Source organism: Pimephales promelas, chromosome 5 (assembly GCF_988280905.1).
Source record: "Pimephales promelas chromosome 5, fPimPro1.hap1.1, whole genome shotgun sequence".
Classification (NCBI taxonomy): Eukaryota; Metazoa; Chordata; class Actinopteri; order Cypriniformes; family Leuciscidae; genus Pimephales; species Pimephales promelas.
The window spans coordinates 2,324,149-2,457,147 of NC_142773.1; the positions used below are offsets into that span (position 1 = coordinate 2,324,149).

Consider the following 132,999-nt stretch of genomic DNA (forward strand, 5'->3'; position numbering starts at 1 on the left):
GCTTGGTTACGTGTATCCTGTAACCATTTAAACTACCCTGTCAATCATCTTGTCACAATTAAAGTCCTTCACATTCAATTTAAATATAATTTCCTACCATTTTGGAGAGAAATGTAGTAACACATTGATCTACTAGTCATGGGTCTTTCATGCGTTTTCAATTTGCATAGTACATATGACAATAAAGATCTTATACTAAGTACAATGAATTTTTTTTTTTTTTTTTTTTTACCCCTCAGGTGTTACAGAACAGAGACTCACAACAAGATTGGTTCAGGTGAGAAACAGATTTATTATTATCAGAAGGTTGAGGGGCTGCGGGTGCAGGTAAATGAGAATGTTTTTGAGAAATGGTAAATGGAGATAACAATAGCAATAATAATAATAATTCATTACAATTATATAGAGCTTTTCTCTGCACTCTGACAGTTGCTGACAGTTCTTTTTGTTGTAGTTGGTTGAGGAGATTGTGGATGACAAGGAGGTAGATGGCAGGAGCACACACTGTAGCAAAACCCCAGCCAGACAATGGTGAAGCGTACTGATGTTTCCAGAAGCCTTTATTATTTGTTTTCAGCCGTCAGCCTTGGTTAAACACAAATCTACTTTCCTTTCCATATTTCTCCTTGAAACAACGTAAGAGCTACAGGACAGATAAATAACATAAAATGAGCTCTTACAAACATAAACATTACCCGACTATTATTAACAATGCTAAAAAAATTACATTAGCTTGCCACGAGAAAATAATACATTTAAACACTTTTTCACAGATAAATGAATTAACCTTCATATTACTGCACATAACCATAAAACAAGATAAACACACAATACCTTGTTCCCGTTCCAGCTAGGTGCTTAAATGATCCCATTTGAGCTTTATAAAACCTCAGACCAAATTGTGTCTTTCCCTCTTCCCTCCGTGGATGCGTCTGACTAACTAGTCTCACCCTTATAGACGCGAAATTAACGTTCCACTAGGAAGCGCCAAAATAAAAGTCTCTTAATATTAAGTCAAGTCAATTCACATTTATTTATATAGCGCTTTTCACAATACAGATTGTATCAAAGCAGCTTCACAGTGATAACATGAAAGTAGTACAACACAGATCAATAATATTGCTAAACACTAAATAACCCCAACTGAGCAAGCCAAAAGCAAGCCAAAAGCAAGGCGACAGTGGCAAGGAACCAAAACTCCATCAGATTGGATGGAGAAAAAACCTTGGGAGAACCCAGGCTCAGTCGGGGGCCAGTTCTCATCTGGCTTACATTTATATTGTTTATATATAAATAATAAATATAAATATTGTTTATGCATAAAACGGCGCCATAACATATCGCATGCGTTGAGTCGTCTCCTCACAGGCGTTGGTCCTCTCATCCCAGGCGTTAGGGCATCCGAATCCCTGTGAGAGGCTGGAGACAAAACTGGACCTGACGAACTCCATTTTTCTCGGGACAAGTGTTGAGAGTGTGTGAACGCAATGACCAATCACAGGCATTTAAATCATTGTCATAAATCCCTTTTACTGCGTCCCAATTCCCCCGCCTACATTATGCCCTAAAAGGATTTTGTGAAGAAAAAGTACATACTTTTGATTGTGTAGCATACTTTCGAAGAGAAGGCAGGCTTTGGGACATACTACTTCATCATAACCGCTTCTTCAATGGACTGGTCTGCCGCTTGGTTACGTGTATCCTGTAATTCGTAATATCCTGTAATATCCAAAGTAATTCGGAAATGCGTTTCAGTGGCAAACGGTTCCGGTATGGCATAACAGAGGACTAAAAAGTAAGCATTATGTGAATGCTTGACTAAAGAGATGTGTCTTTAATCTAGTTTTAAACTGTGTCAGCGAGTCAGAGCCTCGGACCGTATCGGGAAGGCTATTCCAGAGTTTTGGAGCTAAATGCGAGAACGCCCTCCCTCCTTTAGTGGACTTCGATATCCTAGGAATGACCAGAAGCCTTGAATTTAGTGATCTTAAGGAACGCGGTGGATTGTAGGGCGAAAGAAGGTCCGTTAAGTACATAGGTGCTAAACCATTTAGGGCTTTATAGGTCAGTAGCAGTATTTTGTAATTGATACGGAACTTAATAGGTAACCAGTGTAGAGATGATAAAATCGGTGTTATATGATCATATTTTCTTGACCTAGTAAGAACTCTAGCAGCTGCATTTTGTACTAACTGTAGCTTGTTTATTGAGGATGCAGGACAACCGGCTAATAAAGCATTACAGTAATCTAGTCTCGAGGTCATGAATCCGTGAACTAATTTTTCTGCATCAGAAATAGATAGCATGTTACGTAGCTTAGCAATGTTTCTAAGGTGGAAAAAGGCTGTTCTTGTAACATATGAAATATGATTTTCGAAAGACAAGTTGCGGTCTAGTATAAAACCCAGGTCTTTTACTGTAGTGGATAAAGTAACAGGACATCCGTCTATATTAAAGTTGTATTGCGAGAGGTTTTGAGAGTAGTTTTTTGGACCAATAAGTAATACCTCCGTTTTATCTGAATTTAATAGCAGGAAATTACGCGTCATCCAGCATTTTATATCTTTGAGACACTCTGTCAATTTAGATGAGTTAGTGTTTTCATCTGGTCGTGATGAAATATATAATTGAGTGTCGTCCGTGTAACAGTGGAAATTAATTCCATGTTTTCTTATAATATTACCAAGCGGCAGCATATATATTGAGAATAGCAGAGGGCCTAAAACCGATCCTTGCGGTACTCCATAGTCTACTGACGTTATCTTTGATTTTTTTTCCCATTTAAACAGACAAAATGATAACGGTCCGATAAGTACGATCTAAACCAGCTTAATGCCTGTCCCTGAACACCAGTGTAGTTTTGTAGTCGATCCAAGAGTATTTTATGATCTATAGTGTCGAACGCAGCGCTAAGATCAAGTAGGACTAGTATTGAGATACAGCCTTGGTCAGAAGCTAAAAGTAAATCATTTGTAATTTTAACTAGCGCAGTTTCTGTACTATGATGCGGTCTGAATCCTGACTGGAATTTTTCATAGATATAATTTTCTTGCAAAAAAGAGCACAATTGAGCGGACACAACTTTTTCTAGTATTTTGGACATAAATGGAAGATTTGAAATGGGTCTGTAATTTGCCAAGTTATTTGTATCTAATTGCGGTTTCTTAATGAGAGGTTTTATTACTGCCAGCTTGAATATTTTTGGAACATGACCTAAAGATAAAGACGAGTTAATAATATTGAGGAGAGGCTCTTCCACTACAGGTAACAGTTCTTTCAGTAGTTTAGTGGGTATTGGATCTAATAAACATGTTGTTGGTTTAGATGCAATGATAAGTTTATTTAGCTCTTCCTGTCCTATCGTTGTAAAGCGGTGTAGTTGTTCTAGAGGGGCCATAATTGAAGCTGAATCATAAGACACCATAGCGGATTGTACATTTATAATTTTGTTTCGGATGCTTTCTATTTTCGCATTGAAGTAATTCATAAAATCATTACTACTAAACTGTAACGGTATATTTTGCTCTGGTGATGTCTGTTTATTTGTTAGTCTAGCCACGGTGTTAAATAAAAACCTTGGATTATTTTGGTTATTTTCGATTAGTTTGCGGAGATGCTCAGCCCTGGCTGTTTTTAGTGTCCTTTTATAACGTGACATACTCTCTTTCCACGCGATTCTAAAGACCTCTAAATTAGTTTGTTTCCATTTACGCTCTAAGTTGCGAGTTTCTCTCTTGATAGCATGCGTAGCACTGTTGTACCATGGTGCTTTAGTTTTCTCTCTAACCTTTTTTAATCTAATTGGTGCAACAATATCTAATGTACTAGTAAAAATGGTGCTTAAACTGCTAGTCATTTCCTCTAATTCATCTGTTTGTTTGGGTTTACTTAGCAGCTTAGATAGATCAGGTAAGCTATTTGAGAATACATCTGTAGTGGTTGGAAGGATTGTTCTGCCTGGTCTATAACGTGGCGCAACATGACATATTTCAGCAGTACGTATTATGCAAGTCACCATGTAATGATCAGTGACATCATCGCTTTGCGGTATAATATCAGTTGGATCGGTTCCATATGATATAATTAAATCTAGTGTATGATTTAGACGGTGAGTGGGACCACTGACGTTTTGTTTGACCCCAAAGGAGTTCAATAAGTCTATAGATAGATTAGTCGGGGTTATTTAATAATTAATATTTAACAATATTATTGATGTGTGAATTTCAATTGATTATTGAAATTGATGTATTTAGCACCAAAACTTTGGAACAGTCTTCCTAACAGGTGTCGCCCAGCCCCCAACTCTAGAACATTCTGTCAGCGAAGCACTCTGTGTCAATGCCAAGGCAGGAGCACACACTTACTTAAGAGGAGCTCACCAGTGGACATGTGCATCTCGGGATTTTCACGAAGATGAAGGCAGCCACCATTCAGTGGGCCAACCTTGCTTGGAAACAGCCACCCCTCTCTGCTGATTTCATTAAAAGACAAGAGCTGGTCTGAGGTCCTAAGGCTTGCGTTCTCTGCATGTATAACTGCACTGAAGCAGACGGACAGAGAAAGCCAGGGTGGGTCCGCCTACTCCAGGGCGCTGCTTGCAGGCTCACCACCTAATCCGATTTTAACCCTTTGGGGCCTAAGGTGTTTTCTGGGTCCTGGAGGTGTTCTGACATGCACTTTTTTCTGTTACTTGTGACATTTTCATGGCTAAAGTATTATTAAACTGTATTCAGCGCAAACTATGTCACAATAATATGTCAGCAGAATGTATGTAAAATTTTGTAAAAGATAATGACGTTTATGCATGGTTTGTGAAAAAAACACACAAAAAATGTCACTGAAATAAGGTCATAAAACCCATACAGATTGACCATACAGTGACAATACTTTTGAAAATTGTATCACATAGCCTAGAATATTTGCTCCAAAACTATGTGAAAATCTGCCTGACCACTCATTCAGATAATACAATAAAGTCTTTTAAAATTTGCATCATGTTTATTTTCTTTATTTTACAAAAAACACAACATTTTGTTTTTATTATTAGTGCACACAAATAAAACTAGACATTTAATAGTTTTGAATGATATATCACTCGCCTGTATCACAAAAATCGACAGAGTTATCTGAGTCTCTTTTGCACTGATAAGAAAAATCACGCCGTCGTGATGGCCGACCCCAGGGAGTTAAGGGAGAGGTAGGAACCTTGGGCACAAATCCAGGCTGGGGTCTCTGCTCGTGAGAGTTAGCCAGCCCAAATTCCAGGCACAACTTGTTGACTGAAAGCAAGCAAGTCCCTACTCTCTAGTAGAGACCACATGAGCCGGAGAACTCTTTCTTTAAAAACAGAATATTTAACTCACTGCCTGCAGTGGCTCAGGGGCGGTCTCTGCAGTGCAGTAGCACCAGAGATAAGGCCCAAGCGGATAAAGAGGGGCGCAAGGCTTTTTTAGATTCCCTTATTCCCTCAGGAACCTGTTGATCAGGACTTGCTTCCCATGCTTCTACATCATGATGTGCGTCAAGAAAACAGAGGCAACATCATTTTGAGGGTGGAGGAAAACAGCCTTCTCCAACCCATCTTGCAGGAAAGAGAGCACTGAAATGATCGACCGCTCTCAGGATCTCCTCACAGAGAGAAGACTCACTCAACGAATAGGTTCCACTTCTATTTGGCGTAAGCACAACTTCCTCATTTTAGGGGGTGCTCGCAGAAGTGATGGTAACTACCACATATTCCTGTGGTAGCCACCTGAAACTTCGCTTCCAGTTTAGGACCAGCCTAGAATCTCTCCAGGAGTTTGAGCGCTGGTGCCATCATACCCCATCCATGAAATGTATTCAGGTGAAGTCAGAATGGCTGTTGAGTGGAACTAGGTGTGGTTGGGCCAATAAGGGGCAAATATCAAGACCTGCTCCACACCTAACTTAGCACAGTAGGTGTAAGTGACATGCACGCACAAGACAGGAGCACTGCTCAACACTACATATGAAGCTCACTGAGCTTCAGGAGCATCTCTGCTCAACACATAGATGAATAGCATTGCCACTTTTTTAGAAGGCACCTTGGGATACGCATTTCTGCGGAGCCCCAGGCCAGATGGGAGCCAGTGTCTGTCCAAGGATGGTCCGCTCAGACAGAAATAACACAACAGGCAGAGGGATGAATCCGGGGGGGGGGGGCAAAAAGATATAACTGTGCGGCCCCAAAGTGATCCCTCCCCAGCTGGACTCCCAGGGGATGGAGTCTCCACTCTCTCTGGCCACAGGCTCTTTGGCGGCACGATTGAGCAGGCCGGAAGAAACAGTGGAATGAAGCGACTTTAGAAGCTTCTGACTCCAAGGAGGAGGTGATGGGGGAGTTGTGACATGCAAGGCAAGGCAAGGAAAGGCAAGTTTATTTATATAGCACATTTCATACACAGTGGCAATTCAAAGTGCTTCCGACTTCGCAATGTTGTCTTTTCAGACCAGTACCAGCTCGCTGAGCAGCGGTGGCTCAAAGCGAGGTGAACTGCAACAACTCGAAGCACAGATGCCCATGCAGTCAAAGGTCGTCCAGGCCTCCGTTAAAGCAAGCCCTTTGTACATGGCCCCTCAGTCAGTGAAGGTTTATCAGCAGGCCGGGGTGGTCTGTCATCTCACAGGACGTGCTACTCTGCCATGGTCACCTTAGGACTTGATCATGAAGCTAGTGCTGAAGTGGTCTTCATATGGCATCTGTCATATGCCCCAGGAGCCTTTGATTTTTTTTTTTCAGTGGGACCCTTTTTAACTTCCAAATAGCACCAGCCAAACACACTCTCTCTTGAAGAGACGGTAGGACAGAGATATGCGCACACAAGACAGGAGCACTGCTCAACACGTAGTGTGATGAATATCCCTGTTCAAGAGCACATCTGCTCCACACGTAGTGTGATGACTATCACTGATTTGAGCAGAGCCGACAAGCTGAGTCTGATGGAAGGTTTTTCTGCTTCTATGAACCAGGCCCAGTCCCAGAAGACCACAGATGTACCCAAGGTGGGGCAGCAAGGTGGATGAACAGTGGTGTTAGTGTGCAGTGCAACACTTACCTGTCTCCACTGGCGGCAGGGGATGTGTAAGAAGGCGAATGACTGGGTCCTTGAACCGCACCAAGCTGCCTGCTGGAGACCAAGAGGGGGCTGAGGGGTGCAAAGCTGTCCTACAGGGTCACACACCACAAGCCTTGCCATCTTGGGACGCCATCTGCATGCCATCTGTAGATACATGGCGCCTGAGCCCACAGCAGACGGAGAGCCAGCACTAGAAGGACTGACTGAGTACCCATCTGACCAGGTTTGTGAGCCAGCATAGACGTTGGAACAGGGGCGGCGGGAGGGGCGGCCGCCCCCCCTCCTTCGGCCGCCCCCTAAATTCACCTAAGCACGGGCGTCAGTTTGAAATTTGCTGGGCACAGAGACACATTCGGAAGTGCTGGGTACAAACTTGTCAAACTGTGCAGCCTTTCTATTCAACCCATAAATAAATACGTCGATCCGCCAGACTTCATTTGACCGTTTTAATGGTCTAGTGGTAGTTCTTTTGCCCAGAGTGCCAGAGGTTACGGGTTCTAATCCGCCCTAGGTACAGTTTTTTTCTCTCTCATCAAAACAGAATATGTCCATCTGTGGTTACAGTCAATATCAAGCATAGGACACATTTATTTTGTGATTTTTACCGGAATGAATAGAGTCTCCGACGTAAAGGCGATTAAAGTGCGCGTCCGAGTGAAGACTGCGCGCCACAGAGAACATAGCCTACAACTGACAGCAGCGGCAACAAGCGTTCCTCTTGATTTCAAAAACAAAACATTTTAGCGCTAGATCTCTTATTTAAACGAACTAAATTAATGCTCTGCTTAACAGGATATGTTTTATTCATGTTTAAAACGTTTTATTTTCCGATATATGGTGACTCAAGCACTGATGGATCAAGGAGCGGTCCATCAGTAGAGTCACCATATCGGAAAACATTTGGAATGGGTCAGACATAGCCCACAGTAATTCTTATTCTTATCTTATTCTTAAGACTTATTATGTTTTTTAAAAGAATTTCGTTTTTATAAATTGTATTTAATTTTAATCAATCGTTTTAATCAACAAGTTGACTGATAAATTCTCAGAAAATGGATTTAATACCAATATTTTGAAACGGTGCGTAATTCCGACAGCCCCCCCCCCCCCCCTTACCGGGAATCCCGCCCCCCCCTCTCACAAAATAGTTCCAACGTCCCTGTGAGCCAGTCACCCCATGACTCTATCCTACCTCGACTTCGCCTTAGCCCTCAGTCTCTCTAGGTTAACATAAGCCCTCCGGTAGCCCTGTTCCATCTCTGGGAGGTTCACCTTCTTCCTTGGACATATGTTACACGTGCTCATATTTAATATTGGCTTTAAATCAAATTATCCACCTCTGGCTTTCTTAGTTGGGGACACGTATTACTCTTAATATTATAGTCTAATATTATAGTCTATGACATCACCGTTTTCTCCAGATAACAAATGAGTTTACAACAGAAATGAATCAACGCAGAACTTACTTAAACTGGACAATAACTTTCTTCTAAAGCTGTTGAACAGCCAAAACAATCTTTGTTGCATTAATATCCTGTTATCAATGTAAAGCTGCTTTAAAAAAATCTGCTGTTTTGTGACTTGACTAAATGTTGTGAGACGTAATACAAATTATTTTTAGCTGGGTGGTCTGTAATCTCATTTTGTGGTTACTCAGGCTTTTCAGTATTATGTAAATGGTAACATAAAAATCCATTAAGTGAATAAACACTGAGACACTGAACAACTAAGAAAGAAAAAAAGAAAAGCAATGGGGACAGATCTCTATCTTTTAAATATCCTCTTGAGCCTTGGCCAAGTGAAACTTGCCAAGCTCTTATTTTTCCCTCTGTTTCAAAATGGGTTCATAGAGATTTATGTCATTCTGTGGACCACATTTCTTTTAGCAGTTACACTAGTTACTGTCTTATGTCTTGTCTAGCTTTTTACATATGACAACCACCTGTGGACATAGAAAAAAATATTGCCCTCTGTGTCAAGGTATTCCATAATGTTTTCCAAAAAGACAAATTCCATAAAGTAACTAAAATAACAGACACCTGAATAGTTAATAGTGGACAATTCCACTCAAGTGAAGTGATGCTGGATTTCAGACAGGAGGGGGGAAGCTAAAACTGCCTATGTCTGACCTCAAAGTGTTCCATTCAGTCATGCCAAATAAAAATAATATTATTATTTATTCAACTGGCTATTCACTAACTAAATTGTTTGTTGTCTTGGTAGTAGCCCATTAACAAGTAAAACAGGTAACTTTTCACTGAAACGCTGTCCCTTACCCCATCCTAAAGCATCATTTCACTGGTTATTTTCAAGTAGGGGGTGGATAATTTTGAGTAGCCTACCAAGTTCTAATGTTGAATAATCCAGATCATACTAAAAGAGGAAGTATGCCTGCAGTTAGTAATTATTTGTCATTCTTTGCAAATGTATTATGCGAGTCTTTTTCTATAGGTCTAAACTATATGCAGAACTTATCTTGGATTGAGCAATAACACAATTTTGTAATAGGTCACTTATTATAGAGGGATCACACACCAAATGAACCTAGTGTCCTAAAAATCAAAACTATTATTATCTGTGGTAACAGGTGTCAACTCAATGTGTGCAAGTGTTATCCACTTGCAACTTTTGAGATTACTGCTGTACCGCACATAGTTTTTACACATAGTTGTCCCTAAAAAATAACAATAATAATACTTAACAAACACAAAACACTTTCCACTTGTCGCAAATATTGAAAAAAATCTCAGTCCAATTTTATTGATGAACTGTTATTATAACATGGAAACATACAGGTTATAAGCAAAATAGTCAGTGAGGGAGGCAAGGTTAGGCCTCCCTTGACCAGGCTAACAGCCATGCTTAGTCAATCCTGGTGCCTTATCTATTCAGTCAGCGGTCACGCCGATCAGAATCCAATGTGTTTTGTCAGTTATTCCGTTTTGTCATCTATATATGTTCAGCGCAATTTTTTATCAGCCTGCATTAAAATACCTCAGATACATATTGGCATTCAGTCGCCTACTATTATTATTGTAACATTGATGGTAGCCTACCATTATTAAAGGGACTCTGTGTAGATTTTTAGGTATTTTATTATCTGAAATCAATATTTTTATTCATAAATATGTCCTCAATGGTGTACAAATACCTCTGCAAATTATCTGACTTATCCTCGTAAATGAAGAATTTATTATCTTTATGTACATGGGACGGGTAGGTTCACGGAGGCTTCCATGTCCGTTCCGCCATCTTGAAAACTATAATAGCAGAGAGGGTCAAAAAGTACCACAAGCCAAACGCGTTTCCACAACGCGTTTTCGTTCAGACTCAGAGCCATCGTCACGTCACATTGAGAGGCGCATTCCCTGCAAGTTTAAACGGCTGCATTGCACTCCTATGATTGCTGATTGCTCTTTTGCTCTATTATTTGTAATTGCGGACCATATGCCGAGTCACAGGAGAATGCATCCTCCTCGCAAAAAAAGGCCAGACTTGAACGAAAAAGGAAACGTGACCGGAGATTGCAATAAAACAAGACCATTCATTTTTCCGTCATAAAATTAATCGGATATGGTTCGATTTTCTGCGTTTTTCGCATCCAGAGCCAGCATTTTGAGAGGTCTTTTGACAATTAAGGGCCGGGGGAGCTCGTCCTCAAATCATTGAACATTATGCGCCGTGCTTTCAGTTTCGGTTTTCAATTCGATCAAGTGTTTATGTTCTCTTCTCTATATTGGATTATGAAATTAATAAACCTCCCCTTTCAATCAGATTGAAATTTAGGATCGAATAAAGTGTGATTGAGCAGCCTATTCGATAACTAATGTATTATTTGGGCACAATATACATACACAATAACAGCCTAGCTGTTCTGTCTGCCCAGCGCTTCCACAGGGCCGCGCGCGGGTGCGTGTGTGTTTGTGTGTCCATAGCCTACCTGGTCCATACCAGACACACTGCCAGTCTCCGTTCAGAATCGATTGGTTCACGGAAATTGGTGGTCTTGTTTTTAATATGTGGCTCCAGAATCGCTAGCAAAGCATCAAACGTGCCACTGACATTCTGAGGTAAATTTTGAATCGCTCAGGATAAATTCGCAACTTCTTGATAATGCTCCTTCTTCTCGGCGCAATTTCAGGATTGGATGGACGTAATATTTTCTATTTCTTCTCTTTTCAATATGAGAGAGGGCAAAAATCATCCTCACTGCTTGACGAATCCATTTGGTATTTTTGCGTTTTTTCCCGCAAAGGTTTAATAAATACGCAACGGACTCGGTGTGCAAGGTTTCTATGCGTGACGAATTTTTAGGCTGACGTACAGGAAAATACGCATACGAATATTTCGTGCTCAGTGTGCAATGGCCTTAAATATCGGGATAGCGTTTTCAACCGTGGAAATAGCTAATGCAGCAGAAAGATTTCAGAAGAGACGCTGAAGTTGCCTGCTTTCTCCTCGACAGGTTAGTCAATGTTACAGTCTGACTTAATTTTTTTTGTCATTGCTTGGTTGTGTACTTTATTATATAGACAGTATAACATTTATAGGTAAAAAAGTTAAACAAGGTCTTTGATGAATAGCAGCTATTGACTACTTTACTCGCAGCTATTGTGAAGGAAGGTGCTAAAAACAAGGTTTGTAAGTTAATTCTTTATAACCTATAAATTTAGTAAGAATATAGAGATAATGATTGTAAGAAAATATTGAAGAAAATATTGCTCTCTGTAAGATTTTCTATAGCTTTCTTTTTATATATAAATGATCAATTAGCTAAAATTGTGATTTTGCTATGTGGATAAGATTGTACAGAGAATTAAAATAAATTTATACAGCTAGACACATAAATTGTACACATAAGTTAACACATAAGTTGCTGTTTTTTTTTTTAAGTTACAAACCTGTTCACCCGGAGAAAAACTCGATGAAGTGTTACTACAAGACATCCTGTCATAGCATTTTTGGTACATAACGGCAACCGTAGATGCAATACGCACTTGAAAAAGCGAGGCGCTTGGAGAGCAAAATTCGTTTGAATGCAAAATACTATTTAACCACTAGATGGGGGTATTTCCTACACAGAGTCCCTTTAAGTATAATAATTATTATCCATATGGGCATTGTTACTGTTCAATTGTGTTTTTGAAGACTGCTGTTGTTCTAAGTTTGACAGATAGGTCTTTAATAGGCTATTGTATGTGATGAGGGAATTAGAGAAATGGCTGATAAAGAAGCAAAAGTTCCCTTTCGTAGTCACTTCGAGTTACGTCAGAAGTGACGGAGATTGGGGGTTTCGCATAGAAAGCCAATCCTCTTCGAGTATTTAAACACGAGCCAATGGCATGCAATGCCTTGGGGCTGCGGAAATTTGCATAGCGTACTCCGCCCTACTCCGTGAGTATAAAAGGAGGAAGTGAACGCAACCGCAGTATGTTTTCGCTTCGGAGCCAAGAGAACCTCTTCACTCCTGAAAGCACTGTTCAAGACTCTTCGAGACGAGCGTCCTCTTCAGTGTTGGTGTGACGGCGGTACCCAGCGAGAATCTGCATCGCCTGCGATCTGAGCAGTGGTCTGCCAGACTTTGCGCTTCTCCCTGGTCGCTTCAGCGCTGAAAGAGTGAATTTCCTCCTCTCATTGAAAGAGCTGCACGCGCACGTCTTTTTAAAGACGGTTCGCCCGTGTTCTTCTGGGTGTGGTTGATTTCTGTCGTCATCTGATGGTCACGATCGCTGCTCTGTATGCCTGGGCATTTCAGCATGCAGCAGCAGCGTTCGTGGATGACTCATGTTCCTTCTGTGGGAACATGACCATCTCTACACTGAGGTCGAGACTCAATGATCTCACTTGAGTGAGAGTCCCGGTCCCCCCCGCTCGATCGGTTTCCTCCATAGGGGGCCCGTCGACCCGGGGACCTGGTGATTTTACGGTGATGGTGTGGGACAAAGCCCCGACGATTCCTCGGGCCACACCTCCCGCCTCGGTGCGAGAGCCAGCGAGCGTTAGTTCGATTCAGTCGGTTGCTTCTTTGGTGGCACCGGCTGCTTCGGGCAGCGCTCCAGATGAGGATGCGATGTCGATCACAGCATCACTAGGCGGGCTTGACTCCTCGGGAAGTGAGGATGCGGCCGCGTTGCCTCCCTCGGGAGCGTCAGCGCTGCCGTGTCTGATCCCGCGATGAGGGCCGTGCTATCTCGGGCGTCCGTGAGCATCGGGTGGGGGTGGAACTCCGCCCCATCCCGATCTCTCGCGGCTGAATAATTGGTTTTTGGGTAACGCTGCCGCCTTACGGCCACGGCCAACCCCAATTTCCTTTTTTCCCCGAGTTGCATGCGGAACTGACACGCACTAAAAAATAAATAAATAAATAATTAAAAAAAAAAAAGGCGTGCTTTAGTTCCCCGCCCTTCCTCCCCTCGGCGATGCGGCTGTCTGTGGGTACGCTGGGGCTCCCCCGGTCAACCGGCGGTTGCTCTCAGATGCCCCTCCAAAGCCTATGGGTTCTCGTCGTCTATGGCGGCGCGATTCTGTAGAGCGGCGGAACAGGCAGCCTCCGCCCTGCATATGATGAGCACCTAGAGAGCTAGCTGCTCAGGAATGTGCACGAGGAGGTGACGGACCAAGCGAGCTGCGAGCCCGCCGCCTACCTTGTCCTTAAACGGGTCACGGAGGCGGTCGCTCGCTCCCTTGGTCAGGTGATGCCCACCGCTGTGGTCCAGGAGCATCATATGTTCGGCGGTGCGGTCCAGGACTTTGCCCAGCACTTCTCGACCGCCTAGGAGCAGACGAAGGCGGTTTCTCTGCCCCGACGGCCAGCTGCTGCCTCCAACCAGCCGTCGGCTCGGACGCCTCTGCCAGCTCGCCGCCAAGGACGCCCCCCTGCGGCTCCCTTCCCTCCCACGCGGCCCCAGCAGCAGCCTTCAGCCGGTTCGCGTCGCGGAGGAGGCCACAGGTAAGCGTCCCCCCCCCCCCCCTCAGGCCGTGTGCCCCGCTAAACGCCAGGCAAAGCGATGTTCCTGAGGCGGGCCGCTCAGTGATAGTGTCATGGTTTTTCTCAGGAGGCGGTGGCAGGGCCCCTCCTTCCCCGGTGGAGGGCCGGTGGAGAATCTTTTGTTCTAGCTAGCTCCCTGAGCTGGTTGAGGAAAAGCTGACACTGTCATGGAGCACACAGACTGGCATGAGCGCGCACGACGTCCATTGCGTCGCCCCGTTCATTCCTCTCTGTCTCGGAGGGCGCGGAAGGGTGCGTGTGTCGTCCCCGGGCTACGCCAATCCCTTCCCCCTCTGTCGCCAGACCCCCGGCAGAACAGACCCCCGTGGAACGCTCTGCCTTCCCTGGTCTCTTCTGTCGGGGAGCGGGTTTCGACGGTGCATCCGGACGGGGTAACTCCTGCACGCATGCCGGTCGACCCGCCTCGCTGCCCCTCCGGGGGGACGTCTGTGGTTCGCATGACCCCGTTGGCTCACTTCCTGGAAGCCTAGCTAGCGCTTCCCGGGTATCCCACTGGGTCATCAGAACGATCAGATTCGGCTACGCGATTCAGTTCGCACGGTCTCTTCCCCGCTTCAGGGGAGTTCGCTCCGCGATGTTTGGTGGCATGCCCCAGTCTTGAGAGCGGAGATTGCGACCCTGCTGGCGAAGGGTGCAATCGAGACGGTCCCTCCAGCCGAGGTGAGGTCCGGGCTTACAGCCCCTACTTCATTGTCCCCAAAAAAGACCGGTGGGTTACGACCGATCCTGGACCTGCGCATTTTGAACCGTTCTCTCCATCGACTACCGTTCAAAATGCTCACGGCCAAACGCATTTTCGAATGTGTTCGGTATCAGGATTGGTTTGCAGCGATCGACCTGAAGGACGCGTACTTCCATGTCTCCATTCTCCCTCGACTCAGACCGTTTCTTCGGTTTGCCTTCGAGGGCCAGGCATACCAGTACGCCGTTCTCCCAGTCGGGTTAGCTCTGTCCCCTCGCGTCTTCACTAAGATCGTCGAGGCAGCCCTTGTTCCCCTTCGCGAACACGGGGTTCGCACCCTGAACTATCTCGACGACTGGCTGATACTAGCACACTCTCGAGCTCGGGTTGCGAACACAGAGACCTGGTGCTACGGCACCAAGCCCGTCTGGGCCTTCGGGTCAACCGGGAAAAGAGCAAACTTTGCCCCGTGCAGAGGATCTCTTTTCTCGGCATGGAGATAGACTCGGTCGCCATGTCCGCGCAGCTCACGACGAGCGCGCGCACTCACTGCTGGCTTGTCTTCGACAGTTCGAGGGCAAGAGTGCGGTTCCACTGAAACTATTTCAGAGGCTCCTGGGGCATATGGCATCCGCGGTACGCCGCTCGGTTTGCTTCATATGAGACCGCTTCAGCTGTGGCTTCGCGATCGAGTCCCGAGGTGGGCATGGCATCGCGGCTCGCTCCGAGTTCCAGTGACTCCGACGTGCCGCCGAACCTTCTTCCCGTGGTCGAACCTCAGCTTTTTACGGACAGGGTCCCTATTCAGCGAGTTTCCAGGCATCTCGTTGTCTCCACGGATGCGTCTACCACGGGTTGGGGTGCCATGTGCAATGGGCATGCAGCCGCCGGTTCCTGGACAGGAGCCCAGCGCCTCATGCACATCAATTGCCTCGAGCTGTTGGCAGCACGGCTCGCCCGGCACCGCTTCCGAGCGTGCTCTAGGGCCAGCATGTGCTTGTCCGCTCAGACAACACTACGGCAGTAGCGTACATCTACCACCAGGGGGGGTCTACGCTCGCGCCGGTTGTCGCAGCTCGCCCGCCACCTCTTGATATGGAGTCAGAGCACCTGAGGTCCCTTCGTGCAGCTACATTCCTGGAGACCGGAACCGGGCAGCCGTCGAGCTGTCCTGGGCCCGTTCCATCTCTGGCGAATGGCGACTCCATCCCCAGTCGGTCCAGCTGATTGGGACCAGTTCGGGGAGGCACAGATAGACCTGTTCGCCTCTCGGGACTCGTCCCACTGCGCCCAGTTTATTCTCTGACCCGCGGCTCTCTCGGCTCGGATGCGCTGGCGCACAGCTGGCCACGGGGCCCACGCAAGTGTGCGTTCCCCCAGTGAGCCTCCTTGCACGGGTGTTGTGCAAGATCAAGGAGGACGAGGAGCAGGTCTTGCTGGTAGCCCCCTACTGGCCCACCAAGACGTGGTTCTCCGAACTCATGCTCCTCGCGACAGCACCTCCTTGATCTATTCCTCTGAGACCGTACTCTCTCAGAGACGGGGCACTCTGTGGCACCCTTGTCCCGATCTTGGAGGCTGCACGTGTGGCTCCAGGACGGGACGAGGCAGGTTTGAGTTCGCTGCCACCTGCGGTGGCGGCAACCATCACTTCCGCAAGAGCGTCGTCCACGAGACACCTTTATGCGTTGAAGTGGAACCTCTTCGTCAATTGGTGTTCTTCTCGCTGAGAAGACCCCCGGAGATGTTCGATCGGAGTCGTGCTTCCTTCCTGCAAGAGGGGTTGGAGCGTAGGCTGTCGCCCTCCACCCTTTGGATTTATGTCGCGGCCATTGCCGCGTCTCATGATGCAGTGAAAGGTAAGTCTATGGGAAGCATGACCTGGTCATCAGGTTCCTGAGGGGAGCGAGGGGGCTAAATCCGCCTCCCTCCCCTCCTGCCCTCTGGGGACCTCTCAGTAGACCTGGGTGCTCTGCAGAGGCCTCCCCTGGAGCCTTTGCAGTCGGTAGAGTTTTTGCCCTGTCCTATGTGACAGCACTCCTGATTGCATTGGTCTCCATCAGGAGAGTAAGGGACCTGCTCGCACTCTCTGTTGACGAAGTGTGCCTGGAGTTCGGGCCGGCTTACTCTCACGTATTCCTGAGACCCCGGCCTGGATATATGCCCAAGGTTCCTACCACTCCCCTCCGGGACCTGGTGGTGAACCTGCAAGCGCTGCCCCTGGAGGAGGCAGACCCAGCCTTGGCACTGCTCTGTCCGGTACGTGCTCTCCGCACCTATGTCGACAGAACGCAGTGGTTCAGGACCTCAGACCAGCTCTTTGTCTGTCATGGGGGGAGCCAGAAGGGAAGGGCTCTCTCAAAGCAACGGCTGTCCCACTGGATAGTGGATGCCATTGCTTTGTCTTACCAGCAGCAAGGCCTTCCGTGCCCCCTTGGTGTGACGGCCCATTCCACTCGGAGTGTGGCCTCCTCTTGGGCTTTAGCGCACGGCGCCTCGCTAACAGACATCTGCAGAGCTGCAGGCTGGGCGACACCCAACACCTTCGCCAGATTCTATAATCTGCGAATTGAGCCGGTATCCTCTCACGTACTCGTTTCGGCCAGTTCTGGATCCGCTCAGGTGTCTTCGCTTGCTCGCCACTCCACTCCCCGGACTGGATAAGTGCGATATTTCCTCAGTTCTTCCATTGAAGCCTTGAGTCCTCCAGCACCGACGATGCGGGCACCACTGCTGTGGCTCTGGATGCTGGCTAGGTGCCTCCATGCGTACGGTTCCCCCTTGGTAACCGTCTCATGTGTATTATCCACTGTAAGCCTCTCTGAGCATGTGTCTTCCCTTGGCAAGCCATCTGCCACCCCTGGAGCTGAAATTAGTAGCCACCTGCGGTTGGTGCTCCAGTGATTCCATATGTGTTCCTATGTGGCCATATGTGTATTCGTAAGTCCTCCCTTCGGTAGGCAGCTGGTAGCATGTCCCCTTCGGGATATGTTTCCCAGTGTACCTTGGTAATCCTGTGTCTAAGTCGGAGCCCCTAAGGAAAACAGGTAAGGCTCGGGGGTTCAGACTTTCGCAGGGCACTGGAAGACAGCCTGAAGTTGGCGTGATGGCACAGACCCCCAATCTCCGTCACTTCTGACGTAACTCGAAGTGACTACGAAAGGGAACGTCTCGGTTACGTATGTAACCCTCGTTCCCTGAGTAGGGAACGGAGACGTTACGTCTCCCTGCCACTTCTGCTGTATCGCTGGGTAGATGCCGAGTTCAGTCTTGGCTCCTCAGCGAAGACATACTGCGGTTGCGTTCACTTCCTCCTTTTATACTCACGGAGTAGGGCGGAGTACGCTATGCAAATTTCCGCAGCCCCAAGGCATTGCATGCCATTGGCTCGTGTTTAAATACTCGAAGAGGATTGGCTTTCTATGCGAAACCCCCAATCTCCGTCACTTCTGACGTAACGTCTCCGTTCCCTACTCAGGGAACGAGGGTTACATACGTAACCGAGACGTTTTGTCAATCAAGTCAGGTAATATAGCAAACAGCAAAATGAACATAGTTTTTAATCTCTAAAAGTAAAAGGCAAGTAATGCAACAACAATATATATATATATATATATATATATATATATATATATTTTTTTTTTTTTTTTTACCAAAATGCACCATTACAATAGCACAAGTACCATATGACATTACTGCTATGATGAACTTAGGTCTACAATGCCTAAGGAAGGAGGAAATCAGTTAGTCATGAAGGAATAATGATAATAAACCACACACACACACACCTTTTATATACTCACTTCTTATACTACGTGATTTCATTTTAGATCATTTTAGATGAAACCCTCCCCCTCCCCCTCCCCTCTCCCCCCCCTCCCCCTCCCCTCTATTCCCTCAAGGATGGGCCTCCCTTTATTAATTTCCAAAGCCAGGCAGCTCCTGTGCAGGAGTGAAGCTGACTGGTGGTGGCCTTCCCCCAGTGCCAGAAAACCCAGTCTTCTTTTTGGTCGCTTCATTAAAGAAAATAATTTAAAAAAAAAACCTGAATAGTTGTAACTTCAAGCTGGCATTGATTACATATCTACAGTAGGTGGACAACCAGAATGTCGTCTACCGCCGCGGCAACTGCCGCGGTAAATCTACCGCGGCAAAAATAAACCAGCAGTATTTCAAAGTCGGTGGCGAAATGACCACCAGGTGGCGCAAAGGGACATTTAGCGAAAGCAAAACGTAGGTAGCCTACATTTGAAATAGATTATAGCTTTAACTAGAAAACAAACTTTTAGGCTATAGGAGAACATTTTATTAATCAAAAGTTAAAATAGGCCTATCTCGCAGTCAGCGAAAATAATTAAAGTGCTGCCCAATGACGCTATTGAGGAATGCAAACTGAAGAGCGCTTCTCTCGCGTGCGCACACTGACACTGAGTGGTAAAACTTTGGTACAATTATTTTGATGACACTGTTTCAAATCCCGCATAAACATGTATTAAAATTACCTTGCATTTCTATTTTACATTAAGGAACAAATCTTTTCCAACAGATTGACTTAATTTACATCTTCAAAAGCAGTTATGTTAAAAAAAAATTCCATGTAGATTTAAAAAAAAACAAAAAAAACATAACCAAGCTAAGCAAGTTGCGATTTGCCGGTAGGTATTTCCCCCTCCACAGTAATCAATGCTATAATTCGCCTAAATATAGACAATATCAAATATGTGTATATATATATTTTAAATATGCAACACGCACGTTTAAACAACAAATAGCCTAATAAAATCTGAACCAGCGCTTCTGCGCCTGTATTGTGACATGCAGCACGCGTTTCAGTTTCAGTGGCCTTAATATTGTTCGACAAACGCGGCGGTGCTCACTTGAATTTATTTTTCTCATCACAGCTATAATAAAATCATATTTTAAAACTGTAAGAGGTCTCCTTTTTCATGTAGCCTAAAGTAGCCCAGGCCTACATTCACAACAGGCATAACACCAAACCTTTATCTTGCTCATTAAAAAAACATTCATGTCACATTTATGTTTAATAATATTATATTACTTATTTTTATTATTTCGTCTATGTTGAGTAGGCTATATGAAAAGTGAACCGCATGAGATGAGTAAGATATAATCTAAAGCTACCCAATATCGGAAAATATTTGGAGTGGGTCAGACATGATTTTGACGACCAATTAAGTTTTGTTTTTTAGAAAGCTTGTAAATTTTGTTTCAGATAAATTCTATCTTCATTTTAATTAATGTTTCATCAACAAATTGACTGGATGAACACATTATAAGTAAATATCAGACAATATAATCAGGACACAGAGGCGCGTGTGAACTGGAGCGCGTCTCATAACCCAAACACCGCGATGCTTGCCTCACAGACCTGAGAACTAGAAAGCTTTAAATACTTTAAAACAAAACATTTAAAAGCGAAAATAAATTGGCAACTCTCTGCGTAAGTAGGCTAATTCGAAGTAGCCTATGCGTTTAGGCCTATGCGCGTTCACTGCGAAGGCGAGTCAGCATCATCAACTTTATCTTTGCTGCTCCGACAGAAAACACTAGTTTACTAGAGTTTAGAGCAGCATGTTTGCAACAATAACACAGTCAAACAGAAGCCCTGTGTGTGTGTGTGTGTGTGCATGTGCAGTTGTGTGTGTGTGCGTCACACGTTAAATGTTTTAGAATGTAACACAACATTCAAATGCAAATATGCGCCCTCCCCCACTTGAAAGGCCGTGTGTCCACCAAAGTGTTTTTCCACACGCCTGGCGTATATGTTTTCAATTGTTTTCAATGGGAGCGCCGCGTTTTTTTAAACGCCATGAGCATAATCAAAGCAGCTCCTGAGATTAGGCTGGCGTTTTTAGTATGTCGTTTTTTCTTCGAACAATTCAAGAACAATATAGGCTATAGGCTACAACTTGAACATGGTTCATTTTTTGTAAAACTTTAAAACTGGCCTTTACTTTTCTTGACGATTCCTCGGCTTTTGTTTGAAGGCAGTCAATTGCTCCAAAAACACTAACGTTAGAAACATAACTGCACTTTATCACAATGGATTAATAAACCGTACCCACGAGTTCCTAATCCGTGCTCTCAGATTTGTAAACCGTGCCCTCAGTTTTTGCAATCTGTACCCACAAATTCATAAACCGTGCCCACGCTTTCGCAATCAAAAAAAAAGACTCACGGATTTGTGGCTCGTCCCCCAGAGTGTGCCGCATGATTCAACTAGGCCTCCTGTTTAGATGCGGGATGCATTGCATTGTTTTTAAAACCCTTTTTTAAAATGGATAATTTCTTGTATTTAAAAAAAATAAATAGCCTACATTTAGGATACTTTTATCTTTAAAGTAAATTTTTAGAGGAAAAAGCTCAGTACTATAATAAGCGAAAAAATAAAAAATAAAATAATAATAACACTCAAAAACTGCAAAAGGTTTGTTTATAAGTTATAAATTATTTTATGTTAAATATATTACTGTCTTCGGCGAACTCATTCATAGTAATAAACGTAAATAATAATTAGCTAACAAATCAAAATGCATTTAGGCTACTATAGGCCTATTACGCTTTTATCCACAAAAAGCAATTCGTCAAATGTCAGTCTTTGACAATAATAATGGGCTAAGATTGTAACTGTCATGAAACTGCACATGGAACAAGGACAGGGGTGATCCAAATGCAGGCTTTATTAAAGAGGAGAATCCAGAGACCGGTACAAGGAAACAGGCAGGGGTCAAAACCAGGTAAGCAGTCCAGATCAGCAATAAAACAATGCAGGGATTAGACAAACGGGAAGACCAGATACAGGCAGAGAGTCCAGGAACCATGAAACTAGCTAGGAAAACACTCGAAGCAGTCAGACATACACAAACAATACTGAGCACCGAACAAAGGGGAAACTCGGGCTTAAGACAGGTGAACTAAACAAGATGATAACACAGGTGCATGAAATAAACCATAATCAGTCCAGGGTAAAACATGAATGAAACAATAAACTAGGAAGGAGTGCCCCCCAGAGGCTCAAGCGGGCACTCCAGCCGCAGATCATCACATAACCCCCCCTCTAAGGAGCGGCTTCCAGACGCTCCTAGAACAATCCAGGCGGGGGGCAGAGTGAAGGTGATCCCGGGGGAGGGACGGAGGGCCAGGCCCGTGCAGGGGAACGGGACCAGGACACAGGCAAGGTGGGCCTGGGCCGTGGAGCGTGGGTGACCAGGTTGGAGCAGGACGTGATGGCGGCCAGGGCGGAGCAGGACGTGATGGCGGCCAGGGCGGAGCAGGACGTGATGGCGGCCAGGGCGGAGCAGGACGTGATGGCGGCCAGGGCGGAGCAGGCTCAGGCAGAGACGAGGGCGGAGCAGACTCAGGTGCGGTCCATGTCAGTGTCGCCTCCATGGCCCCCGCAGAGTACCTAGTGCCCCCCCCCAAAAAATACTTGGGAAAATTCACGGGAGGAACCTCTGGGTGGAAAACGGGTTCAGGAAAGGTCTCCCGGAGCTTGAATGGCGCAGTCAAGGTGATGCGCAGAGGCGGGGCCGGCAGGGCGAGGCGCAGAGGCGGGGCCGGCAGGGCGAGGCGCAGAGGCGGGGCCGGCAGGGCGAGGCGCAGAGGCGTGGCCGGCAGGGCGAGGCGCAGAGGCGGGACCGGCAGAGCGAGGCGCAGAGGCGGGGCCGGCAGAGCGAGGAGTCTGGGCACGCTCGCCGGGGCCTGGCGAACCAAACGAGTCCTCCTTCTCCTCCTCCTGCGGCGGCGCGTCACAGGGCTAGACGCACTCGCTGGGCTGGACAACTCACTCACTTGAAGAGGAGATGCAGCGCTCACTTGAAGAGGAGATGCAGCGCTCACTTGAAGAGGAGATGCAGCGCTCACTTGAAGAGGAGATGCAGCGCTCACTTGAAGAGGAGATGCAGCGCTCACTTGAAGAGGAGATTCAGCGCTCACTTGAAGAGGAGATTCAGCGCTCACTTGAAGAGGAGATTCAGCGCTCACTTGAAGAGGAGATTCAGCGCTCACTTGAAGAGGAGATTCAGCGCTCACTTGAAGAGGAGATTCAGCGCTCACTTGAAGAGGAGATTCAGCGCTCACTTGAAGAGGAGATTCAGCGCTCACTTGAAGAGGAGATTCAGCGCTCACTTGAAGAGGAGATTCAGCGCTCACTTGAAGAGGAGATTCAGCCACTTGAACTGGAGATGCACTCACTTGACTCGATTTGGACCTGGACGCACTTGACTCACTTGATTTGGACCAGGACACACCTGACTCACTTGACTTGGACCTGGACACATTTGACTCAGCCGTTGACTCACTTGACTCGGCCGTTGACTCACTTGACTCGGCCGTTGACTCACTTGACTCGGCCGTTGACTCACTTGACTCGGCCGTTGACTCACTTGACTCGGCCGTTGACTCACTTGACTCGGCCGTTGACTCACTTGACTCGTTCGGCCCGGCACTTGACTCGGCTGGCACGCGCTCAGTGGAAAACTCTTGAGGCAGGAATGCAATGGAGCTCACGTGAAGTGTTAGAACAACAGGATTCACATGTCGCGTGGATTCGGGGGACTCCTCACCAAGTGCTGGTTCAACTGGGCTTTCATGTAGCACAAACTCGGCGGAGCACGTGTGAAGCGCTGGTTCACCGGGAGACTCTAGATGCGTGGATTCAGTGGGTACCTTGTAAAATGCCGCATCGTCGGGTCCTCTGTGAAGCAAAAGTTCCAAAAAATCCACAGTAAAAAGCGAACCGCTCATGGAAAGGGCCAGATCAATATATTGGGAAAGAGTCCAGCTAGGACTCGGAAACGGTATATCAGAGCCGAGCGGTTCAGACAGTCCTCCCCGAAAGAATATCATTAAACAAAAATCATCCAAGTAGGACTGATGAGAGAGCTTCAAAAAATCCATCACAAAAACCTTGAGAGGACGTTCTCCTTGGCGGAGGCATACGATCTGTGCTGTGGGATCCATTGCGAGGTCCGTGTTCCTCTCAGCCGCTGGATCAGTAGTGGCTCAGTATTCTGTCATGAAACTGCACATGGAACAAGGACAGGGGTGATCCAAATGCAGGCTTTATTAAAGAGGAGAATCCAGAGACCGGTACAAGGAAACAGGCAGGGGTCAAAACCAGGTAAGCAGTCCAGATCAGCAATAAAACAATGCAGGGATTAGACAAACGGGAAGACCAGATACAGGCAGAGAGTCCAGGAACCATGAAACTAGCTAGGAAAACACTCGAAGCAGTCAGACATACACAAACAATACTGAGCACCGAACAAAGGGGAAACTCGGGCTTAAGACAGGTGAACTAAACAAGATGATAACACAGGTGCATGAAATAAACCATAATCAGTCCAGGGTAAAACATGAATGAAACAATAAACTAGGAAGGAGTGCCCCCCAGAGGCTCAAGCGGGCACTCCAGCCGCAGATCATCACAGTAACAAACAAACAGGTTTTTAACGCATATCCAACTGTTTGTGTGAAGCGCGCACTCCTATCAACAGTGGAACAATTTAAAATAATCTAGCATTTCTGGTCATATGGGAAAAAAAATACATAATACATTATTTGCAACTACTTTTATTTGTGTAAACTCACAATAACAAGAGAACGTCGTTATTTTTCAGACACATTTATTATGATTAGCCTATAAATCACCTATAAATCATCTCACTCTATGCTTCCCGAGACATGCTCTTCTCATTTAGCACTGCGGGCAAAATATAGTTTTTAGAAAGTAAAATCTATTTTTTTTTTTCATTTTAATTTGCGAATATTTTAAATGTTTAATAAAGGCAAAAAGTCAATGTTATTTATTTTTTTGTGCACACACACTTGGATAGCCTATGCGTCAAAATCTTGTGTTTAGGCCTATTTGTGATAATCTCAGCCCTGTTTTATTATTGTCTAACCTGTATTATGATGACATTTGACGAATTGCTTCCGAGGGAACAGTTTAATTGAATTGAATTGAATTGAATCCATGAGTAGCCTACAGTTTATAAACTGAGCGGACGGATTGCAAAACCGTCGCCTCGGATTGATCAACACAGTCTCATGATTTGTGATTTCACCGGAACGAATGAAACCTCCACAACGGATTGCAGCGTGCGTCCGATTGAAGACAACACATTTCAGCGCTAGATGAATGAAACGAATGCGGTTAGCTAAGATTTCAAAAGTGGTGGGGACAATATCGACCCTGGCAAAAAGTGGTGGGGACATGTCCCACCCTTCCCCAAGTACAGGCTAGAGTGTTAACCTTGAATTTATCTGCGACCTCAGCTCTCAATGAGAAGTGGCAAATTAAGTCGGACACTTTAAGTAGGCCTAAATAAACAGTTAATAAACTCGCTAATAAACAGCTATCTATTTAAGCTTCAAGAACGGTAGGCTAAAACATAAAAGCTGTCGGCCAACAGCATGTAACGAGGTTCGATCTCATGTCGTTTGGAGGTCGATGAGGTTGAGGATGATGCGTTAACCACACAGCTATCGCTAGACTGATAAAGCATTGTTGTCTTATACGATTGTAAAGCCTCATTGATGTACCCTAATATGTTTCGACTGCAATTTTTTAAGGTTTCATTATTTTTAGGGCCCGAGCACTAACAGTGCGAGGACCCTCTTGAAACTGTTAGGGTTATTTTTTTTTTTCTGCAAAGTAAGCACCATTTTCGGGGCCACAACATGCTCAAAAACTCACCAAATTTGGCACGCATGTCAGGACTGGTGAAAAATTTGGTATTTTGTGGGTTTCGCGGATGGGCGTGGCAAAATGGCTCCCTAGCGCCACCTAGAAAATTGGAAAAAATTAGCCCCTCGTCCACGTTCAACCTACAAACATGAAATTTGGTGGGGACGTGTATCATATCAAGACGCACAAAAAAGCCTCTAGAACCCATACCCTAAACTCAACAGGAAGTCGGCCATTTTGAATTTGGCGGCAATTTTGGGAAAATTTACACACTCCGTACTTTAACGAACTCCTCCTAGGGATTTAGTCGGATCGACTTCAAATTTCTGCTGTGCCTTCTAAAGGCATTGACGATGTAAAGTTGTGCTATCTGCGCGTTTTCGTTGATGGGCGTGTTCGTGGCGTCGATGATTCGCCATGAAACAGGAAGTTGTAGTAACTTGGCTGTAAATGCCCATATCTGCACGAAATTTTACACATTTGACAAGAGTCCTGCCCTGAACAAATCTATATGCCGACATTCACCCACAGTCATAGCGCCACCTAGTGGCAACAGGAAGTGACTTTTAACGAAGCAGCCCCCGTCACATGTTTGACCGACATGTACGAAATTTCTGTGGTACATCTACCATGTCCAGACGCACAGAAAAGTCTCTTGGAGCGATGCCCTAAACGCAACAGAAAGTCACCCACAGTCATAGCGCCACCTGCTGGCAACAGGAAGTGACTTAACGAAGCAGCAAAGCAAATTCACAGCCACACTGGCTGAGCCGCAACCAGCCAGAACCAGTGCAGAATTCACTTTATATATCCCAGTCAGCGGGAGATTGTGCGCACGTGCGTCTCCTCCCCAAAATAACCATATTTGGAGATTACAACGCCTAGTTTAAATATGCATATCATCATCTGCATATCATTTGCATATGATTATTCATCCACGTGATACCAAGTTTAACGGTACAAGACGTTAGGAAAATATGAAATGCCGTCACATTATTACAAACATATATATATTTTTTAGTAGCCTATATCGTTCCCTTATTTTTGAATGAATAAATCAAATAGTGTTAAATACATTTCAGAGATTCTCAATCTTTTCCACTGGCCAAATAGTATTTTTAATTGATTTATATTTTAATGGAAACAGATGGTTGTGCATTATATTTGCACGAAACAATTTTCTCAGACAATCTGCTATTATCATGATTAGCAGTTATCTCTAGTTAAAACACAGCATGCCAGAAGAAAAGTGTTCGAAAGCATTGCATCCACAACAAATAGGTCTATTTCTATTCATTGAATATAATTTTTTTTTGTAACTTCTAAGTAGCCTAATGATTTCATGTAGTTTAAGTGTTTAACTCCATTAATGAGAATGGCACATTTAATCTAAATGTTAAATATCAGAAGTAAAACATTGTTTAAATCATTCTTTTATTTATTTAAACTGTTATTGAGAACATGCACTCTATTTATGATTAGGACTCATAATGAAGATTTACCGTTTTACTCCATCTGCCGTTAGATCATAGGCTATATGTGCGTCGTCAGTTTCACTAAACGGCCCAACGCGCGTGCTGGCGGTCATTTAAGAAGGGGTGGATGAGCAGCTGAGTGCCTATTCATCAAGCCAACGCGCCGCAATATATCGCAAATCAAAGTGAAAGTAAGTCGCAGACGCTTAACACTACCAACTTCATTAAAAGTAAAGAAATGAAATGATCTTACCAGTTCTGTTGCTGATCTCTCATATTGCTGTCTTTGCTGATTTTGAAATTAGCCGATGATCAATAAAATTCGGCTCATATCTGTTGCTTTCGGTGACATGCACTTTACTAAATCTGCACATAGCGTGTGAATTGAAGATCATATTTATATCCGTTTCACAAAAACACATTTATGTGACCAGGTGTAAATGGAATTGTTTTGATAAATCAGATAGCTATCCGATCTGAGAAAACACATGAAGTACTGGAGTAAAGATAGTTTGCGGTTTGATTTTCATATTTCGTTTCGCTGTGCGGTGTTGTGGACATCTCCGGTATGAAGTGGCCAGGTGTAAACAGCTCTATAGAGACATGAAACAAAGACATAAAAGCTGCCAGGGCAGAACCCTGACAGGGATTAGTTTTACATAGAGTAAAATAATTATGTAAAAATTACATCAGGTAATACTAATCCCGTGTGAATAAACCCGCTGCAATTATGTATGTAAATAATCCGTCATTACCTGTTTAAAAGTTGTTTTCTGCGGTTTTGGGAGTATGGAGTATTTGTAAAAGCATTCAGTTGCAAAACTTACTGTATGTGTCTTCCACATACCATTCAGATCAATAAGAAGCACTTGTCAGAGGCACAAAATTTATTTTAGCTTTAGGTAAGTGCCTATTAGCAATAAAATCCAATCAGAATGTAATTAATTTAATTAAAGAGCACCTATTATGGCATTTAAAATGTTCCTAATATTGTTCTGGGAGTCCCCAACAACATGAATGCAATGACAAAAAACACTTTTGTTGTCTTATAATATGCATTTATTTTTACCTGATTTGCTCACCGACTCCCAAATGATTCGTACAACGACTCATTTTTCCAAACCACTCCTTTGCGTGGCACTAATCGGCGGTGATTGGTCAGATGACCCAGTCAGTTATTGTTTGTTAGCATAATGCATAAACATATTGATAAAGCACTGCAGTACTGCAAGACGCTCTATTCTTTATGACAACTCCAATAACAGCGACAAACATTTCACATATTTAAAAAAAATGACATTGGAGACCTAGAAGCTGAGCTGAGCGTAACTTACACACACACACACACACACACATACATACTTATTGCGCCTTCCCCCCTCGCGCCCCGACGGTACAAAACCCATAAAAGCAACAATTATTAATAATACTTACAGTTTGTGATTCGTAGGAGGAAGCTGATCCATATACACTGTGGGGGTACTGAGCCCTCCTTCAGGAACAACCTGCTTGCGAATCCACATTTGAATTCATTTATGTTTTTGAATGATTCATCATTAAAATGATGAGAACACAATCGGACTATACTGTTGTGGTATCGTTGCAAATATGAACTCTAACCACCGATTCTTCACATGCTCAAGGGGCTGAACTATCTTTGCATTGTACAACACAGCGTCTTCTCGACATGATGCTATTCAGCTGAAGTATTTGTGTTCTAGACTTCAACTTTACACTTCCGTCTGCCCGCGCAGTAACTGGGCACGGCCAGTATGCTTATGTTTCAAATCTACATCACTACGAAACAGCTAATGACTTGTTTCAAAAACAATTCATTTCATAGACTCAGAGTCGACTCTCACTTTTGAAAGACAATAACTTTATATAGCCTACGGTGTACTTTCAGAAATAAATCTTTGAAGGATGTTTTCATTCCCTTTTAGTCATTTTCAAAAATGCATGATAGGGGCTCTTTAATAAATCAATCAACTGGACCTAACAGTTATATATAGGTGATATAGATATGTGTTTGCACACGTGACATCAGCAAGCAACATGATATACACATGACAACAGGGAGGTGACGGTGGTGAGTAAATAGTCACCCCTCCCACTCTGCTAGTTTTACAGAGATTTCTTATCCTGTGCAAGTTGGCCATTAATATTACAGATATCCTGTGGTAAAATGACATTATTCCATTTACCCCTGTAAAACTAATCCCATCCGAATAGAGCTATAGTTGCCTAGAAGCACTACCTGTGTAAACAATGTTAACTTGCAGTGCAAACGCTTCCATTTCTGTGGCTTCTTCACCTCATAGCCTTTGGTTTCACATCCAACCTCAGACAGAATGAAACATGTTTCAGTACAAAACCTCTATGGAATGGGCAGCTACAAACTTCTGCTCAATTTGAGGGTAGTGAGAGGACTGGTGTGTACTTTTGGGCTTTTTTCACACAAGAGTTTAGACTGACAAATTACCTCACTTTCCCACCCTTCTTGACCATGTCAACCCTGTCGTGGGGCTTAGCAGACAAAATGGTGAGAACAGAGGAAACAGATTTCTTTTGTGTGTGTGTGTGTCTGCTTGGTATTTTTTACAGTCTTTGCTCTAGTTGCACCCACTTCCTCAATGGTAACAGCTGTCAAAACGTTGCAGGATTACAGTACACCGCACTGGCATTAGAGCCTGGCAGAGGACAGGAAGCTAGGAGGGGTGATGCATGCTTGGAATAAGGGCCATACGGTTCGTCAGAGTGAGTTGAGAGCAGCCCAAGGGAGGAAAAACTAATGTAATGAGAGTAGCCATGCTAATGATTGTAATTCTACAACACAAGTCAGTCAGATATATGATAGGATTTGTGATGATCTAACTACAAACGATTGTGGAAACTGAACATTCTCTGACATACAATACACCATTTAGTTTTAAACCACCACAACAAGCTTTTATTGAAGAAATATAGTAAAGCTCAGTTTCTCTAGTAATGCATCTGACAATAATATTCAGTCAGGACCACTTTTATCAAATGATACAGACTTCACTGACATTCGAAGCAAACTGTATGTTTTGGACTAAGCCCCGCCGTGGTCAAGCAGATCCAGCAGAATTACATTACCACATGATGCAGAAAGTTTCACTTGCGTATGTTACAGTACATTGAATGGACACTTGATATAAGTTCAAAGTAATAAAGGTACCATAACAGATCTGAGATAAATACACAATAGATTACCAACCTAAGATTACTAACATCTTAGATTAACAACACATGGAGTACTAGAGGCAACAGGGTGTTACAGTACAGCTTGCATCCATGGAATTGTGAGGAATCGAAAGAATAAGTGAATGGAGGAGCTGCTCTAACATCATGATCATCTGAATGTCAGCTGATGGCAAGCTTGATTAATATGATCAGCCTGAACTAAAACTTAGGGTCTGTTTCTCCTAAATAAACATCTGTTTTCTCCTAAATAAAAGCTCTAGGGTTTATTTCTTGCAAGTGTAGAAATAGGACAAAAGTATTTTAATTTTCCTATATTATAGTGTAATGTTGATTAAAATATACTTTTGAAATATTCATTTTCATTTATATAGTAGCCTATATAGGCTATATGAATAATTATTTAAATCATTATTACATTATTATAATAATTGTTTGGCATCCTAAAACACCATTGATAATGTAATGTAGACTGAGACTCAGATGTTTGAGCCCTCTTTATTGTCCTAGTACAAATCAATGCTTTATCTTTGTTTAACGAGCAGTTCATGTGTTGAAGCTCTTAATTTTGATCTCTCAAAGAGCATGATACTGATGCATTTAACAATAAAATGTAAAAAAAATTCTTGCAGTCAGTAAAACATAAGATTATCTTTTAAAATCGATTGAACATGGAGCAGTTTTTCCTGTGAGTGAGACTGGAAAACCCGTAGTGGACGGAATCGGAGTGATAACAGAATGCTTAGAGCAGTGTTTCCCAACCCTGTTCCTAGCGGCACACCAACACTGCACGTATTCTTTGTCTCCTTAATCAAACACACCTGATTCAACTCATCAGCTCATTAACCCATCCGATTATGAGCTGATGAGTTGAATCAGGTGTGTTTGATAAGGGAGACAAAGAACACGTGCAGTGTTGGTGTGCTGCCAGGAACAGGGTTGGGAAACACTGACTTAGAGTGCAGAGAGGAATGTGCTTTAAATCCAGTCCTGGTTTTGCGTCCGCGCCATTAGAAGCTCAAGCTCGCAGGCAAGATCGCTCTAGATTATAGGATATTTTAACTAAGTTGTGGTAAAACTAGTCGATCACAAGTGGCTCAACTGGTGAGGTCTTCATTCATAGTCTGTCTGAGATATATTAGAAAATGTGTCTGTCATGGAATGGGCTATATGCACGCATAAGTTCCGCATTTGACGTAAGGATGCTCGTCCATTTCCGGTTGTGTAGATTAAAGCGGAGGAAAACCGGAGAAAACGGGATTATGGCAGAGTCTTCAATATTTACTGTCCTCCCGTCTTTGAAACGAAACGTACATACGTTTAGATGTCATTTTATATATAGTTATGTTTATTTAATATAATTTTTAAAAGAAGCATAAACACAACGAGGGGTGTCTGTTTTATCTGTTTTTGTGACTAACGTTTCATTAGTATAATCATGGAGTATAAAATTCAATATAAATTCTCGGTATTGCATTGGACTCTATGATCGGCGGAAGTTATCGAGCATCCTTAATCCTTCACCGGAAATAACGCCGTGCATAGAGCCCATTGCACTGAACTGATTCTCAAAAATACAGAACAAAGTGCGTTCCGTGTCAGTTCAATACGGAACAAGACTTTTATGTGACAAATACTGAACAATTCCTTAATATCCGGAACGGTTGGCAACCCTACTAACACCATACATGTCTCTGGACCGGGGGACGGTTCATATCCTGTAAGAACTTACATTGGAGTTCATAGTGAACATGCTGTCATGCAAAGCAAAGGTCATAGGTTAGATTCCCATCAATTAACCTATGGAATTCTGCATAATTAACATCAAACCATGATTGAGATTTGAGAGCTTTGGATGATTAGTGAACAAAAATGTCAATTTTAGTCTGTTTATCACAAAGTTATCAAATGGCTTCAGAAGACTTGAAATATAGCACAGAAATTTCTAAAGTTCCCTATCGGTCAGTCACAACAACGTAGGTCAGACTGACCTATAGGAATCTCGCTAGAGAGCCAATTTACTTCGAGTGAATCTAAAACAAGCCAATGCACATTGGCGTGTAATCATTTGCAACAGCTGCGCGTCCTCGTCAGTGCGGGTATATAACGAGTGGCTGTGTGATTGCACTTCAGCCTTTTGCTTCGGAGCCTAAACTTCGATTCCTCTACTAAGAGTGAATTCTCACAGCAAGTCAGGAAGATCTCTCATCCTTGGTGTGGGCGTGACGGCACAGCAGTGCAAGCAGTTTTCTTCTGTCTCTCTCTCTCTCTCTCTCTCTCTCTCTCTCAAGAGCAAAGATCAAAAAGCCGTTTAACGGCTGGTAAGACCACGAGAGAGAATCAGCGCACGCACGTGTGCACATTCCCGTTCGTGATCGCAGCAACTGTTTCCCTGCGTGCTTCAGCATCACTGAGAGTATTTCCTAAAAGAGCTTACACAGATAGTTCGCGTCTTTTTAAAGATGACGTCCTATCTGTGTGTTTCTGGATGCGGTCATTTCCTGGGATCGGGGGATGGTCACGAATGCTGTATTGTGTGTCTGGGCATTGAATGCGCACAATCGGCGTTCGTGGATAAGTCATGTTCTCACTGCGGGAACATGGCCATCTTGGAGCTGCGGTCGAGACTCTCGCTCCTGCAAGGGGGCGGAGTCCCCGTGCCGGTGCCCCATTCCAATCCTCAAATGAGGGTTGCTTTGGCCGCTTGCGCGGGTGACCTGAGGATAACGGTGAGCGTGCTTCCTTCGGGGAACCAACCCCCTAGGAACCCTCACCCCTCAGGAACCCTCACCCCTCTCAGCCTCCGCAACCATTTGAACTGCCAAGAGAGCGCACTGGACCATCCACGTGATGTGAACTAGTCGTGTCTTTTGGTGTTAACCACGATGAACAGATGTCGATCGCGGCATCGGAGGGTGGGTCAGATATTTCCGTTGACGACGTGTCGGAGCTGCTGCCAGGGGTGCCAGCGGTGCCCGATACGGACCCGGAGATGATGGCCATGCTTTCCCGGGCCGCTGAGAGGGTCGGGCTTGTGTGGAACCCTCCACCGTGTCCCGAACCCTCGAGGTTATCTCGGGGTGGTGCACGGTGGTTCTCAGCAACCCACCCCAGTGCCATTCTTCCCGGAGGTGCATGAGGAGCTCACTGGGACGTGGACGGCACCTTTTACTGCCCGAAATCGTCAAGCTCCGGTTCCTCAACGCCCCCGTGTCCCAGACCGGCCTCTTCGGCGACGCGGTCGAGAACTTTGCCCAGCAGTTCTCGGCTGTATAGAAGCAGACTAAGGCCATCAAACACATCCTGCCACGGCGGTCAGCTGCTGCCTCCACCCCACTGCCGGCGGCTCCTCAGTCTGCTCGTCGCATCTGCCTGCGCCCTCCCCGGCTCCCGCGCCGCAGCAGCAGCATCCACTGAAGTGGTGCCGCGGAGCCAGTCGCAGTCGGGACGCCCCGCCCATCCAGGCCCCCGCCAAGAGGGGCGGCAAAGCCAAGAGCAAGCGGCCCTAGGACGGGCAACCCAGAGATGGCAGGGATTGCTCTCCAGGAGACGATAACCGCATCGCTCCCACCCCCGGAAGAGGGCCGGGTGGAAAATCTGTTGTTTGTTCCAGAGCCAGTGGTACCCAAATTTTCAATAAAAGAGCAGTTTCTACCATCTCTGGGTCCGAAGAGGACTCGGAGAGCAGTGGGGGGACAAAATCCTTACCACTCTCATCCTCCTCTTCTATCGCCAGCTGGCAGCAGTGTACGGTCCGAGAACGCCACCAAGCCGCCTCCCGCACCTCCTGCCCCGTGGAACCAGGTAAGCGCTTCACAGCACACTCAGACCCTGCTGCGGGCTGCCCCCCAGAGAGAGCCCCCCCCAGCCTGGTCCCAGTGTTCCACTTCGCTGCCCCACTACGGGTACGCCTATGGTTCCGTTGGTCCCGCTTGTATGGTCTCTGAGAGCCTGGTTTGTGCTCCCCAGTCCGTCTCGCTGGCTCATCAGGACCATCAGGTTCGGCTATGCGATTCAGTTCGCCCGGCGTCCCCCCAAGTTTCGGGCCATCCACTCCACTTTGGTGAGAGCAGCCGATGCCCATGTCTTGCGCACGGAGATCGCAGTCCTACTAGCGAAGGACGCGATACGGCCGGTCCCTCCAGCCGATATGAAGTCAGGGCACTACAGTTCCTACTTCATTGTACCCAAGAAAGGTGGTGGGTTACGACCGATCTTGGAGCTGCGAGTTTTGAATCGGAGCCTCCACAAGCTACCGTTCAAAATGCTCACACACAAACGCATCTTCGAATGCATCCGTCCCCGAGATTGGTTTGCAGCGATACAGACGCGTTTGCAGACACGTACTTTCATGTCTCGATTCTCCCTCGACACAGGCCGTTTCTGCGCTTTGCATTCGAGGGTCGAGCATATCAGTACAAGGTCCTACCCTTCGGGCTGTCCCTGTCCCCCCATGTCTTCACAAAAGTCTCGGAGGGGGCCCTTGTTCCCATGAGAGAACAGGGTGTTCAACTATCTCGACGACTGGCTTATACTAGCACACTCTCGAGATCAGTTATGTGATCACAGGGACCTTGTGCACCTCAGCCAGTTGCGTCTTCGGATCAACTGGGAGAAGAGCAAACTCGCCCCCGTGCATAGGATCTCTTTTCTCGGTATGGAGTTGGATACGGTCACACAAACAGCGCGCCTCACAGAGCAGCGCACTCAGTCGGTGCTGGACTGCTTGAACACGTTCAAGGGCAGGATGGCGGTCCCACTGAAATTCTTTCAGAGGCTCCTGGGGCATATGGCAGCAGCAGCAGCGGTAACCCTGGCATGGCATGGCATGGCAGGCGTGGCATCACATCGGCCTGCCGTCAGACCAATCACACCGGCCTGCCGTCAGACCTTCAGCCCGTGGTCAGATCCCTCGTTCCTTCGGGCAGGAGTCCCCTTTGAACAGGTATTCAGGCACGCTGTGGTATTCACAGATGCCTATGCCACCGTTTGGGGTGCCACGTATCAGGGGTGTGGATGGACCCTCATCTGCATTGGCATATCAATTGCCTCGAGTTGCTAGCAGTACACCACGCTCTGCGCCGTCTGAAAAGGCCGCTGCAGGGCAGGGACGTGCTGGTCCGTACAGACAACACTGCGACCGTTGCGTATATCAACCAGCAAGGTGGTCTACGCTCCCGTCGCAACTCGCCCGTCATCTCCTCCTCTGGAGTCAGAAGCATCTGAGGTCGCTTCGAGCCATGTATGTCCCCGGTGTGCTCAACCATGTGGCCGACGAGCTGTGCTCCTGGGAGAATGGCGACTCCACTCCCAGGTGGTTCAGCTGATCTGCAGAGAGTTCGGGGAGGCTCAGGTAGACCTGTTTGCCTCCTCCTCCCACTGCCAGCTGTTTTACTCCCTGACCGAGGGAACACTCGGCACCGACGCACTGGCACACAGCTGGCCCCGGGGCCTTCGCAAATATGCGTTTCCCCCAGTGAGCCTTCTTGCGCAGACACTGTGCAAAGTCAGGGAGGACAAGGAGCAGGTCCTTCTGGTGGCTCCCTACTGGCCCACTTGGACCTGGTTCCCAGAAGTCATGCTCCTTGTGACAGTCCCTCCCTGGCCCATTCCTCTGAGGAAGGATCTTCTGACTCAGAGACGGGGCACCCTTTGGCACCTGCGTCCAGACCTCTGGAAACTCCATGTCTGGTCCCTGGACGGCACACGGAGGTTCTAGGTGACTTAAACCCAGAGGTACTTAACACCATCACTTCAGCACAGGCGCCGTCCACGAGATGTGTCTTGGCCAGCTTCCCAAGTTTGGCTCCTCAGCAAAAAACTGAAGTGCAATCTCACAGCCGCTCGTTATATACCCACGCTGACGAGGACGCGCAGCTGTTGCAAATGATTGCACGCCAATGTGCATTGGCTTGTTTTAGATTCACTCGAAGTAAATTGGCTCAACTAGCGAGATTCCTATAGGTCAGTCTGACCTACGTCTCCATTCCCTCCCTCAGGGAACGAGGGTTACCATATGTAACCGAGACGATAACTTTTAAGGTGATTATTATATTTTCTGGATCTTGACATTCAATGGTCTATGCTTTCATTGTATGGAAAATAGTGTTTACATTTTGCTAAATACTTTTTGTTTTCCACTGAAGAAAAATGGTCAGTATGAGGATGAGTAAATTATAGCGAATGTTTATTTTTGGGTGAACTATTACTTTTTAACTGAAGTAGATTTGTCAATACTAAATCACTTTTATGAGCAATTTTCTAATATTCTTAGCACATGAATGTTGTTGGTCAGAAAGTCAGAGCTCTCTCACTGTAAGACTTTACACAGCTGGTGTCACGTGTCTGTCCTGTCTTGTGTTGCACATGGGTGTTTTTTAATGTTGGGCCATGTACCCCAGTCATTGTTTGATCCCTCCCACTTGTTACCTGATTAGTGTTTGAGTTCTTCCACCTGTTCCCTCTTGATTTGTTCCCTATTTAAGTCTCCTCTTGTTTGCTGTCTTTGTCGGATCTTTGTCTTTAGTTACCCCAGTTTCCCTGTGATGGTAGTCATGTTCATAGTCAGTGTTTGTTCTCCTAGTTCAGTGTTGTTATATGTTTCATTTATTATGTTTTCCCCCTTGTGGGTTTTTGCTTTGTATTTTGTTTTATTTTGTTAATAAATAATCCCTTCACTGCACTTGAGTCCTCCTCTCCACTTTTGTAAATTGTATCGTGACAGCTGGTGAAGAAATTGAGGGCCTTGACCGAACAAAAGATCCTCATTGGGGAACTAGTATCATAATCTGGCAAAGTTGTTTCACTTCTGATTCAACATAATCAGAGGTCCTTAAATTATGTCAGCATGATGTTGAACAGTGTTTCAATGTTTGCAAAAACATTTCATGAGAGAGGTGCATATAAATGTTACTTTGTTGTTTATGTTTTACAAAACATTAAAGACTTTGGTACCAAGACATGTCAAAAATATGCTAAAAAAAGATGAAATTATATATTTTATTTATCACCCCTTCCTATCCATCTGCCCAGATGTGCATCGTCCTCTCAGCTCACCAATTCTCACTAATTACATCTCTGGTGGCAACAAATTCAACCTCTATCTCCAAATAGAGAAGGACATTGGAAGATACTATTCCCGCATTCCAGATTGGCATGGTTTTACTTCAGTTAGCCTAATAGCTGGTTTGATTTGCATTGAAAGATGATCTTATGGAAAGTACCCCATGCCAATCTCTAGGTGTGGTGGAAGGTGTGTGATGATGTGGGGATATTTTAATTCCAAAGGCCAAGGGAACTTTATCAGGATGCATATTAGCCTGGATCCATGAAATAACTGGCTTTTAAAAATAAAAATCTGCCTGACTCTATGGGAATTTAAAGGGTTAGTTCACCCAAAAATGAAAATTAAGTCATTAATTACTCACCCCCATGCTGTACCAACCCCGTAAGACCTTCGCTCATCTTCGGAACACAAATAAAGATATTTTTGATTGAATCTGAGGGCTGGATGACTCTTCCATAGACAGCCTGAGGGACTGCCTCTTGACGGCCCAGAAAGTCATTAAAAGAAAAGGTTTAAATATTCCATGTGCCTACAGTGGCTCAACTATAACTTTATCAAGCGACGAGACTACTTTTTGTGCGAAAAAAAACCCCGCAAATAACGACTTTATTCGACTTCCATTACTTCCTTATGGGCGCATGCGCGAGAACTGAGACGAGACCGTTCTTCTTCGACTACTTTTTGTTACCGGCTGCTCACCGCTTAGGAGTTTTACCGCCCCCTACCGTATAAGATGACGTACTGCTTGTAAACAGAACGTTTTGCGCCTCCGGCTATATCAGTACGTCATCTTATACGGTAGGGGGCGGTAAAACTCCTAAGCGGTGAGCAGCCGGTAACAAAAAGTAGTCGAAGAAGAACGGTCTCGTCTCAGTTCTCGCGCATGCGCCCATAAGGAAGTAATGGAAAGTCGAATAAAGTCGTTATTTACGTTTTTTTTTTTGCACAAAAAGTATTCTCGTCGCTTGATAAAGTTATAGTTGAGCCACTGTAGGCACATGGAATATTTAAACCTTTTCTTTTAATGACTTTCTGGGCCTTCAAGAGGCAGTCCCTCAGGCTGTCTATGGAAGAGTCATCCAGCCCTCAGATTCAATCAAAAATATCTTTATTTGTGTTCCGAAGATGAACGAAGGTCTTACGGGGTTGGTACAGCATGGGGGTGAGTAATTAATGACTTAATTTTCATTTTTGGGTGAACTAACCCTTTAACATAGGGGGGCAATGACTTATGCACCCTGTATTTTAGGAAAAACTTTTATTTATTTATGATACATTATTCATTCACAAAGAAAATTTGTGTCCTTAAAGGTTGGAGTTTTCCTCATTTTTCTAATTAAGGCATTAAGATCAATATCCAAAACATGATTTTTTATTCCTCTTTTTAGGCAACTTTAGCATGGGGGCAAACACTTATTCACACCACTGTATACAGATATGAAAGCCATCCAATATAGAGTCTTTTCAGAAATCTGTCATTGCAGAAAAGCACCTTGAGACAACTGTTTCCTGTTTGTAATTAATCTCTGTGCTCCCAAAACAGGATAAAGGCAAGAACAGGAAACTTGATGGCATGTCTTTGTTTGCACTTGATTGTATAGTTGTGTTATATTAAATGTTAACCTGGCAGCATAGGTTACTTTTTTCAAAAAGAATATATTATTTAATTGAATGAAACTCAGATGAAAATACAACCCTTCATACCACTTTTACAACTTTTAAAGTAGTTCACTTGAAAAAAAAAACCTCTTGCTGATAATTTACTCACCCTCATATGGCCTCAAGACAACATATCCATGTCATTCTTTCTTCAGTCGAAAAAGAAATTAAGGTTTTGGATGAAAACATTCCAGGATTTTTGGTAACGCTTCCTTTTACAGTACAGTACTTACAATGTACTTACCAAGTACTGGCTAATAAGGTAAGTACATGGAACAGGGGTAGGTTTAGGGGTAGGTTCAGGGTTAGTAGTACTAGTTATTACCCAGTAATTGTAATGCACTTTACTGGCCACCAAACGGTTGAAGGTCCAAAAGACCAAACTGCAAACTGTTCAAAGGGCTTTAAACGATTCCAGACGATTAATAAGGGTCTTATCAAGCGAAACGATCGCTCATTTAAAAAAAAATATAACAAAGTTTTATAAGCACAAAAGCTCGTCTTGCTCTCTTCAGTGATGTGAGTTAGTGACTCTCCTGTTCAAACTCATTCATCAAAATGAACGAATCTTTTTCTGAGTCATGTGGTTCATTCAACGAACGAAATTAACGAAGTGACTCGGAAAAAGATTTGTCCTAAGGATTATTATTCATTTATTTTAATCATTTGGGGGTGCTTTGGGGGCCCTTAACATGCTCAAAAACTCTTTGTACACATGTCGCAATCATCGGCCATTAGGGCACAGAGAGGGGGTCTCTACAGTGCCCCCTTGGTACTACAGTGCCCCTCAACTTGGTACATATATCATACATTCTTGCACATACTGTATATGTAAGCAACTTTGTACACATGTAGTTCTCATTGAGTTGAACAGCTTCTGCACTGCAAGACATAAGTTCCATTCGACAGGAAGTCAGCTATTTAGAGTTTTGTGAAAAACGCACACACTGAACTTTTTAATACTCCTCCAAGGGGATTCAAGTGATTGCTAAGACATGATGGCAAAACAATAGGCCTATGTCACGAAAAAATTGAAAACCAAAAGAATGTTTTTTTAGTAGGGATACAGCTCTTCCGGTTAGCTTTTTACAATGGTGGAGTTCGATAGATACCGCTGGACCAAATCTCTGCCTGCCTGAAGTCACATATGACGATGTGGTTCGGATGGTAAATGAAAACTCTCAAGCGTGAAAACTGATGTATGGCTGTCTACGTCCTGATGCAGAGCAACCCGGTACACTACAACAACAGCCACGGGTAGCTCTAGCCATTCGCCATAAAAGTAAACGTTTCTATGGTAACAGCGAGTTGGACCAATCAGCAGACGTTGCTACTAGTCTTAGGATTGTGGGTAGTGTAGTTTTTTTTTGTTTTTTTTTCATAAGATCGCGGATAAAACTTGTTTTTCTTAAAACAAGGTTGATTTCATACAAACTTATAGATTCAACAGGAGCAAAAACTTTCATAGCTTGTGGTCAGTCTACCCCGGATGGTTTAGACATTAGGGCTGATAATCGAAATCCTTATCAAGAAATACTGTTGACCGGAAGTTTAATTCTAGTCAGTCTAATCCAAAGACCTCTGCAATGCTAAATTGTAGTTTTTGAGTTTTTATTGAAATGAGTGTTTGTGGTGGCCTGACAAATTTTTGTTTTGGTGTGAAACAGGAGATTTTTGTAACTCAAACAATGTCCAATCTGCCCCCAAATTCCAGTGTTTGTTCAGAGTTCTGGCCTGCAGAGATCTACATGCCAATATCCAATTATAATTATTGGCAACATGAACTGACATGTTTTATACTGTAATCCACCTAGTTATGCACAAAGTTGTAAGGGCCCGATCAATGATGCTTGCGGCTTTAATTAATTATTTCTTTCTTTTCTAAATTTGGACTCATTTCTTTATTTTAAAGATGATTTCACCCAGATAAATGAGACATTTCTGACTAACAATATTCATATAAATGAAATCCCCACATCTAAAATCCTGTAAAATCAGAAACACAGAATCTCAATATTCTTTAAAAAAAAAAATCTTTTATTATTTTCAGATTTTCTTGCCTTTGTTATACAAAGATGTTAAATAACTTAAATACATTCTTACCAGTCATTCATGATCAGTTTATACCTACAAGCTATACACATGAGGTAGAGGAAAATAATTTAGAGGAAATTAGTTTCCAATAAGACAAGAAAAAGTGGACAAAGACAAACTACTGAAAAATCTCTGCTCTTAAAAGAAAAATAATGCATTTTAATAGTTGCAGCATTGCACAAACCCTGACAAATATCAGAATAGTGACCAGGCCATTAGAATTTAAGAGAGAGAAAAAAATAGCATTGGTCAAATTCTAAGTGTCTGTGATCCACTCTTAATGAATGCAAGTCTAAACAATGAACTCACTTGCTGGTTCTTAACGTTATGTTTATTTGATTTAATAATCAATATAGTACTATAAAATTGTTCAGTATTACCGTTTTGCTACAAAGAATGAGATTGCTACAGTTAACTGGGATATATATAGTCTTACTGTGGGTGTTGAAGTTTAGTATTATTACATGCTAATATTCTTACTCTTTGGTATGCATTCCTTATAATAGAATAAGGAAAAGTTTCAGACATAAAGGCAAAATTAAAATTTAGAGTGTTGGCATTTGTCTTTATCTTGGGGGAATTATTTATTTTGACCATCAGGAACAATTACACTGAGAGGGGAAAACATATACCTCAACCCCAAAAAGCAAATACCCAATTATAGGCCAAATGCAAGACAAAGAAAAAAAAAATATATAGAAAATCATCTTGAACTTTACAAAATGTACAAATAACACATGCTCATAAAACATTTAAAAAATAAGTTACATATTGTCTCTGTGTCCTTTTCCCCCTACCAAATACATTTTATACAGGTTGCATTGGAAAGTAAGATTAAGGAACCAAGACAACAACAAAAAAAGTAAAAAATGGAAAATCTAAAAAAAAGCCTTCTGTCAATGAAAAAAAGATTACTGATTACTGAGAACATGCAGCATGCCAAAAATGCAACTATATATGATATCTACATTGTTGGTCAAAATACTTATTGAGCTGTGACGTGAACTGGCATCTGAGGAGAATTGCGTCCCATAAGTAGGCCTATGTCATTGCTGGTTTCCATGTAATGTGCTAAGGTGTTTGTGTTTCCAAGCATTCTTTAATTTGCATTTCTCCACATCAACTACTTGGAATTCAGCTCATTAGATTAAACAAAATAAAAAATGGGTAACAGATTTTTTTAAAAGCCTTTATGTATAATGCATTTTAAGGTATTCATAAAGTACATTATAATCCGTTATATCTTTTCATAAATAACTGTAACCTAAGTAAAAATGCATTATAATATTTGAAGATTCCTTGTTACATCTGAAATTGGTTGTTTTTCATGGATTATAATGTATTATGACTGTGGTAACAATTATTAATGAGTCCATACAATGCATTATAGGGTGCAAACAAATTAATTTCAGATGTAAAAATGCTTTTACTTTTTAATGCATTATACGTAAAGGCTTTAAGTAAAGTGTTACCAAAAATGAATCCCTTCTCTGACAGAATTATTTCCCATGTACTCGTACACCCCTTGATTTTCTATTTAAATTTCGCATCAAATTATTATCTGAATTATTTGTATTACTCAGTATGGAATATCAGCATTTTTGGCAGGCATTATATAAACATTTTTACTTTAGATTGTATGCAAATTTGCACAAGTATGTATCTTGATTTATGGATGTTTCGATATTTTTAGACAAAATAATAATACAACAATTTTTTTTTTTTTGTAGTGCTGTCATGTTTGACTTTTTCATATTTTTGTGGATGTATATTTATAGTTGAGCATTTGCTTATCTTCAATATATCACCAAAACATTACTAGTTGAATCGTCCACCATACGTTTTCGCAACATTTGTTCAAAAATTAACAAAACGTATATTTGCTACTTTTAAAGATTTGACACAAATAAGATTTAAAATAAAATACAGTGCTTTCCAGATGACACATACTTTCACAGAGATCATAGCGACATATGTGTGCTTTCTGAGGATAATTTCGTAACAGCATAACATTTATTTACAAGGCACTGAACTTGGCACGTCATACAAAGTTTTGGGGAAAAACAGTTTGAATGTAATTGAACTTAAAACATCAAGTTTGACAGATCTAAACATCAGTATTCTGGAAACTTTTGTCCAAATGCATGTAAGCGGTATGCATGTGCCTCACTTTTGTCTGTATGCCACAGGATAATAACCATAGCTATTTACAACTTTTAAAAAATAATAAATAAAAGATTTTCCAAGCTTCAGTGCGTGAATGGTGCCATTTTTTTTTTCTTTTTGTCGGTCTCTCACTCAGTAGTTCATTCACACTAAACAAAAAAACAAAAATAAAGAGCATATATAATTAATTTTTATATGTTGTCATATCTTTGTTTCTATATAATTTATTTACACTAAGTGGATCTCAACAGAGTTTGGTGATCTGAATACAAAGTCATACATTGTCAAAATTCGGTGTTTTAAATTATTAAAAGTCTGATCAGAAACTTAGATCTTGTCATTAGGTCACAAAGCATCCCAGCTGTTATGTTAAATAATTTTCAAAAATATGGAACTTCAATGTTCTATTTTACAATATATGGACATTCATATATTAAAAAAAAATGTTGTGTTCAGCCTCTCAACAATTGTGAATTGATTCAACGTAACAGTAATTTTAGAAGAACCACTGATTGATTTACGAGCATGGGCATTTTAATCTAAAAACTGTCGACCATTATTTTCATAAATATCTGGAAAATGTGTTATCTCTGAGGTTAATTATTTCCCCCTAGAAATACATTGCAGAAAAGGGGAAATTTCTTTCTTTCCAAAGCAGATTACTGGCCCACATTTGCTGTCATGTTTATTCTCAACATTTATTTGCTCCCTCCAGTTTTCTGTGAAACTGACAGAGCATTAAGTGACCATGAACCATAGCATATTTCTTATTTAACTAGCATTGTCCTGAAAAGCACTGCTGCAACGATTACAGCACTGAATCAGCAGCTTTAAATGAGGATGGACAGATCTGTCATCAAGCGGAAGCCTAAATCATGGAGACTAATGCTCATTGTGATATCTCCAGGATTTCTTTACCATCGAATGGTGCATAGTGGTTTCACTTGTTCCCTGAACAGTCATTTGTAGAGTTCATTTAAGGCAGAGTTAAATCTTAAATAGACTGGCAAAGACTTCCACTGTCAAGCAAAAGAAAAAAAAGAAGAAAAAAAAGTAAAAGCAAATCATTTTCATTCCTTGCAAGAACTATTCCTTGCGGTGTTCCACAAATTATATCCACAGAAAAAACACAAATCAAAAGTATTGCTTTCCTAAGGGCCTTGTCAAAGAGAAAGATACAACACAAATGCAAGCACACAAACAATAAAACATTTGTGTGGTTAGTGGTTATTTAACAAACTTAGATAAGTGGTGTACATAATAGAATTATAATGTAATTTTATCTATGTATATAATAGAATTATAATGTAATTTAATCTATGTACATATGCATACACACTCTTGTGTGGGTGTAGAATACATGTGCATGTAGGATAAATCTGACATCATTTTGTCATTGCAAATTCCATCTCCAAATTAAATCATTTGGAATTAAGTCACATAGAATCACATACTTTTACACATACGGCTTGAGACATTTCAAGCTATTATTCAAATCATTGGACCAATAATTGTCTGTTCAAGACTGGACTTTGCAGCTGATTGATATTTTGGCAGACAAATTACTCTGTGAAATGTTTTATTTAGTTCCAAAGTGTCGCTTAAAACTGTAGACCATTTCCTTAGGCTTGGTATAGTACACAGCTTTCACACTGCTCCACATGGAAAACAGAAAAAAAAAAACATAATAATAATAAAATAATACGCCCTGCAAAACCCCTCAAAAAGTGCTTTCATCTTTTTTTAGACTAATTTGATGCCTTTGAGACCTTTCCCCAAACTAGGACAAGGGAATCCACCTAAAGTTTTCACTTCTTCTTTCTTTTTGGCTTCCACTCATTCATTTCTCTCCACTGTTCCTAGACTGGTGAAAGATATTCTGCATGATTGTGATGGTTTTTACTCCTTACAGGTGTAAACCTCTTCTCTTTGTGTGCACTGTTTGCATTCAACATAGCAGCACCAGCGCACCTGGCACTGGCACGGTCTCGTCACCACTCGGCTCTGAGTGTTGTGCCCCCTGCCACAGCAGATGGCCTCGCAGTTCTTATCCTTGTAGCATTTGCGGGTCGAGGTGCCTGCTGAATATTTGCTAAGCTTGCAAAAATTCGGCGAGTCCTCAATGTGAAGAAGATCGGGGGTGCGGGGAATGAGGTCCGGTCGAGGGCCTGGAAGGGACTGTTGCCCCTGGGATCGGGTCTGGGAGATTTCCCCCTCCCCAGTTGCCTCATTGGTGGAGCTGGCAACTTTGACTGACGTCTCGTAACGCTGTTTGAGCTGCTTACCAATTTCATGAAAGGGTGCCAGCTGCCTCCAGCATGTTTGCACGGTACACGAACCTGAAACTCCGTGGCACTTACAGGTGGTCTCCACCCCAGCCTTGATGACCTGTGCGGGACAAATGTTAAAAGAAGTTAGACGACGCACATCAAAGGTATAACAGTTTTACCAAACATCAACATTTATGTCTTCAATTATCTCAGCAGACACAGCACAGAGCTCAGCTGCAATACATGAAAGACACAGTAAGTGCAGTGTTTACCAAACCCTTATGTCACCCCTTATATTGAAAAATCTTTAAAGGTCAGTTAAACTGATGGGCAATACTATTTACAAAACAAGTATTTCAAAAGCACATGGAGGCAATAACTTTGATGTTCCCACATAATTTGATTGCTGTTACCCTTTCTAAGACCGAAAAACAATATAATGCAGGGCACCGAGGAGTAGGTATTATCCTCATTCTTACTTAATTGCCATAATTATGGCCTTATCAAAAGCCGCATCGGCTGTCATGAAATATCTGTGCTTTAAACAGTCAGTTTTACAAGGATGCACTTTTAAAAAAAGAACTTTGACCAAAAAAAAAAAAAAAAAATTAAAAATGAAATCACCACTGATATGAAACAAAGTAGAGTTGTTGGGTTTCCTTTAGGGAAATTCAATAGACATAATGATTTTTTAATTTTTAGATTTTCAAATAATAATCACTTTATTATGTATTAATTATGAGTATGATTTATAAGCTGTTTTCCTCATGGAAAATAAAAAAGCCACACAAAGATAATAAAAAATCAAAAATGCCCCGCTTGAAATCATCCATACAATAGCAGTGAATACTGACCAGCGTATGATGATGATATGGGCTATATGATGTTTTTTTTTAATGTTTTCTTTTTACTTTGTGTAATGTATCTGTGTGTGAATATAAGATCTGCAAATTTACAAAGCTCATAGTCTCCCACAAAGAGATTTATGCAATCTAACAGAGCACACTGCTCCAGACCGGCCGAAAACACCATAATCGAAGTCTAGATAGAACTTCCGCAAACATCTGTCACCATTATGTTTAGTTTAATTCAGTTCAAGGACTTTCAGTTTGTATTTCTTCAGTTCATGCCTTCCTTTGTTTGATTTCCCGCCTCTCTTTAGTTACATGGTCAAGTCATTATTAGTTCCTTTGTTTCAGCTGTGTTCTATTTACCTTCGCTATATAGTTGTACCCCTTTGAGTACATAACTGAGAACTTAATTCATCTGTCTTTGCCTGTCTGCCTGTCTGCAAACACCTTGTGACAATGTCTATTTCACAATGTTAAATATTAGCATAATGGCCACCCAAAGGCATACGTAAAGAAAGAAGAAGAGGCTTCAGTGAATTGTAGTGTTGTTACCATGTCGTGGAGACGTGTTTTGATGCTAAAGCAAATACCTTTGACTGGCCGTTCAAAAATGGATGAACTTACAAATCCATGGTTAAGATTTGCTTAGGCTATAACGCCTGTTCCTTATTAATACAACCCCCAAGTTGCAGAGCTGCATTGTGTTTTCTCCCATCTACCTGAACCTTGGAAAGTTCAATGCCGACTGTACACTTAAATAAATGAGAAATATACACTACAGTATTTTTTTAAACTGTATTTTATGTTGTCACCTGAGGACATAAAACTTTTACTGTGAAGAAGACAAATTAAACCGTTATAACATTATTATTAACTGTGTTTACAGTTGCTTTAGAAGCCTTGGAAGCTGAAGTTTACGATTATGGTAAGGGATGTTACAATTCCAACACATGCTTGAGGTTTTTAATCTTTAATCAGGATTTATTAAAACACGACATGAAATATAATCCATGTACTTTCTTCTTTTATGTGAAACTATCTGTTTGCAACAAGAAGTTATCGTGTTCACATCTGTCAACTGTCCTTCTGACTGTCATCTGACAACTAGAGTTCCAATCAAGAGATGAACTTATAAAAACAAGAAAGTACACAGATACTTTTTAAAATCTTGATTTCTCACAACTGTTGTGCCTTTTCTGGGTGAGTCGGAGTGAACTGTGGCACTAATAGAGTCTTGCAAACTAATTTTAGTTTTTTTTTTTTTTTTTTTTACAAACCCTATCATATTCCCCCATTACACTTGTAATATCTGACACGTCTAGTAGCAATTTATTCTGTGACAGTTTTACATTTAAAAAAAAAACACATACAGTATATATATATATATATATATATATATATATATATATATGAAGAGTTCAGATGCAAAAGCCTCTAAATGCCATTTGAAATTTTCATCTTTCATGATTATTTTTATCAAACTTGTATATTTAAGTTCAGTAATTTCACTTAAATAACAATTAATAGGTAATTATCATTGCCATTTAAGTGAAATTACTGAACTTAAATATACAAGTTTGATAAAAATCATCATTAAAGAAGAAAATTTCAAATGGCATTTAGAGGCTTTTGCATCTGAACTCTTCATATATACAGTATATATATACTGTATGTATATATATTTATATATATATTGATGCTGATGAGCACGAGCGGGACATTTAATTTTTTATTATTATTAGTTCTCCCTTGGTGGTCTGAAAAAGAAAGAAAAGCATAATGCAGGATGAGTAAATTATTACCTATTTTTCATTTTAGAATGAACTGTCCCTTAAATTTCATGTTATGCAGAGAGCATTACCAACCACATTGTTTGATTTATTCAACCTTTCTGTAAGAAAGTGAACCTTACGATAGGCATAAAAAGGCGCTGTCTGGACAGTTTCTCTTGAACCAGTGGTAGACTTGTTCAACAAAAACTGCAAATCCACCACAAAGAAAGGAGAGGAAAATGTGTAACGTCAGCTTTAAAATGCAGGTGATGCCGAGGCTAGCACATTCCAAGTTTGTTCTCCATATGGGATTTGACCCCAAACCCCTTACACCTCCTTACATGTGCAGATGGACCAAAAATGTAGTGTTGTAAATCTCTTATCGCAGACAAAATGGCCAGAGGATGTCTTGAGCCTCTGCTGAGCGGTACTGTAATTTATATTCATTCGAAAACTAAAACTAACAATATGAGACAATATGTTGGTGCCAGACCTGTAGTTTACTTTGGCTCTATGTTATGGGTCTTTTTCTGTACCTTCTTTTTTTGCTTTTACTCTTACAATGTTACCTCGGCTCTTTCTCTTACCAAAAACAATGGAGGACTTGGACAAACTTAGTGCTCTTTAGACTGAAAGTGAAACCAAACCTTGATTAATGGGAATTTATTATAAATTACTGAATTAAAAAGTACATTTAAGTTATTCAAAATGGGTCTTTTACAGACTATTGAAGTGACCGTAAAGAATGTGTGAAGCTTTTAACCACAACAAAGAAAGAAAGAACACTAGTGATACAATCATCTATTTTAAGAGTATATTGTGTGCAGATAACTCCAAGTTTCTCATGCATATTTCTTTCACACGAGCGATATTTCTCACATTATTTAGGATTCCAATTTTAAAGACAGTTTAGCTTGTGTTCACCTGATCCAAAAAAAAACAAAACAAAAAAAAAATCACCCAACACAATAAACATGAACATACTAACCGGACAAATACGTTCTAATATATATCTTAGCAGCCTACCTTCATTCCTACATTGCTGTTGTGCATGTCTATCCGGGCGCGGAGGTCCTTGTTGGACCTCTTACCCAAGAAGTCTTTGACAAATTTGTTGCTGTACTTGAGGTTGTCTCCACAGCCACCCCACTGCCAAGCCTTGCGGTTCTCCAGGTCAGGAGCCTCATCACAGGTGCAGCGCTCCATGCGTCCAGCGCTGCAGGCTTTGGCCATGGCGTGGGTCAGGCCTGCTGAAGAGATGGCATAGAGGAATGCCGTCTCTTTGAAGCCTGTAAGGAACATGGGTATTATGAGGCAGCCAATAGTTCATTACTGACCTGCAATCCTGTGATTTGTCCTGTGATTTTATGTTGAATTTCACCCACAGGGAATGCTAGTAGCAGCACCAAACTCACCTTGCTTGACTTTTGTTCAGCAAAGACGCATTAAATTAATCTAAAATGACAGTAAAGACAATTATGATGTTATAAATGATTTCTATTTCAAATAAATATTTTCTTTATACTTTCTGTATTGTGGATACCACACTTTTTGGTGACTTGAGTACAGTAAATCAGCTTATTAGAACAATCTCATAAGGATCGTGTAACACTGAGACTGAAGTAATGGCAGCTGAGGGAGCTTTGCCATCAAAGTAAAACAAATTAGGTAAATATATATTAAAATAACTGTATTAGAGGGTGCCAAAAGAGATTTGCACAGTAAAATATCTCAATATAAATTATAGTGTTTCTTTTTTTTATTATTACTTGCCAAAAGTTATTTAGTAAATTTTGTCCAGTTGAATACATTGGAAAAGTCAACTGGATAAACACGGTTAAATTAAAGTGCCCCTATAATGCTTTTTGGATATTACCTTGCTCATGTAAAAGATCTGCAAAGTTTCAAAGATCGAAATGCACAATAAGTTATTGTTTGCCAAAACAACTCTAGTTGTAGCTGAAGCCTGGACGAGTTTAGTTTGTATTGTCGACATGAGAAGATGCTGTTCCCTTTTGTATGGAAAATACGTCTCGTATTTCCTACGTCTCGTCGGAGGAGGTTCCAACGAATTGTGATTCTAATTCATTGGAAAGTCCTCCGACGAGACCTCTCCATTCCCAACTCAGGAAACGAGGGTTACCATGTGCTGCAAAAGCAAATCCACTCTGCATGCATTTGTACTAAGGAGGCCTACGGAGCTGAAATTTAGATATGGTAATGGATGATTCTTGTTATTCGCTTAGAGTTAAAAAGAAGTTGGAAATAACTTTGCATCAATGTACTGTTAACAAACATTCTGACATCGTCCATGCTGAGACCAATCACAACAGACTGGGCTGTCAGAGCCAAGTAGGCTCTCAGAAAGGAGGGGTTTATAGAACATACCAAAAAAGTAATTGTATATATCGCACACTACTTACCTCTCTTTAAAATGTGAGCCCTGAAGCGGCCCTCCAAGGTGCAGTTCCATCTCTCAAAGCGGAACTGGTACTGGCACTCCAAGGCACTCATGCTAATGGCCTCCATGAGAGTTTCAGCCACTCCAGGGTCCCGTCTGCACATTCTGCGCTGTTTTTTCTCCAGTTTGAGTCGATCACACAGCTTGTAGTGTGCCTTGCCTGCCCTTTCGTCTGGCTGTGAGGTCAGTGGCAGAATGGACAGGGGTTCATTACCTGTCAGCCTATAAGAGAGACCAAAGAGACGAATATAATTACTGTTACCGGGAATTGTTAAAAGGCAATGATTTGTTGGTATGATGGCATATAGTATATGAATGTCAGAAGGGATGTGTCAGCCACTAGCCTTTACCATTAAGGAACATGGAAACATGGGTATCCCAAAACAGAAATGACAAAGGTCAGAAAACAGCAAAAAGCAGTTAAGAAATCTGATCATAGCAATTTACTCCCTGCACAAACCTACGTAGGTTTGTAACAAATTTGCATAATGCCAGCCTACGGTCTCCATTGGCTGCCCACAAACAGAATCTACTTTGACCCGCTCTCAAACACTGTAGTTGTAGCTGAGGCCTGGAAGAGTTTGGTTTGTATTGTTGACATGGCGAGAAGATTCTGTTTTCATGAGCTGCAAAAGCAAATGCATGGTGACTTTGATGAGCTGATAAAGCTACATAGGTTGACCAGTAGGTTTATTAGTTTATGATGGCCCCCTTTCGAGATAAATCTGATTGAGTGGAATAATGTACATTACTTGGGTCCAATACTGACAATAATTGGATCCCTGTGTTTGAATGTGTATGAATGGAAGTAAAAGGAGCTTAAAATGTGACTGTGGCTTAAATGTGACACTGTCTGTCCAAACAAGAACTACTTTAGAGTTCCTGCTACAAAACTGAATGAATGAAAGGACAAGCCTGGCTTCACCTCCAGGAAGGAAAAATGAAGGAGGGGTGCTTTGGGCAATTTTTTTTATGTGCGCCCTGTCAGCTCAATAGCATGAATTAATTCTGATGTGGTTAATGTTCTCAAATGTCTAATGCCCTATGGAAAACACCATTCTAGTTCAAAAGTTAATGTTTGTATGAACTTACAGTACACTGGGCTTCACTTTATCAACTGTCCAGCTCTGTGCATTTAGCAGCAGTTCTCAATTCTAGACCTGGGGACCCACAGCACTGCACATTTTCTATGTTTCCTTTGGGCCCTATCATACACCCGGTGCAATGCAGTGCCAGTGTTTTTTGCTAGTATCGGCCCAACGCATTTATCATTTTCACGTCCAGGGCCATGTTGTTTACACAGCAAATGCATTTGCGCCCATAGGCATGCTGGTCTGAAAACCCAGGTGTGTTCAGGCGTATTGTTACCGCTTTGCTATCTTGAGGCAACTGAAATCAATTGACCAACAAAAACCTGGTCTAAAGTCAATGGCGCATTTTTTTTTTTACTATTTAAAGAGCGTGTTAGTAATGTGCACCAATAGGCGGGTCCACAACATGCGTAAACTCTGTTTATCACACGCAGGGATGCACAGTACCACGCAAACATGCCAAACGTGGAAAATAAAAGGATTACAATTTAAAAGATTATTATTGTGTACATAAAGATATGGTGGAAACTGGCTTGTCCCATAGATCGCCGGCTAGCGCACTTTAACCTCGCATGCTTTAACCTCGTGCACGAGCAAATCCGTTTGCTCTCTGGAGAAGCAATCAGTCTCTCTGCTTGCAAATTCCACCATGTAAATAGTGAATCCCTCATGGCGCGAGAGCATCTGGCTTTTAAAGGGAATGGAAAGTTACACTCTGATTGTTTTTTAGCACGTTGTGCCCAAAACACACCCATTACTAATTAAAGGAGTGGTTCACTTTAAAGGCATACTCCACTTTTTTGGAAATAGGCTCATTTTACCACTCCCCCAGAGTTAAACAGTTGAGTTTTACCATTTTCAAATCCATTCAGCCGATTTTCTGATATTTAGAAGAATATCAGTAACCAGACAGTTTCTGATCTCATTGACTTCCATAGTAGGAAAAAAATATACTATGGAAGTCAATGAGACCAGAAACTGTCTGGTTACTGATATTCTTCTAAATATCAGAAAATCGTCTGAATACATTCGAAAACTGTTAAACCCAACTGCTTAACTCGTGTGGAGTTAAAATTTCCAAAAAGTGGAGTATTTTTCCAGCTTTCCAGCTTTCGGGGGGCCAGCTTTCCAAGCCAAACTTGGAAAGCTGGCCCCCCGGCGGGCAGCAGCAGATGTGGCGACGGGACCTACGTCTCCGTTCTCTCCCTCAGGGAACGAGGGTTACCATATGTACCCGAGATGTTCCCTATTGGTCAGTCACTACAACGTAGGTCAGACTGACCTATAGGAATCCCTACCAAAGCGCCACAGTCGCTGCACCCCATCCAGCGCCCCATGCAAGCCTCTACACCTTCTTTCCTGGAAGGACGATAGGAGGAGGGTTACACAGAGAGTGTCTGACACTGTTGTTCCTTAATAACCCATACAGTGAGACTTGGATAACACTGGGAAAGCGTGCCCTTTTTTGCCGGTTGATATACGCAACGGTCAGTGTTGTCCATACGGACCAACACATCCCTGCCCTGCAGCGGCCTTTTCAGACGGCGCAGAGCGAGGTGTACTGCTAGCAACTCGAGGCAATTGATATACCAATGCAGATGAGGGTCCGTCCACACCCCATATACTGCATGCCCGTAGTACGTGGCACCCCAGCCGGTGGCAGAGGCATCTGTGAATACCACAGCGTGCCTGGATACCTGTTCCAAGGGGACTCCTGCCCGAAGGAACGAGGGATCTGACCACGGGCTGAAGGTCTGACGGCAGGCCGGTGTGATTGCCATGATGCCACGCCCATCTCAGGACTCGGCCGTGAAGCCAGTGCTGAAGCGGTCTCAAATGAAGCAAGTCGAGCAGGGTTACCGCTGCTGCTGCTGCCATATGCCCCAGGAGCCTCTGAAAGAATTTAAGTGGGACCGCCATCCTGCCCTTGAACGTGTTCAAGCAGTCCAGCACCGACTGAGCGCGCTGCTCTGTGAGGCACGCTGTTTGTGCGACCGAATCTAACTCCATACAGAGAAAAGAGATCCTCTGCACGGGGGCGAGTTTGCTCTTCTCCCAGTTGACCCGAAAACCCAACTGGCTGAGGTGCCTGAGCACAAGGTCCCTGTGATCGCATAACTGATCTCGAGAGTGTGCTAGTATGAGCCAGTCGTAGAGATAGTTGAGGATGCGAACACCTTGTTCTCTCATGGGAACAAGGGCCCCCTCTGCGACTTTCGTGAAGACACGGGGGGACAGGGACAGCCCGAAGGGTAGGACCTTGTACTGATATGCTCGACCCTCAAACGCAAAGCGCAGAAACGGCCTGTGTCGAGGGAGAATCGAGACATGAAAGTACGCGTCCTTCAGGTCGATCGCTGCAAACCAATCTCGGGGACGGATGCACTGGAAGATGCGTTTGTACGTGAGCATTTTGAACGGTAGCTTGTGGAGGCTCCGATTCAAAACTCGCAGGTCCAAGATTGGTCGTAACCCACCACCTTTCTTGTGTACAATGAAGTAGGGACTGTAGTGCCCTGACTTCATATCGGCTGGAGGGACCGGCTCTATCACGTCCTTCGCCAGTAGGACTGCGATCTCCGCGCGCAAGACATGGGCATCGGCTGCTCTCACTGTAGTGGAGTGGATGGCCCGAAACTTGGGGGGACGCCGGGCGAACTGAATCGCATAGCCGAGCCTGATGGTCCTGATGAGCGAGCGAGATGGACCGGGGAGCGCTAACCAGGCTCTCAGAGACCGTACAAGTGGGACCAAGGGGACCGTAGGCATACCCGGAGTGGGGCAGCGAAGTGGAACACAGGGACCAGGCTGGGGGGGCTCTCTCTGGGAGGCAGGCCCCAGTGGGGTCTGAGTGTGCTGTGAAGCGCTTACCTGGTTCCACGAGGCAGGAGATGCGGGAGGCGGCTCGGTGGCGTTCTTGGACCGTACATTGCTGCCAGCTGGCGATAGAGGAGGAGGATGAGAGTGGTAAGGATTTTGTCCCCCCACTGCTCCCCGAGTCCTCTTCGGACCCAGAGATGGTGGAAACTGCTCTTTTATTGAAAATTTGGGTACCGCTGGCCCAAGAGCCAGCGGTACAAAAACAAAACAAAAGTTTTTGTTTTCAAAAACAAAAACTTTTGTTTTTGAAAACAAACAAAACAAAACAAAAGATTTTCCACCCGGCCCTCTTCCGGGGGAGGGAGCGATGCCGTCCTCGTCTCATGGGTCATCTCTGGGTCCTCTTCAGACCCAGAGATGGTGGAAACTGCTCTTTTATTGAAAATTTGGGTACCGCTGGCCCAAGGGCACCGCTGGCACCCCTGGCACCCCTGAAGGAGGCAACGGCTCCGACACGTCGTCCGTAGAGACATCTGACCCACCCTCCGATGCCGCAATCGACATCTGTTCATCGCCGGGAGCGCCAAAGGAAACGGTTGGTACACACCTCGTGGATGGTCCACCGCGCTCCCTTGGCAGCTCACATGGTTGCGGAGACTGAGAGGGATGAGGGTTCATAGGGGGTTGGTTCCCCGAAGGAAGCGCGCATACTGAAATCCTCAGGTCACCTGCGCCAGCGTCCGAAGCAACCCTCACAGGAGGATTGAAACGGGGCACCGGCACGGAACGAGAGTCTCGACCTCAGCTCCGAGATGGTCATCTTCCCACAATGGGTGCATGACTCATCCATGAATGCTGACTGTGCGTGTTGTAAGCCCAGACACACAAGACAGCGTTCGTGACCATCCCGCGATCCCAGGTAACGACCGCATCCAGAAACACTCAAATAGAAAGTCATCCTTTTTTTTTTTTAAAAAAAGATGCTCTCTATCTGTGTAAGCTCTTTTTGGGACTGCTCTCACTGGTACTGAAGCACGCAGGGGAATAGTCACTGCGAACACAGACATGAATGTGCACCTGACTGTGCGCTCTCTCTCTCTCTCTCTCTCTCGCTGTTTTACCAGCCGTGAAAACAGCTTTTGAGCGCTCGTACAGCGCACCTTACCAGCCGTTAAAACAGCTTTTTGATTTGCTCAAACACACAACCGACAGGAGAGAGAGAAAGGAAGACTGCTCGCGCTGCTGTGACGCCCGCACCGGGAAGGAGAGGTCCAAAGAAGAGGCTTGTAAAAGTTTCTTCACACTCTTGAAGAAAAGACATGAAGTCGTTTGGCTCCGAAGCAAAAAGCTGAAGTGCAATCACATATACACCGCTCGTTATATACCCGCACTGACGAGGACGCGCAGCTGTTGTAAATGATTGCACGCCAATGTGCATTGGCTTGTTTTAGATCCACTCAAAGTAAATTGGCTCTCTAGCGAGATTCCTATAGGTCAGTCTGACCTACGTTGTAGTGACTGACCGATAGGGAACACAAGTTAATGTCGGATAGCTTTTTCCAGGTGGATAGAGCTAATGCAAGAAAAAGATTTTAAAATGACGCTGAAGTTGCCTGCTTTCTTCTTGACAGGTAAGTCGGTGTTACAGTCTTAATTACAAGGTTTTTTCAGTGTTTGGTTGTGTACTTTATTTTATACAATACAATACAATACAATACAATACAATACAATATTTATTTATAAGGCACATTTAAAAACAACCCAGGCTGACCAAAGTGCCGTACAGGACAGAAAAAACTAAATAATAATAAAAACTACAAATAGAGGAAAACACAACAATGGATAAACAATAATTACCAAAATTAAGCAGTATTAAATGCCAAAGAAAAATAAATATGTCTTCAAAGGACAACTCCGGCGCAAAATGAACCTTTGGTCTAAATACACATTGCTACCTAGTCAACCGTTATCTGAGATTTGTTTTCATGATTGCCGAATGCAAATAGTTTTATCTCTAAAAACAGTTTCTCAATGCTTCAGTTTGAATGTAGGGACCCTTATTATGCTACCATGTTTGTGGTAATAACAAGCGATTTTTATTTGTCATTACTCTATGCCCTATATACTAGCATTATACTAGCGTTATAGGCTAAACTGTTTTTAGAGATAAAACTATTTACATTCGGCAATCATGAAAACAAATCTCAGATAACGGTTGACTAGGTAACAATGTGTAATTAGACCAATGGTTCATTTTGCGCCGGAGTTCTCCTTTAAAGAAGATTTGAAGGAGAAAACAGATGAGGCTAATCTAATGTGGAGAGGTAGACTGTTCCAAAGTTTAGGGCCGGCAGTTGCGAAGGCATGATCACCTCGCTTTTTAAGTCTAGATCTAGGCACGATGAGTAGACATTGATCGCTAGATCTCAGACTTCTAGAGGGAGTGTACAGGCGAAGTAGATCAGTAAGATACTGAGGGGCCAAATTGTTGAGTGCTTTATAAACAAATAATAAAATTTTTAAATCAATTCTGAAGTTGACAGGTAGCCAGTGCAGTGATTATAAAACCGGGGTGATCGACTTACGGGTCCCAGTGAGAAGTCTAGCAGCTGCGTTTTGCACTAGCTGTAGACGGGAGAGGGAAGACTGAGAGACACCGACATAAAGAGAATTACAATAGTCTAAACGTGATGTAACAAAAAGCATGGATCACTGTTTGAAAGTTACTCTTGGTTAAAACAGTTTCCCTTTTGAAATTTGGCGAAGATGAAAAAAGCATGATATTCCAACAGCACAGATCTGTTTATCAAATTTTAGGTTATGATCAAACAGACAAGCCCAGATTTCTAGCACATTGTGTTTCATAAGGGGCAAGTGGACCACGGTCAACATCGAGAACACAGTTTTCCCTGGGCCCAAATAAAATGATTTCGGTTTTATTTTCAGTTAAATTTAGAAAATTACTTGACAGCCAAAGCTTAAGTTCATTTAAACAGGCCAACAGGGATTGTAAACCATTTTTGTCATTATGTTTTAACGGAAAGTAGATCTGAGTATCATCAGCATACAAATGAAAGGATACTCCGTGTTTATTAAAAATGGAGGCCAGAGGTAGCATATACAGGATAAACAATACTGGGCTGAGGATTGATCCCTGTGGGACTCCACAATTTTGAGGTAGACTAGAGGAGGACTGATGACCAATAGGAACACTAAAACATCTGTTGGTCAGATAGGAACGGAACCACTGTAAGACTGCGCCACGAAAGCCTACAGATATCTCCAGATGGCAGAACAGGATCTCATGGTCAACTAGAGTAGGTAATCAACCAGAATGCGTTTTTTACCGCCGCAGTTCGGCCGCTGCGGACCTAAAAAAAGTGAATTCAAATGAAAGAAATGTTAAGTAAAAATAGGCCTTTATTATTCCATAAAATTTAAGCAAAGTAGGTACACTTCAAACAGGCTGTGTGCCCAGTTTTTCTATAATTTAGAAAGGCTATGTCAATAGGTTAGCCCTACTTGTCTTTTACTTTGTGTTAATTTAATTTGTTATTTATTAATTGAAACATAAGAGTAATAAATTAAACCAAATGATCATAAAATTAAAACATTTTCAGGGCTTGCAGTTAGGGTACTAAACCATGTTACTCAGCAACATTTGTGTTTAAGCATGCCAAAATGCCCATTGAAGTCGCGGGACATTGTGCTAAACAGCAGCAATTGCTGAATTTTAAAAAGTAAGTTTACTAAAAATTGTGAATTTTCATTTTTTTTGTCAAATTTTTTAATAAGAAATAGTTTTTGAGATTGTTTCAACTATATATTCAAATCCACCACCACCAAAAAAAAAAAAATGTGTTCATAAACAGCTGGGGAATTCACATGCTTCTCCATAGAGAGCTGTACATGACATCTAGTGGTTACACCATGATTCTACGCTTTTTCTCTATACTTTAACCGGATGGTGGTAATTTTCTTCAAAAAATATTTTTTTTCGTGAAGGCCTAGACTCTATATTAAAATAAAATACTGTGTTGATATTTTTTTGAAAAAAATAATATATATATATATAGAAATATATATATATATATATATATTTCCATGGCAAAAATAAACCATACATATTGCATAAATATTAATAAATTCAATTAAATTGTCTCAAAATACTAAATTAAAAAGAATAAATATTATAGAACAAAAATAAATTGCATTGGTTTTAATGGGATGGAGAAAGTTTCATTTTTAGGTGTCCGGTCTCTTTTGACCGGGAAGATAACAAGTGTGACTCCGAAACGAAGAGCACCTGAAGGTTAAAACTGTATTGACTAAAATAACTAGCTTCCAGCAGACGGCCATACACAAGTCAATTTACTCCAAAAGAGTAACCCTTGAACTTAACGCGCAACTTAATGACGAACGCAGTTGCTCAGTTCTGTTTGTTTATCTGCGAGAGGCGTCAAAGCTCACGCTACTCCTACATCATACATTGTCAAGTGTTACCCTTTTGGCGTATCTCGACTTGTGTATGCCGGAAGCTAGTTATTTTAGTCAATAAAGTTTTAAATATGGATATTTTTCTTACACAAACACATCGCTTGACTTTATTAACTTTATTAAGGCCTTTATTAGCGGTTTCGAGCACTTTTATGATGGATAGATGCACTTTTATCACGAATAGATGCGCTTTGATGGACTTCCAAAACAATATACCCATTGACTTCCATTATAAATCTTGGAAGAGTCAGGACATTTTTTATATAATTATGAAGAACGTCATATATACACTTCATAGACAGAGTCTGGAATGGCATAAGAGAGAAGTGTTTTCTCTCTCGCAAGGGGGCGCTTGTCTGAAGTTGAAAATCACTGGTTACCCGTAAGCCAATCAGATAAGTTTATTTATGACGTATGTTGTGTGCCGACACAGCCGCATCGAACCACAGACATCATGCATCAAACTCAAATCTATGATCGAACTTCCACTGTAAACAGGGAGTGGCGCTTTTGTAAGGGCTGCAAAATGTGTGCCAACTGGGAATGAACAATTCACAAACTAGGTTATTTATATGATTTACTGAGCTGCGGCCACCCCGCAGCGTCGGCACGCCCTGCTCTCACGAGTCATGACTGATTTAGCTCCCGCCGCCCCGCGAGGGCGAGCCCCTGCTCTTACAAGTCATGACTGGGTAATAGAAAGTTCATTTTACTGACTCTCTGAGTCATTCGAGTCATATTGTTTATTTAAGTGGCTTTAAATGTTATAATTTTAACTGCCAAATTCCCTGATCACATCCACCTACGCAATGTTGATCATATTCTGAATTAAGAAATTATAATGCAGTAAAAAATTATTTACACGGAACATAAATAATCACTTTACCTTCCGAGTCTTACGTTCATTTGTCACGTGACATTCGCAATGAACAGATCGTTCATGAATCACCTATCTGGGACTAATGCAGCAGGATGTCGAAACGAAATATGGTGGATTGTTGTTATTATTATGATAATAATAATATGATAATAAGAGCGCGCCAGGAGCGTTCACAGCCGAGGAGATTGACGTTCTTGTCATGGCCGTAAAAAAGACAGAGAAGTGACGTTGTATGGGGGTAAGTTATGTCCTTATACATATGTGTCTTGCCACTATATACAGTAATAGGCCAAACAGGTCTGATCCGTCATTAACAATTAGCCTGAAAAAAAATTGGGTAGCCTAAATGTGTAAGCTTGAAGTGTTAATATGTTTCCTTGTTATAATGTATGATTTGCAAAAAAAAGTGGCTGCATCTGTGTTGATGAGAGAATCAAAGTGTATGCGTGTTATGCACAAGCTATATAATGGCCAAGCATGCGCCCTTAAAATAGCATTATTAAAAACTTGCAAAGCGCCACTGACTTTAGACTAGTTTTTTCGCATTATATGGCATGTTGGTCTTTGTTTGTTGTTGCTGGAATACGTTGCAAATAGGGGCGGCAAAATAGTTTTTCGCCTACAGCGGCAGAAGTGCACGCGCCGGTCCTGGCTGTAAACACATGATATGAGCGAAATACAGGAGTGAACATGGTTGTAAACAACTTTTGCTCCAGTTTGAAAAACCCCGGAATGTTCTCCATAACAGAGCGAATTGCATCCCGTGTCTCGTTTCGCATTTCTGTGGTCGTTTCGGTTTTCGATTTCTCTAACCTGCAATGTAAAACTCGGCGCTTAGCGCCTACGTCATGGCTCTCAGCCCGCCCTCTGTTCGTTGAATGGCCGGCTGTTTTCAGACCAATGGAAAACTGAAAGATCGGCTGCTGTCTCAGACTTACTACAGGAGTGAAATGAAATTAGCGGAAGTAGGAAGTCTGACGTAGTCAGTCTACCCTTTGGGTAGCATTTTCAGAAAGTACGGAGTGTCATTTCATTGTTACGCCTATGACATGCAAATGTATCTACCACTCACTCGCTCTACAAATTCATTCGATTCACTTTTAGAATGTTTAAAGGACATTAAAAACTGGATGGCCAAAAACTTTCTAATGTTAAACAAGGGAAAAACATGTTGTTAAACTCTTGTTAAACAAGAGGTTATTGTATTCGGTAACCCAAATAACTCCCCAAACACCATAGATTCAAGTCCTCTAGCATCTCATTTGAAAACAACTGTAAAAGATTTAGGTTTTTTAATTGATGATAACTTAAAAATGGACAAGCAAATTCATTCTGTGGTTCAGTCTTGTTTTTATAATATACGTTTATTAGTAAAAACTAAACCATTTTTTATCAAATAAAGATTTTGAAAGGTTGATCCATTCCTTTATTTTAACACGACTGGACTTTTGTAACTCTCTGTACTGCGGCCTCGCAGCCGCTTCTTTATCACGATTACAATCAGTGCAAAATGCCGCTGCAAGGATTTTAATAAGAGTACGAAAATATGAATCAATTACACCTGTATTAGCGTCTTTGAATTGGATTCTGGTCCACCTTAGAATTAGATCTAAAATATTTCTAACTGTATATTACTAGCTGTATATAAATCACTACAACCAGGCTCCACCATATCTGACAAACACAAACCCTGTAGATCACTACGCTCAGAGAATCACAAAATACTTACATGCCCAGAACAAACCGCCTGCATAAAGGCGACCGGGCTTTTGCAGTAATAGGACCGAGATGGTGGAATGAGTTGCCCCTACCTGTCTATTTATTGATTTACGTGTAAATGGTAAATGGACTGCATTTATATAGTGTTTTCACAGACCCAATGGCCACCAAAGCGCTTTACATAGCCTCACATTCACCCATTCACTCACTCATTCATACACCGACGATGGTGTCAGCCATGCAAGGCGCCATCCAGCTCGTCGGGAGCAGCTGAACACCTCGACTTGTGTTCTTACATTTTTTTATTTTTTATGGTTTTATATGTAAAGCACTTTGGTTCAACCATGGTTGTGTTTTAATATTGCTATATAAAAGAAAGAAAGAAAGAAAGAAAGAAAGAAAGAAAGAAAAAAAAGAAAGAAAGAAAGAAAGAAAGAAAGAAAGAAAGAAAGAAAGAAAGAAAGAAAGAAAGAAAGAAAGAAAGAAAGAAAGAAAGAAAGAAAGAAAGAAAGAAGCTAATTTTCATTTTTGGCTGAATTATTCCTTTAAGACAGATCTGGATGTCCCTTTGGCCAGAAGCTAGTTATTTTACTTTATAAAGTTTTAAATATGGTTACACTTTATTTCGATAGTCACATTAGACATTCTACTAATTATAAGTAACTTTTCAACAACATATCAACTATCTCTCATTAGAGTATTAGTATATTATAGTAGACTGTCAGTAGACTCTTAGGTTATGGTTAGGTGTTAGGCTTTGGGTTAGGAGAATAAGTTTACTTGTAGTCGCCAAGTTACTTATAGTCAGTTGAATGTCTGTTGGGGGACCACGAAAAAATAAAGTGTTAGCAGATATTAAGCAGACAGTCTACTAATACTCTAATGACAGCTAGTTGTCATGTAGTTGAAAAGTTACTTATAAATACTAGAATGTCTAAAGTGGACTATCAAAATAAAGTGTTACCTTAAATATTAACATTTATCTTATACAAACTCATCATTTTGCTTAAGAAAGCCTTTATTACCAATATAACAATAATAATAATGATGCTAAGACCACTAATAATCACAGAAATATCAGCAACCTAACTAATAGAACCTGACATACAGTATACTTTTACAGTTATAGTTGCTCAGTACATTTCAGCAAATGTTGCATGTTTTAGACATGGTGTAGGCAGCATGTGATGGGGCAGTCCCTTTTTTGTCAGTTTATTTTAGAGCATGCAACCATAAAACACACTTGCTGGGTCCGCCGCATAGCTGGCTTAAATCTAACCAGCATTCTGCGGTTTGTGACGAGGAGAGCTGAGAGTTACTTTCATAACACATTTAAGGGACAAGACTGTCAGCTAATGACCATATTGGTCACACCAATTGACAGCATTGGCAGAGCAGTAGCTCATTATGTGTAATTTCTGGGTTCCTTTTACACATTCAATGAGAGGCAAAGGAATAAATGGATTTACAAAACTCACGGACACAGGTTTTAAAACACATATGTTATTACAGTGAAGATTATAGCTTTAAATCTGCCACTTTTGTCTTCTAATATAGGTGCTGTCTATTATTAACTACAACCTAGGGGGGTTGCCCAGAAAACATACATCAACAGAGCTGCAGATGTTAACATTAATGACAGCACTGGAGGTTTCTGCTCTGATCATTTAGATACAATTTTACTGAGGAAAGCCATGTCAAGACGCCAAGTTTTTGGCACTAGATACTGACTCTTGTCATGCAGCTACATTTCCAAATGTTCATGCAATATATCCTGAGCTTGAAAAAGAGCTGCCTCATAAGGAAATCATGACACATAAAAAACCCCAGATGTTTATTCAGTTGCTCAAAGGTGACTTCATGCAAAAATATAAGGGGGTTCACTTGTGTTTTTATTCAGTTCAAACCTCCAGGCATGTTGTGAGATCTGGTTGACAAAATAGGGGACTTCTGGCTCCGCTGCTGTAAAATACTTGCAATTTCTTCAACAAATTTTAGATACAACTCCGTAGTGATGGCAGACTCCAAGTTAATAAGCTAACAAGTGCAATTCACCTTTGGCTAAGCCACGCCCTAGAATGTAGATTGACCAATCACAGCGCAGCCAAGAACGAGCTCCCACAGAGGTCCGACACTTTTTCACAGCGCTCCATTGACTTTCACAGGCGTCTCATATTTTTGGTCTCGGCAGGCTATTACCGTCGTTTTTTTATCCAAAATGGTTAAACGCTGTTGGAACGCGTTTCCCAGAGAGGTTGGAGGGGGGTGTCCGTTTTTTCCCTTCCCAAAACCGAAGTCAAATCCTGACAAGTGTCGTCTTTGGATTAAACTGTATGGACGTCCTCAGTCAGCTAAACCCCTCAAAGATTAACAAGCACATCTTTTTTGCTTCTAACCTTACTGTGAAGTTATACTAGTTTTTATAATGTTTTAGGTTATGATTTCGGTTCTCATACTGGTTGTTGATACGCTAGCACACGCTGCTAATAAATACAAAGTATTTATTTCGATAAATACTTTGTTTCGCACTCGAGTAGTCAGTTTTTGCTTTGTAATAACGATTATAGAAGTGAATAGAGACGTACCCAGCTTTGCATGAACAGTGTTGCTCCCTGATATTGTTAGTCCCAGCCTCCGTCTCGATTAGAAGGATATGCGGTGGTTCATTCTTTTGACTGTGACCGGTAACGTTATGCTTTTGCCTCTATTTGGATGCCTTGTTGTTTCTTGCGTTTCACCTGTATGTCTTGAATATATAGCCTTCCAACGCATATTGCAGCCCCTTTTGCCTACTTCTATCGGACACTTTATTTGCTGCTTTATAAAAGTTTGATAACATTTCATCAGGAAGAGCTGTCACAGCATAAGCCATGTTGATACCAATCCAGAGCCCAGATGAAGTCTGACGGACGTAGCAACAGTAACTAAGGGGGGCGGGGCTTAGCCAAAGGTGAATTAAGCTTATGAAGAGAAGTTGACCAAAAAAACATGATGAAAATTGTTATGAGAGCCAAACATACGTAGTCTCCAGGTTTCATTCCAAATACAGAAGGGAAATTCTGAAGACATAACACAGATTTAAACAGGTGGCTGCAAATGTTTGTGAGACATTTCTCGCGGGAGCCCTGACAAGCCACAAGTTCAGCATGTTTAAATGAACACAAACACAATCTTTGTGAGCTGAAGCTAAGTGTAAGGAATCTGTTTACTGCAGCAATTTGACATCTATTGACAAGTTATGGAACAGAAACTAGGCAAGCAAAGACTTGCTAACGCATATTAACAACACCCACATCCATTGCTTATTTTATAATGACATGTTTATCCCTCTCCAACACAGTCAAATTTAACGATACAATTAGTAGGCTAAATTTGATGTCCTAAAAATGTCAAATGTATGTATTTGATATAAACTTCACACACTCACAAGTGACCATTGCTTTATTGTTATCAAATATCAAAGACATAATACTTGGCTGTTTCTAATGGAAGAACCAGAATTCATTTATTTATTTTTCAAAATTACAAAAAGTGTTATATTATGACGATTTAAATAAATATTCTGACGATTTATAAAGCGATTTAAAATTACTTTTTTAAAGGCTCAATTTTGTACTAAGGTTTTCAGAGTCCCAATTCAAAATTGACAGTATACCCTTCAGTCGTTTAAAAAAGGATTAAGAATTCATTATCAGCCAATAACATACAGACCAGAGACATGTTAGGCTGTAAGAATTCAACAGAAAACAAACTGACAGATCTCACAGAAACAAAACAGTAATTTCATGTTGGGCCTCTGAGAAGTCTTTGAGACAAGCCTCTATCTGAAACACAAAAGCTACTATGGAACTGGAGAACTGCCAGAGACACTGAGCTCCTCTAATCCCTGGGCTACTGGTGATGGCTTACAGCCCAGTATTTTTAGCCTTTTACCCAGAGTGCTGGAGGGCAAGCCTGGATGTGTGAGAATGGAGAGCAGTCAAGTATTCAGCTTTTGAAAGATGAAGTCACCTCAGCTATGTTTGAGCTCTTTTTCCAAAACTGTATAGATTTGACAAAACAGCCTTACTGCTCAGATTGTCTATAGTATGTCAACAGAGACAAGCAATAAATCTTACATTTAAGTTTTATCCCTGAACATACCTTATCATTTGACTTCTTCAAGGAATAGATCACCTGAAAATTAAACTTGTCATGACATTATTTACCCAACCTCATGTAGTTCCAAAAACATGTCCTGTTGTTTCCATAGAACACAAAATATAGAATTTTTGAAGAATATTCTTACATCTTCTCACAGCTCTTTTCCATTCAGTTCATTGTCACATTGTCACAATAAGATGTTATTCCTGGCCCCCTCTGCTCCAGCTCTGAAATCTCACTGTCCATTCTGCCTATTCTAAATGGTGCATGTTATACCAACTGCATGGTAAAATGGTTATTAAAATTATATTGTTTCAATAACAATACAATAAAACAATAAAATTTGACAAAAATGGTAATAAATAAAACAATAAATAATATTTTTACAGCTTATACACATTAGACATGTGCAGATATAATACGGTATATCCCGATAATGAACATGCACGGCGTTGTTATCATGGGCACTACAAAATATCGTGATAATGATTGTATTATGAACTATTCTGATTTTTAGAATGCATTTTGAGAAAACTTTTCCATCAACCTTTTAAAATACCAACACCACTGTATGCTGCATCAAAGAGTCATCCACCCTCTGATGTAAACAACACAAAACACGGATGAGAAGCATGGCGGAACTAGTGAAGGAGTCGCGCTGAATGAAAATGCACATTCACTCTTTTACAGCAGATTGCGCTATTGAATAGCAGAAATGCAGTTTTTACCTTGGTAACTCCCATAAACAAAGCAGCGCCGCCTTCTGTTTCTGAACAGTTTTAAATGTTTTAAACGGCCATACGGATTTTTGCATTCAATCATGTTCATCACAGCACCAAATACTTTCATGCATGAATCGTGAAAACCTCAGTCAGTTTTTTTCTTATGAGATTTTTTCTTATGAAACTTGAGTAGACAGTTTGCATTTTTGGTTTTAACTGAAGATATACTGTATTAAACATAATACAGTAATAACATGCAACAATACTGTGTGTATTTAACGAAACAATAATCTAAAATCATGTGAAAACTATAACAAATATACAAAAAAATATATAATGCAGCTTCAATTATTGCAAACGCAACTGAATTTGTTCCAGTCTGACCAGTAGACGAATAACTTCATTATTGACCTTGGTGTGAGGATGCCATTCAATCAAAGATCTCTACAACCAGTTTTGATTGATTGATTCACTTCCGTTGCAAAGATCATAGTAATAAACCTAGGGGGCGCTAACACGACACCGTTCTAACAGAAAACACTCTACGAGCTCGGGTGCCTAATGACTCAGGAACGCAAAACATGAAATAGATTCCATTGTCACGTAATTAACCAGGTACACTGCGAGAGAAAGCTTCGAGAGACAGTAAGCAGATCAACAGTCTTTAATAGAAACAAGGCAGGACCACATAGGCCGATTAACAAAAATGATTCCTCTTGTCACTCTAGAAGGTCTAGATAGCCAGTTCTGAATAATAACCAAGGCTGAGCCGAAACGGCCGTTCAACAGAGAAAAGTCTCTATATATCTTGAGGAGTAGAGACAAATTAGCAGCAGATCTGGAGAGTAGTAGTAAGGTAGCAGCAGAGAACAGGTGAAGCGGAGACTTCTTACGTCCTTCACTGGATCATAAACTGGTTACTGCTCAGAACTGGTAGGTGCAGGTAGATCTCAGACAATTGGACAAGACTGGTCTGGACAGAATACAAAAGGATCAAAAGCAGTATCATAACATGACTGTCAACAATAATCCGACAAACTAGACTGAAACACATGGTTAGAAATAGAGAGAGCTAATGAAGAAAGATGGAGAACTGTTGTAGTGATTGGATGAGAATCAGCTGGGAAAGATAAGTAGTAAATGAGAGCGAGCGGGAGAAAACTAAGACAGAGAGCAACCACAAGAGGGAGACAAAGACCGACAAAACACGAGAAGAGAGCCAGGATCATGACATCCATGGTGCAAGATTTGAACATTTTTTTAAAAAAGGTTATCTCTGCGCAAACCTCAAAAACGCAAACCTGCGCAAATGCAGATAGCATGTGTGTCACGTGTGTGTCAAGTTTTCAGTCCACAGGTATGTGCGTTTGAATATGTGTGCCAGCTTTTGGTCATTCTTAACGAACCAACCCTCAACAAACTACTTGTCTGGCCTTGAAAATGTATAATAAAGAATTATTCATCGCTTCCGCGTAGCCACATGAACCGGAGAACCGCTAGGTCAAGGAGATGTCTTTTTAGTCTAGCTTTGAACTGACAGAGTGTGTCTGTTTCTCAGATAATGTTCGGAAGACTGTTCCAAAGTTTTGGTGCTAAATAGGAAAAGGATCTACTGACAGCAGTCAATTTTGATCTAGGTATTATCAACAGGCCGAAAAAAAGTCAAATCCGTTGTGTGTAATTTGTGGTGAAAAACGCTCCAATCAAGCAAGCCGTCAAAACTGCGGCGGCACTTCACCAAACATCCAAATCACGGTGTGTTTGCTATTGTATTCTGAAACTGTTACTAATATACAGTAGGCCTAGTAGGCTGTGTTATTTATCCTGGTTGACTTTATGATTAGTTTTGCACATGCATCACCGCAGAGTGAACTATTTCTGACAGTACCGGACAGCCTCTGTCTCGTTCACTTCACGTCTGTGGGCGTCAGTGTCCAATTTACCTTCAATGAAATCTAACCTATGTGTAATTGAGAGAATTACTAAAAAATATTTAGTTCTGACCAATTATTAAGTTTTCTGCGTATCAAATGCACGTAAAAACTTATTTTCGCGTATAAATTGCATGATAATACACAATGCATGCAATGCATAATCCTTATTGAATCCTTATGTGAATTTAGGGGGCGGCCGGGGGTGGGGGTTCCAACGTCTATGCACCTGCTAGTGAGGTGAGTGCTTTGTGAGTTGCTTTTAAAGTAGACCTAATTAAATGGGAGAAAAGAGAAACTTTTTGTGAACCGTTCTGAAAGTTTAAAAAGATTGGTATGCAACTAGCCTTTGTTGCCACCTAGTTCATTATATGCAAATAAATTATATCCTGTTACTGTTTTGCACAGTGATATGTTCCGAATCCAAACGATGCATCTTAAAATTGAGGTATTCAAATTGACAGCTGGTCCCTGGAATTGTTTTCATGAATATGCCGGTCCCTGGCACAAAAAAGGTTGGGAACCCTTGCGTTTTGGACTAACTGAAGTTAATTTATTAAGCGTGCAGGGCAACCACTCATAATAGCATTACAATAATCTAGCCTTGATGTTATGAACACATTAACTAATTGTTCCGCATTTGTCATTGAGAGCATATGACGAAATTTTCAAATGAAAGATTGGCGTCATCACATGTATTGCCATCATCATAATTGTTTCATTGCATCATTTAGCTTTTGAAATGTTATTTTACAATGCAATCCTATATTTGGAGCATACACATTAACAAAAATAAATTTAACATTTTTAATTTTTGCTACAACCATAAAACTTTTTCTGTCTCTCTTGTTGCCACAATTTCTAAATCCAAAGATTTTAAGAAGAGAATTGTAACACTCATACTAAAATTTGTTCCATGACTTAATTTACTCTCTCTTTCCCACCACTCTACTTCATTATTACTATCAGAAAGTTTCTTCTAAAAAATAATTACTTTTAATAAATTCAGAAATCATCTCTCTTTTAAAATTCTATCTCTTCCCCCATTGATTTTTAAGGATCCTACTCTTCCAACCTCCATAAAAAAAGTTCCAATACAGGGAAAAGAAAGACAGAAAGAAAAGACGAAATAGAGACACCCTTAGTGAATTACACATTTAAATTTCCTTTTCTTATTTTCATGACAAACTTTTTCAAGCCTCATCTTCCTATTTAGTTTGTCTTCTCCAACCCATTTCATCCTGTATAAGACAGACTTTCAAATTTCTTAGTATCACGAAGTAATCCTTCACTTCTGCTGCTTTCCCTAAAGTCTCATCCCAAAAAAAAAAAAAAAAAAAAAAATCATATATTTCTTCCAAAGAATAAAACTATTCACATCCCATCTGAGATAAATTTGACACATCTGATATCTTGCCAGATGTGTCTAAATTTGACACATCTGGCTATCTGACATCCCATCATCCTCACTTTCATTATCAACCATTTATCCTGATTGCTTATTGATCCTCTCCATCACTTCTTAACAAGTTTCTAACTTTTCCACTTGCTCTGTATTCTTCTCAGTTTCTGTCATCACCATTTCTACAACCACCCATGTCTCACCATTGACATTATCTCCCACCTTAAACCTTTCGGTAGTCTCACTCTCAGTACTAACTTTACCTGAATCCTTTTCATTATGCACATTCTGATCCTCAGTTTCCACTCTTTCTGTTTCAGTTTTCTCCACACTACCATTCGTATCATTACTTTGACCTGTTACATCACTTTTATCTCCATGTGGGCATGACAATCTAACATGTCCTACAGAGGCGCATTCAAAACAGCACATTTCCCCAGAGTTTGCATACAACTAGTACAATTTCCCTTCGTACACGAGACAAAAGACAAGTTTAATGTCGGGGCGTTCAAAAACAAACACCTGCAGTCTGAAAGGCAACACATGCAACAGAGATTCATATTTACACCCAAGCGGTATTATCTTAATTCCACTTGTAAATTGTCCATACCTCGATAGCTCAACACTGTATATCTTTATCAGGAATAAATGGCGGCACATTTTAAATAATTAACTTTACAGTTGGGAATACTAGGTTGAACAATAACAAAAGCTCCACTTACCACTATGCCGCTCTCTACCAACTGAATCACCAGTTGTTCCTCCTTCAAAAAGACCATTCCTTATTCTTATTCCTTATCCTTGGGGCCTTATTTATCCCACTCACTCAGCTACATCAAGCAACACTTCCTCAAATGTTACTCCAACTTGAGTGTTGCATCTAAATCTGTGACAGAGCGATAGCGACTGCGTTCATAAATCCAGGTGCGATGCCATCCCTGCACTCGCCGGATGGCCAGTTCTACTCTGGACAACGAATGAACAATGATCAGATAAGGAAGAGAAAACAAACAATGACTGTGAAGCTATCGACTTCACCACCTCCAGATGAAGTCTCCATTCCCCTGCCAACCAATGCAGATGTCTCTCTGCAGGGCTTACTAGGCAACACCGGGGTTTTCAGGGAAGAAGCCGATTCAGGTGAGAGATAGCTCGCTAAAGCCTCCTCCACCCTCGGCATCTTCCCATTTCCCATGTCCCGAGCCCCCAAAACATTGCTATAATCAATAATACTGGGACTCGAAACACGGGACGAGTGCGGTCTTTCCCACTGTCTCGTGATCTCTTTATGGAGATCGGGGAAAAACGGCAAACCCCGACGGTGAGGCTGTGACCTGCGCTGCAGGAAACACTCGTCAAGCTTGCTTGTGACTTGCGTTTCCTGCTCATTTTTTGGCCAGCTGATGTTTAGTCTGGCCACAGCGCGAGTCACAACCTCAACCAGCACCTCATAATTTAGGCCTCGTGCTGGTGTGCTGAACTCACGGTCGTCTGTATCAATGCTGAGCACGTCCACTTCCTCAGAAGCAGACAGCTCAAGCATTGGGACCTGATCGTGGGCAGGAGAAACCGCAACGCGGGCTCCCGCACCACTCTCAGAGGCTGCAGGATCAGCAGATGGAGAACGAGAAAATGCCTCAGCATTCTCATTCTCCTCTGCTAGATCCCGCTGCGAACCCCAGGATCTCAATCGCCGCATCGCCTCGACGAATGCGGGACCGGAACCCTGAGGAACGCGAGCCTGACCATGCTCATCAAAGCACGCCAGCCGGGAGCGCAGAACTCTAATGGGCATCGCATCACAGTGTTAACAGGCAACCCCCTCGAGAGCTGCCTGTGCGTGCTGCAATCCCAAACAACTCACACACAGAGAGTGTGCGTCCCCACCCGTGATGTAACGAGGGCAGGGATGCACACACCTCTTGAATTGTTCACTGGCCATATTTACTTTCTATATAAAGACAGACAACACCAAATAAGACACAGTTTCAACATAGAGCGCTTGCTGAAGAGCGAAAGCTAGTGTGTGTTGTGACAGCGTCACTTTTATACTTCCGGGTATGCCGTCACATGTTACGTCACGACGCAACACCAATCAGGATTAGTTTCATTCATACTTCAGAGGCACACGCTTAGGGAACATTCCCAAAGAGTCGATTTTATCGACGCAGTGTTGAGTTCCCTCGATAGGGAACCAAATATAATGTCTTAACAAGTTGGCATCCAATCCATTTTGTAAATCCTCGTTATAGATCTTATTGTAAACTATTCATCTATGTCTATGTTCTATTTGGGGGAATCAAAACATCAACTTGATCTTCCATTGAAAACTACAGAACTTACTGTACATTTAAACACATGTACAGTATTACACACATTGGAGTGTGCCCAAGACAATGTGGCACTGAATTATCTGCTACACAAAATACACACAATTGGGAAAGTTCACTTTGTACATGAACTAGTTCAAAGTTCAGTTCACAAATTTTAAAATGAACTAATTCAGTTCATAGTTCATACTAGCTCATCACAACCACTACAGCAATTATTTTATCGGCGGCAAAAATTTGCACAGAAATGTAAGATTTCTAGTTTAGAAAACATTATGCAATAAAATTTTAATTCGGAGCCTGTTCGGAGCCTGTTCTCTGTCAATTATTGCACCCAACAACACAGAAAGATGACATTTTAAGCTCTTTATGTAGCCAAATCTGTGCTGGTTTATGTTGGCTGCCTCCAGTTTTCCCTTTGTTTTGCCTCCAGCTAACACCATGACGTAATTGTGATGTCAGCGCAAAAAGGGTCTGTACTATCATATCACCCAGTCCTAAAAACACGCTCTATAGCATCAAGACATGATAGACTTAACATTGAACTTCTATGTTTATAGTGAAAAGCGCTATAAAAAATTTGAATTTACGTATACTTTCAGACACAGACCATTTACAGTTTTTATTACAGGTGTTCATGTACACATTCTATCTTTAGGGTCATATGTTATTTGTTTTTTCACCACTTGGCTTTTTCCATTGTGCTTACTCACAAGAGTCTTCACTGCAGTCCTGTCACTCAGCACTCTGGGTTTGTTTGCCCCCTTTTTTATTACTGTCAGTGTCAGCACTTCATATTGCCCCTGACATAACCATCATATGCATTTTCCATGGAGAGATTTGAACTAAAATGATCCATTACACGCTCTGGAGGTTCTTTCCAGGTTTCTTAAAGTTGTCTCTGTTGTCTGTCTGTTCAGCATTTTTGTGGAGCTTAGTTCTACCAGAAAGACTCGGGAGATAAAATGATGTGACAAAGCATCCATTTATTGACAGCCCAGCAGGCAATTATTTGCAAAGTTCTTTGGCGTAGGCCCCGTCCATAGATCGTAATCCGAGGGTAGCGGATCAGCATTTCCTGCCTGAAGACGAAGGCAGGGGCGCAGCCGACCCCCCAAAAGTAGGTGGATTATAGATCCATCGGGACGGGGCCAGCCTACCCTCCAAAATTGATGAACGAAAGTATACCCACCGGTCGTGAATCCTAAATGTTCCTAAAAAAGAAAAGGGGAGATACCATAATTAGCATGATGAACATTAGTCATATACCTATGTAAACACTCAATAGACCACGCGGATATGATCAGGATAATCCAGACATGGACTGGTATCGATAGACCACGGATACAGCTACGATAGGCCAGACATAGACAGGTCTCGATAGACCACAGATACAGCCAGGATAGGCCAGTCATAGACAGGTCTCATTAGACCACACATATATAGCCATGATGGCCAGACACAGACAGGTCTCGATAGTCCGCAGATACAGCCACGATAGGCCAGACATAGACAGGTCTCGATAGACCACAGATACAGCCACGATAGACCAGACATAGACAGGTCTCGATAGACCACACATATATAGCCATGATGGCCAGACATAGACAGGTCTCGATAGGCCACAGATACAGCCACAATAGGCCAGACATAGACAGGTCTCGATAGACCACAGATACGGCCACAATAGGCTAGACATAGACAGGTCTCGATAGACCACAGATACAGCCACGATAGGCAAGACATAGACAGGTCTCGATAGACCACAGATACAGCCACGATAGGCTAGACATAGACAGGTCTCGATAGACCACAGATACAGCCACGATAGGCAAGACATAGACAGGTCTCGATAGACCACAGATACAGCCACGATAGGCCAGACATAGACAGGTCTCGATAGACCACAGATACAGCCACGATAGGCTAGACATAGACAGGTCTCGATAGACCACAGATACAGCCACGATAGGCAAGACATAGACAGGTCTCGATAGACCACAGATACGGCCACAATAGGCCAGACATAGACAGGTCTCGATAGACCACAGATACAGCCACGATAGGCAAGACATAGACAGATCTCGATAGACCACAGATACAGCCACGATAGGCCAGACATAGACAGATCTCGAAAGACCACAGATACAGCCACGATAGGCTAGACATAGACAGGTCTCGATAGACCACAGATACAGCCACGATAGGCAAGACATAGACAGGTCTCGATAGACCACAGATACAGCCACGATAGGCCAGACATAGACAGGTCTCGATAGACCACAGATACAGCCACGATAGGCTAGACATAGACAGGTCTCGATAGACCACAGATACAGCCACGATAGGCAAGACATAGACAGGTCTCGATAGACCACAGATACGGCCACAATAGGCCAGACATAGACAGGTCTCGATAGACCACAGATACAGCCACGATAGGCAAGACATAGACAGATCTCGATAGACCACAGATACAGCCACGATAGGCAAGACATAGACAGATCTCGATAGACCACAGATACAGCCACGATAGGCAAGACATAGACAGGTCTCGATAGACCACAGATACGGCCACAATAGGCCAGACATAGACAGATCTCGAAAGACCACAGATACAGCCACGATAGGCTAGACATAGACAGGTCTCGATAGACCACAGATACAGCCACGATAGGCAAGACATAGACAGGTCTCGATAGACCACAGATACAGCCACGATAGGCCAGACATAGACAGGTCTCGATAGACCACAGATACAGCCACGATAGGCTAGACATAGACAGGTCTCGATAGACCACAGATACAGCCACGATAGGCAAGACATAGACAGGTCTCGATAGACCACAGATACGGCCACAATAGGCCAGACATAGACAGGTCTCGATAGACCACAGATACAGCCACGATAGGCCAGACACAGACAGGTCTCGATAGACCACAGATACAGCCACGATAGGCCAGACATAGACAGGTCTCGATAGACCACAGATACAGACACGATAGGCCAGACATAGACAGGTCTCGATCGACCACACATATATAGGCATGATGGCCAGACATAGACAGGTCTCGATAGGCCACAGATACAGCCACAATAGGCCAGACATAGACAGGTCTCGATAGACCACAGATACAGCCACGATAGGCAAGACATAGACAGGTCTCGATAGACCACAGATACGGCCACAATAGGCCAGACATAGACAGATCTCGAAAGACCACAGATACAGCCACGATAGGCTAGACATAGACAGGTCTCGATAGACCACAGATACAGCCACGATAGGCAAGACATAGACAGGTCTCGATAGACCACAGATACGGCCACAATAGGCCAGACATAGACAGATCTCGAAAGACCACAGATACAGCCACGATAGGCTAGACATAGACAGGTCTCGATAGACCACAGATACAGCCACGATAGGCCAGACACAGACAGGTCTCGATAGACCACAGATACAGCCACGATAGGCCAGACATAGACAGGTCTCGATAGACCACAGATACAGCCACGATAGGCCAGACATAGACAGGTCTCGATCGACCACACATATATAGCCATGATGGCCAGACATAGACAGGTCTCGATAGGCCACAGATACAGCCACAATAGGCCAGACATAGACAGGTCTCGATAGACCACAGATACAGCCACGATAGGCAAGACATAGACAGGTCTCGATAGACCACAGATACGGCCACAATAGGCCAGACATAGACAGATCTCGAAAGACCACAGATACAGCCACGATAGGCTAGACATAGACAGGTCTCGATAGACCACAGATACAGCCACGATAGGCAAGACATAGACAGGTCTCGATAGACCACAGATACGGCCACAATAGGCCAGACATAGACAGATCTCGAAAGACCACAGATACAGCCACGATAGGCTAGACATAGACAGGTCTCGATAGACCACAGATACAGCCACGATAGGCCAGACACAGACAGGTCTCGATAGACCACAGATACAGCCACGATAGGCCAGACATAGACAGGTCTCGATAGACCACAGATACAGCCACGATAGGCCAGACACAGACAGGTCTCGATAGACCACAGATACAGCCACGATAGGCCAGACATAGACAGGTCTCGATAGACCACAGATACAGCCACGATAGGCAAGACATAGACAGGTCTCGATAGACCACAGATACAGCCACGATAGGCAAGACATAGACAGGTCTCGATAGACCACAGATACGGCCACAATAGGCCAGACATAGACAGATCTCGAAAGACCACAGATACAGCCACGATAGGCTAGACATAGACAGGTCTCGATAGACCACAGATACAGCCACGATAGGCCAGACACAGACAGGTCTCGATAGACCACAGATACAGCCACGATAGGCCAGACACAGACAGGTCTCGATAGACCACAGATACAGCCACGATAGGCCAGACATAGACAGGTCTCGATAGACCACAGATACAGCCACGATAGGCAAGACATAGACAGGTCTCGATAGACCACAGATACAGCCACGATAGGCCAGACATAGACAGGTCTCGATAGACCACAGATACAGCCACGATAGGCTAGACATAGACAGGTCTCGATAGACCACAGATACAGCCACGATAGGCAAGACATAGACAGGTCTCGATAGACCACAGATACGGCCACAATAGGCCAGACATAGACAGGTCTCGATAGACCACAGATACAGCCACGATAGGCCAGACACAGACAGGTCTCGATAGACCACAGATACAGCCACGATAGGCCAGACATAGACAGGTCTCGATAGACCACAGATACAGCCACGATAGGCCAGACATAGACAGGTCTCGATCGACCACACATATATAGGCATGATGGCCAGACATAGACAGGTCTCGATAGGCCACAGATACAGCCACAATAGGCCAGACATAGACAGGTCTCGATAGACCACAGATACAGCCACGATAGGCAAGACATAGACAGGTCTCGATAGACCACAGATACGGCCACAATAGGCCAGACATAGACAGATCTCGAAAGACCACAGATACAGCCACGATAGGCTAGACATAGACAGGTCTCGATAGACCACAGATACAGCCACGATAGGCAAGACATAGACAGGTCTCGATAGACCACAGATACGGCCACAATAGGCCAGACATAGACAGATCTCGAAAGACCACAGATACAGCCACGATAGGCTAGACATAGACAGGTCTCGATAGACCACAGATACAGCCACGATAGGCCAGACACAGACAGGTCTCGATAGACCACAGATACAGCCACGATAGGCCAGACATAGACAGGTCTCGATAGACCACAGATACAGCCACGATAGGCCAGACATAGACAGGTCTCGATCGACCACACATATATAGCCATGATGGCCAGACATAGACAGGTCTCGATAGGCCACAGATACAGCCACAATAGGCCAGACATAGACAGGTCTCGATAGACCACAGATACAGCCACGATAGGCAAGACATAGACAGGTCTCGATAGACCACAGATACGGCCACAATAGGCCAGACATAGACAGATCTCGAAAGACCACAGATACAGCCACGATAGGCTAGACATAGACAGGTCTCGATAGACCACAGATACAGCCACGATAGGCAAGACATAGACAGGTCTCGATAGACCACAGATACGGCCACAATAGGCCAGACATAGACAGATCTCGAAAGACCACAGATACAGCCACGATAGGCTAGACATAGACAGGTCTCGATAGACCACAGATACAGCCACGATAGGCCAGACACAGACAGGTCTCGATAGACCACAGATACAGCCACGATAGGCCAGACATAGACAGGTCTCGATAGACCACAGATACAGCCACGATAGGCCAGACACAGACAGGTCTCGATAGACCACAGATACAGCCACGATAGGCCAGACATAGACAGGTCTCGATAGACCACAGATACAGCCACGATAGGCAAGACATAGACAGGTCTCGATAGACCACAGATACAGCCACGATAGGCAAGACATAGACAGGTCTCGATAGACCACAGATACAGCCACGATAGGCCAGACATAGACAGATCTCGAAAGACCACAGATACAGCCACGATAGGCTAGACATAGACAGGTCTCGATAGACCACAGATACAGCCACGATAGGCCAGACACAGACAGGTCTCGATAGACCACAGATACAGCCACGATAGGCCAGACATAGACAGGTCTCGATAGACCACAGATACAGCCACGATAGGCCAGACACAGACAGGTCTCGATAGACCACAGATACAGCCACGATAGGCCAGACATAGACAGGTCTCGATAGACCACAGATACAGCCACGATAGGCAAGACATAGACAGGTCTCGATAGACCACAGATACAGCCACGATAGGCCAGACATAGACAAGTCTCGTTAGACCACACATATATAGCCATGATGGCCAGACACAGACAGGTCTCGATAGACCACAGATACAGCCACGATAGGCCAGACATAGACAGGACTCGTTAGACCACACAAAAATAGCCATGATGGCCAGACATAGACAGGTCTCGATAGACCACACAGATATAGTCATGATAGGCCAGACAAGACGAGGTTTAATTATGTATGAATAAATATATGGCTAAAGTGCCACATGGAGACAAGGCCACGCGAGGCCATTGCCTGATACCACCACCAGTAATTGTATAGAATTTACCTGATTACCACGAAAGAGCTTGCTGGGCTTTAAATGAATTTACTATTACATAATTAATATGTAACTTGCTGCCATTGTAGATGTGTCCACTGCAGTACAAGCATAACAGCCAAATAATAAACTTGGTCTCTTAAGCTCAGGTTTATTTATATTATTATTTATTTATTTATTTATTTGTTTTTATAAACACACGCAACCGAACTCTGAGTGAGCAGACGTGATGACGAGTGCGACACCGTGATATTGCATAAGTATAGAGCTCTTAAGAACTCAAAAACATGCTTGATTTTTAAATCAGTTATACAGATGTTAGTGGGTATTTGCAAACTGCAAATGAGAGCGTGATATTGACAACACTGATATTATTAGACCGCAATTTAAATGTGGACTGATGGAAACGCAAACTTTGCTTACACTTGTAATATCCGGCCCATCTGCAGTCAGATCAGCCGTAAAGATCAGATAGCGCCACATCATCGACATCGTGGATGCCAATTTTAACCATGATTTCAACTCAGCCGTGTAGGAAGCCATGGAGAAATACTTACCTAAATGAAGTTTAATCAGGTAGAGGGGACACATTAACAGTGGTTGATGGAGGTGCGGTGCCTACCGAACAAATTGAAAGCCTTGGAAGTGGAGTTTGAACTTGAAACCAGTGGGAGCTAGATCGTCTCCTGATTTGCAGAGTTGTTGATTCATGTCGGTGGATCGATGATTTGCGTGATAATGGCACCTGTGCAGACAGCGTGGTTCCTGAGTGCTTTAGCCTAAGACAGCCAGAACTTCTCGTGAGAGCCTTAGCTGATCAAAACTTTCCGAAGACCTCTGTGTCTACGGGGAGATGCGAAACTGAGCACGGGAACCTCGGCATGCAGTAGGAAATAGGCGGGACATCGTCGGATCTCGAAAATTGTAAGCAATATCCTGAAACATGTTGCCTGCCGACTGACGAGAGCATGAATAAATGCGACAGCATCTACTTGTTGTCGCGTCGGCATCTGTAGAGCCTCCTATTAGTTTATCATCAAAGAAGACACCAGTATAATAAAGGAATTTTATTAACAAAAATATTGAAAAAAGTAACAAACACAGCTACTAAATGAATACTTATGGAAAAAGAGATAATTTGATTGGTGACTGAATTGGATGTCACTTTGGAAAAGTTACATTATCTTAAGATAAATGGTTGTTTATATAGATTACTGTAGGTAAACTAACTAAATTTAACAAATAAACTCAATGATTATTTGACATCTTATGCAAATTAAAAAATAATACACTGACAACACAAACTAATGCCAAGGTTTCAGGGAAGAGGTTTGGGAAAGTGATATTTACGACGTGGGTAATGTCTAGAGTCTTAAACACAATGTACTGAATGCTGAACTCCTGGAGCACAGCGAAGGTCTGGAACACACAGATGAAGGTTCCTTGGAAGTGAATGTTTTAAAGTTGGTGCAGAGGGTCCTGGCAATCTGGAATATAAAGCTGGAGGAGCATTGAAGAGAAAGTTTGCTTGTGGTCATTGCTGTTGTTGCTCTTCTAAAGCTCAGATCTGTTGCTGTTTTTCTAAAGCTCAGATCTGTTTAATCCTTCGTGAGCAGCGGTGGTAGCATACTACTTGCTTGTCCCTCATGGGCTCAAATGCATAATCCATGTGTAATCCAAATTAGGAGATGCGCCCTCGAGCCTGTGCGCGTGTGCCCTCTCTCTGCCGGCTCTTTTACACGGCCAGTAAACACTTATGTGAATGTAAGCCTCGTGCCCCCTTCAGAGCGCGCATGCTTACAGATAAATGCTTCATACAAAGCGTTGCCAGTTCGTCACCAGGCTATAATAACACGCTCCCCATATGAAAAGATTGGGGCATCACACGATTATGTAAACAACGTGCCCGCTATCAAGTGCTCAATCTGGTCATCACTCACAAAGCAGTTTGTAACTGTTGTCTGTGAGGTGCCGTGTTCAAACACCATGAGTGCGCGTGCTGCGCACACACCTCCAAATCAGTCTGTAAAGCCCACACAGTGTGGCAATCAGAGCGCGGAGGCCATTCAACCCCTAGCTGCACATATAAAAGCATGGGAAGCTTTTCGCGCAGAAATAGCGAACCTGCTGTGCAAAAGGGCTATAGAGAAAGTGCCGCCGCCTTTGAGCGAGTCAGAGTTTTACAGCCGTTACTTTCATTGTACCAATGAAAGACGGTGGCCTCAGACCCATCTTAGATCTGAGATTTTTGAACGAAGTGCTTGTGAAAAGACTGTTCAAAATGCTGACAATCAGGAAACTCCTCGCGCAAGTGGGCCAGGGGGACTGGTTTATATCTCTCGATCTAAAAGATGCCTATTTTCAGATTCAGATAATTCCCCGTCACAGGCCTTTCTTGAGATTCGCCTTCGATGGGCAGATTTATCAATACACCGTCCTTCCATTCGGCCTGTCCTTAGCACCCCGTACATTTACGAAGTGCATGGATGCGGCGCTCGCCACCTGAAATCAGGGTTTGCGAATACTGAACTATCTGGACTGGTCCTCTCATTCCTCTCATTGGGCATGACGTTTGGCTGATCTTGGCACAATCAGACACGGAGCTTTTGTCTCACAGGACAGCACTCCTCAATCATCTGAAAAGTTTGGGTCTCTCTGTAAGCTGGACCAAAAGCTCATTACAGCCCAGTCAGGTGATTTCCTTTTTAGGAATAGAACTGGACTCGGTGGCAATGGCGGCTCGCTTGTCAGCACAGCGCGTGCCGCGTGCCAGCTAATCAGAGTGACTCAGACCTGTATCTCAGCTCTGCAGCCCTGGAAAGTGGCAGAGTGGTATCAGCGGGAAGTGATGATGGGGAGTGATCTCACGCCGAAAAGTCATCTGGACAGACGCATCCAACACGGATTGGGGCGTGATCTGCGAGGGCGATCACTGGTTTTTGGTCTATGGTCAGACCAGGAAAAGCTCCTTCACATAAACTGTATGGAGATGCTCACATGCTTTCTCCTAGTCATTCGGGACCACCATGTCCTAGTCCGCTCAGACAACAGGTCTGTGGGGTCCTACCTGAACCGTCAGGGCGGAGTCAGATCCAGGAACCTCTGCGATCTGGCAGAACACATACTAGTTTGGTCTCAGTGCCACCTGCACTCGCTGAGAGCGATGCACGTGCCAGGCCACCTGAATGGCGGTCCAAGTGTTTGGTCCAGGACTGGCCCAGCGGCCCACTTTACCCCTTTCCACCTGTCTCACTGTTACCACAGGTAATACAGAGAATCAGGGAAACACGCCATTTGGTGCCCCTCGTAGCCGCACATTGGGAGAATCAGACTTGCTTCCCGGAGCTTACGCAGCTGTCACAAACAGCTGTCACAAACAGCCCCGTGGCCCATTCCGGTGAGAACAGATCTCCTCTCTCAGGCTCGCAGCTCGATCTGACATCCCCACCCTGAACGCTGGTCGCTGCATGCATGGTGATCAACGACTACCTGTTGCTCTGCCAGAAAGAGTAATAAACACGATGGTGCACGCCAGAGCTCTTTCTACAAGAAAGCTCTATGTGTCTAAATGGTCTGTGTTTTCTAAATGGTGCACCAACAAAAATCTGGACCCACGGAAATGTGGGGTTTCGTGGCTGCTCGTGTTTCTACAAGAGCTATTGGATAAGGGCAGATCCCCATCCACGCTCAAAGTATATATGGCGACCGTCGCGGCATTCTCGGAACCACTGCACGGCCAGTCATTAGGAAAAAAATGAGTTGGTCATTTGCTTCCTAAGAGGAGCTAGAAGGATAAACCCTCGGTGGCCCCCATCAGTTCATATATGGGATCTTGAGTCAAGACCTATCCACAAGTTTCCGAGGGGCGCTCCTGTAAAAAATAAAGTGGGTGAAACTTCCGGTGACGCGGCGGAAGTAGCATTCCAATGGTATTTTGTGTGTTAGTTAGCGAAGAGGCTAGCTGTTTTTCGGATAATTATTTTACTATTTAAAGACGCAAATCTTTATGAGAGATGTCGTTACGGAGCTCAGGGACGACATGTGCTGTTCGCGGTTGTATGTATAGGCGGACTAAACTAATTTAGTGGCTTAAACGGGATTGTTTTGAACATAAGCTGAAAACTAAATCAGAGTGATTCTGCCAACGACTGAAGTTTCCATCAACCTCCCAAAAGACGACGAATCTTCCTGTGTACATTTGTTTAAATTCTTAATGTTCTATAAACTCTATCAGCATGTGTTTGGCTGTTCTCTACTGATGTTACACCTAAACTCAGGATCAAAGCCTGTGTTGACAGAATACCAAATGTGCCAGTTAATGTATTCAAGTAGCACATTCATTTAAAATTTTGAATAAACTCCAAAGCACAATGACTAAGTGTGTATTTTTTATTTTAATTGTTTGTCAGCTCACACAACTGTCTGTCACCATGCCTTGATGAGTATTGATTATTAATAATGTTATTATAATACTCCCGAACAACTACTAAAGTAAACAGTAAAGGTACTGTTATTTCACCCTTTTTAATTTCGTTGAGGTTGTGTTCCCACATCGTTAGCTAGTTTGGATCGCTATAACTTGAATGACTGTCAACTGTTGAATGAACGAGTGTCAAGTATGTCAAATCTCGCTTTGTTTACTTCCAACCGGAAGTCGCGCCCACTTTTGACGCAAGGCCTCATGGGGCGTAGGAAACTTGTGGATATTGGTCTTGAGTTTGGGCCAAATGACTCAAAAGTCATTCTCAAACCTAGACACGGTTATGTCCCTAAAGTGATTGGTACTCCCTTTAGAGCGCAGGTCATTTCCCTATCTGCTCTGCCAGCATCCGATAGTGAATGCTACGCCAATCTCCTCTGCCCAGTCAGAGCATTGAGATTCTACACTGCATCCAGACGCATGGAGCAGCTATTTGTTTCATTTGGTGGGCGCACTGAAGGTCTCGCCGCCTCGAAACAGACACTGTCCAGATGGATAGTGGATGCTATTGCAGCTGCGTATGCGTTGAAAGGCCTGCAATGCCCATTGGGTGTCAGGGCTCACTCCACTAGAGGCATGGCCTCATCGTGTGCATGGGATCTCCATTCATGACATGTGTGGCGGCGGGCAGGGCTTCCCTGTCCACCTTTGTCAGATTTTACAATCTGGAAGTTCCTGCCCTGCAGGCAAAACCTCTGGTGGTATAAGTGTGAAACACCACAAACAGCTCTTCTGGTTGAGCTGCACTATTGGGTCTCTATTGCTTACACAGACAGGCGCCACCGCTCTGCTGTTTCCTCTAAGTGCTTATGTACATGTGCTGGCCTGCACTGCTGCTGGCCTCCTATTATCCCACTTATCAGGGCTCCCCGGGTTCCCCCTGGGCTCATGTAGTGGATGCTTGGCACACAAGGCGTTGACAAAGGGTTCCCTTAGCGTAAGCTTGCTTCTGCAATACAAGAGAACCTCTCGTAAGAGAACGTATCGGTTACCTAATGTAACCTCGGTTCTCTCTAGAAGAGGGAACGAGTATTACGAGGATTGAGTATACCGGCCCTGCTCGCGCCACGAGCGACTTTCGCTTCAGTCAATGAAAACCAGGGAAGCAGCCTCTGAACCTTGCTTATATACACCAAGCCATGCCCATTCTGGATACAAAATTAAAGGCACACTTTGCAAGATTTGTACCTTAATATGACAGTTTCAAAGTCGTTTCGGTGGTAAACAAAGTCAGAGTAGGGCGAATCATCCTGCTAGTAAAGCTTGGGGGGACGCCGCCGGAAAAACCAGCAATGCAAGTTTGAGAGCAGCGCCCCTGAAAAATCTTGCGAGAATCACGAAATGCTTCACGGCAATGACATCACACACATCAACAACAACATATGAAGCCACTTGCTCGCATCCAAGAAAAGTTAGAAATGTCCAGAAAAAGGAAAAGAGAATCGGACCGTGCTAGAAACCGGACAAGAGTCCCACTTGGTCGGGCTTTCACTCGTTGGCGCGAGCCTAAATGCAGCACTGGATGCAACAGCGATGCTGACCTGGCGATCTTGTTGATGGACTTGTAAGTAAATCTCTTTATTTGCTTATTTGCTGCGCTGGCTTGTAGTTATTTTTTTACGGTGCTGTTCATTCATCCATTGTTGATAATTTTTTTTTTTCTTATTGCCTAGCTTGGCACAAGAGCTAGTTTGCCAGTTGAACTCAGGTGTTGTGATGTGTATTTATCACGTAACATTAGTCCTGTGTATGGTTCGGATTTCTTATGGCATGTGTACTGTGCTTATACAAACTTTAGCTGACTAACAGTGCATTTCCCGACTGTAACTTTTCTTCAAATTGTGTTAATCATGAGTCAATTAAATCTTGATGCTGTTATGTTGATTCCTGCGATTATCATGAAAAAATAGTCAATATCTCACATAATTATTAGGACATATATAAGCCTAGAGGTTGTAAATAGTGTAATTTAGCACAATTTGCTAACTATTATGATAAATTCTATTAATCATGTCTAATGAAATCATAACAGCCATCATTTTTTGGCTGACGTCACATCTTGGTGTCTATGGGTTTCTTGTGTCATGCCGAGGATTCAGTTCCCTTTCAAGGGAACTCCCGCTGCGTCGGGATCGACACATTGGGGAACGCTCTTAGCGTATAGCGTCTGAAGCATGAATGAAACTAGTCCAATTTCGATTGGTGTTGCGTCGTGACGTCAGCCGTGACGTGGCATGTGACGGTGAGCGGAAGCTATATAAGGAACCCCGGAACAAACAATGTCAGCTTCTGCTCTTCAGCAAAGCGTTATATGTGAAAACTGTGTATATTTTGTGTTGTATTGTCGGTAATAAAAGGTAATTGATGGAGAGAAAAGAGAGACAATTCAGGCAGTGTGCGTTAGCCTGGCTGCGCCCTCCTACGCACTTCCGCTCAATTTCATTTCCCTTCAGTACTGCGTCTGGGACTGCAGTGTATCCTTAGGTTTCCAGAAATCAATTTTTTGTAGGACCAATCAGCGAATAGAGGGAGTGGCTGAGGACGATGACGTTGATGTAAGCGCGTCAGTTTCAGTTCAGTAATAGACCTTATTCAGAGCAGCGCCATGACAGGTATGAAAGTGAGGCTGTGAGGGATAGACTTACCGTGTTTCAAATGGCATCCGCAGTAAAAAAAAAAGAATAAAGCGGCTAGATTACATACAATTTTCCACAGCTTACATTGTCAGGAGTTTTTTGTCAACTGACATTTTGTGGAAAGATATTTTTCCAGTGTTTCATGAGCAGAACAATCCGAAAACACATTAAATAACAGTATAGCCTATTGAAGAGATGCAAGTCTATCCCTCACAGCCTCGCTTTCATTCTCATTAAAAATCAAAGATGGCGCTGCCGTGAATAAGGCGTATGGCAGCGGAGAAAGACGTGAGAAAAGCTATTCGGTCCGTTGTTCGAAAAGAAACTGCCGAATATACAGAATTTAAAGCCGGATTGTGAACGTCTCACCTCTTGTTGCACAACGGAGGACCAAGTGAAGGAGGCAGAAAGTTTGGACTTTGTGCTGGGCAGCTCGGCGTGCACGATGACCGTGACATTTTGGACGGACGGTTTAGCCTGGTGTTCGCGGTGTTCGGAAGCCCCGAGTCCTGGCTGCTAAACTATTGTTGAAGATCCGCTCAGGAGTCATGTCAGTCGCTCATATTCCCAACTGTAAATTTACTGATTCTTGTGATGAATAGAACATTTTGAGCCCCTTTGTGCACTCGTGCAGGAGGTTGGTGTGTCAGTTTTACATGTTGTAAATCATACAAATTGGTTGTGATTTTTTATGAATAATTGTCATGAATAAAAATGTGAAAACCCATACTTTGAAGATATTTGATTTTCAGTTTTAGATGGCAATGGTTGATTTGTTTTAATAAAAAAAAACTAAATGCCACATAAAAATGTACAAACACATACTTTGAAGACCATAATTAAGGTAATTAAGAAACAGTAAGACGTAATATGAAAAATTGTTGTTTATTACACATCTGCAGATAGAGACAGACTGATCATTCACTGTAGCAGCTACAGCATTTGCGGCAGATCAGAAAACGACCACAGCTGCGTATTTGTAATGATTAGACACAGCTTCCACCGTTGGATGAATATATCACTGTCCTTCGTGTCAAATATACATTTCGAATTAATAATTGTTCCTAGATTAACAAAACCTGCAGCGCTCGTTGACTGAAATCCTATTGTAAACATAATCCTCTGATCATTCGGACTTGTTGTTTCCAGCCATTTCGGCGCGTGACATACGTCACTCACGACCACACGTTAGCGATTGGCTATGGCAGATCGTGAGTGACTTTGGGCAGATCCAATAGATTTGAACTTTAATAGTGAACCCGCCTACAAGGAAGGAAACGTTTATCAATGGGTGGTTCCAGACTCTATGTGCAAATGAAATGTACTAGAGTCTGGTTGAACCAGGCAAAGTGTGCGTACCCTTGCCCGCGCTATCTCGGCGAGGGGGACACTCACGTGCTTTGTGTTGTTTGTCTGGGAGTGGAGCATGCACGGGCAGCGCTTGAGGGCGCTGTCTGCGCGAATTGTGATCAGATGCCTCTGAGAATGCTCCACTCTCGCCTCGCTCTGTTTGATGAGACAGGCGAGGCACGCGCTCCCCGTGGATCAGGTCCTGCGTCCGTCGAGGCAGCACGTCGCCTGCATTCATGGGGATCGCAACGAGATCTGGTTGACGATGTTAAGACGGCTTCGGCTCTTTCTCAGCAATCGTCGGCCAGTTCTCGCGGTCCCGCTCGCGAGGGGGAAGCCCGCCCCGCGGCTTCTTCCCCCCGTGATGAGGACCCGATGTTCGAGTTGTCTGGTTCTGAGGAATCAGATAATTTGAACATCGTGGCAGGAGATTGTGTAACTCCATCTGCACAATCTCCTGCCTTTGAGGAGCTGCTGGAGGTTGTGACTCGGGCAGTGGAAAAATTAAACATTGAATGGCCCCCAGAAAAGCAGGAAGTGACACAAAAAAGTAAACTCGATGAGAGCTTCTTGCAAACCCAATCACAACCTTCACGCCGGAGTTTACCATTTTTCACTGATCTGCATACTGAGGTGTCTAGATCGTGGAATAAGCCCTTTTCTTCCCGTATATCAAGTCCCAATATAAATATATATGCATCCATCATGGAGGTTAGAGAGAGGGGCTATGGGACGATGCCGCGGGTTGAGGAGGCTTTTGAGGCTTTTTGGAGGCTTTTGTTCAACGGGGTGGTTCACACTTTGGTCAGTCCAGAGCAGGGTCAGGTTTTGGAACAGGAAGTTCAGTCCTTACTGGTGAAGGAGGCCATAGAGCGGGTTCCTCCCCAGGACAGGGAAGCCGGGTTCTACAGCCGGTACTTCATAGTTCCCAAGAGGGATGGAGGGTTGAGACCTATCATAGATCTCAGGGTGTTGAATCGGTCTCTGAGGAGATACAGGTTCAAACTGTTAACCATACCTATGATTGTGAACCAAATCAGGTCTGAGGACTGGTTTGTCACAATAGATCTGAAAGATGCATACTTCCATATTCCCATCCTTCCACAACACAGGAAGTTCCTAAAGTTCGCCTTCGGGGGTCAGGCTTATCAATACAGAGTTCTTCCATTCGGCCTAGCACTGTCACCTCGCACGTTCACAAAATGTATGGATGCTGCTCTTGCTCCTCTGAGACTTCAAGGCATTCGCATCCTCAATTACATCGACGACTGGCTCATTTTGGCTCAGTCAGTGCAAATGGCAGTTCAACATCGAGATATTGTTCTGAATCATCTGAGGTGCTTAGGGTTAAGACTCAATGTCAAGAAAAGTTAATTCCTCAACAAAGAACTACGTTTCTGGGGGTAGTGTGGGATTCAGTCACGATGCGGGCACAGTTGTCTCCTGCGCGTGTTCTATCCATTTTGACTACAGTAAGGAGTCTCAGGCTGGGCCAGGCCATCACTGTCAAACATTTCCAAAAGGTTTTGGGCCTCCTGGTGGCAGTGTCCAACGTGATTCCTTTTGGCCTGCATCACATGAGGGCTCTGCAGTGGTGGCTCAGGACCAGGGGGTTTTCCCCTAGGGGCAACCCCTTTCGCACCATCAAAGTAACGCGCAGATGCCTTCGTTCTTTGATAATGTGGAAGAAACCAGGGTTCCTGTCCCTAAGCCCTGTGTTGGGAGCACCGTGTCAGAGAAAGGTGATAACCACGGATGCTTCCCTCACAGGCTGGGGTGCGGTTATGGAAGGCCGCTACACCAGGGGTGTTTGGAGAGGTCTTCATCTCCTGTGGCACATCAATTGTCTGGAGATGATGGCAGTTCTCCTGGCCCTCAGACATTTTATATCAGACCTCAGGGGTCATCTTGTGTTAGTAAGGACAGACAGGATGTCAGTGGTGGCTTACATAAATCGTCAGGGGGGGCTGAGATCACGCCCCCTATGCAAATTGGTGCATCAGGTTCTCCTGTGGTCCCTAGGGAAATTTCTATCCCTCAGGGCCATGTTTATCCCTGGGGTCAACAATGTGGGAGCAGACATCCTGTCAAGGCAGGGGCTGAGGCCCGGGGAGCTTCACCCAGAGACGGTTTGGTACTCCCTCACGCATCCAGCCCCACTGGGGTTGGATGCCATGGTACAGACGTGGCCGAGGCTGCGTCTATACGCGTTTCCCCCGATCGCTCTGCTCCCAGGGGTTCTAGAGTGGGTCAGGAGGTATGGGATCAATTTGCTCCTAGTTGCCCCGTACTGGCCAGCCCGAGTATGGTTTTCGGACATGATGGTTCTCTTAGCAGGCCCTCCGTGGCAAATACCGATCAGGAGGGACCTTCTTTTTTCAGGCCAAGGGCACGATATTTCACCCTCGGCCCAAACTATGGAAACTGTGGGTTTGGCCCCTGAGGGGGACCAATTCTTAAATGCCGGTCTCTCAACTGAGGTTGTTGAGACCATCCTAAACTCTAGAGCCCCCTCCACGAGGAACCTTTATGCCTTAAAGTGGAATGTCTTTAAGCTATGGTGCAGAGAACGTCAGGTGGACCCAGTTAACTGCCCAGTGGCTTCAGTGCTGGAGTTCCTCCAGTGTTGATTCTCTGATGGGCTCTCCCCGTCTACGCTTAAGGTTTATGTGGCGGCCATTGTTGCCTTCCACACACCTTTAGGGGTGGATTCTTTGGGGAGACACCCACTCATTATACGTTTCCTTCGTGGAGTTAGGAGGATGAGGCCTGTCATCCAGTCCAGAGTCCCCACGTGGGATCTGGCTGAGGTTCTTGAGGGGTTATCCCTGGCACCCTTCGAGCCTTTGGATGCAGTTTCGGAGAAATTTATGTCTTTCAAGGTAGCATTTCTGCTAGCCATCACGTCCCTAAAAAGAGTTGGGGACCTGCAAGCGTTATCTGTTGCTCCTTCTTGCCTAGAATTCGCTCCTGGTAATGTAAAGGCTATTCTCCATCCTAGACCTGGCTATGTGCCTAAAGTTCCATCAAATGTGTCGCGGTCTATTATTCTTCAGGCTTTCCATCCTCCACCACATGTGTCAGATGAGCAAGCGAAGCTAAATTTACTATGTCCAGTACGAGCCCTGGAAATTTATCTGCGTAGAACCTCAGGCTGGAGGAAGTCGGACCAGCTACTTGTGTGCTTTGGGTCTCCAAAAAGGGGTTTGCCTGTTTCAAAACAAACTATAAGCAGATGGATAGTGGATACAATCTCTTTAGCTTACGAGGTGCGTCACTTGCCTTCACCTCTGGCACTAAGAGCCCACTCTACTAGAGGAGTGGCTTCCTCTAAAGCTCTGTTGGCAGGTGTTTCCCTTCAGGAGGTCTGCGATGCCGCCGGATGGGCCTCCCCGCACACGTTTATAAAACACTACAGTCTGGATCTACCCTCTACTCCGGGTTCACGGGTTCTCTCGTCCTGAGTGTGCCAGTTTGCCCTCACACCAGGGCGTACCTCTCAGTATGGCGCAGTGGACATTTCGTTCCCCAATGTGTCGATCCCGACGCAGCGGGAGTTCCCTTGAAAGGGAACATCTCGGGTTACGACTGTAACCCTCATTCCCTGAGAAGGGAACGAAACGCTGCGTCCCTCGGCTTGCTTCGACCAATCAGAAGCTGACATTGTTTGTTCCGGTTTTCCTTATATAGCTTCCTCTCACCGTCACATGCCACGTCACGGCTGACGTCACGACGCAACACCAATCAAAATTGGACTAGTTTCATTCATGCTTCAGACGCTATACGCTAAGAGCGTTCCCCAATGTGTCGATCCCGACGCAGCATTTCGGTACCTTCTCAGGGAACGAGGGTTACATTCGTAACCCGAGATGATTTTGCTAGGACTGGATGAAACACATGTCAGCCATTTTGAATTCAATAACTTATAAACAATTTGACACATCTTCACAAAATTTGGTAGGGATCATCGACAGCATGTCCTGAAGGAACCTGAGAAGCTTGGACACAGCATCACCTAGTGTTCTAGAGAAATACTTTTTTTTTTTTTTTTTGAAAAACACATAACTTTTTAAAACATTTTTCAAAAATGTATTTCTTATAGTCTTCATGTTCTTTGGTTTATGCCAATTCCAACGATATCTCATTTGTCATTTTTCATCAATTTGCCTGTCCGCCATATTGAAGCAAATGTAAAACAGTTTTTTCCTACACATTTTTCTGAATTTTGTCCAAAATCTTTGGACTGAGCCACATAGAAATGACTGAATAGATGTTTGATATTAATACTTTTACTTTGACAAAAAAGTATTACATTATTTTTTTTATGTTGTCTGTAATTTTATCTGCCTGTTTTAAATGTAGCATAGGACTATAAATATATAATTTCTGAATTTGTTAAGACTGAATGTGCATAATGATCAATATGCATTTTTTTTTTTTAAATAAACATACGCATGGATACATTTTAGCTAGCAAAATTATAAAGATACTTTGAGAAAGTAACTTTAGATCATAAAAATAGACCCTTAAAACCAAATCATCAAAAGCAATGGGTTATTGGTCACATCAGTAAAAAGACGTAAAGGGTGCTTTTCTCTATAGTGATGAGCAGTGTTCTCTCTACAAATGTATCAGATGACTTTCCCTTCTTAGCATATGCAACAAATTTTGCACTTGAAGTGTAATTTAAATAGTGTTACTCATTTTCTCTTATAGTGAGAACTTGTAGTTTTAAACCTGTACTGTATATTGTAATCACCCACAAACAAACAACAACCAACCACACAATCACTTTCTTTAGTCCCACCTTAAAAACAAGTCCTCACACAAATGCTGAAGTTGCGAAGGGAACTAAGGGTACATTTACATGACAACGATATGCTTAAAACGGAGACTTTTTTCCTTTTGAGTTTTCTGCTTACAGATGACGCCATTGTTAAAACGATCCCCATTCACACGGATCCACGTGTTGTTTACACAGAGACTGTTTTCAAAAACTTGCACTTTGAAACCCGTTTTCATAAGTTTGCGTTTTCAGGCACCCAAAACGCTGTTGTCATGTAAACAAACAGCCAAAAAGTTTTTATTTTTAGTCGAAAACAGTGTCGTGTAAACAGCCCCTGAACCTAGACTAAAGCTGCTGTCACACTAGACTTTGAGAAAACAAATTTCCTGCAATGGTAACAAAATGACGTCACATTCTGCGGTGTCTTTTTAACAAAACCTATTTGAGTATACAGTCTACTCCACTCTTCTGCAACTCTGCAATCCTGTAAATTTAAAGTTTGTATTCTTTTATGTCAGCTAAAAAATATTTGCAGTGTGTTGTATCAATCTTCTATTGATCACAAGGTTTCACGTGGTCAAGGTTCCTAGGTCAAGGTTCACCAAATTTGAACTTTGGAATGCAGCACAATCTACAACTTCTTCGTTTCAGCTTGCAATTTCTGTCTCTCACATTTGCACGTGTATGAATGGAAGTCAATGGAACGAAAACTGTAGTGTGACCACCCCTTAAGCGAACTTGCTTTCAACACGTTTGGGCTTGCTGGTTGTGTGGTCTCCAGGCTGGCAAGTCTGGGTACCCAATTACTTATGCATGCCAATCATTCCCCCCAGCTGTTGACCCCAAACAAAGCCTTTTCTCAGACACCCCCCAGCTGTCTACCACAGTACCCAAAACAAAGACAGATGTGAGGAAAAGTATGAGTTACTCGCACAAGCCAAACGAAAACCTTCGAGGAGTCCATTCGTGTTTCTATCTTGGCTTGAAATGCACTTCTTCAATTCTCTGGACAAAAACATGGCAATCTTAGCCAAATCTCAACAGATGGGTCTGCAAGATGGATTTAACATTAGTCCACAATGATTGTTCAGAGTGTTTCAAGATGCTTCACTGACATTTCACACATCACAGTCATTGTTACAAATATTGAAGAGATACCAATCAAATCTTTCCATTCTATAAACATGCTCAATATCTGCTCAGTGTCAGCAAAATGAACCTGTGGCCTCCAACCCTGACCCTGTCAGATTGTATTTTGTTGTCAGAACACCTCCTCCAGGGGTAGAGGGGGCCCATGAAGAACTTCCTCCTCTAGAGAAAGAACACCTCCTCGTTCAAGGGCAGAAAAACACCTCCTCCTATACTTCAGGGGTAGAAGAATCCAGAGAGCTGGATGAATTTCAGGCTGCAGAGCTGGAGTCCAATCTAGAGTCTGGCTGGCCTGACCCAGCAGGAAAGCAATAGTGGTAGATCCAGCCAAGCAGCAATGGCAGCCAGTTGTGCATCTTGCCGCCCCCACATGTGTGGCAGCCAAAAAAATCCTAATGAGCCCCTTCATAATGATCATGCTAAAGCTAATGTTTACCTGTGGGGTGCGGTTAGTATGGCAGGTTAGAGATTACTGCTGATTAGAGTTTGACAGGTGGATACATCAAAAAGACTTGCTGGATTGTGTTTATTTGTTTATGAATTTTTAAATTGGTGACAACTGTGAAGAAGAAGTATACAGGTGTTGTAAACCATGTTAGAAGAACGGTAACTGATGAATGTTTTTTTATAGTAAAAAAAAATAAATAGAAACAGAACTGTTTACTATATGACAACATTTACGTAGCCCTTAAAGGAGAAAATTAACCTTTGGTCTAATAAAACATTGGTACCTAGTCAAGAATTGAACTGAGATTTGTTTTTATGATAATCGAATGTAAAGAGTTTTATCTCTAAAAACTGTTTAGCATATAATGTGCATAAAAGTAAAAAGAAATCGCTAGTTTATACCACTAACAAGGCTCAAAATAGCCCCACACTAACACAGTAAAATAACGAGGGTCCGTACATGCAAAACGAAGCATTGGGAACTTTGTAAGTGTACAGACCGTTTAATAAGAAGATACTTTATAAAGACAGTTCACTTTGTGTATACAGACAGGAGCCATCTTGGAAAACAGTCACGACTAGTCCAGGACTACACGCAGTATGAGCGGAAACCGAGGTAACGCGGATATGATTTACTGGGGACTCCCAGCTCACCCCTGCTCACACGCCCCGTTTCCTTGGTTAAAATCTCAATTTTCTTGCGATTTAAACATTGTTTGAAACATTTTGAATATTGTAAGTTATCATCATAACTAAATATATAACACTGGCCTTGTAATTTTGGGATATTTTAATGCAAAAATCTTAGGTATTCCACCTTTAATAAAATGGTTCCCTTCATGTAAGTGGAATAAGATTTTGTGACTTTTCATACATTATCTATCTATACACACACAAAAAACTGGGGTTGATTCGGTTGTTCTGAAGGTATGTAAAAAAAAAATGTTTACACTTCTGGTCTTCGGGGTCAATATGACCCCACATTGAAATGAATGGGAAATGTGAAAAAAAAAAATATATATATATTTTCTTCATGACTTTAGCTGTCAAAAAAAACAAAACAATCCGGCATAAATCTGAAAATTTTTACACAGAAATGAAGGCCTAGTACTAGAGCATAAATGCAATGTATCATAAAAAAATAATATTTCATACTGTATGCAAGCCAATGGTGTAGCTGAGGAATTGTGTGGTATATGGATACAAAAGTGCTTTATATCTCCAAAAACACAGCATTAATGAAGATAAGATAAGATAGTACTTTATTGTCCGTGTACACGGTAATTTGTCTTGCAATACAAGCTCCAACAATTATAACACACACAAACTAAAAACAAAAACATAAAGTCATCAATAATATTATTTAATAGATGAGATAATAGAATAGATGAGAAGTAAACCAAAAAAATTATGTATTATTTGTATGTCTAAAAATTGTATTATTATTTTTTTTTTTTGTACAATTACTCAATCAATTGTTGGGGTCGTATAGACCCCGAAGCCCAGAAGTGTAAACAGGAAACGAAGACCATTTGAAGGTTAATAGTAAATTGGTGTAGTGGTAATAGTAAATTAATGTACACAGTGCAATGGTTTAATCAATTACATGTCTGAGAAAACACCTGACTGAGACCTGGTGCCAAATCACTCATGACTTCTCAATAATTTTTGTCTAAAATTATTAACACAAAGTTGACAAAAAAAGCATTGTAGACATTCCCAAGAATGTTTTTTTTTTCAAGCAATGCCAGTCAACATATACAGCAGCTAATGACACAATTTTGCACCCCTAAATTTATCTATGAATTCACCAACAAACTGTCTGCCTCACAAGAACAAAGTGCAACCAAATGACATGAAGATGATGGGTCATGATAGAAACCATTGAGTAACACACACACAGAATGACCTTTAGAGTCACTGTGGGCTGTAGCTACCTAATGAGTCTTGTTCTCTCGTTCCCAACACCAGTTAACTGGCAAAACAGCTGAGAGGTTGAGAAATATAAGGTTGTAAATTTGTCTGTTCTAGTCACGTAAGAACACACCAAAATCTACAGGGAAATTTCAGAAAAGTACAAACACAGGACGGCTAAAAATCAATTGGACACGGATAGACATTCAAGATTGTTTGAACATTTTGCAAAGAAAAGCACATGTTTTCCATGTGCTAGTGGGGCCAGATGGATGCGGATGAGATGATTATTCACTCGGCACAAATATTTTGTTTGGCAAGGTCACATGAGAATGTGCTTAAAATCATTAACAGAGGTGCCACTCTATTACATCTGTAACCAGGTGTAATATCCAAAGGAAAAGTTAATGGACAATACCAAACACATACCAAAGGAACATTATTTTTCAGTTATGTTTTAATCAAGTATCAACTTTGTCACTGATGTCTCTATAAAACTTTGTTTGAAATACACAAATCAATTGAGGTGCACAAGAATAATTGGATTTTTACATTTTCTGAAGAAAATGCACACGTGTTTTAGTTCAAAGCTCTGTGGTTGCCAGGTGCTCTGGCTGGCTTCTGGTAGTTGCTCACTGTCTGCAGTCAAAAGAGCTCACCCTCATGTTTCAATGAAATTCTAGTCTATTAGAAAGGTCTATCTGTGGCCCGAGACATTGGGAAAGGCTCCAACATCCCCGCGGACAGGACAAAGTGGATTGGAAAATGGATGGACCCAAGTTTGAGGAAAATTAATAGTGATACTTTCCTCTTGCAAGCACTAGTAATATAATTGTGGACAACTGTGGTCTCGGACGAATTTGATGAGAAATTACTTGACTTAAATCGAATTCACTGTCGTTTATATTCGGGAAAATATGGTAACTAGAAATTTAAGCACAGTTTTTCACATTTTTGTGAACTGCAAGAGGTTGTATAATGCAAGAGATGACACAGCTGTAGTGTTGTTTTTTAAGGAGACTAACTTGAGAGAGAAGCAGTTTAGACTCCACAAGTAATCTATGAGAAACAATATTTCCAAGCTATAAATGTAGGGGTGGTAGAGTAGCACACACACAGTAAGTGCATACAGTAGCGTGCGTGTGGTTAGCATTAGTAAGAGGTTTAATCGCGGGGCTCGACACAGGTCAGCTGCTCAGCGATGGTGACTGTGTGACTGGCACAGCATGGGTGCGCCACAGAGCTCCACATGACTACCTATCGACCTCACACCATGGCACTGAGAACACCAGCACCCAGTGACAGGTACGAGCTCCACTCTCCCATTTGGGCTTCTACTAAAAGCCTTTTCTAAAAGCATGCAAACATAGACCTTAATGATCTGTTTGTCCTGACCATAAAGGCATAAAAATGGACTTGAGAAGATGGGAATCCTAACATGCCTTGACTGTGAGGGGTCAGTAACATAGCATTTATGGTTTTTATTGTAAGTTGCATGACAATATAATGACACAGCATCCATGACACTGATTCTATGGATACACCGATACATTGATCATTTTCATTTTAAATAGAAGACTCAGATTGCCTTTTACAAAACCAATTAATCTTAAAATACCACTTAAATCAGTTAGTTATATCTATTTGCTGCTGACATAAATTATATAGCTTTTCCTACATATTAGAGACTCTTGTAAAGTACTACACCTACAAGTACTACAGCCTGTTTCTTGAGGATCCAAATACCAAAATGCTTTTTACAGAATCAATTTATCTTAAAATGCCAGCTATAAATCTTAAGCTTCATTAGTTATTTATTTATACTTATCTTTCCTTTTTCACAACTGATGCCTATTAAGGAACCAGTTAAGTATTACTTAAATGTTTTGTTACCGAAACTATAATTAAAATAATCTGGGTCCAAACATAAATGGCCCGTGTAGATGATACAGTTATATACTGTTATGTCCATGTCCCTTTTCAAATAAAATTAAAAGTCTTTAAGTATCTCTTTATGGAAACATTATGCTATGTACTATTTTAAAATAGACAAATAATACTGAGCATGTTTACATGCACACAAGTACGCTGATAACTCACAAAAATCAGCTCATTGAAATAAACTGTTGTCTGTGTTTACATGAAAACCAATAACCCGACAATGCAAGTAAACCACGTTTACAGGACTTTATTAATATATCCTGTTGTTTCCCAGTAATGATGTCAAAACAAAATTATTTCCCATAATAATTTATCATTTAATAATAATTTAATATGCCCAAATATTTCATTGTGTCAGTTGTGATGGTAAATAAACCATTAAAAAGCGAAGAAGACTGCAACAGGTCAGCGGGAAATTCACGGCTCATTTATTATCCTCTCATGCATTTACAGATGCTGCATTTTGACCGTACCCATTATGCTGCTACACGAGATGAGAACACTTTTTATTTTTTTGGATCAAGAAAGAGTCTGAGTTTGTGATATATTTCTTCCTCCCTTACTACAAAACCCGCACTGTCTGGATTTGCTTAAATCCACACTAAGGATGCGTTTTTATCACATCACACATGTGCACTTCAATAAGCTTACAAGACTTCATTCAAGTTTACAAGCATTTTCATTATTTCGATTATTCGCTACTAAGTATGATTATACTTACTATATGATTAAAATTCATGACAAGTCAATTTATTGAACCATGTAGACTTTAAACTATGAGATCTAAAATAATTTGTTATCCTGCTGCTCCCTTTGGTGAACAACAACAGTACTGCAGCTTTCATCTCTGAATCCCACTGATTTAAACGGCTAAAATAAAAAAATAAACATTGCTGCTAGCATCCTGAGCATCAGAAGTTCATCAGAAACTCGCATGTTCAGTTAAAATGTCTTCTTGCTAATGTATATGAGGTTCTGTGAAATTTAAATATCAAACATTAAAAATTATGAAAACTGATAGAAAAAAGATTTCTTATCCTGTGATCACCTCTCTTGGACAACAACATTAGTACAATGTATTATAGTCCGTCTGCCATTTTGAGTTGCCAAAAGCCTTTCCTGATCTCCCTCTTAAAGGACAACTCCGGCGCAAAATGAACCTTTGGTCTAATTACACATTGCTACCTAGTCAACCGTTATCCGAGATTTGTTTTCATGATTGCCGAATGTAAATTGTTTTATCTCTAAAAACAGTTTAGCCTATAACGCTAGTATAATGCTAGTATATAGGGCATAGAGTAATGACAAATAAAAATCGCTTGTTATTACCACTAACAAGACTCAAAATAGCCCCACACCAACGCAACAGCATAACAAGGGTCCCTACATTCAAACCGAAGCATTGAGAACTTTGTTAGTGTCCAAACAGTTTAATAAGAAGATATTTTATACACATTCAACTTCGCGAATACAGGAAGAAGCCATCTTTGAAAAATAGTCTCGACCAGTCGATCTACGAGCGCCGATCCAAGTGCGCTGAACTGTGCAGAATCTCATATGGTCCATTGTTTCCAGAAGAAACACAAACACAACCCGTTTACTTGTCTTCAATATGTACACGTAGCCTACTGTTCGCGCTCACATTATCACCTTATTCACATCTCACCACCGCACTTGGATCGGCGTTCGTAGATCGACTGGTCGAGACTATTTTTCCAAGATGGCTTCTTCCTGTATTCGCGAGTTGACTGTGTGTATAAAATATCTTCTTATTAAACTGTTTGGACACTGACAAAGTTCTCAATGCTTCGGTTTGAATGTAGGGACTCTTGTTATGCTGTCGCGTTGGTGTGGGGCTATTTTGAGCCTTTTTAGTGGTAATAACAAGCGATTTTTATTTGTCATTACTCTATGCCCTATATACTAGCATTATACTAGCGTTATAGGCTAAACTGTTTTTAGAGATAAAACTATTTACATTCGGCAATCATGAAAACAAATCTCAGATAACGGTTTACTAGGTAACAATGTGTAATTAGACCAAAGGTTCATTTTGCGCCGGAGTTGTCCTTTAAGCCAAGTTCACACTACAGGATTTTAAGCCCGATTTATGCTGGATTTGCAAGTCGTTGAGCTCGCCGACAGGTCAGGGTGTTATCGCGTGCAAATCGCGGGGGATTAGCGGACGATGAACGCTTGCCAATCTGTTAGTATGAAAGAGCCAACAACGCAGCGAAAACGCTCGCAGACGCGTCGCCGAGCCCAGAAAAATATCTAGCCTTCTAGATATCCAGAGCCGTCGCGCGACTCAACCTCAGTGATGTCATGAGTACAGCCAATCATAGCAACGCTATTGTTATTTCCAAAAGTTATTTTTAACGGACAGAACCAGATTGGCCGACCTGTAGCCGCCTACACGCTAACTCAATGCATGGATGATCTGACAGGATTAACGTACGTTACCTCGGTTGAGTGGCCTGACTTCTACACCTACCTTATAGAGAAACCGATCGTAAATAGAAACTGAGGGCATATAAATCTTTAGATGTATATATGGTCCTGTGTGTGTACGATCCGCAGTTCTGCCGAGCCAGCGCCAAGACCACGGCAATGTTAAGAGTGACATTACAGTGCGATTTTAATGATGTGAATATTTTCTAGAAATAAAAGTTCCAGATACAGCATATTAATTTTTCATCAATTCTTGCACCAAACAACATAACAAGATGACATTTAATAATACAATTATTTAAGCTCCTTATTATGTAGCCGAATCTGTGCTGTTTTGTATTGACCGCCTCCAGTTTTCACTTTGTTTTGCCTCCGACTAGCGCCGTGATGTAACTGTGACGTCGGCGCAAAAGGGGTCTATTGGCGCACGTGCTGTTTCGCGTCATTTCTGGTTCGTTTTATTGCGTGTTTTTTCGTGACAAGATAGAATCGTTGGGTGAGAGAGTTGTTGTCAACTCGTTATTTATTTGATTATTTTCAGGATTTAGACTGTAGCATAGTACTGAAACAGCTCTCATTAGAGTCAAAAATGATTTGCTCTTATCATCCGATCGTGGTTGTATCTCTATGTAGTGCGTTGTCAACTCGTGTAGTGCGTTACTCCTGTTGTGGATCAATCATGTTGTGTTGTGTGGTGTGAACAGCTCAACAACTTGAACACTCCTGAATTCACTGAGAGCAAGTCTTGTAGTGTGAACCGCACAGTTCAGCCCGACGTTTTAAAATCATGTAGTGTGAAGAAGGCATTAACCACTTGACTGATTCATTCACAAAATGTTGCATGCGTCATCTATAGACACAACTATTCAAACTGTTTAGAACAGGGGTGCCCAATCCTGCTCCTGGCGATCAACTGTCCTGCACAGTTCATCTGAAACCGTAATCAAACACACCTGAAGCAACCAATTAAGGTCTTCAGGATCACATTCAGGTGTGTTTGATTACGGTTTGAGATGAACTGTGCAGGACAGTCGATCGCCAGGAGCAGGATTGGGCACCCCTGGTTTAGAAGATATGAGCCAATGCTTTTTGTAGCCATGGCTCAAAACACTTCAAACTATATCTTCCAAACCAGGGATGCCCAATCCAATGTGTTTGGAGATTAACGTTGGAGATGAACTGTGCAGGACAGTCAATCAGCAGGAGCAGGATTGGGCACCCCTGTTCTAAACCATTTGATGAATCCAAATTCTTTTGATGACTTTTTGATTTCAGGGTAGATGATATACAAAATTTGGGGTAAATTAGACAAATGGTCTAGGAGGAGTTCGTAGGTTTAACAAAAAAGCTAAAAATGGCGGAATAATTGTATCTATGGCAAAAAAAAAACAACAAAGAAAAAAAAACCAGATAATACACATTTTGTTCAACTTGACACAAAGAATCGGAGGAAAAAGAATTTTGATTCTAGCCAGTATATTGGCAGAGATACGAGCAGCAACGTAAAAGTACTTATTATAGCGCCACCTATGGTCAGATTGGGGTGTGTGTACACCTAAGAAGTGGGGTGCATTTGAGACCATCCTGCCAAATGATGTGTTTCTCGGAATAATGGTTTTGGCAGGCCAGAGCATTATAGAGCAGAAAAATAATAAGTTTGGCACCTTCATGTATAAATAGCTGCAAGCAGCATGAGGCTGAAATGAGGAGCATGAGTATCAAGTCGGTATGCTGCACTGAACTGAAAGAGTTGAATTGAAACTCTGCAGGTAAGTACATCTCCAGGAACAGGATTTGGCACCTCTGCACTAAGACTGTGCATACACTGTGCAATTTTCGTCCGATTTTGAGGCGAATTCTGACACATGCAACTCTTTTTTGAGCTGGGCCGATTTTCAGTTTTCATGCGTCGTTTGTCGTGCAGTGTACGGGGGGAAACGAGAGGCAATAAATCTCTCCCGCCCGGTAATCAGATGGTCGGATGAATTTCTGGCATGTCAGAAAATGTTGAAGCAGAGCTGCAAACCGATTGACCTAAACTCAAGTGTTTTATCCCTCACTGCGCCTGCACGAAAAAAGGAGATCTTTAAGTTCTGAAGCGCACATCGATTGATACTTTTATATCCCAGCCTTCACACAAGGCCACGGGAGAGGATGAGGATATGTCATTATTGAACATGGAGGAGAACAGCAATGCGGGTGTTTTCAAATGTGAGTATTAGAAACCAAAACATGGTTCCTTGTATAACAAGCGCATTTGTTGAACTACCATGGAGTAAACTGTTGAATTGTTGAAGGTGTTAAGACTCTAGACAGTATATTTGTGATGTTTCTGTAAAAACACCTTTGATTATGCATCCACCTTATTTCTGATGACCTTACTGCGTTTTGAATTATGGGTGGCACTTCCGGTTAGGGGAACTTCCATTCAAAAAGGCTAAAATGAATAATTTCAAATCATAAGGTTGCCCTACAAATAAAGCTGATCCGTTAGTTTGACTGGATGAGCGGTCTTTTTTCCTTCATGATTTATTTTCAGACATCATGAGAATAATGTTATACTTGGTATTTTAACGTGACATGTTATAATAAGAATATCTATGGCAAGAGCTCTTTTCAGTCGCTTCTTTCTTTACCTTATGATGGTTTATATTTTCCTTTGAAATCTGCTGTAAAAATTTGAAAAAAAGATAGGAATAAGGTGGATAGCTAACAGCAGAGCTTCAGTAAGCACATGTACATCTTCAAAGTGGATTTACATAGACATGTAGTAAATGTCTTTAAAGGGATACTCCACCCAAAAATTGGAACCAAACAGTTGTGGGACACCATTGACTTCCATAGTAGTGAAAAAGGTAACACTTTACTTGAAGGGGTGTGCATAAGACTGACATGACACCTTCATAACAATGACATATGTCTTGTATATGAAGTTAGGTTTATGCATGTTTATGAAAACTATCATTAAGTGTCTTTCCCTCAATAATGACATTTTCAATGCAAAAATTACATTGTTTAAGATGTCTTTGATATGACATCTTGACATAAACCATAACATCATAACCTGTCAGTGTCTTTGTCATGACAACTTGACATAAAATTAGGTTAAACTGTCATGTGGTTGGCTTTGACATTGGCTGTCATGAGGCCATTATAACTGTGTCATGAATATTTTTCGTGACCTCAACTGCAGTGGTACTAATTGAATTTGTCATTAAAATGTTATAATGGCTTCATGACAGACAATGTCAAAACCAACCACATGACAGTTTAATGTAATGTTAACCCATAAAGCTAGGTGGTTTCTTAACTTTGATAATTAATCTGCTGTGCTTTGTCATGTTTATGACATGTTGTGTTGTCTTAGTAATGTCAAGTCATCATGACAAAGACACTGACAGGTTATGATGTATTGGTTTATGTCAAGCGCTGTCATAACAAAAACATCTCAAACAATGTCATATTTGCATTAAAACTGAGCGAATGACACTTAATGACAGTTGTCACAAACATGCATAAACCTCCTTCATATTCATAACATATGTCATGTCATGATTATGAAGGTGTCATGTTAGTTTTATGCACACCCCTTCAAATAAAGTGTTACCGAAAAAAACTACTAAGAAAGTCAGTGGTGATGACCCACAACTGTTTGGTTCCTATCGTTCTTCAAAATATCTGTTCAGCAGAAGAAAGAAATTCATACAGGTTTCCAACTTGAGGGTGAGTAAATCATGACAGAATTTTTATTTTTGGGTGGAGTATCCCTTTTGTGACACTCTGCAGCTGTACTGCCCTCGAGTGCCACTGGAGGGTACTCTTCCCATGTTATGTTTCCCCATGGACTCTTTATGTTTTATTATGTTCAGCTGAGTTTCATTATTGGTTAATGAGTTACACCTAAGATGTATATGGTTTATTTAACATCTGACATGAACATCTTCGATAAGTATTGAAGATGAGCACATCACAACATGAAATAAACATCTGAGTGATGTATGTTTTCATCCATGCTTACATTAGATGCATGTAAGTAATGTCAATAAACAAATCTACATAAAGTCGCTAAACTTATTTTATTTGTCCTTTAGTACTGTTGATAAATTGATAAGCATTTAAGTTATGAGTACGTAAAATATGAGCATATAAATGAGTACGTCAGCAACAACCTGTATAAATGTAGTATTGAGCTCACAAAGGTAACATGAATCTTGTTTGAATGGGTACAGATATGAATAAAAATCTATTTCAATCTAAAGTTGTAGTTTATTTGAATTATTGTAATTTCACTTAGACTTATTACAAGCACTTTTCTGATTCTTGATTTCTGTGCATTTGCTGCAGAGATTTTGTAGTGGAGCAGGGCTTGTGAGGCAGGGTGACGGCGGCATTTTGTGAAAGAAAAAGAAAACCTGAAACAAAAATTTAAAGTAAGATCATTTTGTTACTTCTAATACAGAAGTCAAATTATATTTTGCTATTAAAATGACTGCTTTTGTTCAATATTTGTGCATTCTTGTAGGATCTGAAATGTCCAGACTGGTGTGAGCACTGAGGATGGGGAGCCCACAGCAGCATCCTAGAAATGGTATATAGTGCCATGGACGAGACCCTCAATCACTCCACCTGTCCTTATTGCCTCATCTGGCCCGGATGCTGCTGTGGTCTCTTCATCCTCAGTGAGCACAGAGCTAGTGAGATCTTTTAGAAAAATACCAAAATACTTTGAGGTTGTGATTTTGGTCAAGTGTGTTCTGCTGGTTCTCTTACGAGAGGTTCTCTCGTATTGCGTAAGCTAGCTTACGCTACGGGAAAGATTAATCTTTTCTGAGAAGTTCTGAGAAGCCAAAAAACTATTCCATAATTTATATCTATTGTCAACGCAGTTCCTCTGCAGCAGCAGACCATGAGCGGGCTAGCTAGCAGCTCATTGGTTTGCTCACAGAGAACTGCTTAAGCCTATGGGAGAGCAGGGCTGAGCCCGCGACCAATGAGAAGCAGGCACGCTCTTATTGCGTCAGAGCCCGCCAGAATGGGTGTGGCTAGATGGTATAAAAGGAGCTCTCGTAGGCTTATCAAGTTGATTATTTCATCCTTCAGCGAGCTATACATTTCCGCTGTTTTGAGAAGAAGCCGTCACCGTCGAGAAGGCACCTTCTAGCGAGCTCCGGAGACTGAAGAAGCCGGCCGTCTTCGCCACCTTCAGCCGCCCTGCAAGCCAGCGCCATCCGATGACGTGTATCCTTTTCCATTCGACTTACTGAAAGAGCACGAGCGTCTTTTTAAAGATTCCTCGTATTTCCTGCGGTTCAGCCGAGGTCCAGAAAGCCACCCAGGCCATGAACTTGTTTCTGCCCCGCCGCGCTAGCTCTTCTGCAGGCCGCTCTCGTGACCAGCCCCCTGCTAGAGCCCCACCCTAGCGCCCTTCTCTGCAGGCTCAACCATCCCAGCGCAGACAGCCACCTCCCCGGGGGCCTCGACCCAATATCACGCTGAACCCTGATCATCAGAAGTCTGCCTAGCACAGCTGAGAAAAAGACGGCTCTCTCCCGCCGCAGCCAGACCGCCGTCAAAACTTCGCCCTCTGCTAGTCCCCATAGTTTCGCCGACTACAGTAGTGTTCATCGCCACAAACAAGCCGGTCTCCCTGCCCACTTGCGAGCGACAAAAATCCGTTTTCACGGCTACCCAGAGAAATCTCAAAAAGAGCAAAAATGCCTCTTGTGTAAAAAATGTGCCCACAGGCATGTCTTCACCCATACACACAAGCACTATATGTCCCGTGTTTCTCACAGAGCCCATCCCCACAGGATGGGCACAGCCTGCTCTAGTATCAGAGAACATAAGCACGCCCACGAGCTCATGCGCGTGTCCCCTCTCTGTTCGCTGTCTCACGGCCATAGACTGTAAAAAATATGGACGTAGTGTCCGTGACGTCACCCATAGGTTTCTGAAGAGCGATTTTGAGGCCTAAAGTGGGCGGGGCCGACCGTCGCCATCTTGGCAGTGCGTCACCTCTCGTCACTACCGGATAAATTAAAATGGGCAAAGAGGCGGGACGCGGGTGGAGCTGAGGTGCTAATGCTATGCTACTGCCGCTGAATTGACAGCTGATTGAAAAAGTAAAGCCAATGGTTAAAGTTCATGTTTTGCCCTTCGAAATATTATAATAGTTAAGACGTAACTAAAAGTGAGACTACTTTACTTTTTTTATCAACTTTATTAATCTCACAAGGGGCAATTAGTTAAGAGCATATATACAAGTACATTAACACAGATCACACATTTCTCACAACATACAAGCAGTCAACTATGTGCATTGTGATGCATTATTCTGCTAGTTAAAATGTATAACTTACAATATTGCTCTAAGCTTGTGCATGCGACAGTGATTCAAGGCAAGCACACAAGTCAGTCGGCATCTCACGTCAAGTTCGTAAAGAGCTTTAATTCAGTCCATTTTACAATCCGATTTTGGCCGCCTCTCAGATGGGTCAAACCAAATATTACCTCAGAACTTCAAGTAAATGAACTAGAAATCTGCGCTCATTCAAGGGTGTGCATCTATTGCATGGACGGAGAGAACGCGCTGAAATCATCAGACATCCATTAGTGCATGAGAGGGAAACAGCTGGAAACACGGCGCTGGTTGTTCTCTCCATACTCAACACGACGGAATCCAACGGCGTGCACGGGCGAAGGTATAATACATGTATTAAATTGTATGAAATAATCCCGGAAAAGCAGAAACACAGCTGAGGGTGACGCTAACAGACAGCAGACTACGATTAGCAGTGAAAGCGGCAGCATGAATCCACCTGTCACTCAAGTGGCCACGCCCTTAATTATGCAGAACTTTAAGGCTTAAATATAATTTAAACAGATGAGTTGTAAAAAAATTCACCCCCCTCACAGTTGTCATGAAGGGAAAAATGAGCTCAATAGACCAAAGCCACTTTTTGCTCCAGGCTGTAAACATGTTTTTTTCTGCTGTAAAGTTGGGCATTTTAACATGGGGGAGATACAGATTTGACTCGCTTCTGCAGCCTGCCTCAAGCGGCCACTCGATAAATTGCAGTTTAATTCACTTCCGTATTGGCTTCAAGAGAGAGACGGGGAGGTTGCCGCTTGCTCACGGCCCATAAACTCCTCTCTGAGTGTAAATCCCGTTGCCACACACAGTCTAAGCGTGCCCACACCCCGTGTCCAGCTCGCTATGTGCAGCAATCAGGGCGATATAGCCATTCAGCCGCTAGCCGCGTGCTTCGAAGCGTGGGAAGCCATTCTGGGCTTTTCCCCGTGGGTGCTAAGCATTATAAAGAACGGCTATCTGCTACAATTTCGTTGCCGCCCGCCTCGCTTCCGCGTTCGGCTCGAATCCACTGTCAGCCCGGTGGCTATCAGCATGCTCCACTCAGAAATAGCGAAGCTGTTGCAAAAAGGCACAATATAGAGAGTTTTGCCATCTATGACCGAGTCGGGGTTTTACGGCCGTTATTTTCTTGTTCCCAAGAAAGACGGCGGCCTCAGGCCGATCTTAGATCTCAGGTTTTTGAACAAAGCGCTCATGAGGAGACCGTTCAAAATGCTTTCAGTCAAGAAACTCCTCGCGCACGTGCACCAGGGGGACTGGTTCATCTCTCTAGACCTGAAAGACACCTATTTTCAGATCCAGATAAATCCCTGTCACAGGCCGTTCTTACGTTTCGCCTTCGAGGGTCAAGTTTATCAATACGCCGTTCTTCCGTTCGGCTTATCCGTAGCACCCCGTACCTTCACGAAGTGCATGGATACGGCGCTCGCCCCCCTGCGTCGTCAGGGGCTGCGTATATTAAACTATATGGATGACTGGCTGATTTTGGCACAATCACAGACGGAGCTTCTGTCGCATCGCGCAGTTCTCCTTGACCATCTGAAAACGTTGGGTCTCTCTGTCAACTGGACAAAGAGCTCCCTTCAACCCAGTCAGACTATTTCCTTCCTGGGGATAGATTTGAACTCGGTCACTATGACGGCTTGCTTGTCTACACAGCGCACGCATCATTTCGGATGGGCACCTGCACACCTCTAAAATCCTTTCAGAAGATGCTGGGTTATATGGCCTCAGCCTCCACTGTGCTTCAGCTGGGCCTTCTGCACATGCGCCCGCTTCAGTTCTGGTTAAAGAGCCGTGTATCTCACCGTGCGTGGATTACAGGTCGCCAGCTGATCAAAGTTACGCAGACATGTCTCACGGCACTGCAGCCATGGACAGTAGCAGATTGGTTTCAGCGGGGCGTCACCATGGGGACCTTCTCCCGCCGAAAAGTCATCTCGACAGACGCATCCAACACGGGTTGGGGTGCGGTCTGCGAGGGCTAACCGGCCTTCGGCCATTGGTCGACTCAGGAAGGCTCCTTACACATAAACTGTCTGGAAATGCTCGCGCTCTCGCGCTTCCTCCCGCTTATTCGGGGTCACCACATCCTGATCCGTTCCGACAACACGGCCGTGGTCTCCTATCTCAACCGTTAGGGCGGGGTCAGATCCAGGAATCTCTTCCTTCTGACACACCGCATCCTAGTTTGGTCCCAGAGCCACCTGCTCTCGCTCAGAGCGACGCACGTGCCGGGCCATCTGAACGACGGCCCAGACATACTGTCCAGGAACCTCATTTCCCCCGCAGAATGGTCCCTGCACACCCAGACAGTCCAAATACTGTGGCACTTATTCGGCAGAGCAGAGGTGGATCTCTTCGCATCAGAAGAGAATGCTCACTGCCCAATATTCTTTTCAAAGAGCGAGCACGCGCTAGCCCAGGACTGGCCCCGCCACCCGCTCTATGCTTTCCCTCCGATATATTTGTTACCGCAGGTAATACAGAGGATCAGGGACACACGCCACTCGGTGCTCCTCATAGCCCCGCGTTGAGAGAGTCAGACTTGGTTCCCGTAGCTCACCCAGCTGTCGCAGAGAGCCCTGTGGCCCATTCCAGTCATCTCCTCTCTCAAGCTCGCGGCACGATCTTGCATCCCCATCCACAGCGCTGGGCGCTACATGCATGGGCTCGACTACTCCGCCCTAGCCACGCCTTCAGCCTGCCCCACCACGCCTTCAACCAGCTCCGTCTCGCCCTCAGCCTGCTCCGCCCTGGCCGCGCCCTGAGCCTGCTCCGCCCTGGTCTCGCCCGCAGCCTGCTCCGCTCTGGCCACGCCCTCAACCTGCTCCGCCCTGGCCACGCCCCGCTCAGCCCTCAGATCGTCCCCCCTCCTTCCTCTGTTCTGCGGCGTGAGGCCACGCCTTCCGGGAGGGGGGAGTTCTGTCACAGTCTGCGTCTGCACCATCCTGTCTGGGTCTCCTTCACTACACTTCCCATGATCCTCTCGTCTGCACACCTGAACTCACTCCCTCATCAGCCTCCCGTTCAGCGTCCTGTTTCATCTGTCTCACCTGTTTGCACCTCGTTATGTTTGATTCTTGCCTGTATTTAGTTCAGTTCAGTTAGCCTTGGTCGGTCAATGTTGCGTGTTACCCTGTCTTCCTGCCTGTACTTTGCATTAAATATTATCGACATGTGGATCTGGACTCCTCCTGTTCCTTCTGCCTGCTCCATAGGGTGACAATATCAACATGTAATATTAATTCAAGTTTGTTTTAGTTATATAGCACATTTAAACAGCAAACACAGCTGACCAAAGAGCTTAACAAAACAAAGAAACACAGGGTAATGGCTCTTTCAGACTGCACGATTTTCAAAGTAGTCAGGTCGCTGCTCTTTTCACACTGCATGACTATCTTGGCCAGCATTCAGTCGCTGCTGTGTTCACACTGGACGATGGATCGGCGACAGAAGGTTTCACACTGCATGACTTTAGAAAAATCGCAGACAGACTCTGTCTAGCACGCTGCACGCAAACTACATTTCACAACAAACACGCGTGAGATATGAAAAGGAAACAACACGCGACACCACACGTGCAAGACCGGAGTTCTCACGTGAGACTTTTTTTTTCGACCCGGTTGTGGTACAGCTGGTGAAACAGACACGAGTGCTCCTGCCAAATTTCTACTAATTTTTCTTCCATTTATTGTGTCCAAATAGACCGAGAAGAAGCTTTTTTTGTTGAAACAATGCCATATCATGTTGATATGTGATCTATAACTCCTCCCCGAACTCCCTGCTGCTCTGTATCTTGCTCTCTCACTGGCTGCCGGTGATCGCCGATGTAGTTTTCAGTCAAAACACTTTTCACACAGCAGGATTTTGAATCGCCGACAGGTCCAGATATTTAGCATGCCAAATATCTCACGGGCGTCGGCGACTCGTCGGTGATTCTCTCAGTTCGCGTCTTTGTTCATTCACACTGCGTGATTGTCACTCGCGTGAACGAGCGCCGATTTGCCTGTGATTTCGGGCATTTGTCGGCGATTTCTCAAAACCTGTCGGCGAGCCAAAATCGTGGCTAAAATCATGCAGTCTGAACTCGGCATAAACCACACATTCTTGACAGAAGCTCACAGTGAATTGAAAGCCAAAGGAAAAAAAAAGGTTTTAAGAGATGATTTAAAAAAGCCTGTAGCGCTTGATATGCGCCAGAAGGCTGTTCCACAGCCAAGGGCCGTCAATAACAATGCTTTAATCACGATCTGGGGACAGAGAGAATTCTCTTATCACCAGTCCTCAGATTTTGTGTGGGATTTTATATATAAAGTAGCTCAGACAAATAGCTTGGTGCCAGATTATTAAAAGATTTAAAAACATGAAGAATTTCAATTATAAAATACACAGGTGACTAAAACAGCGATCTCAAAATTGGAGTAACTTAGTCAAATTTACGTTGTCCTTTGAGGAATTTTGCAGTGGTATTTTGCATAGAGACATTTTAATTAATACGAATTAAATGTTTTAACCACTTGGTGGAATTAGGAGGCGTTCCCTTAGGCATCATTCGCCGTGGTAGCACATCAAAGCGTTTTCAAGTATAAATCAGCTATAATGCACGTAAGGGATTTTGAACGTACAGTAAGTGATTTCTGATCTTGGAGTTGATATCTTTGTAAGACTGACGACTCTATAGAACAGTGGCAAGGAAAAGTAACTTTAATGTTGTGGTTTGTTTCCATTGTGTTGTGAACTTATGTTTGCTTTTTAAATATCGTTGTGTTGTGCACTACTGGGCCACCATAGCCATAGACTTCAAGAGTGGAATAATAATAAGAAAAACAATAAAAGATACATTAGGTGACTACAAAACTTCCGTTGTTGGCCCCTAATAAAAAAATTAAGAAGAAAATCAGTACAAATACAATAGGGTTCCAGCATCTTTGGTGCTTGGATCCCTAATTAGCCAAAAACGTTGTAACCCAACTGTGAACAACCCAACTGTGAACCCAGGTTTTACTGACACAAATAGAGTAAGGATAAAGGTTAGTAAATACAAGTCAGTTCAATGATGATATACTCAACCAATTCTAATTAGATGTGCCTCTATAGCATTGTGTGTTACCGTGCAATTTATACACGAAAATGACTATTTACGTTCATATGATACACACTGTAAACCCCTTGGGTAGGATTAGAGTCATTCATATTATACTTTTGAGTAGGATTAGTGGTGTGGGGTGCGTGAGTATTACACGCAATAAAGTGCGTATCATATGCTTGCAAAAACTAATTTTTAGCACTCATTTAAACTCATTTAATCTCATTTCATGAGATCAGGCTGTTACACTACATTGGTTGGGTAACATGCTTTTCTCTTTTTACCAGGGTGACGCGCACACACACAGGGGAGCAGGAAAGATGAAGGAACACAGCCAGTGTTGCCAATATTGCATCTTTGTCACTGGATTAGCAACTTTTCACTGCTTTAGCAACTTTTTTTTTATAAGCGACTGGTAAGAAATCTAGAAACTTTTTAGACTGCTAGCTAACATTTAGTCAGTCACTACATACTCTTTTCAAAACATATCGCAGTATATAATTCCCTTGTTCAATCTTAAAGACTGAGTGTAGTCATGCGCTTAACCTTACCAAAACCAACTATCGAGACAATCAATTAATCTGCCATCAATAAAACCATAATTTACAAAGACAAGTCTTTTTACAGAAATACAGTACATCCAACCTGACTTGTTGCTGCATGACTGATAATAGATAGATAATAGATTTTTCAAAGTGTAGGATCTGTTGTTGTATCTGTTTGTTTTCTTTATTCAAGTTATACAGTACATCAAGTGGTGCAGCTCTAACGGAAATGAAAAAGCAACGCAACTTAAATAAAACAAAAACTTCTAGTTTGATGCAAGCCCAATGAAACAGCAAAAGCATGAACTCTATCAAGGTACATTCTGGGATTGACTTGCCTACTGTTTTGAGAGCAACACCCAGTCTATGCAATAAATGTGCATGTATGGTTCATAGCTCAGGGTTTTTACAGTCATCTTATGGTTTTTTTAGTCATCTAATCTTGGCTGTAGTCACTGATCATTTTGGCCCAAAGTCCACCCAAAGCCCGCTGTGGAGGAAAACAGTCTGTGGTGGGAGACGGAAAACCCATGACATGGTAGTGCCACTAATTAACGTCGTTTCATCAATCCATGACCACCACAAGCTATCCAGATTCCATATTGGCTTTCCGGATTTGCCTGGCTGTCTGCGATGCCCATCAATGCATTTCCAACAACAGCCTACATATCTACAAAGCACACAGCTGATGGTAGGAACAGACCCGCCCTCTCTTAAAAAATTGAGGCAAACCTCCAAGCTGTGGTTGAATCCTTGCTACCAGAATATTGAGCCGTTTGGATCCAAGAGAGCCAAACACATTTAAAGACATTCCCCAGAGCAATAATACCATATAATCAAGGCAGGGTTGGGATGACTCCTGCGGGAGAAGCCATTCTCAAAGCTTGTCAAGAAAGCCATTGAGGAAAAACAAACCGGTAGAAATTTAGAGACACGGAATTTCTGTTTTTCAAGTGGTTACTTGAAATGTCATGAAAGCCAAAGAAATGTTGGTAATCTTAAGTGTGTTTATAGTACAAAAGTTACACTATGTTAAGCTGTCCAGCAATGATACACACTTTTGTGGGGTTGTGCCTTTACATTATGTGTTTGTAAAGTGAAATGTTAGCAATGGCATTTTAATTTTGATTCAGTAAATTCTCTGTGTGTAGCCTCTGAAGGAAGTGGTCACGTGAAGATCTTCAGTTGCAGACACTGCTATTCTCTGGCACTGAAAGGCGATCCACCGCAGCACAGGCAGCAGCTCTCATCAACATTCCCAAGCACAAGTCTAGTCAAGAGATTAAATCTAAAGCCTTATGCAGCAAACTGCTTCTGTATAGGGGCTTTCCTGTGAGCTGTGGCCAAAAAATGCCATTGCAAACAGATCAAACTGACCACAACTACCTTTGAATAAAACTGCTGCTCTGTTTACCTTCTCCCTGTATCATCGTCACATTGCTCTTGGTGCTCATATCTGTTTTACCACTCATTTCCCACTGTGCTAAGGTTTTATAAAGGAGCAGATGATGACTGAAGAAAGAGCCGAGCACTTTTACAGTAGTGACTGCACCCTCTGGTGGAAACATCAGGCACTGCTACACCTACTGATGGGCAGGTTCTGACATTAATTAGTTAAACCAAATCAGAATAAATGAATTACATGACGAGTGATGCATATCTAGAAATGTAAGAGGACAAAGGCTGAGTGCTAGAAGCAAAGTATTTCCTACAGAACTACTGTAGAAGCCTTGGGCCTGTTCTGACCTTTTTCTGGTTGGTTTTTGGGGGACGGAATGACAACAAATTGTTGAGCCCTCATTACAGGGTTATACTGTACATACACATTCATGTTGTTGCAGCCAACATCTTTAATGCTTTGGAACATGTACAGTAACTAACAAAAATGCAGCCACGTTTAAATAAAAAAAAAACATCTAGAAGAAAAGTGTCTGAAATTAACCATATCAACTTATAAGGATATTCAATTGAATTGTCTCTAGCTAATAGGTCTAAGTATATTTCACCGTCTTTTTTAGGTCTTGTTTTTTACCTGGTATTAAGATTTGGTCAATCGTATCACAAGTAGACGGGGCAGACCTATGACCGTTTACAGCTGGTGTTTTAATCCATCTCTTTTGTCCACTTTCAACCACTTTTGTCCTTATGTCTGCGAGGGGAGGGTCTATGGGCAGGCAAATGTTTGTTTTTTGGGGGGGTTTTTTTTCAGATCTTTTTCGATCTAACGTTTTCGACTACCTCTGGAAGCTCAAAATGTTTTAGACCCCGTATTTAGTGTCGCCCACTTGTGATCCGATAGACCAACACGCATCTTAATACCAGGTGTAAAAACAGCACCTTAAATGACAAACAAACACAGAAGACAATTCATTTGTCATTATAAATCAAATACAAATGCAACGATTTTGGGCTCTACATATTTAAAAATTGCAGACCCTTTGTACATCGTGATTACACCTCGGTTTATACTTGGAATCAGAATTTAGGTGGGAAAAACCAGCATCTCACACAAAAGTCGTAAATATCTTCCCTCAATTCGGTTCAGGTTTACATTTGGGACAGCAGTTCCCCACATGTGACCCTAGTCTGGCTTCCACAGGAGATCTGCATAAACTTGTCAAAACCAGGCACAAAAGAATCTCATTCCATGGTTATGCAGGGCTTATTTCCCTTATGTTTTCCCAGCATGTAACCTCTTCCCCCTTTCTTTCTTCAGGCTGTTTGAGGTGAGCTCTAAACCGAGACAAAAAAAAGTGTGCAGCACTCGTATTGCCTCGTTTCCCAGGATTATTCAATGTTCTATCACTACTTTGTCCCCAAACCATCCAAACCTGGTCTCCCTGGGATTTTTGTTAAACGAGATACAGCAGAAACAAACATTGGGCACCTGCCGCAACAGGCTAGATGGGACGGGTGGTAAAAAACTAAGTCTTTGCATTCTTGTGGCCAGGATGACAATTTCAGCAGCGGCTCAACTAGGCAAGGAATCCCACCCAACCCTCAGAGACGCAGACCGAGGTCAAACAGAGACTGTGTTTAGATTTCACATATGCTCCACCGCACTGGGGAAATTGGGTATGCAACATTGACCCTCTACTTAAGTAAATCAGTGCCAAGAAGATGCGGCATGTGCTTCATGGAAGGTATTTATTTGCACTTTAGTAGAAGCAAGTGTGACAACATGTCAAAATATAATGATTTCATGCTGGCTCTGGCACGAATGGAAAGGTTGAAAAGACTTTAGTTTGTTTATTGACTGTATATCATTGACTGTGGAGTTCTCAGCTATCTGAAAAATGACACCCATATCACCATTCAAAAATTAACACTCATTGTGTGAGATAAGAAAGAACACCCATAATGCCATAGTGAAATACATCACTAATGAGTTTCCTATAGTTTGTTTTCATGACCTAATAACATGGAAGTACAAGCAATTTCCGTCAAAGTAGACAAAGTGCTGAAACTGGCAAAGTGTGAATACTTTTAAACAATGGCTATTTAGCCTCACATAAGCATGACAAATTGTATGTTAAAAATATCAAGGCATTTATTAGACGAAGCCTCTTGACACTGCATATCTGCTCATGATCAGACATTGTAGTTTATCTTTTTCCATTTAATGTGCCAAAAAAACAAGGGGAAATATTCTTAAGAGGCTAATTGCAATTGGTAACAATCTTTCAGATCAAATAATGGAGACTATAAATCTTTATATGAAGTACTATCCCACCCATGCTAACACAAGCCAGCATTTATTAAATTTATTGACTTCCTAAGAGGGGGTAGAATAGGCTTAGACCCAATCTACAACCACTGCAGCCCAACAAACCGGTTTACTGCTTCATAATGTTCAATGGGGCCTGAGGGAGCCACTCCCGCCCTGGCCCTTGATTTGCCCTAACAATATTCTCTCCTTAGCACACCTTTATACATAGAATCTTCCATCACTCTTCACCATGGATCCAAGAGAAATAATTATACGTCTTGAACTGTTGAGAAATTGTTGAATGTGAAAACCTAGTACATCAGATCCAGCCAGACTGGGTTAAAACACCAGGACAATATTAAACGCCCACCTGTCCTTGGAGTGTGTCCAGATTTTGGATTATATTTACACACGCATTATAATACATTTTGTGTCTGTATAAGAGTTTAATATCAGTCAACCTCGCCTTTTCCCCCTCCAAATCTGGTTTAAAACTTGTTGATGCAAGTGACAATGGCTCACAGACGATGATTAAAAGTTAAACACATGTTTCTCAAAACATGAAGTTCTGGTGTGATCGCTAAAGGCGCGTAATGGAAGAATATCAATAAGCAGAAATGAACGCGTCATAGAGGAATACATTCCAAAGGCGTTCCCACTGTATCACAATTACCTCAATTAAAATTATGCTAGGGGAATGTTTATAGGGGGAACTGGGGAAACTGTAAATTCAACACACATTCTTGAACTTGCGCTAATGAAACTTAGTGAGCGAGTAAAATGGGTGCCAAAACGAGTGTTTATGCTGGATGAAGAAATATTATCTGCGATCTTAAAACAGTTTTGGCCACCAGGTTAGAGATCCTCGTAGCTTTATTGTTAACAGCTGTGTAGAACTGCTCGTGTCTAGTTTCTTTCCTCTACAAGCATCTATTGGAAAAAAAGACGAACCTGACCGGCTTGTACCTGCCCGTCACTGAATTAGCCTAAGAAATTTATGAAATATGCAGTATTTAATACATTGGTGAATAGGGGCATCTTTAATGCATTTATATATAAGTTATTAACAGGAGACTTCATGCAAACATTACGTTGTTATAATGAGAACAATACTCACACTAAATCGCAACTCCACAGGTTGTTACGGAGAGAAGTTTACATAACTTTTCCCCTAGATTGTCTTTTTTGATTATGATCTTTGATTCATCATTTCACATCTATCTTTCGTCTATACATTAAAAAATCTGAAGCTTGAAAAACATTTAAAGCTTCTGCCTACCCGAAGTAAGCTGTGCTCGGTCCAGGCAAGCTGATAAGATGCACTATAATGGTAAATGATAACCATCCCAGGAGAAGGTGTCCATCCAGCATTTTGTAGCAGCTCTGGGGCAGCTCATTTCGTTCGTCCTAAGTTGCTGTGTAAAATCCTTTCTTGTGAGAACGGCACTTCTTATACACTCCGAGGATTTATGCGCCCCTCCCATTCACTTAGAACGGGAGAGAGAGAGAGAGAGAGAGAGAGAGAGAGAGAGAAAGAGAGAGAGAGAGAGAGAGAGAGAGAGAGAGAGAGAGAGAGAGAGAGAGAGAGAGAGAGAGAGAGAGAGAGGGAGGTTTGTAAGTAAAGTAAGTAAGATTTTGAAAGTAAGTTTGGCTTAATTATTTACGTTTGCTTTTTGTAAGCATGTGCAGTCATAATCTTCATTCTTCTAAAATAGAATAAATAAACCGTTTTTTTTTTGTTTGTTTTTTCTATATAGACTATATACATAATGTCTATACTGGCTTTTTAATATCAGACAAAAGCTCTTGAGCTGTTGAAAGATATTGCATGCTCAACCAGCATAGGCTATGAATATTTTCCCTAATATTCATGATTCATTTGGTTATCGATTTCCCAGTAGAGTAAAAAAATTTGACTCTACTCATGTCCACATAAACCGACATGCCATTTTTTAAAAATTAATTATTTCTTTAATTACTTTCTGAGAGGACTGACTGCAACACGTTCAGAGGCAGTGTGCAATTACAGTTACATTATTTTTGTATAAGATAGATTTTGCCATTACTAGATGAAACGTTTAATAAGAAGTTATTGGGAGTTATAAATCTTGAGGAGAGATTTGGTTTGGCAAGAGCAGAGGAGAGAAGGTTCTTGTTTAAATGTTTTTTAATGATGATCAATAAAGGAAACATGCACCACACTCCTAAATCTCAGCTTTGTTCTGCATCGAAGTAGACACCAATTGAAGACTTCAGATGCAAAAAAACTTTCATTTTTATTTAAAATGAGCATTTTATCAGGCTCTTTTGTTTACTTGAATTGCAACAATGTTTATAAGTCATTGAAAATGTTATTGAAATTCCTTATTTTCAACAATAAAACTATAAAAGCTCATTTAGAAGAAGAAAAAAATGTATGTTGCATCTGTAGTCCTCAATTATTGATACACAAAGAATGGCGTGTCATTAAACATTAATAAACCCAGTTAGCACTGAAATCACAGATGAAACAGAAATCTTGGCATCATAATCCACCACTACACATCCTTGTTTTGGCAGCGAAATGTTAGTAAGATAGGGATCTGTTGGGCTGGTTTCAGCTCACTCTTGGGTACACCTGGAAAGAGCTCTTGACATGCTTGACATGACAGCTCTTGAATGCTGCAACAAAATGGACCTTTTCAATCACAAGGATCACAGTAGCAACAACAGGTGGGCTACTGGATCCTTTTGCCAAGTTTCTGTTTGCTAAATTGCCTGTTCTGCTGGATCATGACACTGGTAAAAAAACAAAACAAAAAAAAAAAAACAAGGGTGAAATAGCATTGTTGAGGATCTGCTGATGACATCTGCTTTATTGACACCAGATGATGGGGCATTCAACCTCACAAATTAAAAGACTGGATTTAACTATTTGGCAAAGACAACATTCCATCATTTATTTAAGCTTGGGTCCTTTAAAATCAATAATAATTCCTTTTTTTTACTTTCTTAGTATATTATTTGGTGTACATTTTCTCAAATAAAGAAAAAAGTTTGCCTTCTTGCTCCGCTACCATCATAAATCCCTCTTATTTATCAACCTCTTCCCTCCAACTAGCCTATGGGGTTTCCCAAATATTTCCAAATTCCCAAATCCTACTGTATTAACACTTACCCTAATCGTAGGCGCAGGCCTGGACAGTGGACTGTGTTGTGCAGCTTAAACAGACTACCATCATCTCCCACAATCTTCCGAATGAAAGCAGTTTAATGGAAAAAACTGAAAGAGATCCATGCCGAATGCATCATCAAGCAAGTTTTAAACAAGTCTGTATCGTTAAGTCATTTCAATGTCCAAACCTCCTTATGCTATGCGTTAAATTAAGAACTATCACTTTACTGCACAGGGTTTAAATTGAGCCAGGAGTAGGATCTAGAATAGTTAATCATGGCTTTCTGAAACACAGATTAAGTACAGATTACTAACACCTGAATTATGAACTCCTGAACTAAAATAAACAAGATTAATTTAAAACCAACTAATCTAAATTAGCACGACCGAGGTTGCCTATAAAATGGAACAAACCAAGAAAAACTAAAATAGTATGGAACTGAGAAGCAAATCCAAGGAAAACAATCACAGCAGAAACAAAAGACTGCATCAAAAAAAAGAAAGAAATACTGATCAAAAGAAGACAACTTTAAAGCAAATAGCAAATAAAAACTGCATATACCACTTCTGGAATCTAAATGGTGAGGAAAAACACCCCACAAATGCTTTGCTTTCCACCAAACTTTGAAACTGGATTCGAACCAGGGTCTCCAACATGGAAGGCAGACACACTAACAAGAACGCTAGTATCTAGCCTCAGTCACTTCTGCAATTCTTGAGGCCATAGGGAAGTGAAGTTTACAAACACAGCTCTTACTAGCTTACCTCTGTTACATACATATATACATACATATGTACACACACACATTCCTCCAGGAAATCAGTTTCTTATACTCTGGACTAGACCATTTCTAGGACTATTTAAAACCATAACCAAGCGTGCCGCACAAGCCCTCAAAAGTGAAGCCAAAACGTCTCCCCTGTGACCGGTCCTAGTATAGCTCATAACCCCCGCCTCCCCATGTTATTCAATGGGACGCGAGAACAACTAAACAATTAAATTACACTTCACATATCCTTTTTCCAAAGATAGTATCTGTCATTTACTGTAGTTTCAACGCGTTCTCATCCCAAAGTGCCATATAGGACGCTTTTGCAAAAGCGTAAATATCCAACGCACATGGCACCCTTTAACGTCTAATGAGACGCTTCGGTTAATGGTTAAGTTTAGGTATGGTGTTGGGTAAGGGTTAGACCACTAGGGGGCGCCTTCTGACCAAATATATCTGCGTCTCATTTCACGTTAAAGGGTGCCATGTGCGTTGGATATTTACGCTTTTGCAAAAGCGTCCTATATGGCGCTTTGGGATGTGAACGGGCTCGTAGTTTCTATCACGTTGATGTAATTTCAAGTGTTCGTTTTTAAAATAAGTTTGTTTTTAGTTAGTTATGTTATGCTAAAAACAGTGCTCTGACATCATGGTTGACAGCTGTGATTGACAGGTTCTCTGTGCGAGGTAGTCACTGAAGCACCAACTGACTTTTTTTAATAATGTTGATTATGTACGTGGTTAGTAGTTGTATTTACCTTATTTTAACGAGGTTCTGCAATCAGCAGACAACATTGGAGAAGAACGAAGCAGACAGAGGCCACTTAATGAAAGTGCTTTGATTCAGCGCGAATGAGGGCACGGCCTTGATTTCACTGCTTTAGTTCCTGCTCACGACTGCGCATGTCTGATCCCGAAAACAGCAACTGCGCAGACTCAAGTTCCAAGATGTCAGCGTCATATCGCGACACTGGCTGCCTCAGTTCTCTCTGATGGAAAAGAGCGAAGGGGCGTCGTCCATCTTTTTTTACAGTCTATGACCATGACAGAGAAAGCAGATTTCTGTTAATCTGGTTTAAAAGACTATTTAGTCCAGGACTAGGCTTAATCTCTGTCTGAGAAACCAAAAATGGACACACCACTTTCACTGAAAAGGGTATGACTGGAATTCAATGAAAAGAATTAGCTCATAGAGACTTATGCATGAGATTTACCCCAAAAAAGCTGAAGAAGATGATTGACAGGTCATTTGCACTGATGTGCATGTTGCCTTCGAGGGTTTTATGGTTAGGTGTGTAGGACAAATTCACTACAAACAGTGCATCCATGCATGTTCATGGATTTGTACTTGTGTTTTTTCTAGATCAGACATGCTCAAACAAGCATCTGTAAATGATCAGAATGGCTGCAGTTTTGAGCATGTACACAGAAGTGATTAACAAGTCATTTTCATTTTGAGCCACCACTTCAAATGATTTATGTTTCTGTGCTGTGTCACACACAGGAAAACTCAAGTAACATTTCACTTACAGAGATTTTTTACATTTCATTAATTTGGCAGATGCTGATATCCAAAGATTTACCTTGTTTACATTCAATGTATTTCACATTTTTAAGCGTTGATTGGTCACACTTTATATTAGGTGTCTATAACTACTGTGATAGGGACAATATACGTATTGTGTTCATATTATATTGCAAAACACTTTTGCTGCTATTTCGGTGGGATAAGGGTACAGTTAGGCACATGTGTGGTGGTATGGGTAGGTTTAAGGAAAGGGTCAATCAATAGTGTCATTATTGATGTAATCACAGAAATGTATTACATATTACATATACATTTTTTTAAAATATAAGTAGGCCTACAAACATGTATGATGCACACAAAACAGTAAGTGCATTGTGTCAAATAGTTCATGGCAAATGGACTGCATTTATATAGCGCTTTCATTGACCTAATGGCCACCAAAACGCTTTACATATTGCCTCACACTCACCCATTCACACACACATTCATACACCAACGGCGGTGTCAGCCATGCAAGGTGCCATCCAGCTCGTCGGGAGCAGCTGGGGTGAGGTGTCTTGCTCATGGACACCTCGACACTTGGTCAAGTGGAACCGAGGATTGAACCACCAACCTTTCGGTTTATAGACAATCTACATGAACCACTGAGCCACTGCCGCCCCATTTAAATGTTAGTGCATATTTAAAGGGTTAGTTCACCCAAAAATGAAAATTAAGTAATTAATTACTCACCCCCATGCTGTATCAACCCCGTAAGACCTTCGTTCATCTTCAGAACACAAATGAAGATATTTTTGATTAAATTTGAGAGGTGGATCACTGCTACATAGGCTCCTAAGGGATTGAAACTTGACGGCCCAGAAAGTCATTGAAGAAAATGTTTAAATATTCCATGTGACTACAGTGGCTCAACTATAAGTTTATTACTATAAGTCTTCCTTGTAGGCTCAAGACGAGAGTTCAAGAGATTTTCACGACGCATGTGCGAGAACTGAGCAAGAAGGAGTAGAAAAAGGTCGCAGTTCTCATGCATGCATCGTGGAAATCTCTTGAACTCGCATCGCAGGCCTACAAGGAAGAAAAGGAATAGTCGAATAAAGTCGTTATTTTTGTTAGTTTTTTCGCACAAAAAGTATTCTCGTCGCTTGATAAACTTATAGTTGAGCCACTGTAGTCACATGGAATATTTAAACATTTTCTTCATTGACTTTCTGGGCTGTCAAGTTTCAATCCCTTAGGAGCCTATGTAGCAGTGATCCACCTCTCAAATTTAATCAAAAATATCTTAATCTGTGTTCCGAAGATGAACGAAGGTCTTGCAGGGTTGGAACAGCATGGGGGTGAGTAATTAATGACTTAATTTTCATTTTTGGGTGAACTAACCCTTTAAATTCAATTTAAGTGGGACCCTTTGATTTAACTGAATTTGTGAGGAAAAACACTCAATTAACCCATGTTATTGCAAAGAAACCAACACCTCAGCATGACTAATCCTTCATTTTACAATGATGTAGTGTAAGAATATGTTTACTTACAACATATGCACTCACTTAGTGTGAAGTTCAATCCAATGGCCTCCCTCTCTCTGCATAAGTACAGACCCTACAACAGAATGAATCAGCATTATCTTCCTGCCATCTTACTTTAACCTATCCAACCCTTGTGAATACCAGCAGTAAGTAAATAAATGACAGTTAGTCCGGGAACTGGGTTGTGGGGTTCATCTCATAAATGTATTCCTTTACTCTTTGTGTGTATTTAAATTCCATCTATCACATACGGGTGGGGATCCAAATGCATCTTTATTTAAGGGTAATCCAAAATACAGGTTAGGGTCAGAACTACGGGGCAAACGATCCAAACAATCAGAGGAAAGGAAACACAGGGTAAATGGGAAAATCCGAGAAACCAGGCCATAAACACGGACAACTAAAGACAGCATGCTCAGAATTGCAGTGTAGCACCGGGTAAGTTTTGCAATGAGAGACTGAACAAACCAGGGTTATACTGTATATGGTTAATAAACAAGGTAATGAAAAGTAACTGAATGCAATCACAGGCAATGGATTATAGGAAATGCAGTTATTGATAGAATGACAATGGTCCAGGGGGGAGTGCCCTCTAGTGGATATCAATTGCACTCCGGCTGGTGATCATTGACACCATCCATTTAACATTAACACATCAAGTCAGACTCCCCTGCCAACCTTTTCGGGGCCCTGTGGTATTTTCAGGATTTTTTGGCATCATTAGTGGTTTGGGATGTGGAGCCTGACACTGCATCTGTGGAGCGGGGCAACCTCAGACAACTACAGAGACACCCTCTAGTGTTTATTTTCTTTGAATCATCTGAGGGCACCATCACACCCTAACATAAACAAGAGGATTTAAACCACACATTTAAAGTCAATGTGAAATCAAATCCTTATTTACTCTCATCTTCAGAAAGTGGGTCTTATTGCTCTTATTGTGAGCGATTTATTGATGCATGAGATTCCAAAGGAAAAAAGGTTTGTCTCTGTAATCCTTAATCAAAGTATAACAACTTGATCTGGCGCTAAAATGACTTTCTTTTTTGGCTGATGTCACCAAGCTCTCTTGTTATTCAACTCCTCCACCTCCAACCCCCTGTCACACAGAGACCACTTTTTATGATCAATTCCAGATGGATAAATTCAAGTTTCGCCCTACATGTTTTTTCCTCATTGAATATCCTGTTTCACTTTGAAACACGTCATATTACAGAAGTGAAATGGTTGGTTGTTTCAGTGGTCCAACATGTCAACTTCTGGTTGGTCAGGAAACAGCAATTCTGTTTGATGCCCCTAGTGGCTAAGAAATTTCACATTTAAAGTCATTAACAGAATTAACAGCCTATTTTACTTTCATTGTATGCATTTATTAGAAATACACACATGAACTACTGTGTTTATGGGTCAATATTACACTTTAATTAGTATATTTTTCATACTTTTCATTATAACAGTGATGCTTAAATCGACTTGTATTTAAAACAATTGATTTTAGGATTTAGTGTTTTATTTAAAATAGTTTGAATTGTATCATTGACTTATCTGTAATAGCCAGAATGTGTAAAAAAACAAACAAACAAACAAACAAAACAATGTATCATAGAGGGTGAGAGTATCATAATAGAGCCAAGTGAGTGGAGAGGTTAGAAAAATTAGAGACTGGTGACAAAACCCAAAAGGAAAAGTCATTAGAGGTGGAGAAAGTTATTACATTTTGCTCAAAGAGTATGAATATATTGTCAGGAAATACCCATTAGGCAGATGGCAGTGAATCCACACTGTAAAAAATGTTTGTGACTTTAATGGTAAAAGACTGTAAAAATGCTACGGTGAAAAACAGTTAGTTGGTTAAAGTTTCTGTACTATATATAACTATAATAGATCTAACTAACCTCACATTTAATGTAATTTTACAGTAAAAGTTTTTGGAAGTAAAAAAGATCAAGTCATTTATTAATTGTTTAATGTGTTTTTAAAAATGTATGCATGTTGCCATAGTGTTTAGCGTTTGTGTGAATGACACTGCACAACATCAACAGTATATTAATATCAACATTCTCTGTTTGTGAAAAAAGCTGCCAGTGTTGAGTTGAATCATCAAGTGACTCTTCACGACTCCGTTTGGTGGTTGTCAGTGTATTACAAAGATGCAAAACAGATATTAGTACTTCAATAGGTTGATAAATTAACATTATATCAGTTAAGGAAGTACATTTTTTACTGTGAATTTAAAGGTGCCATAGGTGATTCTCTGCAGACACATTTTTTTGTTATGCTGGTTGAAAGTCTCCTCATATCCTGATAGCAATCACTCTGTTAAATGGTCTAAATGTATTTTTATATTATGTCCTCTGTGGAAGGCGTTGGACCTAATGTTCGTTCAATCGTTGTGTTCGAACGTTCGTTCAAATCATTGTGTTTGCACACCACTGCGCAGGCTGTTAACGCAGACATAAGTCATCAGTGCGTCCACGTATGCTGTGCAGACAGAGCGAGAATGGCAGGCAAGCAACAACAACCTAACTTTCCTTCTGAACCAACAGTAAGTGGCACTGGCAAATGATCTCTACACTCACCGAAAGGATTATTAGGAACACCTGTTCAATTTCCTCTCATTAATGCAATTATCTAATCACATGGCAGTTGCTTCAATGCATTTAGGGGTGTGATCCTGGTCAAGACAATCTCCTGAACTACAAACTGAACGTCAGAATGGGAAAGAAATGTGATTTAAGCAATTTTGAGCATGGCATGTTCCCAAATGTGTGGTTTAAAAAAATACTTAGACGGGCCGGTCTAAATATTTCACAATCTGCTCAATTACTGGGATTTTCATGCACAACCATTTCTAGGGTTTAAAAAGAATGGTGTGAAAAGGGAAAAACATCCAGTATGCGGCAATCCTGTGGCAACGCATTCTCACCCCAAGGCGTCACCTTTGACCATGCTTCAATATTTGACGTTTTAGGCGCCCTTTAGCGTCACTTACATGACGCGATCCTACGGCGTCATCTAACTGACGCTAAAGGAAAGCGTCAGTTAGAGGACGCGGTTAGGTTTAGGTGTGGGGTGGGGGTAGGGTACACGCGATCCTAGGGCGTCATCTAACTGACGCTAAAGGGCGCCTAAAGCGCCAGATATTGAAGCATGTCCAAATGCTTCCCAAGGCGTCAGTTAAGTGACGCCTTGGGGGTGAGAATGGGCTGCCTGTGGGCCAAAATGCCTTGTTGATGCTGAAGGTCAGAAGAGAATGGGCCGACTGATTCAAGCTGATAGAAGAGCAACTTTGAAATCAACTGAAATAACCACTCGTTACAACCGAGGTATGCAGCAAAGCATTTGTGAAGCCACAACACACACAACCTTGAGGCGAATGGGCTACAAAAGAAGAAGACCCCACCGGGTACCACTCATCTCCACTACAAATAGGAAAAAGAGGCTACAATTTGCAAGAGCTCACGAAAATTGCACAGTTGAAGACTGGAAAAATGTTGCCTGTTCTGATGATTCTTGATTTCTGTTGAGACATTCAGATGGAAGAGTCAGAATTTGGCGTAAACAGAATGAGAACATGGATCCATCATGCCTTGTTACCACTGTGCAGGCTGGTGGTGGTGTGGGTTTTTTTTTTTTTTTTTGGCACACTTTAGGCCCCTTAGTGCCAATTGGGCATCGTTTAAATGCCACGGCCTACCTGAGCATTGTTTCTGACCATGTCCATCCCTTTATGGCCACCATGTACCCATCCTTTGATGGCTACTTCCAAGCAGGATAATGCACCATGTCACAAAGCTCGAATCATTTCAAATTGGTTTCTTGAACATGACAATGAGTTCACTGTACTAAAATTGCCCCCACAGTCACCAGATCTTAATCCAATGGGCTCTATTCACGGCGGTATTTCCGGTGAAGCATTAGGGATGCTCGATAACTTCCGCCGATCGTAGAGTCCAATGCAATACCGAGAATTTATATTGAATTTTATACTCCATGGTTATACTAAAGAAACGTTAGTCACAAAAACAGATAAAACAGACACCCCTCGTTGTGTTTATGCTTCTTTTTAAAATTATATTAAATAAATACTGTATAACTATATATAAAATTACATCTAAACGTATGTACGTTTCATTTCAAAGACTGGAGGACAGTAAATATTGAAGACTCTGCCATAATCCCGTTTTCCTCGGTTTTCCTCCGCTTTAATCTCCACAACCGGAAATGGACGAGCATCCTTACGTCAAATGCGGAATTTATGCGTGCATATAGCCCATAGAGCATCTTTGGGATGTGGTGGAACAGGAGCTTCGTGCCCTGGATGTGCATCCTACAAATCTCCATCAACTACAGAATGCTATCCTATCAATATGGGCCAACATTTCTAAAGAATACTTTCAGCACCTTGTTGAATCAATGCCACATAGAATTAAGGCAGTTCTGAAGGTGAAAGGGGGTCAAACAGTGTTCCTAATAATCCTTTTGGTGAGTGTATATATCTTCATCAGAACCAAGCAGACTCTTATCGTGGAAACCCTGTCATGCGAGAAATATTATTACACACTGACAAGTTTTGCTAGCTAAACAAACCGCAACCTTGATGCATATAATTCTGTTTTGTTTTTGTTTTTTTAAGAATTTGTTTATGTTTGGTATTGTAGTGTTTCTAACTGTAACACTATAAAGTTTTCTCACCGGTGTATGACACATGATATTGCAGTTACATTGTCTCCGGTCTTCTTGACTGAGCGAGGCCAATGCCTCATGCTTCAGGAGAAGTGGCTTTGGACGACGATTTGCAGGGAGGGTGGGATATACGCTTTTCCTGCTGTCAGGTTAAAGTTAGCGTTTCCCTAGATGTCCTACAGCACCTTTACAGTAAGTTACATGTGTAAAACAAAATGGTGCTACTGTATTTTGTACAGTCAATTTCTGGCAACCACAGCTGTTGTTGTTTTTTTGTTTTTTTTACTGTAAAGTGCAGACAACAGTGTATTGTAGGCAAATGCAAAACGGCCAATACAGGGTGAACAAGTGAGTAGTAATGCCTTGAATATGGAGAATGATGATATTAACAGTCTCTTTCTCTAACAGGTTAGATGGATGATGACGGGAAGACCAAAGCACACACACCTCAATGGATGGCTGGCGAAACAGCTCAGTACTGAAGGTAGATATCCACAGAACAAACAGGGAGACACCAGGAGAAGACACAAGGAATAGTTTCAGGGAAATCTTCAAGGCAGTCAATGGGATCAGCAGACAGCAGGTATGTGAGTATTTCCTTGTCTGAGGCCAGACAAATGCTGAGGCCAAGGTGCTTTTATGAGGAGCTGATGAGGTGAGTAATTGGTGACAGGTGCGGTTGATGGAGTGTGTGCAGGCGGGAGCCAAGAGGGATTCTGGGAAATGTCGTGCTGGAGACTGGGCTGGTCACTGGAGATTGTGGTATATATTGCTTACACTTTATTTTAAGGTGTACTTGTTACAATGTCATTATACATCTGATTACTAATAAACTACATGTACCTTTGTACCTGAATTAAAATAGACTTTAAGGGGTGATTGTGAGATAATTTGCCATGTTTCAAATACTAATCTGTCCTGTTTCAAATACAAATCTGTCCTATTTGATGATTCCTACGAAAATACCAATGCTACTCAGCAAAATGTATGTCCAGGGAAACGGTTGGTAAAAGACAACAGGCTTGTAAAGAGAATGTAAAGAATTTTTTTATGCATCATTTGCTCAACTAATAGAGTAGGTCCAGAGGAGCACCCTTTCAAGGTGTCTGAGGAATGTGTAAGCAGAATAGGGCTTGCATAGAAACCGTACACTGTTTGTACAGTGTGCATTAGTGGACTTAATTGGATAAAAGCATTAGTACATCACTGAGTTGATCTACTGAGTTTATCTATCATGATATACCCAGTCTGTTAGTGTTCAAAATATTAGTTAGCTACTGTTAATGTGCATTTCTTCTCTACTTCTCTACTGAAATTCTTCTGATAATATGTAATGACATGTCAGAGCATGTCCATCTCCTAAAGGCTTTCTCTGTAGACTACATGTCCTCACAAAAACTCAGTTTTTTAAGTCAAACATAAAGGGAAAAGATTCCTGGGCCTGAGATTCAATTGCTGGGGACCCTGATGGAAACACAATATCGTGGCAATCAACCCCAAAATCACTAAAAAGAAGCTTATTGCTTGTAGTCTAAAAGCAATAAAAGCAACAAACTGAAGGAAAGTTTATTAGGTGTCAGTGTAAATCTATCTGAAAATATGTGCAATAGTGTCCAATGAGTGAACATACTCAACTAAGGTTTTTTGGGTTTGCCTACTTTGTCCTGCAGTTAACCTTATAGAACATGAGTCATAGAGCTTTGTCTTGGTCTGTCAAGCCCGATAGCTGATGAAAGCTTTCTAAGGTCATCAAATAAGGCACTACCTTTAGCACAAAATCCCTTTGCTTCCCCTCACTCTCTCTTCAGACTCTGGGACTGACAAAGTTACAATAGTGGACAAGCATTTCCAGGGAAGAGCCCAGTTTTCAAAGGCTGGGGTCAGATAAGTAGGTCAACAAAGGGAGGAATGAGGTGTCCACCCGACTGATTTCAGCTCTGTAATGATTGGAAGGAATATAGTTGACGCAGATGGACATGGCTGTAATGATGCTGATGTCAAGAGTAACTCTTAAACATTCAGATGCCGTGTTTCATCTTACGTTTCAAAATGTGGAGGCAATGAATAAACAACGATAAATATTTGCTGCAAGATATAAACTTCAAAATTGAGCGAATCTTGTGGTAATGCCCAAAGCCATATTCGGAGAGTCGCGGATAATGACTTTAAAATGTATAACAAGATGCAATCCAAGTTGGATGCAATAAAAAGTTAATAAAGTTAATAAAAAAGGCATGAGACTTGATGTTCTGGTTGACACTTGCTATCTCAACAAACAAAACAATTTATTGGAATGATATCTGGTTGTATGATAGTGTGGGGAAAAAAAGTCCCCCTCAGGATGTTCGGGGTCTCTCGAGCCCTCACATTGAAATGAAATATGGGGAAATGAAAAAATATCTATACTTTTTAAAAATATTTGTCAAATATAAAAACCTGAAATGAGCCACAACACAAAACACAAATACACAGAAGTGAAGTGGCAACCCTACAGTTCAACATCTTGAGTGCAAATTGAAAATAAATAGCTGGATGGATGAATGTTATCTCAAAAATGTTAAGCGTTACTGTAGATCAGACTTCCATATGACATTGACCCTTGACAGTTTTGCTATTCCATGATTCTGTGATATTTTCTCCAAAATAAAGACAGTACAAATAAAGGCAGTTGCGTGGACAGTTTTCATTAAGACCAAATGCAATTTAGGCGATTACATGAAGTTCTATAGTAGTATGCTTAATCTTCAGAAAAGCATGGCTTTGCCTTTGTTTATGTTGGCCCCTTGTTCTGCCTCTATGTTTCCCTTTACCACACCCCCTTGTTTAGTCTTTCTCTCCTACTCATTTCGCTAATTGTTCTCACCTGGTCTTTGTGGGCTTCCCCGTACTTATTGTGTTCTCTTACGTCATGTCTTGGCCAGCTTGTATTGTGGGACAGTATATGAAGAGTTCAGATGCAAAAGCCTCTAAATGCCATTTGAAATTTTCTTCTAGAATGATCATTTTTATCAAGCTTGTATATTTAAGTTCAGTGATTTCACTTAAATGGCAATGATAATAACCTATTAATTGCTATTTAAGTGAAATTACTTAACTTAAATATACTAGTTTGATACAAATCATCATTAAAGAAGAAAATTTCAAATGTCATTTAGAGGCTTTTGCATCTGAACTCTTCATATAGTTTGCTATAGAAGAGTACATGTCATTGTCTTGCTTCTAATGATGGGAAACTGAGGCTTCCTGAAGTGTTTGAGGCTTTGATCAAATTTGTGCCGAAAACGGTTCATTACTTGAAGCTCTTAACACAAAGCACATCTAAAAAATCATTGCAGAGCAGAGGATGCATGGTTTTAAAAAGCATGTGACCAAACAAAGTCGCTTTGTTTGCAGTCATATGGCTATAACATGACATACCCCACAAACACATCATACGCATGCCCATGACGTCACCGTTTTCACAAATTCACATTTTTGTTGGATACATGGATACCTTGCACTTTGAAACCCATTATAAAGCTTGCGTTTTTCAGGCTCCAAACCGTTGTGATGTAAATAACAGCTAAAATGCATAAAAGGTTTTCCATTTTCAGCAAAAAAATTATGTTATGTAAGTTTCCTGACAAAGTGACATCACCAAATACTGACCTGGCATGCATAATACAGCCTTTTTAGTTATTTTTTTCCAGATCTGTGTTCTGTTTTGACAATGTTGTCATCTGTTTTTAGTACATCACGGTCGTGTAAACATACCCTTTTACCCGTTTACATGAAAATGATGTGCTAAAAACAGAAACATCCATATTCACACAGATCCGCGAAAACTACTAATACCGCTGTATTGTGCATGCTAGACAAGTAGTTGGCGATGTCACTTTGTAAAGAAAGACTATGCACCTGCGCACACATGCATTCTTTTACTACAGTGCACTCGATCCAAACTATACACACAAATTAAACAATTTTTTGGTCCAATTTTCATTCTAGGGATGGTAATCTTAATAGTACTCTATTTGGGCAGATATTGGGTTTTGCGGTAGTGTGCTATACGGAACCGTTGCCACTGAAACTGCTTTAACGCAACAGTGGGGCTCGACAGCCTTAGTCAAACGGGTTGGCGCGTATGGTTGGGTTGCGAAGAGATTGTGGTGAGGTCACATGTGAACTACGAGGAAGGATCAACCTCAGCAGCAGGATGGATATAGAGGTCAGTAAGCTGGTCTGAGTTGAGTGGGGGATGGAGGGGGGTGACTCTGGGACGCCAGAGTCACTGTCAAGCCCTCTTGAGGTGTTGTGGGCTAGTCGACAAAACACGGAGGACGGAAGGTGCCCATGAGATGTCCCCTACTCGGCTCAATCCTGATGGTTGTCGTGCTGGTCCACTGGTTAGAGCATACTGTAGTTGCAGCCGTTGTGTGTGCTGACGCACCAAGTACACTGCAGCCATTTATGCCGGACAGAAAGGGAGTCACACCACCATATGGAAAGAAGCGTAAATGGATGGAGAAGCATAGTTTACTGTAAAGCTACGTCTTAGTTTGTGCTAATCCTGGCGAAAGCCGAGTACAAATCTGCATGAAGCTTTAACATCTAATCTATTATTACTTGTGAGGATGTAAATTTCATCTTCACACAGCCAAAAACATGCACTGTAATCCCAACTTGAGAATATGAGGTACAGTCATGTTTTACTTTCTTTAAGAATATGCCAGAACCTTTAAACTCAAAGGCTTCGAAAACATGCATCATCACTGAGTCTGTTAGGGTAAAGTAAACATCTAGATGCTTTGCCACAAAAAGCCTTTAATTTTTAATGATGAAAAAATGTTATATTGTGTTGATTTGTGTCATTTTTATAACCCCACTTGTCTGTATGTCCCCCTTATTTCTTACTGTTAATATTGGTATACTTTCATTTGCAGAAAAAGACTAAACACATAATGGGCTCTATGCACGGCGTTATTTCCGGTGAAGGATTAAGGATGCTCGATAACTTCCGCCGATCGTAGAGTCCAATGCAATACCGAGAATTTATATTGAATTTTATACCCCATGGTTATACTAATGAAACGTTAGTCACAAAAACAGATAAAACAGACACCCCTCGTTGTGTTTATGCTTCTTTTTAAAATTATATTAAATAAACATAACTATATATAAAATTACATCTAAACGTATGTACGTTTCGTTTCAAAGACGGGAGGACAGTAAATATTGAAGACTCCCGTTTGCCATAATCCCGTTTTCTCCGGTTTTCCTCCGCTTTAATCTACACAACCGGAAATGGACGAGCATCCTTACGTCAAATGCGGAACTTATGCGTGCATATAGCCCATTGCCATGTGCATGACGTCATCAATTTCACAGATCCACGTTACACAGAGATAAGGGTGTCATTTTCAAAAGTTTGTGTTTTCAAGCCAACAAAACGCTGTTGTCGTGTAAATGAATGGCCAAAACGCATAAAGTCTCCCATTTTTAGATGAAAATGGTGTCGTGTAAACTTCCCCTTAGTTTGTTCCCTGAACTACCATTCGCCTGTTCTGTTAATTGTCATCAGTTCTTGTTATTTAAGCCCTGAGTTTAATAAGATCATTGTTTGATGTTGTTGGTGTTTAATGGTTGTAATATCTGTTTCTCTGAGTCTTCCCGTGGATCTAATTTGATCAAACCTGTCAAAATGGTCAAAAAACTGACTGACAAAAGAAAGTGCATAGGATAAATAGGGTTTAAGGTTGGCT

The 132,999-nt window shown here is 42.2% G+C and overlaps 1 protein-coding gene across 1 annotated transcript; it reads right to left on the reverse strand.

Moving 5' to 3' along the window:
* Window positions 1-40,948: 40,948 nt before the first annotated feature.
* On the reverse strand, window positions 40,949-117,007 carry wnt9a (wingless-type MMTV integration site family, member 9A). The gene is made up of 4 exons (XM_039679256.2): window positions 116,871-117,007; window positions 50,501-50,760; window positions 49,104-49,366; window positions 40,949-45,572 (listed from the first exon to the last, which is right to left on the reverse strand). The coding sequence occupies exons 1-4, from the start codon at window positions 116,960-116,962 to the stop codon at window positions 45,084-45,086; spliced, it is 1,104 nt and encodes a 367-aa protein (XP_039535190.1). The 5' UTR covers window positions 116,963-117,007; the 3' UTR covers window positions 40,949-45,083.
* Window positions 117,008-132,999: the final 15,992 nt, after the last annotated feature.

Excerpts from the sequence above, each read along its gene's own strand:
- wnt9a (XM_039679256.2), bottom strand. The coding sequence starts at position 116,962 with ATGCTGGATGGACACCTTCTCCTGGGATGGTTATCATTTACCATTATA. Across the intron at positions 50,761-116,870 it reads CCGAGCACAGCTTACTTCGG|GCTGACAGGTAATGAACCCC; the intron begins GTAGGCAGAAGC and ends TCTCTCTTATAG. Across the intron at positions 49,367-50,500 it reads GGCTCACATTTTAAAGAGAG|GCTTCAAAGAGACGGCATTC; the intron begins GTAAGTAGTGTG and ends TGTTCCTTACAG.